Source organism: Dioscorea cayenensis, chromosome 7, assembly GCF_009730915.1.
Source record: "Dioscorea cayenensis subsp. rotundata cultivar TDr96_F1 chromosome 7, TDr96_F1_v2_PseudoChromosome.rev07_lg8_w22 25.fasta, whole genome shotgun sequence".
NCBI classification, from domain to species: Eukaryota; Viridiplantae; Streptophyta; class Magnoliopsida; order Dioscoreales; family Dioscoreaceae; genus Dioscorea; species Dioscorea cayenensis.
The window spans coordinates 14,913,845-15,058,023 of record NC_052477.1 but is presented as its reverse complement, the minus strand read 5'-3'; the positions used below and the strand labels follow the sequence as shown (position 1 = coordinate 15,058,023).

Below are 144,179 nucleotides of genomic sequence, written 5' to 3'. Positions count from 1 at the left end.
ACATGCTAAGAATGATACAAGCATTCCATATAAGAAATAAGGAAAAGATCCTAGCCAAGGAAGGAATTTTCAAGGTTTAGCACATCTACAACCAACACTAGATTAATAGCCCAAGAAAAGATCATCTCAAGACAACACAACAAGACATGAGAGACCAACATTCAACTCAAATCAAGGTGAGAAGCTTACTTACCAGTTTACCTGTAGGGATTAAGCTAACTCCACTCTTGAGTTATCTCTCTACCCTTCAACCAAACTAACTCTTCCAAGGTAGTAGCAAGAATGCAAAAAGGTTTGAACCTCTTTTAAAGCCCAAGCCTCTGACACTCCTTGCCGCAACATGGCCAGCGATGTCGCTACCGGAGAAGGGAGCATGGCTGGTGGAGTGGAAGGACTAGGTCAGGTCAAGGTTGCAAGGGGAATAGTATATTACTTTACATGGAGGCAGAGTAAAGGTAGGGAGAAGGAAATAAAATAGTGTTGACTACTTTGACTGGTGTGTGGCTCACATATGGTCATGGACAAAGATATCCCATTTTCAAAAAGTAAAAAGACCAATAAAGTGTGAATACAAGTAAAAGGACTAAAAGGTTACATTTTAAAAAGTAAAAAAAAACATTATAAAGAATTGCTCTGAGTAAAAAACTAGCACTCATCTTCGAATAGGAAATACCACGAGTTCTTTGATTCTAAATGCAATTAGTGTTGTAAATAAACTATAATTTAAGCATGCATAAACATTAAATAAAATCAATAATGGTAATTAAAGTGATGAAACATTCTAGTTTAGGATTAGGCATGCATTGCACTGTCCTAACACTAAAGATATATATCTTTTTAAACTAAACAACAATTATTATCTCTGTATGTGAATAAGTACTCAAGGCTTCAACATCTTCGTTTATTCCTTTTGTATGTTAAGTTCATTGAGGAAACATATCTTCTTAATTTTTTTTTTTAAAAAAATTACATTATCCAGATTCGTTTTATGAGATTTTGTATATATCTATTTCGTTTTAATTTTAATTTTAATTTTGAAAATTTTTCTCTAATATTATAAATTCTATGTATGATCTAAATTAACGTCTTGTTTTCTAAGCCTTGTAATATAACATTTTGAGTATTGGGTAATTTATAATTTTAAAAGCTTCTTAAATTTTATCTATAATTATTTAAAACACCTAATAAAAATTTTGAAAAAAATCTATACATAAATCTTGAGATTGGGTAGGAAAAATAGACTTCTTAATATTTTATTAAGAATATACTCTCTCCGTTACATTTTATTTGTCGTGATTAACCGAATCTCACATACCAAGAAATTTAGTTATTTCACAAAATTTTATAAAAAATTAGTTATCTTTTCAAAATTACCCCTAATTTATATCTTTATATTTCTTTCTCATATTTAATTCAAAGAAGAGAATTGAATGGAGTGTCAAGGGTAATTTTGGAAAAAGAATAATATATGCTTCTTAATGTTAGAAAATGACAGATATAAAGGATCATGGATTTATGACAGATAAAAAAGAACGGAAGGAGTAATTTTTAGAACCACATATACAAATTTATAAAAGAATATATATATATATATATATATATATATATATATATATATATATATATATATATATTTATGACGACATTCAGTAGACACTACATGCTTGAATTTTTTAGTATCCAAAATTGTTGACACAAAAGATAAGATACATAATTGTAATATATGCTAAATTGTAAAAATTAAATTTGTAATAGTGACAAAATAATTAGACATCGCAACCAATCCAAACTGTAGTGACAATCATCTTTTTTATCATAAAAACCCCAATAACATGGTTAAAAAATTTAATTTTTGTGACAATACTTAGTAGACACTAAATGGTTGAATTTTTTGTGACAGAACTGTTGTCACAAAAAATAAATGTTGAGTGACAGAAAACACTTTTACCACAACAAATAAAAAAATAATAGCGACGACAATAATGTCTTTCCACAATTATACATCATTCTCATTAAAAATATTTGACACCAAATCTTATATGCTATTTGCGACGAACATTAGACACAAAAGAAATTTTTCAATGATTAATATATTAATAGTGATGACATAATTGTGGCATATACTATATTGTCACAATTATCATTGTAATAGTGACAAAAACATAAGTTATCATAATTAATCTAAACAATAGTGTCATTTAACTTTTTGGACACAAAAACCTAATATTTGTGGCAAAATAACAAGGAGACTGACGTACGCCCTTTGCGTAAGTCCCGCAAAGTGCACGGGGTCGTCGAAGTAATAATCCCAAATGAGTGGATATCGTATCCACAGAGAATAGGGAGTAAAGGCACTTAAATTGTTTCTTAACTATGTGAAAGATGAATAGTGATATGTGTGACAAGATATCAAATAACAAAAGTAAAAGCAACAAGAAAGAGAGCACAAGTAAAGGAGAAGCACGGATATTGTTCTGCCTAGGACAATCGTTTCAAGTGCAAGAACCCTCTATTATACTTTCTAATTGATGTAACAATGAGTCATGGAGATCCTTAATTACATAGTCCCAAATCTAAGGTCAACCATGCCTAACTCTATACATGTCCCGGAGGAGAAATTGGATAACCCCACAACCTCGCACTTGTATAGAATTGCAATGAGTTCTAGGGATTCCAAATGATAAATCCTCTTCCTAGAAATAGACCTAACCCTTTGGTCCAGGTGGAAGGTCCCTAGCCACAATTAAGCCCTAGATGCTAAGATCACTTCTACGCTTCACTCCGTTGCACCCACAACTAAGCCCTAGCGGAAGATCATCCCTTAGCCCATTCACTCATTAGGGCATAACTAGTATCTGACTTATGAGAGCAGCTTAATACTTCATAGGTGGTAGCTCTTTCCACCCAACAAGCACAAATAAACAATAAAACTATTTTGTTCCTTCTTTTTATTTTTTCCATTTTTTTTTCAAAATTAAGAAAAGAAACAACTATCACTAGTCCCTTTAACATCGAACATGAGTTTCCAAAAGAGTTTAAAGAGTAAGTAGTGCAACAAGTGTCAATCGGGCAAAAATTCCTAGAAATTCAAGCAAAAACTAGAGCATGAGAACATTCAATATTAAAAATTCTCCTAAACTCAAGAATACAATCAATGCAACTAAGGTGAACCATCATTGGCTATGTGAACATGCATATCAATCAAAACTAAAATAAAAGAGATGTGTGCACTATGAAACTCCCTCCCCCCGCGTCCCCGCACTTAAGTTGTACATTGTCCCTAATGTACACATGCAAGCTCACTCATAATGTAAATCAATTAAATTTAGATGTGGGAGAAGCAATCAAAACAATACTCCCCTGACTACTAGTGTTGCATTTGATGGAGCTAAATCCTTGGGAGTAATGTTCCGACGGGTTGTGAAGCTCACACGGCCAAGTGCCGAAACACCTTGGCCGTGCCCATGACAAAGTCTCAATTCCCATGATGACAAGACCATCTACACGCATACATGAGGGGGTTCAGTGAAGCTCAATAAAAACAAAAACAACTCGAGTATATAAAAGATAAAGCAATGAATACAACTAGAGATACAAAATGAAAATAAACTCAAAAGAAAAGTCCTTTTTGAGAATACAAGTCCAAAATATAAATGCAGAAGTAATAAAAATGACGAAAAAGCAAATCAAGTGTCGGCGTCGCCCTCTGGTTCCACTGCTGCTGCTGGGTGATGAAGTACATAGTGGGTCAACAGGTGCTGGAATAGGGGATGGAGGTACCGGAGATGCCTAGGGGCGCCTGAGGAGTCCTCGGCCGCATGACAAATGACGAGGCGACGTCTCGCTCTAAGATCTGTTGTAGTGTGTCGAAGCGTGCCATGAACTCTATATACTGTGCATCCTGTACAGTCCTAATATCGGCAATCTCTGCTCGGGCCTCAGCTACCTCTGTCCTTATCACCCCCACAGCGCTCTCGAGCCTCTCAAAGCGATCATAGGCTCGAGATGGTAAAAACATGCACACTGGGGTGGGTCATCTGTCACCGGAGATGCCTCGGTCAACATCGGTGCTGACTGAGGCTAGAGGGCAGGCTGAGGCGCCTCGGCCTCATCACCCTAATCCTCAGCTATCTCTGGAGCTGGTAGAACTAAAGCGTAGACCCCGGTCCGAACCCTGCGGACAATGCCCATCAACCTCATCGTCTCTAGGCTCAGGGGAGCAGGTGTACTCGCCTTCTCGGCCCCGCGAATCACGTCCAAGAGACCCATGCCCAGAACTAATCTCGTAATGTAGGGGCCCGGAGAAGATCGCTCCTAATCTGGCATTATGTGCCTGATGTCGAATGTACTCTGTAATGATGTGCCCTAGATGGATCGGTATGCGCTGCACCATCGAATACAAGTACAAAAGCTTCTACCGGCTCAGAACGCTAGTGCTATCACCACGGCCATTCACCGACCTGCTCATGATGGCATGTAAATATCTATACACAGGTCAGGAAAGGCACGTGGCCTTGGACACCCTCAGCTCGTACTGATCCTGACCACACAATGCTCTGTAAGCTCTCTACAGGGTCAAAGCTCCAGGATAATCAGTCAGTAACTGAGAATACTCCTTAGTGTCTGTGAATGCCTCCTCATATAAGCCAAGCCGGACTGAAAACTACGTGATACTCATACTCTGGTGATGTCCAAGTGCTCTGAACTGAATGGCGCCAAGACTGTCGAAACTCGCGTAATATCTATCGAACTCAAACGATGACAAGACCTCAAGTGTGAGCTCATGGATGGCTGGCTCCCTAATTGACAATAACTGCCTCCAACCACCCACTGAAACTAGATCCTCGACCTCATCCGCAAACTCATCTCCTTGCTGTAGATCTCTCAGTATACTCGTGTCCAGGAGTCATGCCCTCGGGTTAAGGAGATGACTCATGCGGCCGTTTCTCGGCTTGCTTCTTTGACCAAGGTGCCATAATCTGTAAAAGTTGAAAATGAATCGATCAAACAAGTTAATTAAGTAATGCTGAAGTAATCCACACGGTCGGGCGGAATTTCCGCATGCCTGTGTGGATCCACGAGGGCGTGAAAAAAGCACTGCCGCGCCTCAAAACTCCACAAATACACCCTTACATCTTCTAACTTCGTTCTAAACATATATAATCAATATAATTGAAGAAACGAAAGCATTATTAACTAGTTTCATCGTTGAAACTCATGAATTGACGAAGAAAACCAACGAAGGGCTTACCGACGAGTTGAGATGAGGAAACTTTGAATAGGCCGGAAAACCAAACAAAAACCTCTTCCAAATCAGCAATACGAGGTCGGGAAACAATATAAGAAAGCTCTCAGGCGAATGGAGGTTGTAAGGATGAAGAGAAATGGCCAGTCTTTAAAAAGAACTCGCGCCTCTTGGCATTCTGTACATCTACACGGGAGTGCGGAATTTATCCACGCCCGTGCGCCTCCACAGGAGAACATCACAGGGGCAAGCGCACGCCCCTATGCGCTCTCGGGAAAACACTCACTGTCTCTGAATACTCCCGCACGGACGTGCGGAAAATACCCACGCCCATGCAACCGACCCACAAGGGCACCCGCAAGCCCTTGTGGCTCCTCTGTCCAACCGAGAAGAAATGCTAAGTGTTTCGCGCGCCCGTGTGGAAATTTCACACGGCGTGGACATTCACAGGCCCAACTCACAGGGGCAAACGCACGCCCCTGTGCCTTCTCTGGATGGAGAGAGCTCCTCTACAGAGATCCGCATGGGCGTACGGAAATTACCCACGCCCGTGCTTTTGTCGCAGGTTCACCCACAGGGGAGAGTCCACGCCCCTGTGCGCTCTCGGGAAAATTGCTAAGTCTCTGCAGGAAGACACATGCCCGTGCAGAAAATTACCCACAGGCGTGCGAAAATCACAAAGTCATTCACAAGGGCGAGTCCACACCCCTGTGCCTTCTCTGGATGATCTCGCAATACAAATTCACGGCGTGCGAAAATTCTACATGTCCGTGCGTTTTCTCTGGATGCCTTAGAAAAACCTGCAGGCTCTGCAGAAAGTTTCTGAACATGTTTACACACTCAAAGCCTGCTCTATTATGCAATTTATACTAGTGAAAAACATGAAAAATAGCTTAAACGACCCAACTTCGCCAAATCCACATGAAAACACATGATGAAATTTCAAAACCAACAATAAATCACAGCACAAGCATCTAAAAATCAAGACACCAACATTTAACAATTTATTCATGCAAACACTAAACTATTCAACTAAGAAGACAGTAAACACTTGGGTTGTCTCCCAAGAAGCGCTTGTTTAACGTCATTAACCTTGACATACCTTATCTTATCTCACGGGGGTTCATAGATGAAGGTTGCCCTCTTACCCATGACTTGGAAACATGATGAGCACAATCTCTTGAGGGTAAAGGGTGAATTATCGGGCTTGGGACCACCTAGCAATTGTTCAACCAATTTGTTCAGTTCGCGCATATCTCCAATAGCCTTAGAGCAATTCCGGTGGCGTCTCCTATCCCTCTTCATCTTCCAAAGCACCTTCTTCAGGATCCCCGGAGTAGATGGTACTTCTTCTGTCACACCAAGCATCATAATTTCTTCATTGTCCTCCTCTTGGTCGAACAAACCTTCGTATGTATCCAGGTTGAACATTTCCTGCATGTATTCATCAACAATCTCATCAGTAGTGTCTAGAAAATACAAAGTATTATCAAAATCAAGAGAATACCGCATGGCTTCAATAAGGCGGTATGTGAGCTTGTCATCTCCAACTCTCACTGTGAGCTTTCCACCATCCATGTCAATCAATGCTTTAGAAGTCCGCAAAAATGGCCTCCCAAGTATCAAGGGTACATCCACATCCTCATCGACGTCTAGCACTACAAAGTCAACCGGAAAATGTACTTGTCTACCTTGACAAGCACGTTTTCAATAATGCCCCTCGGATGTCTCACCGTTCGGTCTGCCAATTGCAAAGTCATCCGAGTAGGCCTAGGCTCGCCCAAGCCTAGCTTCTGAAAGAAGGTGTATGGCATGACATTGATGCTGGCCCCTGAGTCCGCCAATGCTATTTCTTCACCCAAATTGCCAATATTATACGGAATGATGTCCTGGGTCTTTTTTCTTATTCGGCATGTTCTTTTGCAACACCGCCGAGCAAGAAGCATCTAGGATTACTGAAGCACTCTCCTCTAACTTTCTCTTATTAGTCAACAAGTCCTTGAAGAATTTTGCATACTTGGGCATTTTGGGTAATGCCTCAACAAAAGGAATATTGATGTGGAGTTGCTTGAACAAACTCAAGAACTTCTTGTACTGTTCATCCCCTTGGTCATTCTTCAATCTAGAGGGACAAGGGATTCTTGGTTTGAAAGGTGGGGGTGCCACCTCCTTCTCTTTGCTTGTTCCCTCCTAGACCTCTATGACCTCAGGTGCATGTTCATTGGGCTTCTCACTCGGAAGCCTACCTTCAACCTCACGACCACTTCTCAAAGTGATCGCCTTCACATGCTCTCTAGGGTTGGTCTCGGTATTACTCGGCAAGCTTTCCTTGTGGCCTTTTCGATAAGGATTTCGCAATCCGCCCCACTTGATTTTCAAGATTATGCAAAGAGGCGGTATGGTTGCGAAGTGTAACCTCAACTGATTGAAACCTTGTGTCCGACGATTGCACAAACCTAGTCAAGGCCTTCTCCAAATCGGTCATACGGGTATCCCTGAAACTCGATTCTCCATGTTTGGGGCTTGTTGTTGTTGGAAACCCGATGGTGCCATAGCCTTTTGTGGCCCTTCATTGCTCTACGAAAAATTGGGATGATTCTTCCAACCTGGATTGTAGGTATTGCTATATGGATTCCCTTGGTTCCTCATTGCATTACCCACAAAATCGACATTCTCAACTGAAGATACATCACCAATGGAGATCGGGCAATCGGAGCGAGCATGTCCTCCGCCACACACGGTGCAAGTAGTCACGGCCGCCACTCTATTCGAAGTTAGAAAATCTAACTTCTTAATCAATGATTCCACTTGAGCCGCCAATGAAGTCACTGCATCTATTTCATGGAGACCAGCCACCTTTTTCTTCTCCCTAGCATTCCATTGGTAGCTGTTTAACCCCATTTCTTCAATTAGTTGATGGGCCTCACTGAGGGTCTTGCTACCTAAGGTACCTCCTGCTGCCGCATCCAAGAGTTGCTTTGTACTCGGATTCAAACCGTTATAAAAAGTCTGAACAATCATCCACTCCGGGAATCCGTGTTGCGGGCACTTTCTCAGGAGCTCCTTGAACCTTTCCCACGTCACAAATAGAGACTCCAATTCGAACTGAACAAAGGACGAGATCTCATTCCTAAGTTTTACAAATTTTCCGGGAGGGAAATAACGGGCCAAAAAAGCTTCTACCATCTCCTCCCATATGGCAATAGATGCTCTAGGTAATGAGTGTAGCCACTGCTTCGTTCTCCCCTTTAAGGAAAATGGGAAGGCTCTCAATTTGATGGCATCATCCGTCACCCTGTTTATCTTATGCATATCACACACCTCGAGAAAGCTCTCTATATGACTGTTTGGATCCTCATCGGTGAAACCATTGAACTGATGAGGATTGCTACAACATGTGGATGAATGCCGGCTTCAGCTCGAAGTTCTGAGCTGTAATCGGGAGACGCACAATGCTCGATTGTGTCCCTAATACTGAAGTTATGTCATATTTGGATAATGTCCGCTGTTGCTCATTCTATTCTGCCATGTTTTTAGACTCTTTTACTTCCAAATCAGCTAAATTAGACTGTTCTTGCACAGGTTCTTTCCCTTTTTTTCTAAGTGTACGTTCGAGCCTGGGATCTTCTTCAATCAATATTGAGGGGTTCCCTCAGGTCATAACCTGGAGCTGCGCCCAAAAAGAAAGAAAAAGAAATCAGAATGATGATAGAATAAGAAGATATGAAATAGAACGAATGAATGAATAGCTAGGAAAACAATAGTGCAAAATATCTCTAAACGCCTACTCCCCGGCAACGGTGTCAAAAACTTGACGTACGTCCTTTGTGTGAGTCCCGCAAAGTGCACCGGGTCATCGAAGTAATAATCCCAGATGAGTGGGTATCGTATCCACAGAGAGTAGGGAGTAAAGACACTTAAATTGTTTCTTAACTATGTAAAAGATGAATAGTGATATGTGTGACAAGATATCAAATAACAAAAGTAAAAGCAATAAGATAGAGAGCACAAGTAAAGGAGAAGGTAAGGTAATCGATAAAAGTGGGGTACCCGGATATTGTTCTGCCTAGGATAATCGTTTCAAGTGCAAGATCCCTCTATTATAATTTCTAATTGATGCAACAATGACTCGTGGAGATCCTTAATTACATAGTCCCAAATCTAAGGTCAACCATGCCTAACTCAATACATGTCCCGGAGGAGAAATTGGATAACCTCTCAACCTCGCACTCGTATTGAATTGCAATGAGTTCTAAGGATTTCAAATGATGAATCCTCTTCCTAGAAATAGATCAAACCCTTTGGTCAAGGTGGAAAGTCTCTAGCCACAATTAAGCTCTAGATGCTAAGATCACTTCTACGCTTCACTCCTTTGCACCCGCTACTAAGCCCCAGTGGAAGGTCATCCCTTAGCCCATTCACTCTACTATGACCACAAAGAACTCAAGGAAACGGAGGTAGAATAAATCACACTGGAGAAAAAAGGGGACGCTCTGCTACCTCTCGACTCATCCTCTCAACCCTCTCCAATCTATCTTTGTCTAACTCTCGTGGTGTGTCACTCACTCACAAGGGTTGCCAACAAAAACTCTCAACCCTAGTGTCACTCTAGGGGAGTATTCATACAATCAAGCATTCAAGGTTGGAACTCACAATAAACATCAATTAATTGAAAGCATAATAAAGAGATTCAATTAAACGAATACATCCTAGGGTTCACAAATACCCAAGTACCCACTAAGGGTTTAGCTCTCCATGGAGCTAGATACAATCGATGAAATCGAATGTAAAAGCATAGAATCCATAGAAAACCCCCTCGATAGTTGTAGCGATGGTCTTGTGGAGAGTCATCTACTCGTCGCAAGGGTCCCTTTGTGTGGCCTAGGATACACCTCGCCGCCGATGAAAGCTCTCCCACTAATCTTCTTCCAAATGGAGCACGAAGTCATAGCCATAAAACCTCTCCAAATCCCTGGCCAATACATCTCAAAACCCTAGCCTCAGCCCTCTCTCAAGTTAGAGAAAAGATGGAGAAAAGAATGCTGAAATCGGGGCTGAAATCGACTTTTAAAGGGCTCGAATCGGGAATCCACACGCTCTGTGGGCGCCCCTGTGGATTTTTCGCACGGGCGTGTGGAATTTCCACAAGCCCATGTGGATTTTTCTGTCTTGCTGTTTTCTCAGCCGGTTGTGAACAGTGTTGCTACAGTACCTGCTACAATACCGTCCTGGAAATACTCCCAAATCCATGCTTTCATCTAGGTAACTCAAACGTGCACACGTTTACGTCGTGAATCGCTTTGCTTCTTCAATAACGGACATCTTGGTGGAGATCTTGTTCTATATGCACAAGTCAGAATGCTTGAATGTGACTGCCCTTGTGCACCTCCAAATAGTTGTGCTAACTCGAATACGAGGAGGTTGGCACACATTCCCGCATCTCGAACCCGACCTATGTCTTCGCGTTTGAAACTTAGCAAGATTTCCTCCAAATTGGTGCATTACGACCCACATTGGCTTTTTTCTCTCATAATCGGCCTCACAACCCTACCTGCATGAAAGTAACATAACTACACATATATTAGCGTTAAAACCCGAGAAAAGTAATGCTCAACATAAGGAAAGAACGCTTCGCATTCTTATCGCACAAGCACTTATCAGAGACACAAAAAAATTGTCACTAAAAGTCTTAATTCTTGTAGTGAGAATAAAAAAAATTCATTGCTCTCATTGTAACACTACAACAAATTTGTCACTTAAGGACATTCATAATAATGTCACTAAATAACATATTTTTGTCACTAAAAATATTTTGTGACGTTTTTTTGCCGTCACCACGTGTCGTCGCCTAATCTCCGTCGCTAAAGGGTTAATGTGACAATTTGCATGTTTGTCACGCAATCATAACTTTTATATGACAAAATTATGACATGTCACAAATTCGACAATTATTTGTGACATTTATTGTTTTCACAAAATATTATGATAATTTGTCATAAAATGTTATAAATTGTCACTAAATATGAAGTAAAAATTTGGAATTTTGTGACATTTTTCTTATCATCACATGATACGTGACGGAAATTTTTGTCCTGTATTGTACTACAAAAGCGTCATAAAATGCTATAAATTGTCACTAAATATGAATTTATATTTTTAAATTTTGTGACGTTATTCCAATTTTCACATAATAAGTAACGAAAATGTTTGTCACGTATTGTACAACAAAAGCGTCATAAAATGCTATAAATTGTCACTAAATATGAAGTTAAATTTTTAAATTTTGTGACATTATTCCATTGATCACATAATACGTGACGAAATTGTTTGTCGCATATTGTATTACAAAAGCGTCATAAAATGTTATACATTGTCACTAAATATGAAGTAAAATTTTGAAATTTTGTGACTTTTTTTAATGATCACATAATAAATGATACAAATGTTTGTCACATATTGTACAACAAAAGCGTCATAAAAAGTATGATAGTTAGTAATTGGAGGTTATTTTAGTGATGCTTACAGTTTGTCGCTAATAAAAAATATTTTTGTCATTAAATACAATTTTTATTTGGTCAAGCGTGACAAAAATATAAATGTCACAAGAAAATAAATATTTTATGACATGTATAGTTATTAAAAACTGTCACAAATTAATGTTATATAATGTCATAAAAAATTGACTATAATATCATTCATGACACTTTTATTATGTCACATATTAATTTTTTTGCGATGTCACAATTAATTGAATATCATCTTATTCTTGATAAGTTTTTAATCTAACAAACTATTATGTTTTTGTGACACATGTAGTTTTGAAAATGTCACAAATTAATATTTTATAATGTCATTTATTAAAAAAATTATTTTTTTTTATAAAAATGTCAATATTAAATAATACTATGATACAAATACATATTAGAGGCATTGCATTATTATAAGTAATTTGTCAAATGTACCATAAGTAAATAAAATAAATATTTTTATTCAAAATAATAAAATCAATAAGTAACATAGACTAACAAACTAAAATATCATCAAATGTCCTAATGGCATTAAAATCTTAGAGCTTTTAAGGATGCAAATCAAATTAGATAATTTCCAGTAGCCTTCATTTGAACTCTTAATTTAAATCATGTGTTGATGGTACTTTTGTCGAATCAGAGCTTGTCTTATTATGACCTGAAATCAATTATTTTTAACAAATGATAATACTAATTCATAACAAGGGTAAATTAAAAAAGTTGAACTTTAAAGTAGACAAGGAAGTTTAATTATGCATATACCTGAAAATTGAGGAATGAACACTTAGATTCCAGCAGCTAATAAAGCTTGAGTCATAGTTGCATTTGATTTCGAATCACTTCATAATTTGACTTATATTGTTGGAGTTCATTTTGTGTCTTTGTAAGAGTTTCTTTTAACTTAGCAAAGCTTACATTTGAAACCTTTTCAATAGGCTTAGGTCCATATCCAAGTCCTTTATTGTATCTTGAGGTAGTACCAAATACTTCATCAACTATTGCATTAATGTTTTCTGGTTGTGATCCTTCTTCACCAAGTATTGCTAATTTATTCTCCAGCATTTCCTAAAAATTAAAAAGAATATTAACTAACAAGCAATCTTTTTTTTAAAAAAATAAATTCTTCTTGTGAAAGATCTTACATAAGTTATTTGAGCCTCAGATGTTGACCATCCTTTACTCTCTGAATAGTGAGTCGACTTGAAAAAATCCATACTATTTGGTTCTTGATCATCCTTACGCAATATAGTTCCAAAATTAATAAACAGTAATTATTACATAGAATTAATCATCCAAACAAAAACTGACAATTAAATAATATACGTAAACAATAATAATTTACCAAAGCATAGCGGCTTGCAACAAATGCCCTCGATCCTTGATTATGAGTAAACTTTACTGCTTGTCTTACCCTTTGGTTGATTTCACACCTTATTTTTATTTTTGAATGAATGAAAAAACAAATATAGTCATGATATACATTTGTACCTATTACATCTAATTAAAAAAATAATCAATTGAAATCAATAATAACCTTAATAACCTGAATACAGTACAAATCAACAAACTTACATGAGTATTAGAATAGTGATTATTTGTTTTCATTATAATGGTCAACAAAATGGTGCATATAACAAGGGTGTACAATATGTTTTGCTTTGTCAAAAACATGTTAGATGCTAATAAAGCTAAAAATTAATATGTTGTTATTATAAAATTCCTTAAAAATAATCAAGTGTTTTTTTGCTTTGCGTAAAGGTATATAACCATATCAAAGAGGAAGGGAAGAAAACAAAGTTTAAAGTTGTGGGATTGGCCATTCAAAAAGAGCTTAATATAGGGTACATAATGCAAAAAAATTTTAAGATCATTAATAAGGCTATAGAACAAATGCAAGCTAGAATTATTTTTTTAAGAGAAAAAAATAAAAAAACTAAAGAAAAAAATTTACAAATATACTGCCTCGTTAATAAGGAGAAAAAAATAAAAAAACTAAAGAAAAAAATTTTACAAATATACGCCTCATTAATAAGGCTATAGAACAAAAGGCAAGCTAGAATTATTTTTAAGAGAAAAAAATAAAAAAACTAAAGAAAAAAATTTTACAAATATCGCCTAAAAAACACCAAACTAAAAATTTTTAATGCAAAAAAATCAAAGAAAATGGCAAATATTTCTATAACAATTAACCCGATCGGCACCCTCTTCCCCACGGAACCCTAACCCCCTTTGGAAGCCTACCCTACTTGTGCCTATGTCAATAAAATATATGAAATCTTGCATTATTTAGACATATGTCGAAAAATAATTTTTGGTACATATCAAATTAACATAAACAATTTTTTTATTACTTGATATTAAATCAACTATTAAATAAATATAAAAAAATGAATTGCATGAATATATAAAAAAATATGCAATAAATTAAAATTACCTTAGAAATTCAACAAGTGCAAAAATCTTCCGTTGTGTATACACCCAATACTCTTAAATAACTAGTATGAATAATAGAGTTTTTTTCTTCTAGATTTGTTTTCTATAGAAATATTTGAGTAATATTATAGCCAAAAAAAGCAATTAGATAAATTAAAAATTTAAAAAAATATAATAATCTCTAAATCATTAGTAAATTTGAGCGTATTAATTTTTTTATAATTAAAAATCATGTCTACCATAAATTATGGTTAAATAAAAAGGGATAGAATCGATTTATATAATATAATATAATATAATATAATATAATTATATGTAGTCATTATTTATAATTCAATTTAAACAAATTAAAGTAAATGATTACGCACAAATTATATTAATTATTTATTAAATTACCTAAAGTAAATGATTATCCCAATTTTGAAGCCGTTTATATTTAGGTATAGTCTAAGTAAACTTAAATTTATTTTAATTATTTATCAAATTATTGTAATAAATTTAACAATTTTTTAAAATAAAAAATAATGTTTATGATAACAAAAAATATTGGTTTGGGTTTATATTCATATTTTTTAATTAATTAATTTGAATGAAGTGAGTTTTGTTAGAAGATTAAATGACTCAGGAATCACTCCAATGAATTTGTTTTCAGACAAATCAAGCAGTGATAATTTACTAAGGTTCCCTAAAGTTTCTGGTATTTCTCCTCTGAATCTATTGCTCTTCAGCGAAAGAACAGAGAGCTTCTTAAGTCCATCAATGGATTCAGGGATGGCATTATCAATCATGTTTCTCCCAGCGAAAGAACAGAGAGCTTCTTAAGTCCATCAATCAATCATATTTTCAATTTAATTAATTTATTTATTTTGCTTAATATTTTTTTGTTTATTTGAAATTATGAGATGATGTGTGAATATGGAATCAATAAGGTTTTTTTTAAATACATATTTTTTTTATCATTATCTCTTCATTCTTATTATTTTTTTTAATTTGAATTTTTTTTATTTTTTTTCCATTTCTTTAATATCCGGATTTATATCTATTATTTTTTTTATTTTTTTTTATTTTTTGGGAATCCGAATTATTATCAAGATCATTATTATTATTTATTATTTTTTTATCCTCACTTTTTTTAGTATATATTTATTTATTTACTATTTTTTATTATAATAAATCTGTTTTTTTTTTAAATCCCGGATTTATTTAAAAAAATAAAATTCCGATTTTCCTTTTTTTTTTAATCCTAACCATCTTTGCATACGGATATATATTTTTTATTTATCCGAATTAAAAAAATATTTAGAGATTATATATTTTTCTTAGAATATATTTTTTAAATTATCCTTTTGTTTTCTTTTTCTTAAATTTTCAAATAAATTTTGGATATCCGAATATTATCACTTTTTTTAAAATTTTTTTTACTCCCATGACTTATCCTTTCTTTTTCCTCTTTTACTCTTATGCGGAACAAAAAAAAAAATAAGCCTTTTTTTTTGTGAGTATGAAAATCTCGCTCAAATTAATATATGTATCTACAGGTGAAACACGTGGTAAAAATTTGAAACAATTTTGAGATTGAATTCTTGTGTACATAAAAAATATCTATTACAAAATCTTAAAAAAACAATTGATTGGGATTAAATAGCATTTTATATAGCCAAAAAAATACAATTTCTATGGAGAAAAATGTTCCATGGAAAAAAATGTGACTTTTCTAGGAAAATTGATGCAATCAAAGCAACAAATGAGGTTTTTCCATGGAAAATGTTACATTTTTAGTGGAAAAATAAGAGTAATAGCTAGAAAAATAATACCAATCAAATGACTATTTTTTTCATTTTTCACAAAAAAATTTTTCATGGAAAAAAATATTCCATGGAAAAACAAAAGCTATCGACTCTCAAAGTGTTTTGTACCATAGTGCCAAACATGTCAATCTACATCATTAGTGCCTTCATCCAAATGAATGCTATCTTTGATGATCTCATGTTTTGACATTATGTGTAGTTTTTTTAAATAATCTAGCAAATGAGTGAAATATCTGCTGCCTTTGGTGATTCTCGTGACTCATGAGCTTTATGAAATGTTACAATAATATTTAATAATTTTTACTAAAAAAATTTATTAGTAGCGATATAGTTAATGTCATTAAATTAATTAATAAATGGTAACATTTGCTAATATCATCCTTTAATGGCATATGTATACGGGAAAAATAATATAATGCCAATATTACTTACATTTAGGTGACGAATAATATAATGTCAATATTACTTATATTTAGGTGAGCAATTTGTATGTCATAAAAAAATAATTAAGATACATGACCAAATTTAAATTATCACCGATAGTAAATATTAATATTGGTGACATTATATTAATCTTTTTACAAAGCAAGACATTTTTAGAATTACGTCACAAAAAAATATTGCATTAATGACTTAATATAATTGTCACCCAATGTTGAAGTCGTCACTAAAAAAAATTTCCTCCATCTCCATTTAGTCAGAAGATACAACATCAAATATTTGGTGACATCATCCTATGACGATTTAAAAATATTGTCACTTAAAAATACTCGAACTAATGAAATGCGCTACTGAAAACCATATTTTTTTGTCACTTAATGTCATTTATTTGTGACAAAAAACTAATATGTCATAACCAAATTTGTCACTAATCATCAATTTTGTTGTAGTGTAAACTGTACCACACTTTTCTATAGCACTAAGGTAATCCTGAAAAGTATGAATTTGATCTCCTATGCCCACTCCATCTACCATCTTGTGGTTTTCAAACTCTATACTCAGATGACTTATCCTAGCGGTACCATGCTCCTTCTCTAAGGGATGCTAAATATCCTTAGCAGTCTTAAAATCAAAATACTTGTCATAGAGATGATCAAATAGAATACTAAGGATTCTATGACGACAATGAAAAACTATCTCTTCAGGATTTTTGCTAGGAATTGAGTAACTAGACGTTTGATCAAAAATTGAAATGGATAATAGACAGTCCATCTGGACCAAGGTCAGAAGAATCAGAATCGGTAATTTGAGTGAGGGTTGTGCACAGTCCTAGGATGAAAAGTTAGAACTCAACCTGATTTTTCTACCTCCTGAAATTAACCTTACCATCAAATTTTACAAGTTTATAGGATATATCAGATTGTGTGTCCGACATAATGTGCAACTGTAGCGTAAATAATTGATCAAAGGACAACTAGTGTGCCGGGTTTAAAATTTTAATTAAAACACAAACTAGCAAAAATAATAATAATAATAATATTAATTAATTAATTAATTAATTAATTTAGCAAGGAAACACAAAAAAAAAATGCTGATATTTATTAGTAAATTAATCACACAAATAGGAATTAAATGTGGTAGTAAACTAATTAAATAGAAACAATAACAGCAGGATGTGAAGATAATGATAATGCAACTTCAGGAAAGTAACTAAGTATAACAGATAATGAAATCAATTAATATATATGGAATTCAGTGCAACACAAACTAAGAATGATAAGTAAAACAATGTTGAGATGTTGTAAAGTTTGAAATTTTAGTTTTAAAATATTATCACATTTACTTTCATGCAAACGACAAGGTATTTAGGCAAATATTAAAAAAATATTTGTTTAGTTATGATTAAGAAAACTGATAAATTCAAAATAGAATTACTTTCATAGATTAATACTAAGCATGAACACAAAATAAACAGAGTCAAACGTAATTTTAGACCAGCATGCTTACCATCATGGGATAATTCAGTGTTAGACAGTTGTAAATAAACTATAATTTAAGAAAACCCTGCTACCATCTCTTTCAACTTTGAGTGAATTCCACACACAGCTCTGCTCTGCTCTGCTTTCAGCCCTGACTCTGTCTCTCTCTTAGTCGCTCCCCCTTGCCATGGTAAGCGGGGACGGACATTCGGTCCCTCCTCCTTCCCCGGCGCAACCCAAGTCTTGGGCTCAAGTCGCCTCTTCCCTTCGTCAACCTTCAGACAATTCCCCCTTGCATAATCCCCATATTCTCTCCAAACTCAAAGAAAACACTTGAGCTTTCATCAAACTTGATGGTGATTCTTTGAGCGAGCACTGTCTGAAGTTCCGAGATGCTCTTTATGGGAAGCTCTTGGCAAGTCCCCCTTTCGCGAAGTCAAAGCTGATCTTCTTGCTAAATGGAGTTCCTTCGGTGAAATTTCTATATCCGATCTTCCCAATGGCTTCCTTCTTATTCGTTGTTCTTCGCAGAAAGCAATGCAAAAGCCTTCTTCTTGATGGACCTTGGTCGGGTCAGCGGAATTATCTTGCAACTCTCGCCGTGGAAGCCGTTCTTGAGCCCACATTTGCTAAGCTTTCCTCTGCAGCTATTTGGATACAACTTCACAACCTTCCTGTTGAGTTCTGGGAAGGAGAGACCTTGGAAGCCATTGCTAATCACAGTTTGGGACCTTTCTTAAAGTTGATGAATTTACCGCTGCTCTTACCTGATCCAAATTTGCTCGCATCTGTGTTGATGTTGATCTGTCCAAACCTCTCAGTAGAGGTTTTTAGATAGGCGACGATCACCATCGAGTCTTTGTCATTGTTTTGTATGAGCGCTTACCTACCTTTTGCTATTCCTGTGGTTTGATCGGTCATGGGACCAACTCCTGTAATTCTTCTGCGACTCCCGGTGCTGCTAGACCTAATCCGTCTCACCCAGTGTGGCAAACTGGAACTGGATCTAGTTTGGTATCAGGAGTCGAGGATCAACAAATGGATGACTCTGACCCCTCTCCGGACGCTCCCCCGTCGGCTCTTCTGGACGGCAAGAATTTTGATACTGATTATGGCCCTTGGCTCTTGGTTTCTCGCCGGTGTGGTAACACTCGCGGTCGTGGCGGTGGCGCTCGCTCCATTCGCACGACCAACGGTGTTGCAGCCGATCCGAGTCCCGAGATTGTCGTCCCCCGAGGATCCGCTCCTCGCAGCCTACGTGGCGGTAGATCCTTCACTCTTAGTGGGCGGCCCCCCACTACTCACATCAATCCTACAGTGGAGACAGCTGTTTCCCCAGACCCTACACCCATTGATCCCTCGGTTCAGAGAACGCCCGTTATCTCCCCCTCGATTTTCGCTCCCACTCCCCTCTCCGAGTCCCAAGATGAGACCTTGCTTACTTCCAAAGTCTCTCCGCCCAGCATGACCAAGTCCCAAAACGGGACCATATTTGCTTCCAAAGCCTCACCGCCCAACTTGACCACTCAAATCACCTCCTTTCACCCTCCCCCAGAAAAAGCAAAGCGCTTCATTCCAAGGCGTCAGACCTCCCCACCTCCCACTCTTCGGTCCTCTCTCCAGCCCCCTTTCACCTCCTCTTCCCATCCAAACCCTTGTTCTCATTCAGATCTAGTCGAGAAAATTTCCGCTGCTCTTGAGGTGGAGGGCATGGAAGCAAATAGTTTGTCGGGATGAGGATTTTCTCGATGAAGATGATGATGATGAGATGTCGGAGGAAGAGATCCTTCCTGATAGTCTGGATGATGATATGACTTTAGCTCAATACCAAACCGAGGCGGGACGTGATTCTCTTGTTCGGAAAGGGTCTAACATTCCCGATTCGTCTCCCAAGAAGGGAGAGTGGAACTGGAGAAATCGAAACCCTACTCCTAGGTAGTCTTTCTCTTCCCTCCTTATTTATCTTGTTTCTCCATGAATACAACTAAAAATCATTTCTTTGGAATTGCAGGGGTATTTCAGCGCGTGATACCTCCACTCGTGTCTTCCGTCTTATGCGCTCTCACAAACCAACTGTTGTTTGCCTTGTTGAAACCAGAGCTAACACTGATCGTCTTTTTTTCGTTTTGAGGAAACTTCCCAAAAACTGGGATTGGGCAGCCATTCTTTCCGATGGTTTCTCTGGCGGCATTATTGTCCTTTGGCTTAAATCTGTTGGGGTTGTCACCCCTATCTCTGTGTCTAAACGCGCTCTCCATCTCATTATTACTATTAACTCCTCTAAAACCTTTCTTATTTCGGCTATCTATAACTCTTTGTGTTTTCGTAAACAATGTTGTTTGTGGAGTGAGCTTTCGAAACTTTCCGCTTTACATATCCCCTGGCTCATCCTGGGAGACTTTAACACTATTCTCCACAGGTTCGAGCATAAAGGTGGCACATTTGCTTACTATGATCGTAAAGCTAGATTTTTTAGAAATTTTATTGAGCTTAATAACCTGATTGATAGTAATTTCTCTGGCCCTCATTTTACTTGGTGTAACAATCAGATGGGTCTTGCTCGTCGCTGGGCCAGACTTGATAGATGTCTGTTTAACCTTGATTGGGCCAATTCGTTTGCTTCTAACTCTCTTAATCATCTTCCCCGGTCTTTCTCTGATCACTCGCCTCTTTTTCTCTCCTCTTCCCCGTTCCCTACCCGTACTTCTAGAATTTTTCGTTTCGATATTAATTGGTTGAATTTTGTAGGTTGCCATGATGCTGTTTGTGATGCTTGGAACTGTCATCCCCATGGGAATCCCTTACAAGCTTTCTCGCATCTCCTCTCTCGCGCTCGCTATCAACTCTCCAACTGGCATAGATCGGGTGTCAATTCGCTGGAGACGGACCTTATGTCCAGTGAAATCACCATTAGTAAACTTGAGAATTCTGATTTCAATTCTATATCCCAATCTCTCCTAGTGCAAGAATATGCTAATTTCGCTTCTTTGCAGAGTCAATGTAGTATTAAATGGGCTCAACGTGCCCGCATGCTTCGGATCAAAGATGGCGACCGGAACACCAGTTTTTTCCATGCCTCTACTCGCATTCGCGCTCACACTAATTTCATCTCTCAGGCTATCGATGCTAGTGGCTCCCGCTGTCAAAATCACTCTAGTATTGAAGGTGCTTTTTTGGACTTCTACAAAAACCTTTGGTCAGCCCCCACCACTGATAACGACATCTTAATCGATCTTCTTCCGGTCAATTTCCCTCGCCTCACTGATTCAATCGCTTGCTCTCTAGTCCGGGAGGTTACCAAGGAGGAAGTATATCTCACTCTTCTTGATCTTCCCACTGGTAAGTCTCCTGGTCCTGATGGTTTTCAGCGCTGAGTTTTATCGTAGTTTTTGGCCCATTATCGGGGATCATTTGTTCATGGTTGTTCATTTGTTTTTTTGAAAGATCCATTCTCCCTCCGTCTTGGGGTAAAACTTTCATCACTCTCATTCCTAAAAAAAGATGGCCCCTTTGTGTTTTCGATTTTTAGACCCATATCTCTTTTGCAATGTTAATTTCAAAATTATTTCCAAACTTTTTAGCGAATCGAATGCGAGCTTGTTCTCCCTAAGCTAATCGATTCGAGAGCGGTGGCTTTGTTTCCAATCGTTGCTCTTTCGATAACATTATTGCTGTGCAAGAGATAGCCCATACTTTAGAATCTGATATCAAAAACCCCCCCAGGATGCTTATCAAACTTGACATTGAGAAAGCCTACGATACTGTTAATTGGAATGCAATTCTTGCTGTTTTTGCCCGCATAAATTTTCCTGCACTCTGGATTTCTTGGATTTCGGCTTGCCTTCACTCTTGCTCCTTCTCTCTTCTTATTAATGGCAATCCTTCCCCCTGGTTCCCCTCGTCCCGGGGTGTCCGTCAGGGGGACCCTATTTCTTCTTACCTTTTTATCCTGGTTTCCCAGATCCTTACCACCAATCTCAACCACGGTCTCACTTCTGGCTTGATCCCTGGTTTTTTCCCGAATCATAATCATAATTTCAACCACCTTATGTTTGCTGATGATTTAATTCTTATAACTAATGCCTCTAGGAAAGCTGCTAGGAATATCAACCAGTGTTTAGAGTTGTATAATCACATTTCCAGTCAACGTCCCAATCGCACCAAATCTCAAATTTTCTTTCCAACCTGGTGTAACAAACATGTTTCTTCCCGTATCTGCTCTATTCTCAATCTCACTCAAGCTTCCTTTCCTTTTAAATACCTTGGTATTTTAATTTCCCCTAAGCGTCTTGCTGCTTCCTCCTTGAACCCCTTGGTTGATAGGATTCGTCACCTTTGCTCTAGATGGAGCAACTACAACCTCTCTCAAGCAGCTAAAACCACTTTGATTAATACTACTATTCTTTCTATCCCCATCTATACCCTTTCAGTATATCCCATTCCTGACTTCATTGTCTCTGAGATATCCAGAGTTGTGCGAAAATTTTTTTGGTGTAGAAGCAGCAATGGAAAGGGCATTCATAACTTGAATTGGAACACTGTCACTGATAGTAAGGCTGAGGGGGGTATTGGTATTAGAAATCTTTCTCTTGCTAAATATTCTCTGATGGCTAAACACTTTTTTAATTTTCTTAACAATGGTGATGCTATTTGGGTGGACATTTTGCGGTTTAAATATGGTGATTTTAATTTTTGGAGAAACAATCCCCCTTCCAAGTGCTCCTGGTTTTTTCGCTACCTCACGAGGATTGCTACTCGAATTAAGCCTAATTGTCGTATTAACTCCATTAATCCAGGCAGAACATCTTTTTTATGGGACCCTTGGTGCTTTGAGATCCCCATTGCCCTCAAGCCTACCTTTCTTAATGTTGATACTGATATTGATTCTCTTGCTATTTCTGATTTCATCAGTGGTGATCGCTGGAATGAGCCTCAGTTATTTCATGTTTTTGGCCAGAACTTTAATTTTCATGATCATTCCTCCAGTATTATTGATTCCAATTCTTGCAATCATTGGGTTTGGAACCCCTCCACTAAACAACACAAGATTGCTGCCACTGTCTATAAGCATTTAAATCATTCTGATATTCTGTCTGAATCTTGGTCTGGTTGGCATGTCCTTTGGAAACTGTTTATTGCCCCTCGGGCTAAACATTTCCTTTGGCTCTTATTTCATGGGCGTCTCTCTACTTCTAATTTCTTATTTCAATTGAGATTGGGCCCTGATAACCCTTGTATTTTTATGTAGCTTATTCCCCGAAAACAATCGAGCACCTTTTTTTGTCAATGCAGTCTTACTAAAGCAGGGTTTTGGAACTTCCTCGCTTGAAGCTTAATGCTAGTATTTATTTCCCTAATGGGTTTCTTTGAGGGCTCTGGCTCACTAATGGGAATTTCTCTATGCATTGCATCTCTGTCATTACTGTTACGTCGCTTGGTTCATTTGGAAATCATCTGTGATGCCATATTTCAAGATACTCCTATTAACATTCCCTGTCATTGTCCAGTCGAGCTCTTTCCCATGTTCGAGAATACACCACTTGTCACCGTGGCCTTGCTGGGACAAAATCTCATCCTGCACAACTTCACCATTGCTGACGAGCTGTTCTTGTTCTCTCATTCCAATCTCAATCCGGCTTCTTCGTTAAGTTCTGCAGGTTTTTTCCTATCAAACTCTAATTATGTTGTGTCTCTTGCGAGTTCTTTGCACTTTGGTTCACTCTAATTACTGCTGTTGATGAGATCTACGCCCTTCTTTGTTGCACTTGATCCGTCTGGATAATTTCACGAACATCAAGCACATCTTCATCAATTTGAATGAAACTATCTCTATGCTCAGTCATCCTGATCCTGTCACCCAGTGGAGATTCAGCTCTCAGTTTACCCATATTCGATCTCTTCTCGCTGATTTAAATTTTCCTAAAGTTCATTGTATTCCCTCTACTTGGATGATTCCCGCAGTCACTCTTGCCGCCCATGGAGCCAACTCCTCTAACCTTAACTTGTTTCTTTTTGTTCGCGACCTCCCTCATTGGGTTATGAAATCATTCATCGATTCTGGTTTTAAATTCTAATGTTTGTCTTGTTTTTATCAGTTCTTCTCCTTGTATTTTTGTTTTCTTTACTTCTATTCAATAAAACAGCCCCTGAGGTTCTTTTTTAAAAAATAAACTATAATTTAAGCATGCGTAAACATTGAATAAAAACAATAATGGTAATTAAAGTGATTAAACATTCTAGTTTGGGAATAGGCGTGGTGTCGTGCACGACCCAAAGGCCAGCTGGTTCAGTGGCCTCACTCCAAGTGTTAGGGTACGATCAAAGGCTCCATCTAATAGTTATAAAAAATCCTTTGAATGAGAATCAACGGATATAACTATAACCTACCTAGTGAAAGGATGGAATAAACTTACAGCTAATCTTTGAAATGTTATCACTTTTGGTGAGATAATGGGAAAGTCACGCAGGTCTAATGTATATAAAATCCAAAGGTTATGAGAATTTCGGTTTGAATGTATTAGGCTTAACTTCTAACAATTAGTTGTTAGCACAGCTATTCTTCTGAAATAAATAAACACACAAGATTAATAAGCCTCCTCTTTATTAAAAATTTAAAACTGAACCACAATATATGCTGTGGCCCAATGGGAGAGTAACACACGCTAGTCTTATTATCATTAGTAGCTGCTCTTCAATTCAGGCCAGATACCCTTGGTGTTTAAGTTTGAACATGTGGTGTTTCGCTGCAGCAGAGAAGAGCTAAACCCAAGAACAGAAGTAGACAGATCAAACTCCAAGAAAATGTTCTCCAGTTGCTTCCCACCAATCACAAGAGAAGTACGAGGACTTGATCCTCCATCAACCAACCCCAAGCACAAAGCCTTCCTCCACTTCACCTCCACCATTGAGTTGGCTCCAAACATCCTCCAATACACATCCTCCCTCCCTAAAACCAGGTCAATATTGGGCACGTCAGGCCCAGCACTAGTGCTGTTAATGCTCTCAGTGCTATAACAAGCCTTGAATGGTTTCACTGGAGCCACACGCTTCATCTTCTTAGCTTTAGCTGCTTTGATGAACGCCACGGTGACAGCCTTGTAGATGCTTGTCTCCATGGTGGTGAACGCTGTCACTGTACTTATCTTAGTCCCTCCAACTCCTTGATCATCTATGTCCAGCAGTGATGTGTTCACCTTCACTTCTATCCCGTCAATCTTGATAGAACTAACACCAATGAAATACTCAGATGAAGCTTCTCCTTGTGCATTAACAGGGTTTGTGACAAGCGGTGTTCTCATCAAAATGCTTGAAACATCAATGACCGGGCCGAGGTTATAGTTGCCGCTATTACCGACAAAGATGAATCCATTAAAAAAGGAAGAAGGAGAGAGACACAGTGCAAACTGAGGTTTAATGTTGAACACTGATGATAACTGATAAGGTATTGAGATCATTGACCTACGACCGAACCCGGCCATGCCCTCAACACCATAAGCAAGACCTTGTAGTAAGCTTGTTGATCCGCATGGAAACAGAAATTCAGAGACAGTGGCGTCTGTGCCATCAATGGACCTAAAGGTGACAACATCATCAATGAGATCACCTTCAGTGCTTAAGCCGGTGATGGAGTTTTCCGGAAAGAGGCCGCATGTGTTGTTGTTGCAGCCAGGGCTGGGAGAACCGGTGCAGGTCCGGCAGGTGGTGGCGTCAGCGAGCGAGCACTGAGAGGAATTGCATTGTGCTGGATGGTAAGATGATGAGTTGTCGTTATTCTCACAGTCTACCCATAAGTATCTGCTTCCGATGTCGACGACGAGCTCGGAGAGAACTGGAGGAGTTCCTTGATAAAGTGAGGTGATGTATTGGCCGTTGCTGATATCTTTGAGGACAGGGAGGACTAGGGTTTCTGGATTTTGAGTGGAGAGGGGAGATGAAAGAGGAAGAGGAGAGTGGAGTGGACGAGAAGTTGGTGGTGGTGTTGAGAAGCCATTGAGTTGATGGTGTTGTGAGGATGGTGGTGTGGTTGATATATGCAATTAATTTAACCAATTAAATATTAAAGTGTACCTCAAATGGGTTATTATATTGTGTTTTTTGCAATCATTAAATGTTATTGCCAGCATCCACGTGCTAATAATGCACAGTCGATTTTTATGTCTTAAATTATGTAAAAATATTTATTGATGTTTTGAAAAAAAAATTATCTTCCCATCTGATCTTTATATAATTGTTGCATATAACCAATGGCCTGGTCTATCAACTCCATATCTTTTATGTAGCATGTTGATTTTCAAAAACACATGAAATTGAATCTCAAATCTCACTTAAAATAAGAGCACAAACATGCTGAGATATTAAATCCATCCATATACACATTTCTAACTTCTCTTAAATGGATCAGTCATTTATCACCTATTTATAAATATATATATATAGAGGACTTTCCTCTAACTTTTTAATGGGCCAAAAAACCCTTTGAGTTTTTTAATATCAACACAAAGTCTTTACTTTTTTTTATGTATTTTTTTTTCAATTCTTCTGTCAACAAACAGAGTGATATTTGGAGTATTTTGACAAAAATACCCTGTCCGTCAACATTGGAAAACAGTTTGGGCGATTGCGAATCCTGAGAAGTAAAATGTGATCATAAGTTAATTTCTCATTTAAAATCGTAACATTTTGTTTGCGAATTCACTTTTATGTTTATAATTGTGAATTTTCACATACAATACAAGTTTTCTAATTAGTATGCTCTTTTTTCGTTTAATATTTTTACCTCCCGATTAAAATATAATATTTTCATGTATAAAAGTTAAGTGAAAAGATAAGTAAAAGTGATTGAAGTAATAGCTATCTGTACACTTTTTTAAAAGTTGGACATGATTTGATGGGATTTTTCCCATCAACATTAAAAGCTAATTTTGGAATTATCTAAAAAAGAAGGGCCATTTAATAAAATGACCCTCCTTTTTTTTTAATTAAACCAAATGGCCCTAGGGTCATTTTAATTGTCAAAATGGCCCTAGGACCATCACATCATGGGTGATGTGATATGCTGACTGGGCTGCTGATGTGGCATTTTTAAATAAAAAATCCTGATTTTTTTATTTTAATCCCTGAATTATTTTTTAATCAATAAGTTGGCTTATTCTTGGGTTATTTTGACCAAATTTTTTCTTTAAAATATTTTATTAAACTTTTAAAATTTATTAAACTTTTAAATAATTTTTTTTAAAATATATAAGTGTGTTTTTTTAATTTAAATCCCTTTATTTCTTTTATAATTAACAAATTATCTTTTTCCTTTGATTATTTAACCCAAATTTTATTTTAAAAAAATATGTATTTTTTTAATTTATTAAAAAAATAATTTTAAAGAATATATTTGGATATGAAAACACAAATTTTAAAATTTTAACTTTTAAAATTATTAAACCTTTAATGAAACAACTTTTTAAGCAATATATAAGTGTGGCTTTTACTGCTGGCCGACCAAAGATCAGACGTAAACGAATGCATATGGATAGAAACCCTGATCATACTAGACATAATTTATACTCTATATGTAAACAACCCGGTCATTATAGAACTACTTGCCCTAGGCAAGGGAGAAATATATGATGTAACTTTACTTTATATATTAAATGCAATTATGCTTTTTAATAAATTAATTTTTAAGCAAAATTTGGGTTAAGTAATCAAAGAGTTTTTGTTAATTATAATACAAATAAAAAGCCACACTTATATATTGCTTAAAAAGTTGTTTCATTAAAGGTTTAAAAATTTTGAAAGTTAAAATTTTAAAATTTGTGTTTTCATATTCAAATATATTCTTTAAAATTAATTTTTTTTAATAAATTAAAAAAATACATATTTTTTTAAATAAAATTTGGGTTAAATAATCAAAGGGAAAAGATAATTTGTTAATTATAAAAGAAATAAGGGATTTAAATTAAAAAAACACACTTATATATTTTTGAAAAAATTATTTAAAAGTTTAATAAATTTTTTTAAAAGAAATTTGGTCAAAAAAACCCAAGAATAAGGCAACTTATTGATTAGGAAACAATTCAAGAGTTAAAATGAAAAAAAAAATCAGGATTTTTTATTTAAAAATGCCATGTCAGCAGCCCAGTCAGCATATCACATCACCCATGTGGGTGATGTGATGGTCCTAATACATTTTGACAATTAAAATGGCCTTAGGGCTATTTGGTTTAATTAAAAAAAAAGGAGAGCCATTTTATTAAATGGCCCTAAAAAAAGCTCATGGAGTAAGGTGCGATGACTAAAAAGTAAACAACTGAAAAAGAAAGACTGTATGTAAAATTCAAATGTCAAAGAGGTTGATTAGATGTTTTGAAACTTTTTTTAGGAACTAATAAATAATTTTCTCATATTTACATATTAGGTCTATTTTTATATATTTAAATTATAAAAATAAAAAAACTTATTAATTTTTTGAGAATTTCTCATTTTATCCATTAATCTTTCTATAATTTTTAGATATAATGGCTTGGAAGATGCATAAATAACTCTAGAAGACTTTGAGATCCCAATCTTTCAAAAGGGTTCGTGAGAGTATGACGGTTAATAAATATTTAAAAAATTGACGCATTTGAATTTTTAAGGAAATGCATTGCAATAAATATTTCTTTATCTTTCTCAACTCAACTGTGTGGAGAAGGTACTTGTTTGCCAAATCTCGTGTTTTAAATTTTGTATCTCAAAATAATTTTTAATTACGAGAACTTTTATATTTGATAATTTTAATCTTTTTATTATTTTTGTAAATTAATTTGCTTCTTAGTGAGTCGGGATGGATAGGAATTTTTGTTTAGGAAAAATTTACAATATATATATATATATATTTTAATTTTAGTGAATAACTAATAAAAAAAATCAAAATATTTTAACTATGTATCTAATATAAATTTTATGGACATAATAGATATTTCAAATTTTAATAAAAATAACTCCAACACTAATCATAATGTAGATCCGCCCCTAGCTATTGATTATTTTTTAAAAGATTTCATCATTCATATTTTTTTCCGTAACCGTGTGATATTTGTTTCCAATAATAGTAAATTTTCCCCTGCATTTTGAAAGTATTTTTGACTATATTCTCAACCATTAATTAATAATATATTCTTATTTTGGAAAATAATTGAAAAGCCATTAAGCAGATGATGTTGGGATGGTGGGTGGCTGGTTTTCTTGGCTTTAGACTTTTCCCTGTGATTTTGGACATTTTGCGTGAGGTGGGGTACATATGCAATCAATTGTTATAAATGAAATAGTAAATAAATAGCCTAAGTGGGTCATTATATTGTCTTTTAGTATTTAAATATTATTGGCAGTGTCCACATGCTAATAATGCAAGTTCAGATATTTATTTATTAAATAAATATTTAAATAAAAATTATTTATAGATCCCTACAAATCTTTTATGTAATTTTTAATTAAAAATTTTTTTAGTTCATGAAACTTTTGAAATATTTTAACAAATACCTCTAACATTTTACAATAGTGATAAATCCAACATTTTTTAAGTTTTGAAACATTGCCCCACTCTTGTTACTCTCCCCCCATTATATTTTTTTGAATATCTCAAAACTACCCTTGTATTTAGAGGGAAATGTGACCTTGCTTTTGAAGGGAATTTAGTCACTGAGTCTTAACACCGTATGGTTGGGCGTACCTTGATATCTTGCAAGAGAAGCTTCTCCATCAATTTCTTCTTATACTCCTTCTCCTTCACCGGCTTCTACTTGTTCCGTTCCAGTCGTTGCATTGCTGAGTTATTAGAGGAGCATCTTTAAAAGTTCAACTTAATCTCATTTATTAACTTCATCTTCATCTTCAACTTCAACTCTTCCAACTTCACCGGCTTCTACTTGTTCCATTCTGATCGTTGCATGGCTTACTTGTTGAAGAATTCACCAGCTTCTACTTGTTCCATTCCGGTTTGTTGCATGGTTGACTTGTTGGAGGACAATCTTTAAAACTACAACTTTAACATCAACTTCTTCTTTGCTGTTGGATGTGGAAAATTTCCCCCCGTAGTGAAGATTTCCAGTTTGGTGAAGACAAATTCGCGAAGAACCTTGACTAAAAGTAGGTCAGTTTGTTGATGATGTGATGTTATGTGAGTTTGTCTTTATTCTTTTTCATTCTTTTTAATTTTTTTTTTTTACTAGCAGGCCTCGGATGATGGATACATTTTATGGTATTAGTAAAGTACAAGGAAGGCAGTTGTATCATAGAGTTCTCCGTTTTGTTTGAATGGGAGTCTGTGTTTGATGCAATATGCTCACGTTTGGCCCCTTCATTCTCCTCTGGTAAGAATAAAGTATTTAATCCCTGACGAGAAGAATATGATGGCTTGTATAAGCTCAAAGAGTGATTTCCAAAGAATGAACAACATTCACCATGCGTTCAAGTAGAATATAGTAAACATGGTGGCTGAGGTGGTTGATGAAATGGTAGAGTATCCCTCCAGGTTGTCAATGCCACTATAAGTACAAGCCTACTTTAGATTTTACACTCTTTTTAATTTTCCAACACTCACTCGATCACTCATTAAAGTTAAATTGGGCTTAGTTTCTTATTTTCCTGTTAAATATGTTGTTATTTTTAGCTATAACCAACTGTAAGTGTTTATTAATGATCATTTATGCTTATATAAAATAACAATTGTTCATTTATGACCGTTTCTGCTTATATAAGTTACTAATTATTTATTTACGACAGTTTCTACTTACATAACATAGTAATTGTTTCTTATACTCCCGTAACTAGGGAATTAGTATGACAAAGTGCCTCATGTAACCTAAACCCCTTGGTGCCAGTGATGTCTTGTGGGGGAGCCATACCACCATCCAATTCTTCACAAAATTATGAGAATGGTATAACTGCGGTCGGACAACGTTATGAAAATGCAGAAAATTTCAAGGAGGCATTGTATGACTTTGCTATCAAATATAATTTCAACTTCCGTTTCATAAAAAATGATAAACAAAAAGTGATCATCACATGTGCGGCCGTCGGTTGTCAATGGCTTTTCATGCATCGCATGAAGGTAAACGTAAACTCTCCACATTTAGAATTAAAATTGTGCGAGATAAACACATGTGATTCAAAAACATTGTCAGCGTCTGCTATATAGGCTTGTGGATATAAAACGGGATATATTGCTCGACCATAGTGTGCATTTAACATATAATAACAAGCTTGGATGGGTAGAGTACTTGCACGGGGAATCCTCCATGATTCTGAAGTAGAAAGCTATGATCTCCTAATATGGTATGCATGTAAGGTGACTGAAACTTATCCCGACAGCGTTGTTATCATTAATAGGGATGGTAACCAATTCAAACGAGGTTTTTGCTTTTGTGCTATCTTGATGGTTTCAAGAAAGGTTGTAGACCGATGCTCTTTGTTGATGGAACTCATTTGATGGGAAAATATGGTGGTATCCTCTTAGGCGCAATAGGCAAGGATGGTAATGAAGGAATCCTCCATTTAGCGTTTACCATTGTGGACAATGAGACAGATAAGAATTGGGCATGGTTCATTTCAACTTTAGGTAATGCATTATATGGCGATGAGGACTATGAGAAGATCATTACATTCATATCGGATTGGTCGAAGGGACTTATCAATGCTATTGCTAAGGTTTTTCCTTTATCTCCACATGCATACTATTTGCGACATTTACATACAAACTTCCTCAAGACTAACAGCCGCCTTGGCAAGGCATTAAAAGATGAGTAATAGAGGTTGATTACCAAGGTCCGTACGCCTACACGTCCACAGAATATGAAGAAACTGTAAATAAGCTATCTACCACTTCATTGGAAGCGCATATCTGGTTGTTCCATAAATCAGAAGTAGCACATTGGTCTAATTACCTATTCAAAGGTCAGCGGTGGGGTGAGATGTACTCTAACGTGGTTGAGTCATTCAATACTTGGATTAAGGAGGCACGCCATCTCCCTGTATATAATATGGTTGACAGAATTAGGTGTGTTCATATTTTGTTTTCTAATTCGACCATCATGTTTATGTTGTATACTTACTGATAGAGACGCAAGTGTACGTGCCGATCGGGTAATAAAGTGTGCATAAGTGTAAAGTGTCAGTCCATAGGGAAGAAAATGAATACTAGTAATAACTCTAAACCCAAAAAAAATATTCTAAATGATTGAATGTTGTTTATGTGCACAAAAGTAAGCAAGTATAAGAAAATACGGGAAATAATAGGAGAGAAGTCAAGGAAGAAAGCGATATCCGAGCATAGTATCCCTCTAGGGTTATGAAGTACATGACAAAAGTTGGCTAAGCATGCAATCCTATTTGAACCAAAAGATTTTCAGAATTATACTCAATCCTGATTTCTCAGGTGAAGAGTAACTGAATAGGTGCAAAGCTGATACAAATATCCACACAATCGTATTAGCACTCTATGAAATCTTATTGTGGGCTAATGACAATCTCTTGAATAGATAACAAATAGTCTAAATGATCGAATGTTGTTTGTGTGAATAAAAAAGCAACAATTATAAGAAAATACATGAAATAATAAGAGAGAAGTCAAGAAAGAAAGTAATGTCTGGTCATAACATCCCTCTAGGGTTATGAAGTACAGGGCAAAGGTTGTCTAAACATGCAATCCTAGTTGAACCGAAAGGTTTCTAGAATTATACTCAATCCCTGATTTCTCAAGTGAAGAGTAACTAAATAGGTGTAGAACTGATACAAAAATCCACACAATTGCATTAACACTCTATGAAACTTTATTGTGGGATAATGACAATATCTTGAATAGATCATCTCCCTCAAAGAGAGAGATTGACCCTAATCCGAATACAAAGTAGAAATGTGATTTATCCTAAAATCCACTCCACATGATTGCAAAGAGTATGAAGACTATTACTAAACCATTCAGAAGGATTGTGGGAGACAAAGTATCCAAAGTACCCTAACCAGAGGTGTACTCACTATCCTTTCAAATTACGATAAGTCTATGCTAGGTGGGAATTTCTTCTCGTCACGTAGCAATACCAAACATGATAACTAGGGCTTTTGCCTCACTAGAAATCAAGCATTCAATCACACAATTAGACTCAACTAGATGAAGAATCGCTAGAGAAGCCCTAAGGAAACTTCCACGCATACTGCCAAGGTGAGCTTGAAGGTTACAATCTCAAATCCCCTTGAATGTGGATCCAAACCTCCCTTTCAAATCTACCCTTAAGTACTGGTGATTTGTCTCATTTCTTCCTTAACTCCGCCTCTAAGAATTAACCAAAAAAGCCAAGAATGCCCTAAAAATCCTTATCAGTTCTATTTATACCAAATTGCTTACGGGCTACTAACAGGCATAAGGACGTGGTCGTAAGGGAGCTGTAGAAGATAGTTATGAGCCTTACAAGACCATTTACGGCCGTAAAGTTATGTTTGTAAGGTCTTCTATTTTTGGTTATGGTCCAACTTACGGCCATAAATGCTAGACCGTAAACTTTACTGTATTGCTTCTTGCGACTTCCCTTATGGGTGTATGCTATCGTCGTAAACTCCTTTGGATAGTCTTTATGGGCATCTTTACAGGGCATAAGCCTGTGCCGTAAGATCCTTTGAATTGACTTTGGATCTCTCTTATAGGCATAAGCATACCCACAAGGTTCTCTAAAATCTACTTACGGTCATAAGGTTAGCCGTAAGCTGCCTGTAAGCCACCCAATTTTTCCTTGTCCTTATTTAAATGATGCTAAGAGAGCTCCAAACTCATCGTTTGAGGTTTGAAATGCTTCTTTTGGCTCTCTCTCATCTTGAAGTGTTGTCCTAAGCCTGACAATGTGAAACACACTATATTTTGCATCGAATTCCATAATATGATTCTAATACATGCTGATTGAGTGAATAAAATGATATGAAATACATGAACATTGTAGACTCATCACTTACTAACAACGCCCCTTGCGTGTAACCCGCAAGTGCACGGGTTTGTCGAGTAATAAATCCCAAGTGAGTGGGGTATCGTATCCACAGGGAGTAGAGAATAAAAATACTTAAATTGCTACTTAACCAAGTGAGAATGGATAATTATTGTGTTGATGAAATGTAAAGTAGACAGAAATAAAATGAACAAGAATGAGAGGCATAGATAAAATTGAAAGATAAGGCAAGTGCTAGAAGTGGAATACTCGGATAATGCTCCCCCTAGGATTAATGTTTCAAGTGCAATACCAACTATTAGGCTTCCTAATTCATGCTAAATGAGTCGTGGAAATCCTTAACCACACGGTCCCAAATCTAAGATCAACCGTGACTAACTCTATACTATTCCCCGGCGGAGAAATCGCTCAGTCTCAACACCTCATACTGTGCAAAGTTGCATGGAGTTCTAGGGAATCCAAGTGATAAACTCTCTTCCTATGTATAGACCTAACCCTTTGGTCCAGGCGAAAGGTCCCTAGTTATAACTAAGCCCCAAATACTAAATTCACTTCAACGCTTCACTCTGTTGCTCGCGCAACTAAGCCCCAGTGGAGTTATGCTTTAGTACTTCATTCTATTGTGACCGCAAGGAACTCGAGGAAACGAAGGTAGGATAAACCACACTGGAGGGGAAAGGGGACACTCCGCTACCTCTCGACTCACCCTCTCAACCCTCTCCAATCGACCAATGTCTAACCCTCGTAGTGTGTCACTCATCTACAAAGGTTACCAAGATGAATTCTCAACCCAAGTGTCACTCTAAGGGAGAAATCATTCAATAAGCATTCAAGATTGGAACTCAATTAAAACATCAATTAAGGAAAGCATAATAAAAGGTCAATGACACAATAACATCTTAAGGTTTACAAAGTCCGAGTACCCACTAGAGGGTTTAGCTCTCCATGGAGCACAATACAATCAATAATGAAATCGAAAGTAAAAACAAGTGTTCCATAAGAAAACCCCCTCGGTAGTCGTGTCAATGGTCTTGTGGAGTAGCTAGTTTCTCCAAAGGTCCCCTTGTCCGGCCTAAGGCACACCTCGCCGGATCGATGTCGACGAAAGCTCCCCTAATAACCTTCTTCTAAGTGGAGCGCGGTGTTGAATCCTTAGAATTACTCCAAAGACATGCCAAAAGCCTCTCAAAACCCTAGCCGGTGGCCCCTCAAAAGGTGGAGAAAAGTTGGAGAGAAAAGGGAAAGAAGATTTTTAAAATCAGGTTAAATCGCGGCTTAAATAAAGCTGAATCGAGCATCCACAGGCCCTTGTGGATTTTTCACACGGGCGTGGATAATTTCCACATGCCCGTGTGGATTCTCTAGAAATCTGATTTTCGGCCGGCTGTGAACAATAACTGCTATAGTCTTGCTACTGTGATTTGCTACATTAACCTGCTACAGTACTCTGCTGAAACACTCCCAATTCAACACTTTTCATCGAGACAACATAAACGGGCACACGTTTATGCCATAGAGTTGCGATCAATGCACAAGTCAGGATACACAAGTGTGACTGCCTTCGTGCCCCTCCAACTCATTGTAATAGCTTGAATACATAGAGGTTGGCACACATTCACATATTTTAGAGCCCCACTTGTGTCTTTGTGTTTGTTTCTTTTAAGATTCCACCAAATAATGCATTCACGATCTACTTTTGGCTTATTTTCTCAAAACATGGCTTCACAACCCTACATGCGCAAAAGAACACAAATACACATGTATTAGCGCTTAAACCTGATAGAAGTAATGCTCATTGTAAGGAAAGAACACTTCGCATTCTTAACGCACAAGCACTTATCACTTACTGACATTATTTAAGAGTCACAGATTACTTACCAAGTAAAGGTGATTATTGAGCATTGTTTCTGCTATAAATAGTATGTTGATATTTATTTAACGATATATCTGTTTATAATTTCCTATTTCTATTTATTATACCAAGTTATTGGTATTTATGTGCTTTGACCCATCAGTTTTTGAGATTATTATACAATTATTTTGGTTCTCATTGATAAATAGCCTTTAATGTTGATGTGTCACAGGTTCAAACTGATGAACATGATGTGTGATCACTATCAGCACTGCCACAAATGGGAGACTCACCTATCTCCAGAGATACACAAGAAGATTGAAGATACAATGGAAGAAAGTCTATGCTTGGTTGTAAGTCATTCTAATGGGGTACAATTTGAAGTGATAGACAATCAAAGCAAATCCATCGACTTACATGAGAGAACATGTTCTTGCAAACGTTGGAAAGTGTATGGCCTACAGTATAAACATGCTTGTGCGGCCATCATGTAGATAGATACTAATGTTCACCGGTTCATTGATGACTATTACAATGTTAGAATGAACAATATAGTGTACGATAACCCAATTTATCCTATCCCAGATAATGATAAACCAATGAATAATTGCAAAAATCTTTGTCTTCGCCACCTGTAACAAGGAGACAACCAGGGCACCCAAAGTTGTCAAAGGATTGAATCACAAGCTTTTAACCAGTTGCACTGTAGCCATTGTAATCAAGTTGACTACAATAGAGTTACTTAAACTAAGGTCACTGCAGACTGAATGTTAGGACGCAACTATTTAGATATGAAATGTTATCTCCTTATCCATTTTATTATGATAGTCGGTTTATAATGACTACTATGTTAAAGTAAAGGTTAACTTACAATTATAAACAAAGACTTCCTAATTGATAAATAGTTAGAATGAGATCAATATATACATGAAATTGACAATATGTACAGGAAATTGATAATATATACAGGAAACTTAGAATATATATAGGAAATTGAGAATATATATAGAAACGTGATAATATACAAAAAAATTATGAATATATACAAAAAATTGAGAATATGTATAGAACATTGGAAATATCTAAAGAAAATGGAGAATATATACAGGAATTTGAGAATATATACAGGAAATTGATAATATATACAAAAAAATTGCAATATATAAAGGAAATTGAGATTATGTACAGAAAATTGAGAAGCAGTCAATGACATTCATGATTCAAACATTAATGCAAAATAATAAAAAAGAAGTTTTGATTTTCATCAAACTAGAAATGATAGTATCCTGAAATAGACAATGTAAAGAAATATTCAAATTTGGGTCGATCTGATAACATTAGTCAAATAATCATAAAGTAGATAATTGTATCTTATTTGAACACATTTTCAGACCCCTCAGGCTGGATCAATTGAAGACTCGGTCATTCCAGATGTTGGTGGTGCGGGGGGATCTATGGCCATGTTATCTTTCACAATTTCAGATATCGTGCTCTTGACAGGATCCTTTTCTAGGACATGGATGATACTGTCATTGTCAGCTACAAGTTCCTTTATATCACCAGCTGTAGGGTTTACCTCTTCAAAGTGTGCATAGTATTGATAAGTGTTAAACTGATCATATTTTTTATATCATTTACACTGCATTTAGCATGAAATTGTACTTGTTTAGCATCTCATTAGAATGAAATTTCATTCTTTTATTCACAATGACCTTTATTTCTGTTTTAGGAAGAAAGAAGCGAATTTGAGGATGTTTTAGAAGCAAAATGAAGCAACTAGCTAAATTAAGGTTGCACCATGACTCACAACGGGCATTATGACAACACACAACGCTCATTGTCTGCACTCACCATTACCGTGATAAAGCAATGACAGCATGAGCTCACTGATAGCATCATAGAAGCTATAACATCCTCACAATAGCCGTTGTGAAGTCCATAGTGGTCAATATCAAAACGTATAATGCCCAAAGACCGTGCCATGATGCGAATTGGAGCCCAAGAAATAACTTACTCACAACGAGCATCACAACGCCCATGGTGAGGTTGTGGCAGAGTCGATTATTATAAATATGCCAATATTTTTCTAAATTCGAGGAGACACTTTGCCAAATAACCTAGAGCGGACGGATTTCTGGAAATTTGAGCGGTGTGAGACCAACTTTCATCCATATTCTAATGGATTCTAATATATTTCTCAAGAGTACATCAACATGCATCATCGGAGAAGATTGCGCAGGAAAGACATCTTCAAAGGTCATCATCAGAGAGGTGTGAGTGACACACATCATCAGACAACCTTGGGATCCTCTAATCCCTATCTTCGGAGAACTATTAGAGGGAGTTAGTCTAGGAATACATTAAAAGCTTATCTATTCTTTATTTGGTCTTGAGGTGTTCTTGTACTTTGGTGCTTTACTTGTGATAATCCATAAGAACGTAATTCGAGGGAAATTATATGTCTAGTTCTCTCAGTTGTTATTTATGTATCTTGATTGATTAATATAAAATGTTATAGTTTTCGTAATCATTTCATGTTCTTAATTGATTATTGCATATTGATATGGATGATGAGGATATGCCCCCATATTGATGACACCCATGCGATGATAGATCTATACATATTCTAAGATGTTAGGCATAGCCAGGTTTCTGGATTAGGGATTAATTGTCCTTTTGGTTTAGGGTCTGATTTCTCTCTTCTCATGGGATTTCCATACTTAAGACAAACATAGGAGGCTAGGGTGGAAGAGATTTCACCTTAAGTTTCTAGTGATTTAGACCTAGTCGCCATGGCTTATTGGGGCTAGTAGGCCTTTAAATCCCCTCAGTTCGAATCTAGAACATGATTGACACTTAACGCCTATCATAATTAATAATCAAGAAAACTTTATCTCATACACCCAACTCCTTCTAAGTGTGCTTAACGTCGTCTCCAATTGTATTGTTTAATAGTTTTCGTACAAGTAGAACTAAAGAAAGAGCGTAAATGATTAGGCTATTGATTAAATGAAAGGAAGTAATAGGAGCCTCTCGCCGTTTTTGGGAAAATATAGCCCTTGTGTTAATCCACAAGGTATTACTTGTTGACCCATGCACTTGCGGTATAACAGACCAATTGTCGTATTAAAGTGTATAATTGCATGCTTATATATTTGCATAATTTAGAAACCCATAACGCGTCCTTCAAGTTTTTGGAATTGTTGCCGGGGAACGCAGTCGAGAGATTCTAAGAAAAATTGTAGCTTAGTGTTTAGCCATTTAATATTGTTTGTATTTACTTTAATCAATTCAGTTATCACGTGTGTCTATTGTTGCTACATAATACTGTGAACAACTTCTTTTCATGGCAGGTATGAAGGGTCGGTTTGGAGAGGGTACTAGCCCTGCTTGATTAGTGGATTGAACACCATGTAACACAAAAGTCTTATGCATAATACATCAATGTAGTTGAGCCAGACCCTGCGTTTGACATTTACTTTGGGTAGCATGAAGAGACAACTTAGTAGGAAATATTCAATTAGTTCATAAAGTCATATACGAAGTATATGCCCTAGTAGGAGAGAGGGCTACCACCTGGGGAGTGTGAAAGCTATTGACTGTAGAAGAAAAAACACACACACAAACAAAAAGGAGAGAAAAAGGGTAATCATGTAAAAAAACTATGGAAAGTGTAAGACTGAGACTAAAAATACCCCGAAAAGTTTCTTTACACAATCTGGACTATAAGATAGTGGACCAGGAGACCAACACTTGGGAAAGTACTTTTTGTCGTAGAGTAGAATACTCTTTGTGAAGGAATAATCATGCTTCATACTTAGTTATCTGAGATCAAGCACTTATCATGTATTCTATTTTTATCGGTTTTATTTTCTTGAGAACAAGCAAATACTTAAGTGTGGGGATATTTGATAAGTGCTAAACTGATCATATTTTCTATATCATTTACACTGTATCTAGCATGAAATTGTACTTAGTTAGCATCTAATTAGGACTAATTTCATTTTTTATTCACAATGACCTTTATTTCTATTTTAGGACGAAAGAAGCAAATTTGAAGATGTTTTGAAGCAAAATGAAGCAAGTTGCTAAATTAAGGCTGCACTACGACTCACAACGGGCATTATGGCAATACACAATGCTCGTTGTCTGCACTCACAACTACCATGATCAAGTTGTGGCAGCATGAGCTCACTGGTAGTAGCATAGAAGCCATAATGGCCTCACAATGGTTACTGTGAAGTCCATAACAACCGTTGTCAAAAAGCAAAATGCCCAAAGACCGTGCCAGAATGCTACTTGGAGCCCAAGCAACAACTTACTCACAATGGGCATCACAACATCCATGGTGAGGCCATGGCAGAGCCGATTACTATAAATACCCCAGTATTCTCTAAATTCGGGGAGACTCTTTTGCCAAATAACCTAGGGTGGCAAAATTTATGGAGATCTGAGCGGTGAAAAATGGAGTTTCTTCCATATTTCAATGAATTCCGGTGAATTTCTCAAGAGTATGTTAACAAGCATCATCGGAGAAGATCGCGCATGGCAGGCATCTTCAAAGATTATCATCAGAGAGGTGTGAGTGACACACGTCATTGGACAACCTTGGGATCCTCTAATCCCTATCTTCGGAGAACTATTGGAGGAAGTTAGTCTAGGAATACATTAAAAGCTTATCTATTCTCTATCTGGTCTTGTGGTGTTCTTGTGCTTTGATACTTGTGATAATCCATAAGAACCTAATTTGAGGGGAATTGTATGTCTAGGTCCCTCGCTTATTATTTATGAATCTTGATTTAATTAATATAAATTGTTCAAGTTTTCATAATCATTGCATGTTCTTAATTGATTATTACATATTGATGTGGATGACGAGGATATGCCCCCATATTGATGACACCCATGTTATGATCGATCTATGAATGTTCTAAGATGTTAGGCATAGCCAGGTTTCCGGATTAGGAATTTATTGTCCCTTAGGCTTAGGGTCTGATTTCTTTCTTCTCATGGGATTCCCATACTTAAGACAAACATAGGAGGCTAGGGTGGAAGAGATTTCACCTTAAGTTTCTAGTGATTTTATACCTAGTTGCCATGGCTTATTGGGGCTAGTAGGCCTTTGAATACCCTTAGTTCGAATCTAGAACATGATTGACACATAACGCCTATCATAATTAATAATCAATATAACTTTAGTACATACTCCCAACTCTTTCTAAGTGTGCTTAATATAGTCTCCAATTGTATTGTTTAATAGTATTGTTCAAGTAGAACTAAAGAAAGAGCGTAAACTATAAGGCTATAATAAAGTGAAAAGGAAGTAATAAGAGTCTCTCACCATTTCTGGGGAAATACGGCCCTCGTGTTCATCCACGCGATATTACTTGACAACCCGTGCACTTACTGTATAACGGACCAATTGTAGTATTAAGTGCATACTTGCATGCTCATATATTTGCATAATTTAGACACCCATAACTCATCCGTCAAGTATGCCATCATGCTAATATTCTCGTCGCATACACAAGTCGATAGAATGCGACATCACCTTGTAGTATCAATTCCATAAATTGCATTACATAAATAGTTGAATCCAAACACCCCGTCCTTTACTGGGGACATATACGAGTGTGAGCTTGCTGGTATACATTGGTGTTAGTGACGGCAATCTTTACTTTTAATAAATTGTCAAAAAGCAAGCACTACATTTAAGAGAAGAAAATGGAGGTGTAAGTAAAAAAAAAAAACAAAACAAATTGACAGAAACATTGAGAGAATTAATTAAGTTTTAGGAGTAACCATTGCAAGAGCATCTTTATCGTAGATAGGGCTCGTAAGTTAGGAGTAATGATGATATTCCCGTTGTTCTTTATCCAAAACAAAAAGATGATAATGCTTGTGTAGTATTATCGACATAAGGATAACATCAATAGTTGTGTATTCATCCAAGATGGGGGCATACAATTTATTCAATCCGTCTTCAGAATCAGGTCTCTTTGATATGCAAGCGCCATTGGTATGGTAATCATGGTTGATCGCTAAAAATGGCCAGGGAAGTTCCTCAAAGAATCAACTAATATTAAGACAAATGTGTTAACAACATCATTAGGGACCATATGCTCCCCTTCAACCAAAGGGAGAAGATGGTCACCACTAGTATGGCCGAATATGTTGCTCCAAGCATATGTCCTGCACCAATGGGGAATTAAAAATCGTTAACAATATTTATGAACAAACAAAATGAATACAAATCGTATACCAATCATACTGATCATCTATTCATATAATTGAATAGAAACTGAAATATTTATAAAATTAACATAGAAATTTTGATTTGGAGCCTGTATTCATAGTGGAAATAGCAGAATCAGAACATTAAGCTAAAAAAATAAACAAATTAAAACTAGAAACACATACGCATCCATCTGACAATTGAAGAAGATTGGTAGTGTCATTTGTTACATCTTGTCAAGCCGTGCAAAACACTGAGGTCGCTTAGTAGGAATTATGAAATCTGTCGGTATATCAGTTGCCTTTTCACTTTCATCTACATCATCCACTTGGTTATTGTCTCTGTCGGATGAAGGTACCCCACTTTTAAGGGATATGAGTGACTCTACTACTCTCCCAACGGCGTCTAATATGTTTGCGTCAACTACAGTCATCTTAGATGGTGGTTTTGCATCATTCTTTTTCCCTTTCCTAGAGGGGCCAACCTTTTTTGCTGGGGTGGGTTCGGGTACGGGATGAGATGTGGCTGAAGCATTCGTAACACTGTTGAGGGCCCTGGTATAAAGTGTGCCCTCCACTAGTTCATCAGTATGAAGTTTATTCTGCCCTTGCTTTGTTGCATTCCTTTTCAACTGTTTACTTTGGGGGGCATATGTTAGTTCATGATGGGAAGGTTCAACATTGTCTTTCACTGCCTGCCTCTGCCTCTGCTAGCTTTTCCTTTTCACAATTTCTACTCGACTTTAACATCAAGTATGCTAACTCTTTCTTTAAGTTCCCTAATTTCATTCAAGACTAGATCCAGTTTCTCGTCATCATTAACTTTTCCTTTAGGGCTTATAGTGAAGGAACGGTGGCTACCCTATTTTGTCGACCCTTCTCCTAAGGGTGTTCTTCTGTAACTATTGCTTTTCCTTTTCTAGGTCTTGTCTTCACCAATCTTGATGATTGTATTGTTATGGACAATTCTACAATAGGGTCTTCTTGTGGTCCTGTCGTCAAGTTTTCCACTGCCAATAAGGTCAACCTCGCACTCATTTTCGGGACCAATGCGAAGAACTAGTAGGAAATACAAAACATTAGTAAATACCGATAATGCCCCATATAAAATAAACAAGTATCCAACATACACAATACTAAAGGTATTTTATAAATACCAATTGTTGATTATAAACAAAAACACAAATAAGTGAATGGTAACTCATGACCAACTACCAACTCATGATCTCAACCAATTATACACAATATAAAACATAAAGTTAAATAAAATGGCATTAATCCGGTAAAATAATCAGTTGACACAATTTATAAACATTTATACATGATATGAACAGTAAAGAATTTACTTCCTATCCCATAAGTGTCTCTATTAGGGCTTCAGCACTAGATTGTTTCTTGAAACTGCTTTCACCATAGCCCAAGATGCGTGGTCATTTTTCCTAGTAGGTCCTCTTCCCAGTCCCGGTGACTTTATAAAACTAAAGATTAAGGGCAACTACATAACCTCTTAAGTACCTGGGACTTGATGACTTACAAGAACACCTATCCTTCACTCGGTCGGATGCGGTGGGTACATCTTCCATGAGAAATCTATGTGTCACATGTGACCATGCATACTCACCAAGTGGGGATAAATCATCCACATAATCAACTAACCATACTGATGTTGAACAACAAGTGGTCGGGAAGAGCAAGTATCCCATGATGTATATCAATAAAAGCTTAACAAAATTTTCTTTGCCCTTGTGATCTTTCTTAAGGACCAAGCCTTGTAATACCCTCACCAAATACATTTACAAGTGAGCATACATTTACAAGTAAAGGACATATTTGGCGTTAACAGAATAGCAAGATGCATTTATTCTATATATACACCATAAATATAATGTTCAAACCAAATTTTACAATTGAAATAATAGTAAATGCACTGGTTCTCCAATTGAAATATTGAGTTTTCCAATAACCGAACAAAATTGTATATATATACACAATAATTATAAAAAACTGAATAGAACACACATCAAAATTGGATTGTTTGAGTGTTTAATTCACAACAAGAAGGATTCAAATGTGCAAAGAATAGTATTATAGGATTTACACTCCAAATGCAATACATTACTCAATTCGTCACATAATCTATAACATTTCCCCATGGTGACAATCAATAACACCTTTAAGGACTCAAAATTTGAATGGAAAAAAGGATAAACATTATATTTCTACAATTTGAAAGAAGATGTGTGGATTACAAATAAAATTCGATTTAGCTTACTGTCTACAATATTTTCTTTGACAATCCTTGCGTCAAGACTAACACTTCACTCACAATATTTGAACAAGAATGTAAGAAGCTAATAATGTATCCAGAATACTTACCAAACTCATACACAAATTAAAGCATAAGAACATGAGTTCTTCAAATTGATAAGCAAAAGGATTGTCAGATTAAGTGTTATTGGGGCTCGAACCTATCAGGTTTGAGGGCATATCATTTTTCTTCTCTGTCGTGATGAAGCATGGCTTTAATTAGCAAAGGAAGGCTCCGGCACCGGGGACACTCACAGTGTTTTTTTCTCCGACATGGATAGCAAGAACTTCGGCAGTGATGTGGAGAAGAAGATGAACCCTAAGTCTTCTTTGATTCCTTGTGATACGAACCAATTTGACTGATAGGATGGTCTTAAGGCTTTGAAAATTGGATAATGTTTCAAGTGTAGGAAAGTAATTTCATAGCCATTTTCACACCGTTATCAGGGGGTTCTTTTGTGGATATGGTAAAGTATGGGGAACTATTTGAACAATTTCTCTTTTAAATTTCTTTTTTGTCACAGAAAAGTTTAGAAGATCAAATGATAAATGATAAAAGAATTAAGGGTAAACTACATGTTTAGCCACTAAACTATTCACGTTTTCCTAATCTGGTCACTAAATTAAAAATAAATAAATTGGGTCACTAACATTACCATTTCCTTCCAATCAAATCACTAGCCTCAACGCCGTTGCCCTGATGTTGAGCTGGCACACCACCTCACCTGACATGTGTTAACCTTTTTATTGACCCAATTGAAATTTTTTTAAGTTTAGTGACCATATTAAGAAAATGCAAATAGTTTAGTGACTAAACATCATCATTAAGGCTTGCATTAGTGAGAAACATTTTTTTATTAATTAATTAACTATATGCTTAATTATAGTAACATCACTACTAGTTTAATTGTGATTAAAAGCATTAAATTTCCATTCCATGCACACTGACCAATACAAGTGCTTAGTGCCCTGAGAATAAAAACACACATCTTATAGTTTAATAACAATAATAATTAAGAATGTCTTAAATCATGGATGCTTTTCTTGATATGGATCTCATGATCTTGACCACAAAGTAAGATTATCATAAAAAGGGATCCACGTTAATCACCCACTCAGAAGTAAGAAACCACATCAAGAACCAAAAAATTCATCAAGAAATCTAATAAATCTGATGGAAAGAAACCAATTACCATAGCATGGGATCAAATTCAATAAAAAATGAGAATACAATCAAGAACCACAAAACATTCAAGAAAACAAAATTAAACCCTACAACGATCATTCAGGAATGAACTCATAAACCCTCTAGTGACTAAAAGTCCATTATATTCTTATCAAGAACACGATCTGAAGCAAGAATCCAAGTCAATAACCCTTAAATTCATCCAAAAAAGAAGTACACTGAGAACCTAAAGATTTCTTGAGATTGGGATCCATACCTTGGATGTCTTGGAGCTCAACTTTGATAATAAGGAGCTCCTCCGCAACATCATCCTCCATCAGCCATGAAACCTTCATTAGAGAACCCTTGAACTTCTTGTGATCTCTTGAACCAAACTGCTAGCGCCGAGATCATATAAGGAGAGAACAACCCATCTAGCCAGTGTCCGTCTTGCAGGATTGAATCTAAAGAAAAGGGGAAAGTATGATGAGTTTATGGTCAGTCAAACCATCATGTGAAGCTTATTGCTGAAGTGGAATACCACATCAACAACCCAAGAAAAAGTCCGACATGTGTCAAGTGAGGTGGCGCGCTAACTCAGCATCAGGGTAACGAGCATTGAGGTGAGTGACTTGATTGGAAGGAAATGGTAATGTTAGTAACCCAAATGAATTTTTTTAGTTTAGTGACCAGAATAGGAAAACACAAATAGTGTAGTGACTCAACATGTAGTTTACCCAAGAATCAAAGTTGTCTCATATATATATATATATATATAACAAAGTGAATTGTCATGATAGTTTTCTTCTCCACAATTATATATAATATTATAATAATATTAAAATATTTATAATATCATATATTTATATATATATATCTTATATTAAAATAAATTGTGTGTATAAGTTATCGAATAATGTATATTGAAATTTATTTTTTTACAATTTTAATGATTCGATTTCTAATATTAATATAGTTTTGAAGTAGATAAAATATATTATTTTATCTAATTTTATTTTTAAAATAACAATTTTTTTTTTTATGAATAAGCAGCGTAAAGTAAGTTTTTCATTAATTAATCAATTATTAAAATTAATATTTTAAAATAATTTTTCAAATGACAAAGATTTTAACTTACAATTATGAGATTTTAACTTCAAACATATAAGACTTTCACTTCCAATTCTAAGTACTCTTTTGTTTGTTCTTCTAAAATTGTTTCCTTATAATATCTTTCTATCCTAAAACTTAGACGATGATCACTATGCTGATAATATTCTGTTTGTAATGGATGAAGAAGTTTTTATCTTTCTATGGGTTTTATTTCCCATTCTTTTCCTGGAAATATTTCTGAGTCATAATATTTGGCTGGTATAACCTTTATTTTTTGACTTCCTAAAATATTTGCTATATTTTCAATGTTATATTTTTTTAATGTATATTTAATCTTACTGTTTTTTTTTTGCAACTTGTCCTACAAATGCTTTAGTTATTAATAAAATAGGTTCATTATTAATCATATTATAACCTTTTGATTTGATAATTAGTTTTATATGTTTAGATATAGTACTTAAAGATAGTAAGTAATATGGTGTAAAATAAACTATTTCTAAGTTATTATTGATGTCTGCTTCCAATACTTTTATTATAGCTTTTGGCATTGAATATATATATGTCTCTTGATTATTAAACTAGCAATAACTTTTGTTCCTAATCCTTTTCTATGCATTCCTATAATCCCAATGTTTATATATTAAGGGTGCGTTTGATACGGAAAAAAAATGAGGGATAGTATAGCCCAAACTCTCTTGTCCCTTGTTTGTTTTGTAAATAGGTTTGGAGTTTAGCACAAGAAATTGGTTGAGTACAGCACAAGTTGTTAAAAATCATGTCCCACCAAAACCACGGTACAACTTTTTAAGTGTGGTACAACACAACCAAAAGACAATTTTGCCCCTAGTTAAAATTAAAAATTACAACACCCAACCTTAACCCAATAAAAAATTTCGGAAATAAAAAATTATATTTGGTAAAAAATTATTAATTATTTTTTTATAAATTAAAAAAATATAATTATACCCTAATAATTATATTTTAGAACTTTTTAAAAAAATTATACTCTAATAATTTTACAAATTATGAAAAATTAAGTGATGGCTATCAAAAATGAGAAGAAATTTCAAAATATTTGGTCTTGTTAATTTTTTTTTTCAAAACAACAAAATATTATACAAAGGGTATTATAGTAATTTTATAATTTTTAGTACAATACTTATGTAAATCAAACAGAAAACAATACCAAATTTTTTGTGATGTCCCATGGAATATCAAACAAAGAACAATACAAGCATTTATGTTGTACTTAGTTATTTGTGTTGTGCTGTACTACTTGTGTTGTACCTATGCGTAAATCAAACGGACCCTAAAAGTTAATACATGGGCCCCATACTTTATTTGAATTTAAAAAAATATATTTTTTAAATAAAAAAGTTTTAATGGAGTCCACCAGTTGAGAGCTCAGTGGCCCATTCAACGCTCAATGGCTACTGAGCGCTCTTAACTCATTGAGAGCAGGTTTTAGGGCCATTAGAGATGCTCTTAAGACGATCTATGATATTGAGTTAAGGGTTTCTAGCTTAGGGGGACAATGGTGTAAATGTGATTTTTCTTGAACTTCAGCATAGTTTCACCTTGTATTTTGGGAACTCCAGATTATTTGTCACTATACCTTAATTGTGGAGCCACTTATAGCTTAGGAAAGACATAAATCACTGGACCCCTATTTGTGAAAAAAATAATTATGTAAATAACTTAAAAATGAAATCAGAAAGTCAGAGTTGTTAGCGAATGCCCTACAGAAAAGTAGTGCAAAAGATATTAGAAAGAGCTATTACTCTTAAAGACTGAAAGCGACTCTCGAGTAGTCGGATCCTAGGTATTACATGTGTACATTTGATAACCTATCGAGAAAAGCGGCTGCCTCAATAATACATGAAGCTACTACCCATGTAATGAATTGTAGGAGTTAGTTTTTAGTAGAATAAGGTCATCAATAGTTTAGTTGATCTCGAATAATCATGGGGCACATAGTTAGGGTTAGTGCATACTTACTAGAGGGGTTACAAGTATCAAGTGGAGCATATCTTTCATTTTGCGAGGTCAAGCAAAAACTTAAGTATGGGAGTATTTGATGAGGCCATATTATATACATGATTACCATATATTTTTCATACACTTTGCTTGCATGATTTTCTATATTTTATTGCTACTTTGGGCATGTTGTGCATTAATGGGCAGGAAGACATGTTGTGGGGTAAAAAAAAAAGGTAAATATGTGCGAATTGGAAGTAAATATGGGGAAAAATGAACATTCTAGAGACAAGCATGGGTATGCTTATGACGTGTTGTAGTTGTGCAGATAACAAACATTGAGAATTCTAAGACCAAGTAACACGGGCAATCTTTATGTTGCACTACCATGTAATAGAACATGACCGTGCTTATACCCGTGCAATTTGTAGGTTTTTAAAGTATTGAAAAAGCACAGCAACCACCCCTTTACATTGCTGCACTTCGGAAAAGCACGACCATGCTTGAGCCTATGAAAATTTATGAAAATGGATTTTTCTCAGGATTCAAGCCCCGAAATTTGCCAATAATGTGCACGGACGTAAATACGCCACAAGCAAGGCTGTGAACAAATAGAATTTGTGTATTTAAACCTGAAAGTTAGGTTTTAAGGGGGGACTTTTGACTATGAAATGGAGAGGATGGCTAGGGTTTTAAAGGGAGTGCCAAAGGCAATCAGTCAAGGAAAAATTGAAGCTTTCTATGATGTCTAGAGGTGAGCATTTGATGAATTAGCATTCTCCATCCTTAGATCCAATTACAACCATTGATGGAAGTTTAAGAGATTTTTCATTATGATTTTCTTTTTCTCTTTAATCTTGGATAGTATCATGCTACTTTTGAACGTTAGAGGCTAAACTATCATTTGGTGCCTCAGCCCATTAATCTTAAAACTGATTATATTTGATTTCTTTCCTTTTCATATTGGCTATGAGTATTTTTGTGAATCTTTTATATTACTTTATGCATCCAATTTATATTATGTGAAAACCTTAATTGCATATCCGATTAACGTAATAATGATTGGAAATCCATTATGTTAAGTCACACATAGAAAATAGGGGTTCAGTACATGCCTAGAGATAAGGTGTATGGTATCGAACTCTCCATATTATCGTTAAACCTAATAGAGGGACTAAGAGAGCATCATGCACAATCATAGGGTAATGTTCTATTACTGTATGAAATTAGGGTTGATTATTTGGACCTAAGGGATCAACTACTTTAACTGTCTCGACTGCCCAAGAGTGTTCTACTAATAGAAAATATAGGAAATCTATACATGTGTCTTGAGAGGAGTAAGTCGGGGGCACAACTCTAATTTATCCTGATTTGTTATATTTCTCCACCTTAGTTCTTATGTTATATATTTAGTTTTAGCAACATCAATTTCTTTCCATTGGTTATATAATAAAGGGTGAAAAAGTACTTGTAAAACTGGTCCTTATGGATTAGAGTACCTAACCTTCGGGTACATTATACTACTTCTTATGACCTGCACACTTACAGAGTATACGCAAGAGGCGTATCACCAACCCAATGAACGTTGCACAGATAAAGACTTTCCATGCTCTTGTAAGCTTCTATCATTGCCTTCTGAAAGATTTTTAGCACGATAACCACCCCATTAATAGAGGCAATTAAGAAAAATGTTAAGTTCAAGTGGCAGAAACAACAAGAAGAGACATTTGTACTTGATGAAGAAAAAATCAACTAATGCCTCTTTACTTGCTTTACTTGAGTTTGATAAAACATTTGAAATTGAATGTGATACTTTTGGAATAGGTAATAGTGTTATTTTAATGCATAGGCAGAACACCAATGCCATACTTTAGCAAAAAATTGAATAAGGCGGCGCTAAATTGGGTTACGTAGGACAAGGAGTTGCATACATTGGTTTGCGCATTACAGACATTGAAACAATGATTCCATGATTCACATGGACTAAATTTATTAATACATTTCCCTACGCCATCTGGTATAATCAAGATAAGGAGAATGTTGTTGCCAATGTAATTTCACGCAAGTATGCATTACTCTCTACACTAGATTTGAAATTACTTGATTTTGATCACATTGAAAATTTATATGTTGAAGATCCTAAATTTTGTGAGAAATAGCAGAATTGTTAGAAGCATGCCAGTGGTAAGTTTTATAGCCATAATGGGTTTTTATTTCTAAAAAATAGATTGTGCATGCCTAACTATTCTATGAAGGACTTGTTAATTTTAGAAATCCTATGGACTGGGTTTGATCGAGCATTTTGAAGTTGCAAAAACTTTTTGTTGTTCTGCATGAGCAATTCTACTGGCTATACATGAAACAAAATATTGAGGGCATTTGTGGCAAATGAATCACTTGGAGATAAGCTAAATGAAGAATGTAACCAAATGATTTGTATACTCCTTTACCCATAACTATTGCACCGTGGATTGATATTTCCATAGGTTAAGTTTGCCTAGGTCTAAATGTGTGTGTGTGTGTGTGGGTGGGTGGGTGGGGGGCGACCAATTTTGTGATCGTGGATATGTTTTCTAAGATAGCACACTTTATTCCCTATCACAAAACAAATGATACGACCTATGTTGCTGATTTATTCTTTCGAGAGACTGTGCATTTGAATGGCATGCCTAGAACAATTGTGTCGGATAAAGATGTTAAGTTCTTAAATTACTTTTGGAAGACCTTGTGGAGAAATTTAGGCACCAAGTTGTTATTTTGTACATTATTTAGAGCTATAATGAAAAAGAACATCAAAACATGGAAAGATTTTTTGTCACATGTTAAATTTGCTTATAATCGTGTTGTTCATTCTACTACTAAATTTTTATCATTTAAAATTGTTTATAGTTTTAATCCGTTATCTCCATTGGATTTAACACTATTACCTACTTTTGAGTATGTTAATTTATATGGACAAAACAAAGGCTAAATTTTTTAAGAAAATGCATAAGAAGACATAGCTCAATATGAAGAGGACTCCTGAGCAATATGCGAAACAACAAACAAAAAACTACATAAAAAGATTTTTGAACCCGGAGATTAGGTATAGCTGCATTTGAGAAACGAACGATTCCTAGTCCAAACGAGTTTCAAGTTGCTTCAAAGAGGAGATGGTATGTTTCAAGTTTTTCAACAGATTAACAACGATGCATACAAACTAGATGTGCCAGGTGTGTAAAATATTAGTGCTACTTTTAACATTTTTTATTTGAGTCCTTTTGATGAAGGTATAAATTTGAGGACAAATCCTTCTAAAGAAGAGATGAATGATGATGATATGGCTACGAAAAGTATTAATCCTATTCAAGCTCCTATTGCTTTTGTCCTCGTTAGCAAGCTAAGCAGTTCAAGGAGGCTTTAAATGTGTTCATTAGAGAAATTTGGGCCCAAGCTAATTTGTGGAGGTCCATTGAAAGAGACCTTCAAAGATGCAACATAATTAGTACAAACCAAATTAAAGACTTACCATTTTAGCGTTAAATCCAGAAATACAATGTTATTTTGTTCCTTAATTAGGTTGAATTAATTTAGCTTGTATATTGAATTAGCATTTTTCTTATTTACTTTGATTCATTTAAGACAATAAAGGCATGGATGGTGAATTAGGTTTTTCTTATTTGGGTTTTACCTTAATTTAGGGATTTTATTTACTACAAAATTCATTGAGTTTTTAATTGAAGAAGGCATTTTCAGGCAAAATGTGACATTACACTTTTATTAGAAAATTGCGAGATTCATTAATTTTCTTTAGTTTTTGGGAAACTAATCAACCTTATCAAAGTTTCTATGGCACTTAACTATAAACTTATTGAACAACCTTCTGCAACTGTTCATGACATTTTCACATGCCGAAGGTTCTTATTTTGACATAATCAACAGGTTTAGGTTCCATCCCAAATAAGGCTTAACAAACAATCTGGATCAGTCGTGTTACGAGTTTCTTTACGAGTTGATGGGTTTGTATCAGTTGGTATTATAGCAGGTTAGTTTAAAGCTTGGCTATCCTTTTCTTTTTTTTTCCCAAAAAAAAAGAGAGAATCCGGCATTATAAAGAAAGAGAGAGATCTTAGGAAAAAGAAAAGATCATGCTTTTACAGGAGAGAGAGAGAGAGAGAGAGAGAGAGAGAGAGAGAGAGAGCTAGATAAAAAACAAACTGTCACGCCCCGACCCGTGGACCCACAGAACGTGACAATCGCCGCAATGATCCCGAGGAGGGATATCTTGCCACTCAACCCTCGGGATGTCGCAAGGCTGCCCAATACACCTGAAATTCCACAATATCTAACACAGATATAGAGTAGACCACAAATAATGCAAAGGTTCTTAAGATACAGAAATGAATACATAAATATTAACAAGAAGTTTACATTAATGCAATTAATACAATACGACTTAAAAACTAAAAAAAAAATACTCAAATAGCTAAACTAGCTACCCTAGAACAAATTCTTGCCATGCACTTCACATCCGCATCGCTTCGCTGAATTGAAACCTGGGGAAAGGGAAGAGGGGGATGAGCAACTAAAGTTACTCAGTGAGGGGAGGTTAGCACAACTTTAGCAGAAATACACCAACAACCATAATAATAAAAATAAATCATCAAAGTAAATGCTTTACCAAAACAATACTAGTTTAGAAACATTATTACATATAATAGAAGTCTTCAAAAGAATTAAAATAACATAATAATACAGAGAAAACCCTTTTTACCCCAACTAGGGTTTACAACACAAAAATCATAAAACATGGTTTCAAATACAAGTAAAAACAACCAAATGTCATGGTTTTGAAATAAATAAGCACAATACCCAACACTCACCCAGCATAACGTGGTCTAAAAAAACTCTCTAAACCTTCGCAGTGGTCATAGCTAGGTTCAAAGCCGCCAAGGTACTCATGCCCTTGACGTTGACCCATCAGTTCACCAGTTGGTGACTCCGGCTACCCGATGAATATCCAGTCAGGGCTCTACACTCACACCTGAACTGGCCCTCGTAGTAATCAGCCGGTCAGCACGTCACCTCAACAAGCTGGCCGTGGAGACCACCTACTGCAGTAGGATATCACCATACAATCACCACAATGAACACAACTCCACTCGAAGTACAAAAGCCATCCATATCATAAATCATTAACACCTCAGCCATTTGCGCGAGGATAAGATAAACACACAAGCAAAGCTCAAGCTCTTAACACAAATTAATTTACAAATCCCAACACAAGAAACAACATGGGAATCCTTTCCTTTCAACAATTCGAAATAAGTTTCAAGCCTTAGATTTCACAAAATCAATGATTTTCACAACAAATCCCAAGTTTCACACAAAACAAGGATTTCACAAACTCATTTAAAGATATCGATTACAAATCCAACATTAACAAATCAAATCCCAAATAAAACATCCAAGAATTTTAACAATAATAACTATCATTAACCAAAATGCAAAACAGGTAAAAACTAATAAAGATTTACTTAAACCATGATAGAAACCAATATAAGTATATGTATATATATAGTTATCGATATTCTTCTAATAAAGCTATGCTTTTCAATCCCACTCACTGAATTGCTGATTTGTCTTCCTCGCAAGCTAATCCTCAGTTAAATCTTTACCTCGAGCCAAGACTTCTTTCCTAGCCCAAGCATAACAAAACACAACAAAATTTAGCAAAAACAAAACAAACAAGAAAAACCCTAAGTTTTCTAACAAAGAACCCTAATTCGATCCTAGGCTTAGCTCAAAACTAGGTTTAAAGGTTACCAATGAATTTCTAGGGGGTTTAGCTTCATTCTAATCCAAAGAAATCAAAGAAACAACCAAAGATTGCCGGTGCTACAGTAACCTCGGAATTACTACAGTAACCGACCCTTAAACTATGATTTTATCCAAATTTACAACACCAAATCAAGAAATTTCATCACAAGCATTCTCACACATGAACAACAAGTCAATGGCTTCAATTTAAGCCTATAAACAAGCAAATCCATGGAGAATTCTAGGTTTTTTAAAAAAACACAAACTAAAAACAAGGAAAAATACAAGAAAAAAATACTGTATAAAACAATAAATCCAAGCTTACCAAGTTCAAGAATAAGGGAGGAAGGAAGAGGACACTTGGTTCGCCGGAAAACCTCGCCGGAAAAATTTTAAGAAAACGGGAAGGGTTCGGCCAACTAGGGAAGAAGAAGAAGAAGAAAAGAAGAAGAAAGGGTTTTAAGAGAAAATCGTGATGCTACAATAACGGGTTGCTACATTAGCAGATCACTATAGGTCCGGGCTTCTACAGTAACAGATCGCTACAGGATCAGGCTGCTACAGGACTATATTGCTACAGTATTGGCTGAAAAATCTATAGAAATGGACTAGTTCAATCTACAATAAATCTGGTTATAACACAAACAAACAATAAAAACAAGAAAAAAAAAGAAAATTTTGCCCCTTTTAATGAGCCTGAAAGACTTATTGCCTTTTATCACGCCCGAACCCGGCTCGCCAGACCCGATGCGTCGACAAACGACTGCACACCTACAAGGCCGAGACCCAGTAGGGGTGTACAAGGCCTCAAAACCCCTATTCTCAAAGCGGTGAGCTATTAAACTCCTGATCTGAAAAAAATTAAACAACAGATTATAAGCTTGACAACCTAGTAAGTACCCACTAAAAAACATTGGGATCATAAAAGTTTCAAAATTTCAAAACTCAAACAAGTATAATAAAATAAAGTTTATCAGAATAAAATTCAGAAGTTAAGTCTTTTCAATAAAACTCAACTGATCAAAAGTCAAGCATATATGTCCCACAAATAACTGTTGCCAAAACAAAATGTCAGAGGTCATATGTTTACCCTCGGTGACCCGAGCCAGAATATCAGAGCTCATAAGTTTACCCTCGGTGACCCGAGCTAGAATTATTAGAAGCCTTTATTTTTCACCGACGGAACTGTGGGAATCTATAGTTTCTATTTCACAGATATATGTCGAAACGGTCAATGTTTAACCCCTAAAGACAAGGTTATTGCAAAGTTAGTTGGGGACTACAAGTTGCTATGTCAAAATACATAATGTCCAAATATTTATCAGAACAGAATACATAAATTTGATAATCCCATTTTTAGATAAAGATAGTTCCAATTCATTTCCAAAACTAAATACTTACATACGAATTGCAAATAATAAATAAATAAGTAATTCAAAATGTAAATTAAAATAATAAGCATTTTTTTAAAAAAATTCATAAATTCAAAAAGACTAGAATTTTCAAATATATACATATAATAAGATTTATATGTGGGATACTTACACGATTAACGGTCAGATTTTGAATTCTTTCACCAATCAAGTTTTCTTGGGAAGTCCTCATCAATAACAGTGAATCAACCAAACCCGTGACGGCGAGATCCTTCTCTTTTCCTCGTCGCCGACACCATCCACAAATAGAGAGAGAGAGAGGGAGAGAGAGAGAGAGAGAGAGAGATGAGACTAGGTCTTTCTCTTTTCCTAACGGCGACCTAAATCGGAAGGAGCCGGAGGGTGTCTAGGGTTTTGAAACTAAAAACAAAAACAACGGCTAGGATTAAAAGATAATACTAATGGCTAGGATTTAATTAAGGGGCGAGGCTCACAATCTCCCCTCCTTTAAAAGAGTTTAGTCCTCTAAACTCAAACTTGATTCATCAAAGCAGACTTTCAGTAAGATTCAAACTATGAGAAATTTTGAGCGTCATTGAATTAGCTGATAAGATTCAAAGACCAATGGATTCAAACAAAACTTGACTGATGATACTTCAAAGGACGATGGTCACAACAAATAAACAATAAACCAACCTTTAGTTTGTCTCAAACTCATAGCAAACATAATATAGAATTCAATGCCCTTGGATATCCTCTATTAAACATCAATCTGAGAATATATTATCATGTGTTTGTTGTCATCCGACTTCAAAAGAATTTAAAACCACAAATACATTACCATCATCACAATCTAACAAACCTCGATTAAAATCCCCAATTCCTGTATCATCCCATGGATATAATGACTAAATCAACCAGGTTTAGACAATATTAAAATGTAATTAGTTTCTTTCGTCTCACCCACTGGAATACATGTTGCCTACTAAAATCATGAGACATGATTATCATATATCTAATTTTACAACCAATAACCATTTCTGAAAATAATGGAGAACATTAAAATTATGCACATACTCAAGTCCAACATTATCAGGGCACTCATACTTTTTCCTCATCAATTGAAGATCAAATTGTTAATAGAACCAATAAAAATCACAAGTCAAAACTTCACTGTGTATAAACAAGAATAAAAGACATTACTCATTTTGGAAACAAGTAGCCTTGACAAAAATTCCCAACTCAATAAAAGTCTTTTGCCTTACTAACATCAACAATGCAATAAATTTATCATTACATTAGCAATCATCAATTATTCACAAACCTTAAATTTGCTTGATTTCATTTTTTCCTCAAATCAATATTAAAGCAGTACTTAAACTTGCCAAACCTCATGATTCCTATTTCAAATAAATTTAAACTCACCCAAATACAATGTGACCAAGTTCCATAATATTCTTAGCTTTCCTCAAATTATGGCATCAATATGAATCTCACCCAATTTCAGCACATTTATATTCTAGATTAGTCTTACAAGATTATGAATATCTTTCAAACTACCCACACGCCCGTCCCTGGCAACGGCGCCAAAAACTTGACAATGCCCCTTCCGTGTGACCCGCAAGTGCACGGATTTGTCGAAGTAATAAATCCAAGATGAGTGGGTATCGTATCCACAGAGAGTAGGAGTAAAAATACCAAGATTTCTATTTAACTAAGCGAAGACGGAATAACGATTGTGTTGATGAAATGTAATGGAAGTAATAATAAAAGAAAGTAAGAAAATAAAGAGAGGTGCAACTAAAATGAGAGGTAAGGCAATCGATAGAAATGAGGTACTCGGATATTGCTCCACCTAGGACAATTTCTTCAAGTGCAAAACCATTTATTAAGTCTCTTAATTGATGCTTAATGAGTCGTGGAAATCCTTAAATACACGGTCCCAAATCTAAGGTCAACCGTGACTAACTCTACACTATGTCTCAGCGGAGAAATCGATCAATCTCAAAACCTCACACTATGTAGAGTTGCAAAAAGCTCTAGGGATTCCAAATGATAAACCTTATTCCTATGTATAGATCTAACCCTTTGGTCCAGGCGAAAGACCCCTAGTCACAATTAAGCCCTAGGTGCTAGAGTCACTTCAACGCTTTACTCTGTTGCCTTTAGCAACTAAGCCCCAGCGGAAGGTCATCCCTTAGCCCAATCACTCTACTATGACTGCAAAAGAACTCTTGGAACGTGAAGGTAGGATAAATCACATTGGAAGGGAAAGGGGACACTCCGCTACTTCTCGACTCATCCTCTCGTCCCTCTCCAATCTTGCAATGTCTAACCCTCATGGTGTGTCACTCACTCACAAATACTTACCAATGTAGACTCTCCACCCTAGTGTCACTCTAAGAGAGAAATCATTCAACAAGCATTCATGATTGGAACTCAATTAAAAATATCAATTAAGGAAAAGATAATAGAAGATTAATGAAACAAATACATCCTAGGGTTCATAAATCCAAGTACCCACTAGGGGGTTTAGCTCTCCATGGAGCTAGTTAAAATCAACAATGAAATCGAATGTAAAAACAAGTAATCCATAGAAAAACCCCCTCGGTGTTCGTGTCAATGGTCATGTGGAGTAGCCTAGTCTTCTCCAAAGGTTCCCTTGTCCGGCATAGGGCACACCTCGCCGGATCTATGCCGATGAAAGCTCCCCCAATAATCTTCTTCCAAGCAAATTGCGGTGTCGAATCCTTCGAACCACTCCAAAGACTTTCCAAAAACCTCTCCAAACCCTTAGTCGACGGCCTCCCAAACGATGGAGAAAAGTGGAAGAGAAGAGTCGAAAAAGATCCCCAAAATCGGGCTGAATCACGGCTTAAATAGGGCTAGAATCAGGCATACACACGCCCCTGTGGATTTTCCACATGAGCCTATGGAATTTCCACATGGGCGTGGATAATTTCCACACGCCCGTGTGGATTCTCTGGAAATCTGATTTTCGACTGGCTGTGAATAAGCAACTACTACAGTGTCTTACTACAGTACCTGCTACAATACTCCGGCTAAACACTCTCTATTCCACACTTTTCATTGAGACAACATAAACGGGTCATACGTTTATGCCGTAGATCACAACTCTTCTTTAATCAAAAGACTCGTTGGTAAAGATCTTGCTATTAATGCACAAGTCAGGATACGCAAATGTGACTGCCTTCGTGCCCCTCCAACTCAGTGTAATGGCTTGAATACATGGAGGTTGGCACACATTCACATATCTTAGAGCCCCACTTGTGTCTTCGTGTTTGTTCCTTCCAAGATTCCACCAAATAATGCAATCACGATCTACTTTTGGCTTCTTTTCTCAAAACATGGCTTCACAACCCTACATGCGCATAAGAACACAAATACACATGTATTAGCGCTTAAACTTGATAGAAGTAATGCTCATTGTAAGGAAAGAACACTTCACATTCTTAACGCACAAGCACTTATCAATAATATTCTTAGCTTTCCTAAAATTATGGCATCGATATGAATCTCACCCAATTTCAGCACATTTATATTCCAGATTAGTCTTACAAGATTATGAATATCTTTCAAACTACACATCCAATTATAGAAATATTTTACAAACAAGTAGTAAAAACCATATTAAACAAGTTCTCTATAATGCACTTTGGCCAAATCTTCCTCTAGAATCATGAAAAATACCATTTAATCTTCAAGTCTGGCACAATAGTAATATCCGGAGTAGACCTAATTATAAGAGAATATCTATGAGGATACACATCTAATAAATTCGAAATTTTGCAAGTAGATAGCTATAATAAATGCCACAATTCTTTAGTTTTAAACATCCCCAAATTCTATATCTATAGTCTCTGAATTTGGAAAAAAATTAAGATAGCTCAAATCAAAATCTTGAAAGTCACAATTCTTATTCTTTAATATACAACCAGACAAGAGCTCAACTCTAATCATTTTTTTTTCTAATCATCATACTGAAAATTTCAAAATCCTTTTATTTTCTTCATATTAAATGGCCAAGTCAAAAAAAATCAAATACAATACAATCCTATAAGACCCAATCACAAATTCCAACCGAAGTAAGAGTTTTCCATCAATTCAAAATATCAAAAACAAACACTCAAATCCTAACATGCAACTTGCGACAACGAAAAGAAAAGAAAAAAATGGCATCTACAGGTATATAGCGACAACCAATCCTTTTCTAGCCCCAGAAAGTCTTAACATTATCAATCAACAAGATTATGGAAGTCCAAGAAAATTAATACAGAGAGGTAACTAATACACATGCTAATTAATTACCAACAGTTTTTTTTTACTAAGAATAAAGAGGGTTGCTAGCAGACATCACTCGAATGGTGTTAAAAACACCAAGTCAGTAACAAAAGACTAATCAAGGACAAGTTCAAGGATGCAAATTAAAGATATAGGTTAGGTCAAAACTGGAACTAAACTTTCTATCAGACACACTAATATCATCAAAATTTTACTAAATCTCTGATACCACTAAATTTGTCACGCCTCGAACCCGGCTCGTCAGACCCGGTGCGTCGACAAACGACCACACACATACAAGGTCGAGACCCAGTAAGCGTGTAAAGCCTCAAAACCCGATTCTCAAAGTGGTGAGCTATTAAACTCCTAATTTGAAAAAAATTAAACAACAGATTATGAGCTTGACAGCCCAGTAAGTACCCACTAAAAAAATATCGGGATCATAAAAGTTTCAAATTTTCAAAACTCAAACAAGTATAATAAAATACAAGTTTATCAGAATAAAATTCAGAAGTTAAGTTTTTCAATAAAACATAACTGATCAAAAGTCAAGTATATGTGTCCCACAAATAACTGTTGCCAAAACAAAATGTCAGAGGTCATATGTTTACCCTCGATGACACAAGTCAGAATATCAGTGCTCATAAGTTTATCCTCGGTGACCCGAGCCAGAATTATCAGAAGCCGTTATTCTTCACCGATGGAACGGTGAGAAACAATATTTTCTATTTCACACATACATGTTGACACGGTCAATGTTTAACCCCCTAATGACAAGGTTATTGCAAAGTTAGTTGTGGACTACAAGTTGCTATGTCAAAATACAAAATGTCCAAACATTTATCAGAACAGAATACATAAATTTGATGATCCCATTTTTCAGATAAAAATAGTTCCAATTCATTTCCAAAACTAAATACATACATACGAATTGCAAATAATAAATAAATATGTAATTCAAAATATAAATCAAAATAATAAGCATTTTTTTCTAAAAAAATTCATAAATTCAAAAAGACTAGAATTTTCAAATATATACATATAATAGGATTTATATATGGGATACTTGCACGATTAACGGTCAGATTTCTAATTCTTTCACCAATCGAGTTTTCTTGGGAAGTCCTCATCAATAACAGTGAATCAACCAAACCCGTGACTGCGAGATCCTTCTCTTTTCCTCGTCGCTGACACCACCCGCAAATAGAGAGAGAAAGATGAGACTAAGTCTTTCTCTTTTCCTAGCGGCGATCTAAATCGGAAGGAGCCGAAAAGGTGTCTAGGGTTTTGAAACTGAAAGCAAAAACAACGGCTAGGATTAGAAGATAATACCAATGGCTAGGATTTAATTAAGGGGCGGGGCTCACACCTTTGTTCCTTGTTCATCACTATAACAACCGACATGTTTCAAAATAAAACAATTTGATTGATGTGCATCCTCAGTCATGTTTCAAAATGACACAATTTGATTGATGTGCACATAAAGTGCAGGCCTCATAAGAGAACTTCAACATCTAATGAAGTGTAGATCTCATAAGTGAACTCTAACATTGTTCAACTTCTTCTCTACTGTTTTATTCTGGATCTTGAACTTGTTATTCTTGTTGACTTGAATTGACTAAGTAGTATTTTGCTTTGTCTTATAGTCGAGCATAATAGTTGTCACTCTATCGCATGTAATGAGTGTAATTTTTCATCAATTCAGTAAATCTGTGTTACTTTTAAGCTTAGCATTTGGTCATGTGAGCTTCCACAAATTTGAATTCTTCTTTTTGTTCGTATTCTTCAGTGACCGTAGGTATCATCTAATAAATTTACCAATTCTATGATTACTTGTAAACAAAAAAAAAGTTGTTACTATTAATATATGTTGCCTATTTTAGATTTTTCGAGTTTACTATTATCTGAATCTTTGCAATGCTAATAACATCCTCTATCAATCATAGATTTTACAGACAAATTCCCATTTTTTGTAATGATAATTCTGCTTGCCTTTCAGACCTTTCTTCAAAGTCTTAGTGTACCATTGAGCACATGTTAAAATAAAACAACAAGGACAAAAACAACAACCACGGGGATAGTGGAACCAAATTTCAAAATTGTTAGATCATTTTTTTATGGCTTTCTTTGCAGTTAGCAAACAATTCAACAATTTGTTATTTCAATATGATGAATCAATTCTTTGTCAAATGTTAGATATCCATAATCGAATCCTGACCACATGCTTTTACTTAACAGTAAATAAGAACATTGATTCACCTTTGAAATATCATTGACAAGTCAGAACATTGAAGTTTAAGATGTTAATGTGTGTTCATATTCCTTCCTAATTTGGAGAGATTTTTTCCTAAATCTTCTTAAGTAGATGGAGAAAACTCCAAAGCCACAATTTTTAATCAAATGAATCGACCCTGGCTTAAAACTTGTGTCTTTCTATTCTAAACGATGCATGCAAACATCTTGTTTTAGTAAATTATTGGAATTAATTTATTATATTCTCTGCATATTTGTTGGAGTTTTTGGATTTTCCAAGCTCACTATTAACTATTATCAAGCATCAAATGAATGGCAAAAGACCAGGCTTGATTAATAGATGGATAAAAACAACTTAAATATCCAGAGAAGATTCCCAAGCTTTTTGTCTCAGATCCGCACTATAGGAACAATGGAAGACAGGCTTGCATCACTGTAGAAATGATTTTTCATAGTTTTATGTTCAAGGGCATGTTATGAAGTGGAATTAGGGCAGGATTTATGACCTGATTTGTAGTAGTTTTCCAAATTTGTTTTCCTTGACTCTCGATAATTCAATGTCTTCCTCCTTTTTTTCATTGAAACCAAGTAACACTGGAAAATTTCAAAGTTTTAGATAAAATGGCATGTTAGGAACTAGAATCAGGGCAGGATTTATAGGCCCAATTTGTACTAGTTTTCCAAGTTGGTTTTTTGGCTCTTGATAATTCTCGTCTTTTTTTTTGGTGGGCAAAGTAGAGAAGGCTCAAATGTTGAAGGAGATATTCAGCTTCATCACTGCATCCTACACAAGCATGAGTAGAAATTCAAGAGTCAAGTTCCTTATGTTTCTTCATGATGGCTCCAAAGCAGTATGTTTCTCTTTTACTTTTATATATATTTGACCTTTGAAGCTTGTTCTCAATGGTTTACTTGGGGCATCCCATTAAGACTAAATGTTTGTTACATATCATGTATTTTGTTGTTTGTTTGTTTTTTTTTTTTTATGAGTGATTATTGTTGCATGATAATATTTACTGAAAACCCCAACTATTAAACAACACCACTCACCTAAAAATAAATAAATAAATAAAATAAAATAAAATAAAATAAAAGCACACAAGTTTGTGTTCATCTTAATTTCACATGAATTGAGGTAAAGAAGTGGCTCACTGTTCACGGTTTATATGACAATAGAGTAAGAATTCTACCTTTTTTTTGGAAGAAAAAATATTTATTTTTTTAGTCCATTCAAATGGCATATGTGAGGCGTATTATTAATGACAATTATAAAGAGGCAATCATATCTCTACTGATAAAATTTCGCACATAAAAGTTCAAGAAATAGAAGAAAATTTGTTCTTTACTGATGGCTGGGAAGAATTTATCAAAATGCATGGCTTTAGTGAAAGATTACTTCATATATTCCGCAACAAAGGAAACATAGTTTCCACTATGGAAATCTATGATCACAGTGCTTGCAAAGTCAATACTATAAAGTGACGGGCATCTCCGTCAATATAGGTTATAGTTACATACTCAATGCTGTCGGTACATCTTGATGGGATATTGCAACAGATGTAATTTTTGTCAATATAAGTCTATAGTGTCGAAGGATAATTTGACGAAATTTTCACTATTGCAATAGGGTTCATGGCTGTCGGTATAGCATGAAAATGGCTATAGTGACAAATATTGAGGTTTTAGTGACAGAATTTTGACTGTCACTATATACCAAATTTTTTGTAGTGTATTTGTTAATAAAATTAGATTTTAAATATTGATTTGAATTGATTTAGGTCTTTGCTCGACTTCATTGGCACACAACTGTGAGGAAACAAATGTTGCTTCTCCATTTTGTGCATTCAGCATATTCTCTACCTCCAATAAAATCAAAGATCGAAATCAGTTGCCCGAAGAACAAAATTCAGTAAGAGAATAAGATACACAAAGCTAACTTGGTTTACTGTGCATTTGTAAGTACTCCTCTACTCATATTTTTGATCGTGATGCTTTCTCTAATCCTTGTTTTATCCCATGCTCAGTCTAGTTGATTTTATAATCATATAATTGATTAGCTAACCACTTCTTTTTTTTCTAATGTTTCATCCAAGAACAACATTATTGGTCTTTTGCAGTGATTGTAGTTGTCTATGTTATCACAACAAGGTGTCTCTCTTTAGTTCTGCACATCGGTTGGCCAGAAATCATCTCAAGGTATGACCTTTAGAGATCTGGGCAGAAGGTTGTGGATTATGTTTTTTCATATAGTAGGCTGCGCCTAGAATGGGGAAAAGTTGGTGTGAGTTTTGCGAGCACCATAAATTTGAAATAGGTGAATCATGCATCCTCACCTATATATCAAAACGAGACAATTTCATTGATGTGATCTGTCACACCCGAACACACCTCTCCAAATCGGTGTGTTGACAAACAACCGCATACCCATAATGCATAGCACAATAGGCATAGAAGGCCTCAAAACCTATTAAAAAATAAAACTATAGATTTCAAAAGTCATAATCGGTATTTACAAAGATTTACTAAATACAAACTCATAGTTTACAATACAGACAAAATTATAGCTTAACCAACACGATGGATAGGCTTGCTACTTGCTCACCCTCGGTAAGCTATTATACCTTTGATTTGGAAAAAAAAATTAACAACAAATTATGGACTTGACAGCCCAATAAACACCCATTAAAAATATCAGGATCATAAAAGTTTCAAAATTTCAAAAACTCAAACAAAATATAATAAAATACAAGTTTATCATAATCAAATTCAGAAATCAAGTTTTTCAATAAAATATAACTGATCAAAAAGTCAAACATATTGTCCCACAAATAATTATTGGCAAAATAAAATGTCAGAGGTTATATGTTTAACCTCGATGACCCGAGCCAGAATATTAGAGGTCATATTTTTAGTGATCCGAGTCAAAATTATCAGAGGTCGTTATTCTTCACCGACGGAAAGCGGTGGGAAACTATAGTTTCTATTTCACAGGTACATGTCGACACGGTTAATGTTTGACCACAAATGATAGGGTTATTGCTAGAGTTAGTTGGGGACTACACGTTGCTATGTCAAAATCTGCTATGTCCAAACATTTATCAAAACAGAATAAAAAAATTCGATGATCCCGTTTTCAAATAAAAAATAATTCCAATTCATTTTCAAATCTAAATACTTACATATGAATTGCAAATAATTAATAATTAAGTAATTCAAAATATAAATCGAAATAACCAGTATTTTTCTCAAAAATTTCAGAAGTTTAGAAAACTAGAATTTTTGAGTATATACATATAATAGGATTTATATGTAACATGTCTAACGACCAGAACTCTGAATTCACACCAATCGAATTTTTTCGAAAAGTCCTATATTTGGGAATAACCCATAATAATTATAGATAAAACAAATTTCTGAAATTCACATGAATGCAAGAACATATTCAAGACACTAAACGAAGCTACCAAAGTCGAGACTAATAACCAATTCCCCTACAACCCTTAAAGTTGAAATCAGCATAGCTTTGTGAATTCTAACCCAAATTAGAAATTTCAATCTTCCAAAAAAACCAGGCATCTACATCTATAACATATCCAAATCTCAAAATGATTTGAGATTAACAAAATTTTAATGATCACTTTTAAAATTCATAAACATGCAAACCAACAATTTCAGACATGCCCTTTATAATAAAAATATCTCATAACATACAATATCAAATAAGATTAAAATTTAGAAGCATATAATTCAATCAAAATTGAATAACTTTATTATTAAACATGAGTCATGATTCAACCTCTAAGAGCCTCAAATTCTCTGATCAATCTTCATGCTTCCTGCAAAAATGCCATTGAGAACATGTAAAGAAATCTGATCATATCTCACAAATTATAAGTGTAAAAATTCTACAATTTGGCAAAGACAAAGATAAAATCATCTTCTACAACTTCCTTATATAAATTTAAATCTAAATCAGAACTTACAATAATGAAAAAAAAATCAAACACAAATCAAGGCTATCCAAGATTGGCTGGCCAGGATTGGTTGCCCAGAAATCCTGACCATGTCACCTGTGTTTAAAGCTTATAATTTATAGGAAACTAATGTAAAAATACTTAAATTTTATAGGTACTTAGCTAGCATCGAACTCTACAAGTTTCTTATTCTACTATCTTCCAAATTCGGCCTCTATGACGCCTAAAATGAAAGAGGGGTTTCTGCTATGCTAACAGCAATTTCTGAATCTTATCCTCAAATTAAATAATACCAACAATCTCACCAAACCCTAAACCTAACTACTATCATGTCACAACAATCATAAGAAAGAGCAGAAACAAAATAAATCCGGATCTTACCTCAACCACTCGAAATCAAGCACCCATGGAAGTGAGTTCCTCGTTTCATCGCTGGAACCACATTGTGATGAGGGGGAGATGGTGATATAGATCTCAATTTTTTTTTTAAATAGAGAGACTACAACAGGAGTAGGCAAATCGGTGTCTAGGGTTTTGAAAAACTAAAACATAAAAATCAATGGCTAGGATTAAAAATAACATCAAGGGCTATGATTAAACAGGGGTGGGGCTCACATGATCATAAAACTTAGATCTCTTAAGAGAGCTTTGACATCAAATGAAGTATAGATCTCTTGAACAAACTATAACATTGTTCAACTTCTTTCTTACTATTTTACGACAAATCTTACATTTATTGTTGTTGTTGACTTGAATTGTTTTAATGGTATTTTGCTTTGTTAGAACAATGTTAGAGTTCGCTCACGAGATCTACACTTCATCTTATGTCGAAGCTCTCTTATGAGACTTGTGCTTTATGTGAACATATTAATTGGCTCGTTTTGAAACATAGGTGAGGATGCATGAGTCACCTATTTCCAATTTATGTTGCTCACAAAACTCACACCAACCTTTAAGTAATCTAGTCGTTTGCCGACTATATGAAAAAACATTGTGGGTCCCACACAAGCAATATTTATTTTTAATTTTGCATGCTTGGCAATTACGGAGAAACCCTGAGTTACAGACAGGGTTAGAAAAGATCAAATCTTTGATGATTCCATCATACATGATTGAGTTGCGAAAACTTCTGTATAGGTATCCTACATCTGAACTGAATTCTTTCTGGTTAAAGAATCTCCTTCTAGTTGCTCTGGAACAATTAGGAGATTCTCTGGAAGAAATACGGGGTTCTGCTTCTGGTGGCAACATGCTATTGGGTGGCGGTCCCGCTTATGGGATCAAATCAATCCCCCTTTTATGTTTATCTTTATATTTTATTTTACGTTTTCAAAACCCTAGCCATCTCTTTGTTTCTTCCTTTGTAGATCCCCATTTGGATTAAGAAAGAGGGAGAGATCTAGCCTCTTTTCTCTTCTCCCTTTTTGGTGTGTGGTGCCAGCGGCGAGGACGGAGAATTTCCTCATCGTCAAGGGTTTTTTTGCAATGTTATTGTTGAGATAAGGGTTTTCTTCTTTGGATCTATTCCCAAAACATCTCACTCTTCTCTTTTGGAATTTGATCTGTTGGTGTTTGATATTATGATTGTTGGGTTAGTCTTTTTCTGTGTTGAGATGAGATTTAATGTTTATCCTAGTTGATGGTGATAGGAGTTTATGTTATATGCTTGGTTAAATATCTGTGTTGATTGCGTTGATTTTAATTCTGTTGTCCTGTGATTTTTGGCATCTAGAGTAGTGATGCTTTGTGAATGTTGTAGTTTGATATATATGGTAAGTGCCTTGTGACGAAAGCAGCTTAATGGGTTAGAGACTAGTGAGTTTTTTTTTAGTTAAAATCTATGTTTAAGCTTGATTTCTTGTGTGTCAGTTTTGAAGAATTTGGAAAATTTTTGGATCATTTGTTTTTGGAAAATTTAGTTAAATATCCATTAGAGTTGCCGTTGAGTGGAAGGTAATCATGTCATTGCTTTTAATGCAAAAAGTGTTCATTTTTTTATTTTAATTGTTTTAGATATTGTGTTTTCTTTAATTTCATAGGGAATAGTAGAAGTATAATTATATATATATATATTATATTGTTGGATGTTTTAAGTAGTATAATTCTTAGTGTAGGAAATTGATTCACTGTATATCCCTATGTGATTATGTTGTTTGTCTGTGGGATCTTAAACCTACTTTTTAAATTAGTATTAGAGCTTTTGATACTCATGCCAAAGCTCCCTAGTTTAACCTTGTAATGATTGTCTACATTAGTTAATTTACAATAGGTAGTCTTTTAATGAATGAGGTTATTTTGGTATAACTTTTTGGTTTGTGTGGATCATTCTTGTTAATACCTATGGACAAAGTACGGGTACGAGTAAGAGTATTACCCGTTGTTTTTTTAGCAAGTACGGGTCGAATAAGGTTATGCCCCTACCCTATCTGTACCCTTACCCGTTGAAGATAGTACAAGTTTTACCCGTACCCTGTACCCGTACCCTTACCCTCATATATGTATATAATTTTTTATTAAGCTAAACATTTACCACAATTTACCCAAGATACATTTTCATTATGATTAATTTGAAAATAATACTATAAATTTTCTCTTAATATATTATTTTGAATTTTATTTAATTTTGATATTTATATTTGATATAGCATAATAGTTTTTGGATATAAATATTAATGATCACAATTTACTCATGCCAAAGCTCTCTAGTTTAACCTTGTTATAATTGTCTATAGTAATTAGTTTATAGTAGGTAGTCTTTTAATGAGTGAGGTTATTTTGGTATAACTTTTAGGTTTGTGTGGATCATTCTTGTTAATACCTATGGAATGTGAGCTCAAAAATAGGGTATTCCTTGGAAGCATAGTTTCATGGTGAAGTTAGAGTTTTGAGCATTGGATATGTAAGTAAACCACATATAAATACATGTATATGTATATGCATTTCGACTCTTGAAAAATTATCAATTTTATTTTGTTCACTTATTTATCTTGTTGATGACATTTTTTATTTAATCATTGATTTAGTTTTTATTTAATATTTATTAAATTTCTCATTTTTTGTATTTTTATTAGTTATTTAATTATTTAGTTTTAATTTCTGGTTTATTTAAGAATTATTTAAGTTGATTATTTATATGGTTTATTTAATAGTTGTTAAGTTTGAGTATGAACACTTTTAGAAGTTTGTGAGCATTTATGAAAAGCTTTTTTTATTAAACTTTTATCAAATTTCCAGTTAACTATTCTGGCTTTTGTGAGCTTCATGAAAAGTTTATATCTAATTCTTATCAGGTTTCCAGTTACCATATTTTCCTCCATTGTTTTAAAAATTCTAATTATTTGAAGATTATTACGAATTGCTTGTTCAGGTTTAGATTATAAACTAAAGAATTATTTTGATATTACAAAACAAATGGGATCATACGAATGTGAATACTTTTGCTCGAAGGATTACTCGGTATTTGCTCAGCCTTGACTTTGATAGCTATTATTTTGTGAACATGAAATATTTTGATATAGAAAATAAGTACCCGATTAACAATGCACTAACCCTGTCACTAGGGGTTAAACACTGACTATGTCGACACGTACTTCTAACATAGAAAACTATAGTTTTGCACCATTCCGTCGGTGAAGAATAACTGCTTTTGACATTCTGGCTCAGGTTACCAAGGGTAAACATATGAGCTCTGAAATCTGACTCCGGTCACTGTGTTTAAACAAATGAATTATGATGTTTTGTTTTGGCATTAGTTATTTGGTGGACTTATATGCTCGTCCTTTTAATAAATTATATCTATTTTTAAATATTCTGATTTTTGGGTTTTATTATGATATTTATTGTGAAATGTTACACCTGAGTATGTTTTTGAAATTACTGAAGTTTATGTGATCCCGATATTTTTAGTGGTTGCTTACTAGTCTCCCAAACTCATTAAGTTGTTCTAATTCCTTTCAGATCAGGAGTAGGGTTGAATGGAGGACAACTTAGCGGGGTTGTTAAGCAAGTCGTCGTCTAGTTGTTGTCAAGTTAATAAACCCCGTTTTTGTTGTGGACTTAACTCTTTATGTCTTTCTTTAATGGTTATATCACTCAGTATTATGTGTTTTCGTTATATTTTGAACATTGTAGTTTCATTTTCTTTAAAATTTATTGTCTCTGTCAAATGTTGTTCTTTCTAGTATGAGACAGGTTTTGAGGCCTTATGTGCCTACTTGGTTATGACCTTGTAGATATGCGGCCATTTGTCAACACTACAGGTTCAGGACATGACAAATTTAAGTGGTATTAGAGAGTTTTTGATTTCAGTTAACTATAATCCTAGTTTCCAAGTAGATTCTTCTGATTTAGTGTGTTAGGGCAATCTGACTTGACTATTGTTTGCCATCCTTGGGTGCTAGTTGATCTGATAGGATCATTTTGTTTGTGTTTGTTTGATTCCATTTGGGTTTACCTTCCAGAATGCCTCTCCGTAGTGCTACTAGCAGAAGTGTTGCTGATTTGATGGGACAGTCCTCTACTGACTATGGAATTCCCGCTGAGGAAGGGATTGATAGGATTGAAAACCATGAAATTTTTGCTAAAGAAGAGACTAAAAGGGTTGACAATGAGGAAACTTTGATGGATCTGGTCCTAGAAGTGGTAGGGTTAGTGCATGATCAGAGATAGCAACAGTCATCAGCACCACCACCACCACTGTCACGGATCTCTATGATCCATAAAGTGGTCGGGCAGAGTCCGGTCTTTATTCGGAGTTGTATTGGTTCCTTCTTCGCCCCTTCCTCAAGAGCCTAAAGAGAAGATCATCATGGAATTCAAATGATCTGGTCCACCACCATTCGAGGTTACTACTAATCGATATAAAGTGGAAGTATGGGTGGAAGAAATAGAGAAGGCTTTTGCTGTGATGAAGTGTACTGAAGAGTAGAAGCTTGGGTTTGGTGTGTACATGCTCAAAGGGCCTGTAAATCACTGGTACCAAGGCGAACTTCACACTCATCAGGGGTAACAGTTTGGTTCTTGGTTGCAATTGAGAGATGCTCTTTTATGCAAATACTTCACTAAGGACAAGATGGTCCAGTTTGAGAAGAAGTTCATCAGTCTTACTCAAGGTAGCATGATAGTGGATGAGTATGAAATGGAGTTCAATAGAATTTCCACATATGCTCCAAAGATAGCAGATGATGATCAGAGCAGGGCCCAACATTTTGAGGGAGGATTGTAGGCACACATTCACAGGGGATTGGCCGCCTTGTACTTGACTAGTTATACAGAGGTTGTGTTCATACCAAGTCCTTGGACACTGTCTGGAGTGATACTAGATATCAGAATAGAAGGTTATAGAAAAAGAGGGACAGAAGCTTTGACAATCAGAGGAACCATCAGTCTGGAGTGGAGGAAATCCTAGGTTGAGGGCGAGATAAGGTGAATGTCAGACTATCAATGGGCCACCGGCACAATGATCTTGTGGGTTTGCACCTGTTTTGTCTTGTTCTAGCCAGAGATGTGCTACTTGAAGAGGTGCACATCCGACTGCAGATTGTAGACGTACTACTGGGGTTTATTTTAGGTGTGGCAGTTTGGGGCATCGTATTGCTGAGTGTCTACAGTTGTCTTCTGGGGCACAGAAGACATCTAGTGTGCAGGATTCGAGGTAGGTGTCAGCATCTAAGCCTCAAGCATCTTCAGGTCAGCGTGTCGGGAAAGAGGTAGCTAGTGAGCAGCTGACTTCCTCAACTCAGTTAAAGGTTGGAAAGCCAAAGACATAGGGGCGTGTTTATATAATGACTCAGGAGGATGTACACGCTTCTAATGCAGTGGTGTCAAGTACATTAGCAGTTTATTCTGCATATGCTTGCGCATTATTTGATTCTGAACTACACATTCGTTTATCTCGTCAGCATTTATTCATAAGCATTCCTTGCCTGTTATAGCTGTGGATTATGATTTATGTGTTGCCACCCCTTTGGGAGTTGATGTTGTGCTTAATAGAGCCTATGAGAATTGTCCCATTATTGTTGCCGGTCATGAGTTGCTAGCTTACCTACATGTTATGAGCATGACTAACTAAGATATTATCTTATGAATGGACTTTTTATCTAAATTCCATGCCATAATCGATTGTTATACAAAAGAGTAGTTTTTAAAATCCTTAGAGAAGCAGAGTTCACCTTTCATGGGAGTGATTCTGCATCACTGCCTCATGTGATTTTTGCCTTACATGCTCGAAAATTATATTTGGGTGGGTCCTCAGGATTTCTTGCAATAGTGATGGAAGACAAATCAGAAGGGCCAATGTTAGAGGATATTCAAGTGGTCAGAGAGTTTTTTGATGTTTTCCTTGAAGATCTTCCTGGCTTGCCTCCAGACAGAGAAGTTGAATTTGCTATTGATTTGGTTCTAGGAACGAACCACATATCTAAGGCTCCTTATAGGATGGCACTTGCATAACTAAAGGAGTTAAAGAAGCAACTTGAGTAATTGCTTAAGAAGGGATTCATATGTCCTAGTATTTCTCCGTGGGGTGCTCCGGTGTTATTTGTCAAGAAGAAGGATGATAGTTTGCGGTTGTGCATGGATTATCAGGGAGTTGAGCAAGGTGACAGTGAAGAACAAGTATCCACTACCATGGATAGATGATCCTTTTGATCAATTACAAGGTTTACAGATATTTTTAAAGATTGATCTTCGATCAGGATACCACTAATTGAAGATTAAGCCAGAAGATATATCTAAATCTGCATTTTGCACTCCTTATGGGCATTATTAGTTTCTTGTGATGCCTTTCGGGTTGACGAATGGCCCGGCGGCTTTTATGGATTTGATTAATCGAACCTTCCAGCCTTTCTTGGATAGGTTCATGGTGGTGTTTATTGATGATATTCTAGTGTATTCGAAGAACCGGGAAGAACATGAAGAACATTTGAGGATTGTACTAGGCATCTTGAGAGAGAAGAAACTGTTTGCAAAATTCTCTAAGTGTGAGTTCTGGTTGGACAAGGAAGCTTTCCTTGGTGATGTAATAACCAAGGATGGGATTTCTGTTGATCCTAAGAAGATAAAGGCAGTTGTTGAGTAGAAAAGGCCCACCAACATGACAGAGGTTCATAGTTTTGTAGGGCTAGCTAGTTATTATAGACGATTTGTGGAAGGATTTTTAGTGTCAGCAGCACCATTGACTAAACTCACTAGGAAAGGAGCAAGCTTTCAGTAGTTAAATTAGTGTGATCAGAGTTTCCAAGAGTTGAAACATCGATTAGTATATCCATCCATTCTCACACTCTCATCTCCTAGTGGAGGGTTTATTATATATAGTGATGCTTGCAAGACTGGTTTAGGGTGTGTTCTAATGCAGAATGGACATGTGGTGGCATACGCTTAAAGGCAGTTAAAGCCTTTTTAGGTAAATTATCCCCCTCATGATCTGGAGCTAGCTGCTGTAATTTTTGCCTTAAAGATTTGGAGGCATTACTTATATGGAGAGGCTTATGAAGTTTTCATAGATCACAAGAGCCTTAAATATATTTTCACTCAGAAAGAGCTGAATATGAGATAGAGGAGATGGCTGGAGTTACTGAAGGATTATGATCTGACTATCAGTTATCATCCTGAGAAGGCAAATGTAGTGGCTGATGCACTTAGCAGAAAGTCTTTTGGCAGTGTAGTTGCGTTGATTACTTCTCAAAGGCAAATAATTGAGGATATGAGGAGGATGGAGCTACAGGTAATTTTACAGGGTGTAGGAATTTCTTTGGCAAGTTTAGTTATGGGGCCTATGCTTTTGGAGAGAATTAAAGCAGCACAAGCAAAAAACAACTATTCCCAAAAGATTCATCAGGAGATAGAAGGTGGCAGTCAAATTCAGTTCAGGATCCATACGGATGGTTTAGTGCGGTCTGGAGATCTGATTTGTGTTCCAAATGATTTAGAGTTAAAGAAGGAATTCATAGAAGAAGCTCACTACACCAGTTATTCTGTTTATCTTTGGCAGCACTAAAATGTACAAGGATCTGAAGAGTATTTTTCTGGTGGAATAACATGAAGCGGGAGATTGTTCAATTTGTGGCACAGTGTTTAACCTATCAACAGGTTAAGATGGAGCATTAGAGACCAGGAGGACTTCTTCAACCACTTCCGATCCCATAGTGGAAGAGGGAGAATATTGCAATGAATTTTGTTTTTGGTTTTCCTAGAACTAACAAGGGTACTAATAGTGTGTGGGCAGTGGTTGATAGATTAACCAAGTCTGCACATTTCTTGGCTGTGAAGACTGCATGTCTTTGGAGAAGCTAGTAGAGTTATACATTGAACAAATCGTAAGGCTGCATGGTGTTCCAGTATCAATCGTGTCAGATCGGGACACCCGATTTGTGGCACACTTCTAGAAAAGTTTGCACAAGGCTTTAGGAACCATGTTTACATTCACCACAGCCTTTCACCCGCAAATTGATTGCCAGTCTGAGAGGATAATTCAAATTCTATAGAATATCCTTCGGGCTTGTATGCTTGATTTTGGGGGTTTATGGGATCGACACTTTCCTTTGATTATGTTTGCTTGTAACAATAACTATCAGACAAGCGCCCATATGGATTCCTATAAGGCATTATATGGCAGGAGATGCAGATCACCTATTTGATGGGACGACGTGGGAGAGAGAAGATTGTTAGGGCCAGAGATTGTGCGAATGACAGTAGAGAAAGTCCGATTGATCAGAGATTGTTTACGAGCAGCCTAGAGTAAACAGATGAGTTATGCAGACAGCAAAAGACGAAATTTGGAATTTCAGGTTGGACATCATGTGCTCTTGAGGGTCACTCCAACCAAAGGAATAATTCACTTCGGAGTTAGAGGAAAGCTCAATCCACGATTTATTGGCCCATATGAGATTTTAGAACGTATTGGTGAAATGGCACATTGGCTTGCACTACTACCAGCTCTTTCCCATGTACATAATGTGTTCCACATTTCTATGATGAAGAAGTTCATCACAAATCCTGATCATGTAATACAGCTTTCAGACTTTGAACTTAACAATGATATGACATATGAGGAGTGTCCTCTAAAGATTGTGGATTTCAAAGAGCAAGTTTTGAGATGACGGATCATTCCATATGTAAAAGTCCAGTGAAGAAATTATTCAAAGCTTGAAATAACATGGGAGTTAGAATCGGAGACGAAACAGAGATACCCGTATCTTTTCATCTGATCAGGCAAGAGTTTAGAGGACTAAACTTTTTTTAGGAGGTAGGAGTTGTGGGCCCACACACAATTAATATTTCTTTTTAATTTTGTATGCTGGGCAGTTATAGAGAAAAAAACCTCCTTTAATGTTTATCTTTATATTTTATTTTAGGTTTTCAAAACCCTAGCTGTCTCTTCGTTTCTTCCTTTGTAGATCCCCATTTGGATTAAGAAAGAGGGAGAGATCTAGCCTCTTTTCTCTTCTCCCTTTTTGGTGTGTGGTGCCAACGGTGAGGACTAAGAATTACCTCATCATCAAGGGTTTTGTTGCATTGTTATTGTTGAGATAAGCGTTTTTTTCTTTGGATCTATTCCCAAAACATCTCACTATTTTCTTTTGGAATTTGATATGTTGGTGCTTGATATTATGATTGTTGGGTTAGTCTTTTCTGTGTAGAGATGAGATTTAATGTTTGTCCTAGTTGATGGTGATAAGATTTTTATTATATGCATGGTTAAATATCTGTGTTGATTGCGTTGATTTTAATTCTGTTGTCCAGTGATTTTTTGGCATCTAGAGTAGTGATGCTTTGTGAATGTTGTAATTTGATATATATGGTAAGTGCCTTGTGACGAAAACAGCTTAATGGGTTAGATACTACTGAATTTTTTTTTAGTTAAAATCTATGTTTAAGCTTGATTTTCTATCTGTCAGTTTTGAAGAATTTGGAAAAAGTTGGGTCATTTGTTTTTGGAAAATTTAGTTTAATAACCATTAGAGTTGCCATTGAGTGGAAGGCAATCATGGCATTGCTTTTAATGCAAAAAGTGTTCATTTTTTATTTTATTTTATATTTTTTACAGATACGTGTATTATATATATATTTATATATGTTTGATGTAGGGAACCTAGTTTGTTCAGGTTATGTAGTCCACTATATATATATATATATATATATATATTATAATTGATTAATTGTTTTAGATATTGTGTTTGCTTTAATTTCATAGGGAATAGTAGAAGTTCTGAATATGAGTTGTTATGACATATATATATATATATATATACATATATACATGTATGTATGATGGTTGTGGAGTGGAATTTAATTCTAGTGTTGGCGACCACTCTTCTCTTTTATATAACACACACACACACATACACACACACACACATATATATATATATTATATTGTTGGATGTTTTAAGTAGTATGATTGTTAGTGTAGAAAATTGATTCACTGTGTATCCCTGTGTGATTATGTTGTTTGTTTGTACACACACACACACACATATATATATATATATATATATATATTATATTGTTGGATGTTTTAAGTAGTATGATTGTTAGTGTAGAAAATTGATTCACTGTGTATCCCTGTGTGATTATGTTGTTTGTTTGTGGGATCTTAAACCTACCTTTTTAAATTAGTATTATAGCTTTTGATACTCATGCCAAAGCTCCCTAGTTTAACCTTGTAATGATTGTCTACAGTAGTTAGTTTACAATAGGTAGTCTTTTAATGAGTGAGGTTATTTTGGTATAACTTTTTGGTTTGTGTGGATCATTCTTGTTAATACCTATGGATCTGTGCTTAGGGATGGCAATTTATACCCTCCTTGACAGAGTACGGGTATGAGTAAGAGTATTACCCTGTTGTTTTTTTAGCAAGTATGGGTCGAATAAGGGTATGCCCCTACCCTATCTCGCATTCCTTTACCCGTTGAAGATAGTCATGTGTTTTACCCGCACTCTGCACTCGCACTCTTTATCCTCATATATGTATATAATTTTTTATTAAGCTAAACATTTACGCATAATTTAACCAAGATACATTTTCATTATGATTAATTTGAAAATAATACTATAAATTTTCTCTTAATATATTATTTTGAATTTTATTTAATTTTGATATTTATATTTGATATAGCATAATAGTTTTTGGATATAAATATTAATGATCACAATAAAAAAATTAAACATTATAAAACAAATATAAAAAATAATGTTATAAAAATTTATTCTATAAATTATAAAAACATCCTCAAGAATAAGATACTAATAAAAAATCAATTGGTATGAGAATTACTTATAATGTTTTTTATATTCAAAATCTCACTAGACATTTATAAAATTTGAAACTATAAAAAATATAAATAGTAATTATATAAAATAATTTAAAACAAAAACCAAGATAGTTAAACATAAACAAAAAAAGGTAGAGTTGCCATTGAGTCCTAAATAGACGCCAATGAAAATCAACAAACTTGTTATTTTGTATAAATTAATTTGTTACGTGTAACTTTTATGTGATTATATAATTTAAGACAAACAAATATATATCAACTTGTAATTTTAAATTTATGAACATGTGTTTAAACATTGTATTATTATTATTATTATTATTATTATTATTATTTAAATTTAATTCGATAATTTGTACAACGGATAAGCGGGTAACCTGTGGGTATACCGTACCCTGGGGGTAAGGATAAGGGTATGATTTTTGTACCCTGGAGGGTACGGGTAAGGGTATGGGTATGAGATAGGGGTTACGGGTACGGCTAGGGCTAAGGGTTTTGGCATACCCTACCCATACCCTACTCGTTGCCATCAATAATTGTGCTCTCAAAAATAGGGTATTCCTTGGAAGCCTAGTTTCGGGGTAAAGTTAGAGTTTTGAGTATTGGACAGATAAGTAAACCACATATAAATACACCTATATGTATATGCATTTCGACTCTTGAAATATTATCAATTTTATTTTGTTCACTTATTTATCTTGTTGATGACATTTTTTATTTAATCATTGAGTTAGTTTTTATTTAATATTTATTAAATTTCTCATTGTTTGTATTTTTATTAGTTATTTAATTATTTAGTTTTAATTGTTGGTTTATTTAATAGTTATTTAAGTTGATTATTTATATGGTTTATTTAATAGTTGTTAAGTTTGGTTATGAAGACTTTCTGAAGTTTTAGAGCATTTATGAAAAGTTTTTTTTATTTAACTTTTATCAAATCTCCAGTTAACTATTCTAACTTTTGCATGCTTTTATGAAAAGATTTTATCTAATTCTTATCAGGTTTCCATTTACCATATTTCCTCTATTGTTTTAAAAATTCTAATTATTTGAAGAATATTATGAATTACTTGTTCAGGTTTAGATTATAAACTAATAAATTATTTTGATATTACAAAACAAATGGGATCATACGAATGCGAATACTTTTGCTCGAAGGATTACTTGTTATTTACTCCGCCTTGACTTTAATAGCTATTATTTTGCGAACATGAAATATTTGGATATAGAAAATTAGTCCCTAATTAACAATGCACTAACCTTGTCACTGGGGGCTTAAACACTGACCGTGTTGACACGTACTTCTGACATAGAAACTATAGTTTAACACCATTCCGTCGGTGAAGAATAACTGCTTTTGACATTCTGGCTCGAGTCACCGAGGGTAAACATATGAGCTCTGAAATCTGACTCAGGTCACCGAGTTTAAACAAATGAATTCTAATGTTTTGTTTTGGCATTTGTTATTTGGTGGACTTATATGCTCGTTCTTTTAATAAATTATATCTATTTTGAAATATTCTGATTTTTGGATTTTATTATGTTATTTATTGTGAAATGTTACACTTGAGTATGTTTTTGAAATTACGAAAAGGGGGTTTTTGAAATATTCAGATTAGGAGTAGGGTTAAGTGGTGGACAGCTTAGCAGGGCTGTTGAGCAAGTCACCGTCTAGTTGTTGTCGAGTTAATAAACCCCCTTTTTCGTTGTGGACTTAACTCTTTATATTTTTATTTAATGGTTATATCACTCAGTATTATGTGTTTTCATTATATTCCAAACATTGTAGTTTCATTTGCTTTTGAAAATTATTGTCTTTGTTAGATGTTGTTCTTTCTAGTGTAAGACATGTTTTGAGGCCTTGAGTGCCTACTTGGTTATAGCCTTGTAGGTATGCGACCATTTGTCAATGCTTTGGGTTCGGGGCGTGACAAACATAATCAACTTCTTTCGATCTGGACAACTAAAGTCACATCCAGAAAAATTTCAGACCAACTACTACAAGAATATGGCTGATTAGCAATAGAAAATTAGAAATGGATTAATTCCTTTTCTAATTAGAAACATATTAGAAATGAATTTATGTTCCTTTTGTAAATTAGAAATGGAATAATTTTCTGTTTCTAAATTAGCAACTGAATATAGGTTCGTTTATAATCCCTTTCAAATTTAAAAATATCAGAACTCTCAGTTTCTAATCCGTTTCTAATTTACAAATGAAATTACACTACGTTTCTATTCCGTTTTAAGTTTAGCAATGAAACATGATTCCGTTTCTAAATTTAAAATATATAAAATATAAATTTTACAAAGAATTTATTAAAAATTAATATTTGTTTACAAATTTAAATACTAATAACAATGGTTATTAAAAAAATATATATATTCATTGTATTACATTTCAAAAATTTATTAAATTTTTAAATCTAATCCGATTTCAAAAATTGTAATTCTATTTAAAGTATTTTTTATTTTGCTAAATTCATTTTAATATTTATATTACTTAAAAATATGCAAATAAATTGGTGTTTAAACTATATAAATCTACAATAACCTTGTAAACAACTATATATATATATATATATATATATATATATATATATATATATATATGATGTTTTATTTAATTAGGTGGAATGTCATTTAGTAAATTGTTGTCAATAATATATTTACATAATAATATTATTCTAAATTAGAATTAATTATTTTTAAGTTAATGTACATAAATACGAATGTTTTTAATATTTTTAATAAATAACTTACCAATTGGTTGAAAAATGTATAAAAAATTTATAAATAACTTTCTCTTTATTTAATAATTAAAATAAATATTTACTATATATATATATATATATATATATATATATATATATATATATATATATATATATATATTAATTAGAAACCACAGTTCAAAATCAGAAATGAAAATAAAAACAGAATAAATGGTCGTTTCTAATTTAGAAACGAATCAATAATCAGTTTCAAATTTTTAGAAATGGATAATTGTTCTGTTTCTGATTTAGAAACATGACTCGTTGTCCGTTTCTGATTTAGAAACAAATCATTAATCTGTTTTTATTTTTTTAGAAATGGATAATTGTTCTTTTTTTTTTTATTTAGAAACGGCTTTGTTGTCTGTTTCTGATGAGAAACAGAATTCGCTCTGTTTCTAAATAGAAACAAAATTCATTCTGTTTCTAATTAGAAACGGAATAATAATCCGTTTCTAACTCCATTTCTAATCTGAAACTGAATGAAGTCCGTTTATAATATGAAACAGACATATTTTCTGCTCCTAAAAAACAGAAACTGAACAATTGTTCGTCTTCTAATTAGAAATAGATTAAGAAACGGACCATTGGTTCTTTTCTAAATCAAAAACGGACATCTAATTCATTTCCAACATTCTTCCGTTCGTAATCCATTTCCTAATCCATTTTTTTTACTTGCTTATAGATTTCTTTTTATGGATAAAACTGGATAATATATTATTTGCTTAAATTTTTAAAATGTATTTTATTTGATATAATTATGAAATTTCTCTTTGAATAGTTTAAAAAATATATTAATAAATTAGGACTTTATAAATATCTTTAATAATATCATGTTCAGAAATTTTTATTTGAAGTTATAAATTTTTTTATTTATTAAAAAAATAGGACAACATATTATTTAATTATATTTTGGTGAGAATAATGGTAACATATAGTAATATATACAAATTCTTATTGAAGAGATAATTAAGCAATATTTTTAATGTGCAATTATTTTTAAATAATGTAATTTACCTTTTAAAGTTACAAATTACAATATTTGTTATTTAATAATTACAATGGTTATTAAAAATGTATATATATATATATTTATATTTATATTATTGTCTAAATATTTGAAATATATTTTATTAGAAATATTTATAAAATATATTGATAGATTAGGATTTTATAAATATCTTTAATAGTATTTTAGTTAAAATTATAATTTTTTAAAAATAATTAAAAATAGGACAATATATTGTTTAATTATAATTTCATGAGAAATAATGATAATGTATACTGATTTATACAAAATTTTATTTCCTATAATTATTAAAAATATATAACATGAATTGCAATATTTAGTGTTAATTTAAATCTCCTATATTTATTATAATTATATATTAGATATTTAATGAAAAATTAAATAATAAAAAACTCATTAAAAAATTAATTTTTAAAAAGTAACCCTAATCTTTTCCTTAAATAGCTATGGCTGCCACTGAGCTTCTTCTCCCTTCTTTTTCTCCTCTTTCTCCAATTTCCCCTCTTTCTCCCACCCGCCGTCACCACCGGATCACCCTCGATCTTTCCCTCTTGTCCTCATCCTCCGACCCAGACTGAAAATCGCCCCATTACTGTGGTCCCACTCCCCGATCATACCAAGAAAGATTCACCAATACTTGAGGAATCACGAACCACCACAAGCTCTCCCTCGCTGTAGCGGCGCTCATGTCATCGAATTTCTCTAATATCTAGACCGGTTCGGCAAAACCAACATTCACTCTTCTTCTTGCCCTTACTTCTCTAACCCCAACCCTCCAGTCCCTTATTCTTGCCCTCTCCGCCAAGCCTGGGGGTTCTCTCGACACTCTCATCGGCCGTCTCTGTGCCGCCTTCGAGGAATTCGGTGGCCATCTTGAATCCAACCCTTCGCCGCCAGCACTGTCTGCATCTATCTCCGTGAGGTCTGTGAAACCCAAGCTCACGCTCATGGCATCCCTTACGAGAAGAAGAAGAAGCTCGCGCTCGTTTAACTCCATATGAAAGATTAAAAAGATTAATCATTGAAAGAAAAAAAATAGCTTTATTTTGCAGTGCTTTCAGCTGTGAGTGGGATCAAAGAAAAGACAACTTCACTAAGCACTGGTATGCATGTTTCTTTTTAATTTTTTTATATGTTTGTAAACTATTGCCTTTTTATTGTGTAAATCATTTGTTCATCAATTTTTTTCAAGTAGGTGCTATTGATAGAATTGATGTGGCAATCTTAATTGTGCTCTTCTTAGCTCAACGATTCGGCATAGACAAAGTTGGCTACTCATTTGCGTTGATAATATCACTCTGGTTCACTTTTATTGGTCTTATAGGAGCATACAACTTGATCAAGTATGATATCCATGTTCTTCGTGCATTCACCCCCAAATATATCGTGCAACAAGGGTGGATTTATCTAGGAGGAATTATTCTTTGCATTACAAGTAGTTACTTATATATAAAACTATTAGTTACTTTCCTAGTACTCACAAAGGTGAAAAATTCTTCAACAGGGACTGAGGCTATGTTTGCTGATCTTGGCCACTTCAATAACAGAGCCATTCAGGTATTTCTTGGAATTTAATTATATAGAATTATATAATTAAAATTCATATGATCATGACTCCATGGAGATTTTTAATTTCTCAAAAATGTGGAACTTGCACCGCAAAAATTTCAGTCTCTTCTCTCTTTCTACCTCTCCATATTTGTACTGTTCATGTCTAGTCCCCATTTTTCTTCAAACTCTTAGCTGCACACGTGGGCTCACTCTTCTCTTCTCTTCTCTTCTGCCATTGCTAACGTCATCCCCGCATCACACAATAATATTCACTCCTATTAATATATATATATATATATATATTGTTCCAAACTTAATTACTATTGAATTATAAGCACAAATATATATAATGTGGTGTTGTTTGGAGTTGTTTCTTGTTGAAAAAAATATGAGAGAGGTTAATTAATCTTGAGAAATGCTAAGTAGTATGAGAAGGTGGATTGCAAGAAGGGGTGATAACTGATAAGATAGATAATTGTGAGTTATAAATAGAGAGGCAAATGTTATAACAAATCATGATTTATTTAGGAAACACCATGCAATATGTTGTACGGATGTATGTTTGAAAGCATGGTGTCACATGTAGCTCACCTAGATTATTTCCATTACTGTTCAATGGGTCATCAAGTTATGTATAACACTGTTCATTGGGAGTAAGGAAACTTTATGAATTCATTTTTAATTAATCCTCAAACACACACCAAAAAAAACTTCTCTGTTTCATGTTTTCATATATCAAAATTAATACAAACTATGTTTTCATGATTTACACTACTTTGATAACGCTAATTGAGTGAAACACTAATAAGTTAAATTTTGACAAAAGTTACACAAAATTTACTATAAATGTTACCCTCATAAAAATCACATTTATTTATAAAGTTTTATAAACCATTTTTATCCACTTACATATTTTTATGATTGCAAATAAATTTACAAATTTTATAAAAGTATTGATTGATTCTTGTATTTATTTATTTATTTTGCTTGAGATGAATTTAAATAATAGGGTAAATTAATTTAGTGGATTAAGTCTCACTCATATACTTTAAATAAATAAATAAATAAAACAATGAAAAATATGATGATTATATGAAAATTAGAACACTATTTCCAGTATAACCTCTTCTATAAGAAACACTGGCACTAAAAAAAAGGAACGGATTGAATAACATTCACTAATATATAACTGAGAACATTATTATATTACTTCTACAAGAGGATTATAATTTGGAAAACATCACGAAAATAGATTTTAATAATTTTTTTAATTGATTGTTTGTAAAAAGATATATAACCAAAAGAGAAAAAAATCATAAGGGTATATTATGCAAAACAAAACTTAAATATCAAATGAGCCAACAAAGATAATTTTTATGTGATAAATTATTATTATTATTATTATTATTATTATTATTATTTTGACAAAAGAAATAAGTGCAGTCAATGGGACAAACAGATATAGAAATGCATCATTCACAGTGGCTTAATGATTCCCTAAAGATTTACCATGTGCAGCATACACACGAGACAATGAAAGCCTACTATATATGCCCAAGATGATATATTAGAGACCATAACCACATAATGGTAAATCCCTCCTATCATGCAACTCTTAAAAGTAAAGAATACAACTCCTCGATCCCATAGGGGACCCATACCAAAACTCTAATAAACAGTAAATGACCAGTGTTATACATTACTTGATGACCCAATGAACAGTGTTACTGAAATGGCTTACCATTGCACTACTTTTCTTGATAATTATTCATTGGGAGTGGTGTTGATGCTAGGTTTTTATGGGTAATTCTAATATTTATGTTTATTGGGTTATGAATTATTTGACTATTCTTTGTTATTGGCAAGCTAGATATTTATGTTCTTAGGAAGATTTTTTTTTTAATGAAAAATTGTTGCATCATCATTACTTCCTTTCCTCAAGTTATTATTTCTGAATTGCCCTTTTGTTTTTCATTGACTGTTGATGTTGTGTTTGTTTACTTGGTTGTAGACTTCTTAAGAACAACACTGATGTAAATTTTGAAATTTCACAGGTTGGTGCAATAACTTACATTGCAGACTTTTGATTTTGCATTAGACTTCTGAGCAACAGAGGAACTACTCGAAAAAGGAAACCGCAGGACGTAGAAGCCTTAAGTATGTTTTTTTTTCCTTCCCTAATCCAATGCTTTATTCTATAGTGCATTACCTATTATTTTCTATAGTCTACTTTATTCTATATTATGGATGTAAAATATTTTCTAGAGTGAATTATGTCTCTATCGTATTATTTTTCTTTTTACCCTTTGTCTATTGCCTCTTGAAAGTGCATGAGTTAAATTTAGATTTGGTAGGTGACTTTCCATCTAGTTGCTAGTATTTAATGCAACTAATTTAGAGCTCTACTCTATTAGATTAAACAATGTGTGCATTCATGTGAGACAATATTATCTTAAGGGATGTAGAGACATGACATGGTTCATGTTTGTATCTTTATAATAAAGCTATTGCTAAAAAGAATTCAGAAAGAAGTTAGATGTACGCTAGGCTCAAGGAAGGCCTTTTGAACCCTGACTTTTTAACGGGTATTGATGAATTCATCGAATTCACAAAGATGCATCCATAATGTATGGATGGGATCAAAATTAAGTGTCCATGTAATCATAACAAGTGTCATAATCATGCATTTCTCAATGAAAATATAGTTAGATATCATTTAATGAAGTATGAATTTGTGCCTTACTACTATCAATGGATTCTTCATGGGGAAATGCTAGATTCAGATATAAGGGCTTCTTCTGGTAGGCAAGATGTGATGGATGACCCAGTTCTAAGTGTTGAGCAGACACCGTATAATTTAACGGAACAAATGGTGATGGATGGCGGAGGTCTTCATTTCTCACGTACTCTTATAGAGGAGCCTCCAAATGCAACGGCTCAAAAATTATTCGATATGCTAAACTCCGCTAATCAAGAAGTGTGGCGAGGTTGTGAAAACCATTCACAATTATTGGTTGTAGCAAGAATGCTAAACATTAAAGCAGAACATCATTTATCCGAGAGGTGTTATGATGAACTTTGTCGGTTAATGGAGGAAATGTTACCAACTGATAATGTAATGTCGGATAATTTCTACAACACAAAGAAACTAATCCAAGGCTTGGGATTGCCAGTTGAGAAAATTCATTGTTGTCTTAATGGATGCATGATATATTGGGGAGAAGACAATGAATTAACAAGTTGCAAAGTTTGTGGATCTCCTAGGTATAAGCTACGAAAAGGTTGTTCATCCAAACGTCAAACAAATATCCCACACAAGAAGATGTATTACTTTCCTTTAACACCAAGGCTATAGAGATTATTTGCATCAAATGTAACTCGGAAAGAAATGAGGTGGCATGCAGAGCACAAGTCTGAAGAAGGAGTCATGCGTCACTTTTCTAATTCACCTTCTTGGAAGCATTTTAACAACACCCATCCAACCTTTGCATTAGAGAGTCAAAATGTAAGATTGGGATTATGCACTAATGGATTCCAACCTTGTGGACAAATAGGGCAACAGTGCTCCTCTTGGCCGGTGATAGTTACACCTTACAACTTGCCTCCTTCATTGTGTATGAAGGAGGAATATATGTTCCTAACCATAATAGTTCCTGGACCCAAAAGTCCAAAAGACATGTTGGATGTGTATTTACAACCCTTTATTGAAGAAATGAAGCATTTGTGGGAAATTGGGGTTGAAACGTATGATACGTTACTAAAGAATAATTTTCAAATGCGTGCCGCACTTATGTGGACCATAAGTGATTTCCCAACGTATTCAATGTTATCTGGATGGAGTACAGCAGGTAGAACTGCATGTCTGTACTGTAAAGAAGATTTAGATACATTTACCCTAACAAAAGGTGGGAAACAATCTTGGTTTAATAATCACCGAAAATTTGTACATCCTAACCATCCATTTAGAAGAAATTAAACAGCTTTTCGTAAAAATAGAATCATAAGAAAACAAGCTCCATGCTATCCTTTTTGGTGATGAGATCTTACAAGAAATAGAAAATCTGAATTTCAAAGTGAGTCATGGACTTTGGTGCTTATGAAACTAACCGCCGAAATTGCCAAAAATAGTGGTTGGAAAATACGGAGCATTTTTTGGGATTTACCCTATTGGCAGAAAAATCTTTATTTGACATAACCTTGATGTTATGTACATTGAGAAAAATGTGTTTGACAATATATTCAACACTGTGATGAATGTAGAAGGGATATCTAAGGATAACAATAAATCAAGGGAAGACTTGAAGGAATTTTACTGTCGACCTGAACTAGAAAGGAGTGAAGCTACAGGGAAATATCCAAAGGCATGTTATACTCTCGATAAACCATAAAAAATAGTGCTATGTGAATGGCTTCGAAATCTCAAGTTCCTAGATGGATATGTGTCAAACATGGGTCGGTGTGTTGACATGCGGAAGCTAAAGCTTTACGAGATGAAAAGTTATGATTGCCATGTCTTCATGTAGAGATTACTCCCGATAGCATTCAGGGAATTACTTCCGTTAAGTGTTTGGCGGGCACTAATAGAAATGAGTAATTTCTTCAAAGCCCTCACTTCAACCACTATCCGAGAGGAAGATATGTTAAGGCTTAATGATGAAATCCCTGTAATCATTTGTAAATTGGAGCCTATATTTCCCCCAAGTTTCTTTGATTCAATGGAGCATCTTCCGATGCATTTAGCATGTGAAGCATGGATTGGGGGTCCGGTACAATATCGATGGATGTATCCATTCTAGAGGTAAAACACTTTATTATGTCTTCTACATATTCTTAACATTAGTAAAATTATTCATCTCATGAAATATATAACATTATAGGTATCTAAGAAAGCTAGAGAAGAATGTGAGAAATAAAGCCAAAGTTGAAGGCTCAATATGTAATGCCTACTTAGTCGAGGAAGCTTCAGCATTTTGTGCACATTATTTTGAACCACATGTGAAGACAAGGCATCGCAAGGTGCCATGTAATTATGAAAGTGGGGAAGATCCAACGGAGCAAGATGGGATCTTATCAATTTTCACATGCCCTGGTAGGCCATTAGGAAAAGCAAAAACTAAATACCTAACTGAAGAAGAATATTCAGCAACGCAGATGTACATCTTGCTGAATTATCCAGAAGTACAACCATTCATAAAGTAAGACTACTTAATTTTGATTAAAGGCATTTCTTTGTTTGCTTTCAGCCTTTTTTTGGTAATTTGTTCATTTGTTTCAATGTGAAGCATTTTTGTCGATGAATTGCAGTCAAGGAATCTAGACATCAATGATGGATGTGTTGATGAGATATTGGAATGTGAATTTGTGATATGGTTCTTCACGTTTTCTCATAATCCTTCGAATGACATTTCCAACCAATTTTTGCAAGACTTATCAAAAAGACCGCTAAGAAGTTATAAATCTTATAGTGGGGGCATAGTGAATGGCTTCAAATTTCATACAAAGAATTATAGTTCAGATAGAGCGACAATGAATAGTGGTGTATGCATAAAAGGCACAAATTATACGATGGATGAAAATGGCTTCTATGGCCAATTAGTTGAAGTGTTATGTTTGGAGTACCCAAGATTACCAATCAAGCAAACAATCTTGTTTAGATGTGATTGGTTTGATCAGACACCAAATTTGGGGACCAAATGTCATCAAGAATATAATCTAGTTGATGTGAATCAGAAGCGGTTCTTCAATAAGTATGAACCATTTGTTCTTGCTATCCAGGCTACTAAAGTTAATTACACAACGTATCCTAGCTTAAAGCGTGACAAAGTTGACTAGTTGGCAGTGTTTAAAGTGAAAGCTAGATATACAGTAGAGCTTCCCAAACAATCACATACTACTACATTGACATCCGTTGAAGCACCTTTTCAACAAGATGAAAATGAATTCCCCTCGATGCAGAAATATTACAATGATGCAGAATCATCTCTACGTGACCCAACAGATGAATTTATTGAAATAAACGATGAAGAAGTTGAGAGTGAAGATGACCCTCTTCTTGAATCGGATAGCAATGATGAAGATGATGACCTTGAAGAAGTTTAGAGTGGTAGCGTATAAATTTAAGGTATTATATATGTCGATGAATATATGTGAAAGAAATAGTCGTGGTAGCATATGTTCAATACGATTTGTATTTAAATCATACATGCATATATGTATATATATTTATATGTCTTTATATATTTATATTGATATATTGCCTAATGTGATGATGCTTATGCAGGCAAGAATGAGAGGGATGGGTCGTAGAAGCGGCTCCAAACATAGAGGCTCATTTGATCATGTAACACATAAGGGTTCTCTTGCAGATCAAGAGAATCAGCGCATTCATGGTGAGCATGATAGTGAGACTTTTACATCACCACCTGCTCCACAGCGAGTTATTTCTGCACCCGTTGTATTACACTGTCCATTGGTATCATCGGCTGGCAATGCATTTGTTGGATCATCATCATTATCTATTTCTACTCCTTGTCATAGGGGAGGCACTACTCCTGATAATAGATCTATTGATCCTACTATAGAGAACCCATGAAACATGGATAGATTGGCTCATGGTATTATCTTGGGGAAGCCTCGTATGCATCTTGTTAACGGAGTGTAAGTATTACATTGTTATTTCTTGTTTCTTTTTTTTATATAGATAGAACATTATGATAAATACCATTTTTTATCATAATGGCCTACACAACATTTGTGTTTACTCTAATTTTGTGTTTTTTGTGGTCTTTGATTGTTTTGTTGTTTGAATAATTGATGACTTGTGTTCGAGCTTTTTAATTAATAAGGCATGTTCAAATTAATGGGAAGAAGAATCTAGAACTTGAAATTGGTGTTTAATTTTTTTAAATTTTATTTTTCTATATCTTGTGAAACCATATTATGTATCCTTTTGGATTTGTTAGAGAAACTTTGAGACTTGCTGCTCCACCAAAGTATGCTGTAACTATGTTAAAAAGGTCCATTAATCTTGATTGGTAATTGGTTAGTTTATTTCTTGATAAACTTGATCCCTGAATTTTTATTAGAATAATTCAGAAATGTAGCTCACTGTTTCATATATGGCCCTGCTTGACTTTTAAGGAAGGTTGTTTACTAACTGTTTATAGGAAGTCACTCTTTTGCAAATATTTTCTGTTTTAAAATCATAAAATATCAAACTTCAAGAATGTGAATCATGTTCTGAAGCCTTTTTAAAGTAAGTTTCTATATGAGAAGTTTCATGTGACCTCTTGATTGATTCTGTGCACTTAAAAGTTTCTTTCTTGTTTGAGGTGATCAAGATTGTCATGCTGGTAGTAATGCAAATATAATAATTATCTCAAGATAATTTTTCTCGATATCATTAACAGTAAATGTGTCTTATCAATCTCTAAATATTATCTAGCCTCCACTAGTTCCATCGGTGAAGTTAATGTAAAAATTAAAACATAGTAGGAAGGTATATTTTGTGTATTTCGACAATTAATAGGATTGGTTTGCATAGAGGTGATAGGTTGAATATGTTCTTTTTATGTCTTTTGTGACACCTTCTACATGTGTAGGGAAAAGTTTTAAAATGAAATAGTCATGGCCTTCTTCCTTTCATTCAATTTTTTTCGATCTTCTACATCTAGTTTTTTACCTTCTACGATCTAGGTTCTTCACACTCTTGATGATTTTATGTAAAGCTAATTGAAACTTAGTAACTAGTAGTTACTGTCATGAAAATCTCATATTCTATTATATTATTGAGGCATGCACTGTTGAGTGTTGTAGGTTCAGGTGGTGATTTGCAAGAAGAGTATGTGGTTTCAGAGTGTAAAGTAGACACTATGCTTAGTAATTTTGTTAAAATGTTGGAGCAGAAAACAAAGGTAGAGGGGGGTGATCTTCTGGTTAGAGTAAGGGAGTTGGGTGAGCAAATATCTTTATGTTAGAACAGGGGAGATGAAATGATAATTGATGGTATTTGTAAGATATGAGCTTGAGAGTGGATTGATGCCCATTGTTGCATATGAGATATTGCTTGAAACATCTCCGTTTTTACTATAATGCATACTAATAAAAGAAGCTCCTATTCTTTTACTGATCCTACCATGAAGTGCATGTAACCAGTTTCAACTAAAAAGTTTCTTTCCATAATTCATATTATGTTTGATATCCTCTGATTGTATATCTATTCACATAGTTTTTGAGACTTTAATATTATGTATATAACATTCTATTGTACTAATTATGATTTATGTTCAATGCAAAGCAGCATGCATTAACTGTGGTTAATAAGGGGGAATATAGTTTCATTCATTTGTGAGTTGGATCAGGAATGTTATGGTTCTTATAATAGTTATTTTATTTATTTATTTATTTATTTTTAGCCGTAATGTTTTTACATATTTTTACATTACATTTTTGGATTGAAAGCATTATTATATTAGCCATAGGATTATTGTCTTGAGTCATGCTCCTTATAATATGTGCTATTCCCAATAAATTATCAACTTATTAGAAAATTATTTTTACATTTTAAACTAAATGAGTGAAGAATGCAAATTCATTAATAACATTGACCGTGCAAAGTTATGTTCTGTAAACTTTGTTCACTACATTAAGTACACATCTAACTCACCTGAATGTTCTTATTTGATCAACATAATTGGTTTGAAAGTCATAAATTATCCATTTAATTATCATTTCCCATCTAATCATAATATATACATGAGATTAATCATTTTCTTTCCATAAATATAATTTCTTTAATTGATTTAATCTAGTGATATATATCTTGTACTTAAAACCCATCTAAGATAGAGTAATCATTTACTTTACAACCAAATCACTCATTAACACAAAACATAATTTAGTGGATATCTAGCTGTTAATTTAGTGGATATCTAGCTGTTATTATGTAGAGCTTCATTTAACACACTAAAAGAAAAAGGAGAAATTAACATCACCACATGAAAAACACTAGACTGTCAAAAGTCTAAGCGTGTAATTAATGTCATGGCCTTGATGAACAAGTCTTGGTTGATTTCATGTCTATGTTTTTACTACCCCATTATAACCATGAAAGTTGGTGAATTAATGCTTGGCCATCTTTAATCAAATAAATAAATTAAATAAATAATGCTTCACCATTTCATAGACTTGTTCCATGGGATACGTCTTGCAATAAAATATTATACATATCTTTATCTAGCCTAGTATATCATGAATGCCGTATCTAATACTCCTAGTAGTGGATGTGGGAAGTTTGACTTATTTTATCTCTAATAGTAATAATGGATATCCCATTAGATTATGAACTCCAATGGACCACCTGGTTGATAAGTGGTAGTGTTGACTAAATTCAACTTAATTTTTCTTTTAAGTTGATAAGTGGTAGTGATTTGTCTCTTAGAAAAACTCCCTAAGAGAACTTTCAAATATTAAACACAAACATTTATAGAAGACATGACTATTATTCGGCCATTAATTTGTTGCTGAAATAGTTTAGGCACTTGCTAAAATCAGTGGTTGAGATATCCAACAGTTTACTTATTTTTTCATCATATAATGTTCTCATCTGGACAACCTTATGCTTGTAGTCATGCCCTACTGTCACATGTTTGTGCCCTACTTCCATTTTCCAATTCAATGCCCTACTTTTCAATTCCATGTAGTATCTGATTTGGTTGATGGTGCAAGCATAAATTTGTTGGCAACAGGTTACATCCTTCTGATATTTGTGCGCGAAGAATCACATCTATCTTTAAGGAAAGAGTTGATGAGAATGGCTATTGTTGGAAGAATTTTTCTAAGGAAACGAAGAAGTTCTACTGGAATGAATTTCATGTATTAATTAATTATTATTTTAACATGGAGTTCTACTGGAATGAATCATTGTTTGTTCTACTGATGATTATAGCTAATAATATGTAATTGTTGAGATGCATAGAGCAAAAATGGTGAATTTCTCTATTGTTTTGGTTTAAGAAAAATTACATTTTTTTCACTCCATCTAATTACTTTGTGGGGAATAATATGTATTAGGAATGCATGAGTGAAGTAGGTCAAGTCAAGTGATAAGTGAAACTACAAAATAACAAGTTATGCCTGGATTTCTCATAGCATCATCTTTCATACCTATGCCAACATTTTTTAAGTTGGCAAATCTACCTTGGAAGTTGATATAAATACTTGGGAGTTCTTTATGCTACTTTCTTTTATCAAGACTTTTGCTAAATCTAGTGGCAATTATTTACTTCCTATTGGTAGGGTAGTGCACCTGATAACTTATTAGTCTTTAATTGGGAATTGTTGTTAAGTGTTTTACTAGATTTTCCTATTTATTTAAAGAGATAATTCAGTTTCCATACAATATCCAACATAATCATGTTGATCAAAAACTGACTCATATTTGACAAAGGAAGGTGCAGCAAATACCAATACATGCACACTAAAAGGTGAATAATAGATTCATCAGAGACTTAAATCTCCTTTGAAACTACTGTTTTTACATTTTTGTGTTTATATCCCTCACACATTCCGAAAGAAAAGTAATTCATATGGGAAGATAATTAACATCGAGGTTATGCATAATGCATGTAATGGATAATAACGTTGAAATCCACAACATTCTCTCTATTAAAAGGTTGGAAATCACATAAGGAATAAAATTCACTGATAGCGGGTGAAGACAAGATGAATAAACAATGTGCTAATGGTAGACATGGCAGAAATAAGTGTGCACAACTAGTTACTTGCATTATAGAATCTGTTAGCTAACACAAGACAAGTCAGAAAATAAGAAAAAAGGAAAATGAAGTTGAAATTAGAACTAATTAGAGGAAAAAGATCACACATGGTAAAAACAAACATGGCAACTTGAAGAATGATTTTGATCAGCTCAATGATAGCAGGACATGGCCATGCAGTGTGGATTCTATTATTCATCTTTCTAGTCCACTCTTGTTTATTCAAAATTGTGTCATGCAAAATGAAATTCCTTTACTAAATTTATCATTCAATAATTTTAACTAAGTGCCGACTAGAAATTTTGTGAATGATAAATCGTAGCAACTATTATAGACAAAACAATTGTGCAACTGAACTTAATGTACGAGAATTCTTATCAAATTATACATGCCTTATTGCAAAAGCTGAAATAATAAAAAGTGCAGAGATGATGATAGATGATATGTTATAATTGTTTGTTGGTATAACAATAGACATGATAGCATTTATATTCTTTTACCAGCTGGCTGCATTTATTTAATTGTTAATGTAGATTGAATTAAATTCCATAATTAATCTCTATTTTGATGTTAAGATAGCAATACATATTATTTGATTTTGAAAATCTAAATTACAGAAACATTTTGTTTGGGATGAGTCAATCTCATCATTTATTAAGATGGTCTGGTCACGTAAGGCTGTAGAACGTTATCGAGCTTTGATCCGTACTTTGAGAAAAAGGCAAGGAAAAGACCATGTATGTGAGTGATTCTACATGGCAAATATGGGGGGAGTCATGGAATACACCAGAATTTAAAGCTCGGAGCGACCAATTTGCTGCAAATAGGCGCAATGAGATGAGAGGACATGGATGTGTTGTATCTCGGCACATAGGAGGCTCAATTTCTCACACCTTCCACGCAGAGCGATTGGTAAGTTATTCTATTTGAATGAATATGTTTCTATATAACAAAGAGTCTGTATACTGCTAAGTACAACCTAATTCTATAAATCTGATATATTATTCTAGAGATTCAAGCTTGGTTGTGACCCTCTTCCTTATGAGCTTTTTAAAGTAACACATACGAAGAAGGGTACTTCAGAGCTCATTGATGCATGAGCTCAGGCCATTAAGGTAACTACAGATTTCATTTGTTTTTTTCAACCTTAAATTTTATTTGCACTACTTGTATTTCTATTCATTACTTTGATATCAATATTTAACATGTAAAATCCATTGATGCAAGATCATTATTTGGAGCTTATGGAGCAAGCATCCCAAACACAAGAAGGGCGCGGTGAGCCTCTTGTTGTGGATGAAGCAACTATCTATTATAAAGCTGTGGGGGAGATAAAAAAACATAAGGTATACAGAGTTGGATCACAGGGATCTATTTTTTATCCCTAGTCATCTCAGAGCTTGTCTACCGGTACATCATCGAAGCCAGCAAATACTGAGATCAAAGAGTTGAAGTAGACAGTTATGCAATTGTAAAATAACAACAAAGAGCTTCAACAGAGTTTGCTCAAGATGGAGGAAAGGGACCAATATCGAGAGGAGCTGTTGCGCTAGATGAAAGACATGATGGAGCATTTCGAGACGAGGATGCTTCAGCGCACACAATTTAGCAATCTAGACTCATAGCCATTAACTGATGATGATCATCATCATTTAGATGACATTTAGTACCATATTGTACTACGGTTTTACTTATAGTGTGTTGTACTGAACAAATGTGTGTTTTATAGTATTTTGTGCTGAAATAATTACATGTAATATATTTTGGTGTTATTATATATATATATGTAACAGGCATTTTCAGGGATAGCAGATAATTAATTTTTATTTTATTATTTTATTATTTTTTACAAATTTAGAAACAGATTACGATCCGATTATTCTGTTTCAAAATATTTATTTTTTTTTATTTTTAAATTTAGAAACGGATTAATACAATTTTGAATTTCTTTTATTTTTAAAATTTTAAATTTAGAAACAGATTACAAACGGTTAGTTTGTTTCAAAACATATTTTTTATTTTTTATTTTTTAAAATTTGAAATGTATTAGAAACCAATTTATTTATGTTTCTAATAAAAAAATAGATTTAAAACAAAGCTTTATCTTTTTAATCCTGATATGATTTTGTTTCTAATTTCTGAAACGGATTAGAAAAAGATTTGAATTTGAAACGGATGAGAAAATGGAAAGTATTCCGTTTTAGATCTGCAACGGAACTAATTTCGTTTCAGATCTGCAACGGAACAAATTCCATTGCATATCAGTTTCAAATTTTAGAAACGGACACATTTTGGGTTGCTAATCAAATTAGCAACCAGTTTTTTATGAACGGCAAACTTCCGTTTCTAACCCGTTTCTAAATTAAATTAGCAACGGATTAGAAACCGAAAAAGCTATTTCTAAACAGAAATTAGCTAGCTAATGCGCAGAACCTAAGAAGAACACGCTGCAATGATAACATAAACAACCACAATATTACAAAAAAATATATACATTTATTGGATCAACAATAATGATAGTAATAAACACTTTCATACAAAGTTCTTAACATAGCAGCAAAATAGTAATAACCACTTTCATCTAAAGTTCTAAACATAGCACCAAAATTCTCAGTAGTAGTAGTGTGAGTGTTGACTTTGCAAGCACTGTGATCATAAACTTCCAGGGTGAAAGTCATGTTACCTTCGAGGCGGAATATAAGAAGGCATCATTCACTAAGGCCATGGACATTGATAAATTCTTCTCAACCATTGGTGAAAAACAAACTTCCTTCAATTTCCTAGATTTTTTTTATGCCGAAATTTACCAACAGAGAATATAATGGTCTCTTTATAATTGTCGTCAACAATATGCCTAAAAAATGCTGGTGGAATGGACTAAAAAAATCAAAATTATTAAAAACTCTTTCAAAACAATAGATAAAGTTTCTTTCTCTATTGTCATATAAACCATGAAGATTACCCACTTCTTTACCTCTATTAGTGAGAAATTAAAGTAACACAAAACTATTTCTTTGTTTGTCTTTAATTATTTTATTTATTAATTTATCTTTAGAGGAGTGGTGTTTTCTAATAGTTAGGTTTTTCACTAAATAATAACAATTAATCTTAAAAAAAAAGCGTTATGGACAGAGGTTCGCAGTCAGAAAAGAGAGAGAGAGAGAGAGAGAGAGAGAATTGGTGAAAGGGTGAAAGGAAATGCAAAGAAGAGGAGTAGAATGCCGCAAGGCCCAAGGGTTTTAAATTTTAGGGCGGGGTCCACATGTAATTAATTTTAAAAAGTACTGACTGCTCTAATAACATGTATGCATTGCATGCGGGCAGCATCACCATCAACAACTAGAGATGGCAATTTATACCCTACCCGACGGGTATACCCATACTCGTACCCGGTCAAAGAGGATATTACCCTCTTTGACCGGGTACGGGTACAGGTAAGGGTATTACCCGTTAGTTTTTGAGCGGGTACGGGTCGGGTAAGGGTATGCCCCTACCCTACCCTTACCCTTACCCTTACCCGTTGAAGAGGGTACGGGTAAAACCCGTATCCGCACCCTTACCCTCTCATATATATAATTTTTTATTAAACTAAACATCTACTCACAATTTACTCAATATCTATTTTCATGGTGATTAATTTGAAAATAATACTTCAAATTTTCTCTTAATATATTATTTTAAATTTTATTTAATTTCTATATTTATATTTGATAATATTATCAAAATTGAATTTTAGATATATATTAAGAATCATAATTAAATTAAAAATAAACAAATATAAAAAATAATGTTATAATAATTTATTCTATAAATTATAACAATATCCTGAAAAACTAAGATACTAATAAAAAATCAATTGGATATAACTTATGAGAATTACTTATAATTTTTTTTTATATTCAAAATCTTACTAGATATTTATAAAATTTGAAACTATATAAAATATAAATAGTAGATATATGAAAAAATTTTAAACAAAAACCAAGATAGTTAAACATGAACAAAACAAAAGGTAGAGTTACTATTGAGTCCTAAATAGACGTCATTTTTATGTGATTATATAATTTAAGATAAACAAATATATATCAACTTGTAATTTTGAATTTATGGACATGTGTTTAAAGATTATAATATAATGTATAATTAATTTATTTTTATTATTATTTAAACTTAATACGAAAATTTGAACGAGTAAGCGGGTACCCTGCGTGTAAGGGTAAGGGTATGATTTTTTTTACCCTGAAGGGTACGAGTACGGGTACAGGTATGGGGTAATGGTTACGGGTACGGGTAACGGTTTTGGCATACCCTACCCATACCCTACCTGTTGCCATCCCTATCAACAACGGGGTTTCAAATTCGGTGGGCCTCCACTAAGCCAATGTAAACCCATGGCAATATTTATATTGTAACAAATTTCACCCAAAGTAAAATTGAAACCCTTGAGATAAAGCTTATCTAGATTGCCTTTGAAATTATTGTGGTGCTACCATTACATATACTAAATCCATATACCAGGGACATTATAATCTTTAAAAAACATTTCTAATATGGCATCAAATAGGCAAAACCTTGGCAAAATTTTGGCCAAGTTAAACTTTCAGCTGGTATGAGAGCAACACTGAATTTGATTGTAGCAAAAATTAGATTAGATGGTATAATATACTTCTAGTTACTTGTTTGTTTAAACAGGAAATGATATTTGGGCAGATATTCTATCCAATTTACCAAATATGTTGGAAATCTATAAATAGAAAGGATCATAGGTACTAGGTGCAAGTAAACATTGCAGGAGACTATGTCAGCATGAAATTTTCCTTTAGCCATTATAAATGAATAGGCAAAAAACAGGAATTTGCAGCATGAAGTCATCCAAATGGTGAATCGATAATTGCATCATACAGTTTGTAATATGATGTTATGATTGTTTGAGATGCTAAAATTTTTTTTTATAATAAGCAAATGAAATCAAAAACATTGACTTAGATGTAATCTGGTTCTCTAAACTCTAAAGGATTTGAAATGAAGATGGATAAATTAATCTCAAGCTTCTTATAAGGTACCAAACTTAGATTGATGAAAGAAGATATGAAAACACTCCATTAATAGGGATTACCTCATTAATCCCCAACTTGGGACAAAAATAGAGAGAGAAGATGTCATATCCAGATCCTGGAGATGTGGTGCTTCTTATGATAAGCCCACTTCTGGCACAGTTTTCTATGTCATCAAAATTTGATTTTAGGTTAACAACATCAAGTGCTGATGCAACTTCCACCTGGAGTAGAAACCATTCAGTTGTCCACATGAAGTAAATCTCAAACTAACAAATCTCAAAATAATATAAGAGGGCAATAAACAATCTTTGGCAAGATATGTACAATTAGGAATATTGTCTCACTAAAATCAAAGATTAACGGAAAGGTGAGGGAGAACAGTGAGGTCAACAGATGAGCTGATCCTCTGTACATTGATCACATATGCACCATTCAAAGTTTCAGGAATAGATGGGACCTCACCAGAATTGCATTCAATAACCTTCAAATTGGGAAAGTTCAACTTAATGGAACAATTTTCTTTTTCTCCATCACATTTGACAAAGTTTTCATCATTGCCACTAAATGTGTTTAACCGATTAATTTCAGAGAATTTTTTAGCAGTCAAAATCCCAGATTTTGTGGCAAACTTGATGACATCACAATTTACCAAGCCAAATGATCAAAGAAAATGTGCTGCTGGTAAAGTTGCATGACCACAAAAACTAACCTGTGAAAGAATCAATGATTTTTAACTTAATTCATTAATACATTTAAATGAGTTAAACATGACATCATTCCACAATCACTGTGACTCTAACTTGCTTGAAAGTTAAATAAACAAGTATTTAAGTCCAATAACAGAAAGCATACTGATTGATCATGCACAATTCGCTAAATTTATGAAAATAACAAATAAAACAATATAGAGGTTCATATGCATAACAATATACAAGTAGCATACAGTTAATAAATACAACTAAAGCCATCAGGTCCATTTCTGCATACTTGCATCCATCAGTTCCTCAAGGAGTAAATTACATTTAAATTGTTGGCGGGAGAGACAACTTTATGAGGAAAACAGAAAAATATAGTTCAAATAAACATCTCATATGAAACAATAGCTAACAAATAGAGCAGATTTGGTCACAAAAGCATGCTTCATCAAACTATACAAAAATAACAATGTAAAACAAAGAGAAATACATACAGATCTAGGTTGGTTCCTTCAATAAGAATAAACTGAGGCATCAGTAATACAAATCCTATAGAGAGAACTTTTTAAGGACCAAACAACCAAATTCTTCTTATCAAATCATTTCCATGTGGTAGCATTTACATTTCGCATATTTATGCTTCTTTCTTTCTTTTGGTCTTTCTTTTAATTTGTTTACTTTATGTCTTTCTCAAGGGCTAGCAACTGAACAAAGCATGAGTTTGACTTAACTTAAGCTTGGGCTCAGGTCAAATATTCACCAAATGTGGCAAACTCAAGCTAATGCTCTAAAAATCAGTTTTGAGCCAGAATCAAACTTGGATAGGTTAAATCAACTCAAATTGATGAGTAGTATATTATAAAATAAAATGTTCCATACAGATATAATTATTATTCTACCACAAAACATAGTTTGTTAAGATGGTAAGAGCTTATCCTCTCCCTTATGCTCCCTTGACTCAGAAATTTTCTATTGCATTCACCTTGGATCAAGCCAAATCTGAGCAGAACAAGTTTAGTTCAAATCAAAATGAGCATATCTTGAGCAGCTCATGCTTAACTCAAATTTGAGGCTAGTGCAAGATACTATTTTCTAGTATTTTCAACCATATGGAGTTTAATTATTTTGCAAAGTTCTCGTTCAGCTTATTTCAATTGAAACAACTCTTCATAAATAGATAAGCCATCATTTTTAGACTTGTCTTCATAAGATTACTACACATCCATTTAAACACTTCTCTAATGCTTTACTCATTTTACAAACATATGTTATTTTTAAATCTCAAGAATCTTACTTAGGTATGTTAATATGTGTATGGAGTGAGCATGCACATGACTTGGATAGTGTAAGAGCCATGTCAGCCTGATAGGAACTTGTTTATGTTGACCATCTATTGATCAACAAGTTCTACTTCAGAGTGTGTCTAATAAAAAAGAAAGCCTGAAAAGGGGCTAAGTTTGTTTTTTTAAGGTTCACAAACACCTTGTTAAAGACACATGAATGGGCTTGCTAACAAGTTTAGGAGGCATCATATCATAGACTTGTCAAAAGGCTTGTTAAGGAACTCTAACATGATTGTCCATGAACATACTCAAATATGGAGCTCTAATGATGTAATGCAAGACCTTATAAAATGGTTTACATATGGGACTCATCAACATACTTGTACATCAATTTATGAATAGATATAACATAAAGATAAGCTCATGAATACGCTTATTACAATTTATGTCAAAAACATTTTGGCGTTATAGGTTATAATAATTTTTTTATATAAATTAAATATGATAATATTTATGATCAAACCAGTATATACTCTATAGTCATAAGTCACAAAATTACCGCACATAATATATCTAATGTGCTAAAAATGTTAAATAGGACTAACATGAGGAAATAATTATCTAGGATTTTTTTTTTATGAACGAATGATTTTAGTGTCCAATCTTACTGCACAGCAACATCTAATCCAATTATCAATAAATTCTATTATCATCATATTGAGTGGTGATCTACAATTGGGTGTAAGGGTCATATCAGTGTTACTATAGTAAGTAATAGTCCCACATTGTTTTGCTTAAGATTTTGTGTTGAATTTAGCGAGATAATATGTGCGGTTTGCATCTAACAGACAGCGAGCTGGTTTTTTACTCAGTCTAGAATCCATCTAACACTACAATGCAAACACCATCTTATCATCTTGCAAAAACAATTTGCTATGCTCATTCAAATTGGCCCAAAAAAAAAAAAAAATAGACTTACACAATTTCTTAAAAACATGAAACTAGATAAAGCAAATCAATCAACCAAACCTCTGTGACCGGGGTGAAGCACCAAAGATTTGACCGAGGGTTGTCACTAAGGACAAGACCACAAGACGAGTCAAGAAAGCAGTCTCAGAGATGTTGAACTCCTTCGCAACAGACTGCATCCACTCATCATCCACTTGGTCTCCATCCTCCAAGAAACACACCGCTACATGATTACCTTTTAAATTTTGTGTCTGTGAAAGCATCTATCTGAAACCAAAGATCCAAAATTGTACACTAAGTTCAGAGGGGCAAATGATCGAGCGGTTGATAAGCAGAAAAAATAAAAATAAAAAAGGGATTCTCAGGTACTCACCACAGCATACCTCACTGAGTCACTGCTCCTTAGGCAATTGCAGCTCAAGAGGAAAGTAGACACCAAACAGAGGATAAAGGATGAGGATGGCATTATTATATGTAGAGCTACTTAGTAGCTGAATTTTATTAAACTGAGGGCTATTTGGTTCATGTTAATGACATATTATCACATAACGAGATTTTCCATAGTAATATGGGTGAGAATGTTATATGGTTGAGAATATTATGGTAATTTGATATAACCATGTTTGGTTGGGAACTCATATTATTGGGAATAGTTTATTACCAAGTTATGAGATTACTACATGCTTGGTAATCCAAGATAGACACCAAATTTGAAGGCAATAGGATTACCAACTTTCTTGGTAATGTTGTCAAGTTGGCAATGTGATATTACCATTCAGATTACCACCGGTGCAATTCCAAATGTGGTAATATTTTCAAATTACAACGTAACACGTGGTAATCTTTTTACATTGCCGCGAACCAACCGGCCCTTAAAGGCAATCAAACAAGATACAAAAGGCAAGGGAAAGCGCCTAAACAAACAGAAGCAGAAGAACCAAAAGAACAAACAAAACTAAACTAGCAATACTGGGATTAAACAAAATAAAAACCGCTATGCTTAACAACTTCCATTAGCCAATTGGGGAAGTCTTGACCCCGGTGAAAAAGTGAGATGTCATGACAAGATTGGCCACGAGCAGCCAATTTATCAGCCACAAGATTCCACTCTTAAGGAATAAGCTCAAAGCAAAACACTACAAGAAAGTTACTGTTTAAAAACAAAATATTACAAACGGAATTTATTTCGTTTCTACTTGGAATAGATTAGCAACGGACAAACAATCGTTTTAAATATAATCTAAATAACAACGGCTTACAAACGGCCAATTTAAAATATCATTTATTTAAATATTAGAAAATATCCGTTTCTAATCCTTTTCTAATAGAAAGGGACTAGAAACGGATCTAAAAATTAATATTTTATTTAAATATAATTAAATATTAGAAAATATATGTTCCTAATCCCTTTCTAGTAGAAAGGGGCTAGAAACAGATCTAAAAATTAATTTTTTATTTAAATATTATTAAATAGTAGAAAAGATTTGTTTTTAATCCCTTTCTATTAGAAACGGATTAGGAACGGTTCTAAAAATTAATATTTTATTTCAATATTATTAAATATTAGAAGAGATCAATTTCTAATAGAAAAGGACTAGAAACAGATTTGAAAATTAATATTTTATTTAAATATTATTAAAATTAGAAAATATCTGTTTCTAATCCATTTCTAATTAAAAGGGACTAGAAACAGATCTAAATATTAATATTTTATTTAAATATTTTTGCACATCCGTTTCTAATCCGTTTCTAATAGAAAGGGATTAGGAACGGATTTAAAAATTAATATTTTATTTAAATATTAAAAAATAACTGATTTTCTAATCCGTTTCTAATAGAAAAAGACTAGAAAATGACTTAAAAATTAATATTTTATTTAAATATTATTAAATATTAAAAAATATCCGTTTCTAATCCGTTTCAAATAGAAAGGGATTAGAAATGGACTAAAAAATTAATATTTTTTTAAATATTATTAAATATTAAAAAATATTATATGAAAGATTTATTTTTTTATAATCAATAAATAAAATAAATATATGAATATTAATATATTATGATGACCATTAGATAATTGCCAATTTAAATGAATATATTGTTATTATTTATTTCCAGTTAATTTCATGGTTTGATTTACCTAAAAATAAAAAATAAAAAATAAAAAAACACAGCATGAGATCATTCCCCTCAAAAAGATTCCACAGTCTCCTTCTTAACCCATCCCACATTTCCTCCTTTGCCCATCTCAGAACGACCTCGTACCGATGTCAATGCTTCGTCCTCGCAAGCGGCTGGTTTGATTACGACCTAGGTTTTTCTCTAGGGTTTGGGACCGCTCCGGCACTAGCTTCCATCCAATCCTATTTGAATTCACTCCATTTCGGTATGGTATTTCTATTGTATTGATATTCACTCTTGTTGTTCCTAGGATTTTCCCCCTTTTTTCTTTGGTGTGTGTGTTGGTATTCTAGGGTTTGGGTTTTGATGCACTGGTTTGCAGGTGTGGGGGGTTGGTGGAAGCTGTAGGAGCTGATTTGGAATTTTGGGGGTGATCGTTTCTAGGTTTTGGAACAAACAAATGAGGTTTGTAGAAAAAAAAATTTAAATAAAGTTTTTGAGGCTATTGCTATTACACTGTTGTTAGGAAACCATCCAAAGTTGCACAAACTACAGGGCTAGCCATGAAAGTAAATCCCCAGCATGCATTATTTAGTTTGATTCAGTCTAGCTATCTTTGTAGAGTTTGTTTCACAACCATTGAGCTATTTTTATTTTTTTTCCTATTATTTGATGGAGTTCTTTATTGTTGGTTTTATGATATTTTAGGTTTTGGATTTGAATGAATTTGCTGCTTTATTTTGGTTGTGATTAGAATTATTTGCATCTAATGATCAATAGATTGATGTTCCTAAAGCATGAAAATATGACAATTGACTGTTGCTACTATAAAACGGTCAATCGTCATATGTCAACTAAAATGGTGCTTCTCTAGTTAATTGTTAGGTGTATGGATTGGTATCCTACATTTAGTTGGGACACCTCACATAGAGTGTTAGTGGCTACACTTGCAGCTAAAAGAGACTCCTCTAGTTCTTGAATAGTTCGAGTGAACTTTTGAACCTCTACAACCTTCTGATGGTTAGTTTTATCTAAAAGTTTGTTTTCCTCCTGCAACATGAAGAAGACATTCAATTAGGTGAGCAAGTCAACTGATGAAGCTTATCGTCTTAATACAGTAAACAATCTCAAACTTTACCTGCAAGATTGCAATTTGTCTCTTCAACTCAAGATTTTGATTCCGCATGTTCTCTACTATCAATACTTGTTCCAGAGTACTGCATAGGATTTTTTCTGCTTCAACCAATGCCATGTCTTTGGACTTTGTTACTCTGTTGAGAACCTTATTGTTTTCTTTGAGCACTGAGATCTTTAATTTTAAGAAGTAAACCCACATCATTAAACTTAATACTGTTTAATATATATAAATCATTAAACATGTAAACTTGTGATCTTTGTTTTTTAAATGATAAACATTAATTAATTTTGGAGAGTAGGTACATGTAAAACCAGGTGGAGATTGAGTCACATGTGTGATGGGATCTAATGAGGTCCATGTTCAGCCTGGAAAGAACTGAAAGGGTTGTTGTTGCCCTTTCTCTACAATACCAACACTAGAAACAAATGGATATCTGATGAGATTTCTCATGCTCTCTTATCTTATATATAGCTCTCACTGTCCTTCAGACCTTTTTCTATCTTCTCTTTGTCTTTCAAGCCAGTTTGCAGCTCAGTGCCCACTACTTTAGAACCTTGAAAATGACATCAATATTAACCTTTTCAATTAATTGCTTATCTTTCTAATTGATCCATTTTTCTCTCTTTGTGATGTGATATATATCTTATATATATAAATATATGTGTGATTTGATTTGATATGATATTATACTTTTTCTTTTGAGGAGATGTTTTCATGTATGTTTTGTTGCTTCTCATTTTACCTTCTTATGAGAATGTTTCTGATTCATTTTGAGGAGATGTTTCTGATTCTTAGCAGGGAAAACAATGTTACAAAGCCGATGGGATATAATGGGATGCTCTTCGTGTGAAGCAAAGCACGCAAAATAGGTATGCATCTGAAAATTTGGTCGATCAAAGCCACTGTTGTGCAAACATCATATCATGCTTAATTTATTTTATTTTTACAATATTGTTTGTTTTTTACCATTATTATTATACACATTAGAGCAATATTCTGTAGAATGACAAGTAAAAATTTAGCTTTTCTAAAAAAAAGTAAAAAAAAATTCGGGACAAAATTAAAGATGTTTGTGTAATTTTTTTGTTAACTAGTTTCCCTAATTCACAAACTTGCTGTGCATGTGATCATCCATCAACATAATTGGACTCTTATGCCCTAGAAATATGATTAGTTGCATGTCTGACAAACAGAAAAATAATGTTCCAGTTATTGCTTTTCTTGTATATTTTTGGTATTTCTATTCAAGTGTGCACTGATCATTAATTACAAGGGAGGAGTTTCTGTTCTTGGCTTTGTGGATTTTACAGTTTTTCTATGCTTTGTCAGTAAAAGGTTCAGAATGTGACACCCTGGACAATTATATTTGACAGATAATCTTGTTGATGCTCCCTGAGTCCCAGCACCCCACACAATTATTATATGTTAAAAATGAGAAAATTAAATTTCTTTCCTTCTTTCGGTTCAACTTGATCAGTTGTCATCCTTGAAGACCATTAGAAAAATGAATCGGAAACATAGAGAAGTCAGACATTCAATTATTATATGTTAAAAATGAGAAAATTAAATTTCTTTCCTTACTTGGGTACTTAAAACAATAACTATCAATAAAGCTTTTTACAAAAACTCAAAGTACATAGCATCATCCAATTATAGAATTATTGTAAGAGAGATTTATATATTTAGATTCAATGATTAAATAGCAATCTTTTGATCCAACATTGTGACTTTTGTGATAGCAAGCTGGCCAACTTGCAGAATGCATTTGAGTCTCCATTAATTGTTATTTTAAAGAAGGAGCCAAAAAGGAGAAGGTACAACCCTATCAATAAATTCCTTATTTTTCAAGTATATATTTTTCACTTAGGACAATTGATCATTATTTATTAGTGCTTGTGAAATTTGTGAAACATATGAAAATATTTGGATAAAAGGCATTATTTGAGTCACCTAATTATCTTTGTAATTGCAGCTAGCATTTTACATTGTTATATTACTTTAGCCATGCTTTAGCATGGTTTGGTCTGTTCAAATTCTAACTTAATAAAAGTGCTTTGCTGAAGTTGTACAAATTTTATATAAAATTTTCTTGAACAAAATATTTTTAAATGATTTAAAATTTTCTCATCTAGCTTTGAACATGAATTGGTTGAGAACTCTCTACGCATAGCTTGGAAAGAATTTTGTTGTTTTGTTTCTTTGATCTGGGCCAATATTTTTACCCATATTAATTTCATGAGTAACGAACATTAGTCTTCTCACATCATGGCTGCATGTCCTGCATTCTTTCTCAGGATCTCCCTGGTGCTTTGGATGATGCTGCAGTAACCGAGGTCCTAGAACTTCATAAGCTTAAAAACTGTCAATGGGCCATTTTTAAGACAAGCTATTAAGGAAGAAGGACTTTTCGAGGGCTTGGAGTGGTGAGTTCTTGGATATTTAGCTTCGCCTACTGGTAATACAAATTAATTAGAATTCATCACCATTCATTTCAAACCTAACTATTTCTTGAATATTTGTTTTTAATGTTCTGTTATGGTTAGGACTTTGTTGTTTTTTTGGAATATAGCGAGAATTGTTGGTTGTGGCAAAATTTTAAAAGAATTAAGATATGATGGCATGAATTCATTTATTTGAATGTGCATATGCAATTGAGCTGGATGGGTGTCTTATTAAGAAACTCCAATCTCATTTCTTTTGCTAAAACATCCCTATATTTTATTGATTCTGCTTTGTATTTATATCTCTTATAATGATACCTGCTGTGTGTTTCTCTTAAGCTCTAGATTTTGTTCTTTTTATTTTTTGTATTATATATTTAGATTTATGTTTATATAATTACACAAAAATTAAAGTGTAGGCAACAGAGAATAAGAAAAAAAGAAAAAACTAAAGGAGATGCTAATGAATTACTTACATTATTATTGTGGTTGTTTGTGTTGTAGCAATCAAAAAGCAAGCAAGCAGGATTCGATGATATTTGGATCCAGTCCTCCAGCCATTCATTGGTTGCTAATTTTTTTTTTAGCTTAGATGCTTGCTTGCTTTTGAGAATCAAAAATGGAAATGATAAGGTTATGATGGCAGGACTTGTTCTTAGTTATGAAATATCACAATTCCATTATTGAACCATCACTTTGCCTTAATTAATCAATTGGATGTCTCTTTTAAAAGGCATCTAAAAGCCTAATAATATGCCAAGTTGTTGTTCAATTAGCACTCTTTTATTAAGTTTTTTTTAATACATTTGATAACTTCAACAGATTACATCATTAACATTTACTGATTATGTAATTATAATCAATGTTTAGCGGCATCGTGACGTTTTCGACTTGTCTTTGATGTTAATTCAAAGTAAAACTTGCCGGTTTTGTTAGGTGAGATTGAAAGTACAAGCTAATTATTCTATGATTAGATTAACTAAACCTACTTGTCTTCTCCTTCTTTTATGTTTTATTTTTGTCTTCTTTAATGTAATGATTAAGAGGGATTTATTTGTCTGATACTTGGATTTTTATTTGGTGGCCATAGAACTTGAAAACACTTTGTTTAAACTTAATGATTATGTTTGATTTAATTAATATAGTAAAAATAATAATAAACTTATGAGATTTTTTTCCGGTCTTTTGACTCATTAATTTATTAAAAACAAATTACTGAGCACTCAAAACTGGGCTTCTTTCAACATTTATATATATATATATATATATATATAAAAGACTTCAAACTCAAAATCATTTACTTAAACTTATATTATATTGAGTGATTATTATTTTAGATAATCTAAGAGTCTTTTACATTAGAGCTAAATTTATTTACAAAATAAATAATTATTGTAATATTATATATATATATATATATATATACACATTGAAGGCTTGATTATTATTAGGCATTCCATATTATCTTGACTTACTTGCCAGAAACTCGAAGAACAACTGGTTGATTTATCGGCTTTGCTTTATGATCATCGGCTGGTGGAAGCACATCACAATAGTTATGAGATACTCCAAAGCACTTTCTTCACTTAAAGGTGATCAATCCCATCCTTTTTCTTTTTATTTCACCATTTTCATTTAAACTCCTTTATTCTAGACAATCTATATATAATTCCAATATGATATATCTTTATATATATATATATAGTCTCCTGGTAACAGATATTTTTTTTATCGTGATACTGCACACTGAATATCTGTTTGTTTGACTTTTTATTTCACATCATGGAAACATTCAAATCAACGGTTGATATTGGCCAATATGTTCAACGCCTCTTATTCGACACGCGCATAACCATTCCAAGTCCCAACCACCAATCTCCAGGTTAATCATTTAATGTTTTTATTTTTTTTTATTGTTTTTATTATATATTTATTTATTTATTTATGTGTGTTATTTTTTTAATGAAATTTTAAAATAAATATTAATTAATCTGAGTCAAAATAGTAGTAAAATTTTAACTTGTTTGTTGTCACGTAGGAATTTCTTATGATTGTTATATATGGTGATACCAAACACAATATAATAAATTAAGGGGTTTTCTTATTTAGATATATATATATATATATTACTCAACAAAATTCCAAGACAACAATAAGCATGCCTTGAGTTTAGCTAAGTAAATATTGTCATTCAATGATAAATAAAAAATTTGTTTGTAAATAATTTTTATTTCACATCATGGAAACATTCAAAAATAGAATTCATTTTCATCAACATAGAGAACCTACTGTTTTTAATTGCAAGACCTGGTTAGAAAATAAAATTTGAGCTCCCGATATCCCATTCTCATGTTGAACAACAGAGTATGATAATTCTATTCTCAGTTACAGTTATTTATTATCTGGAGAGTTTATTTATTTATTTATTTATTTATTATTTTGGTGATTATGTTCTTTTTGGTTACCACCCACCCTTTTCTGATGTGCCATAATTCTCTATCAATTGCTTTCAGTCTATTATGCCTTGTTTTTGTTGTGTATGAAAGTCTAACCATTTCACTTGTTGGCAGTTTTATTTACATTTAGTGCTATTTGATGAGGCGAAAGTAGTTGAGTTTTCAATTGTTTGTTGGTAAAGATCAGGTTATTGCAATACCAATCCTCAAAGAGAAGGTATCACCTCTTTCTTGTGAAAATCATATAGACTTTGTTTACAATGTTATTATGAGTTTATATTTGGTTGTTTTGAGAGTAATATTTGATGAGTTGAGTTAACTAATGTAGGATCACTATCTAGAGCTTGTGGAGCAAGCATCTCAAACATAAGAAGGGCATGATGAGCTTCCTATTATGGATGAAACAACTTTGTATTATGAGGCTGTTGGGGGAGGAAAGAAAAGTTGGGTTTATGGAATAGGGTCCCAAGAGTGTATCTTTTATCCACATTCATCTTCGAGTTTGTCCACAGGTTCATCATATGAGGAACTACATGCTGAGGTTAGAGGTTTGCTTCAAACTCTTAGTCAAGTCCAAGATCGTGAGGGGAGGCTTCAACAAACACTTGGCCAAGTACAAGATAATAACAAGGAGCTTCAACAAAGTTTGCTTGAAATGAAAGAGGAGAGGGACCAATATCGTGCGGAGATGATGCGTCCAATGAAGGACATGATGATGAATTTTAAGAAAAGGATTCTTCAGTAGTCGCAGTTTACCACACAGGACTCACAACCATTACTGATAATCATGATGTTAACTTATAGTTGTATTTGTCGTATACTTATTATTTTGTGTTGAACATATATACTTAGACATTTTTTTTGTATGAACTGATGAGTTTATCTTATTTATTGGTATTCTAGATTAAAAAATTATATACCAGGTTTTTTTAAAAATCAAGGATATAATTTTTATTTTATTTTATTGACTTAAATGTTAGAAACGGATTAGAAACAGATTTATTTATTTCAATATTGTTTTTAAATTTAAAAAACCTTTAGAAATGATTAAAAACAAAAAAAAACTATTGTTTCTAATTGGGGAACAAAAATAAAACAGAAAATATTCCGTTTGGAATCCATTTTTAATTTTTATAATTGTGGTTTCTAAATTCAGAAACGGAATTACAATGGAATTTAGAAACGGATTAGCAACATACCTTATTCCGTTTTAATTTTTCAAAAGTTAGAAACATTTTGCTTCCCGTTACTAATCCGTTTCTAATTTAGAAATGGAACATTTTCTCATTTTTATTTAAATTAGAAACAAGGGTATTTGAAACAAATAAATTCTGTTTTTAATCTGTTTCTAAACTGAATTAGCAACCCATCCATGATCCATTAAGATTTAACTAAGTTTTTTATATTTTATTATTTAATAAAATTTATTGTATATGTAATTAGTAATTCATCTTCAATATAAATATGTATATAGATTTATATGATTATACTGTAATTATAAAGAATAAGAATAAAGATGAAAAATAAATAAATAAATAGAGAGAAAGAAGAAATACCAAATATTCTAGATTATATTTCACCTCTTTTTCCTTCTTCTCTTCTAACTCTTCTTCATCTATACCTTTACAACATATAAGGGGGGTATTTATAGGCATTTAAGAATTGAATAGACAGTCAAATTAATTCGGTCGGATGGTCCAAAATAACTGATAGATGGAAGAATAACAATGGTGGTTATTACAGTACCACATGGTTTGCTTCTACAATAAGTCGGCTATTACAGTATACTGAATGTTCTAGTGTCGTTACATGCTATAGTAGACATCCACTATTTATAGTATTAAAAATAAATAAATATTTTATTTTATTTATTTTTGAATGAGATGAATAAACCACTCACCTTGAGCAATGTTCAATCTTATTGGAAAAGTTGGTCTCTCGGCCATAATCTCTCACTAGCAAATAAAAAGAGTTATCATTTTTCAGATGTAAAGATAATTTTATTTATTATTTTTAAAATAAAAACAAATTTATTGTAAGGTATTTAGTAACACCCTAATGAATCCGGTACCCACTCATTAATCACAAATTACATATTGTTTCAAAGTCAAATGAAACGCAAATGTGCAGTGAACTATAATAACAAAACATAGAGTGGCACATGTAAAACACATATGCATTGTTAGAAAGATAATTAAAGAAAATCATATCAATGAATTCTACAATGTAGGAAGAAAAACTCCAATATTATTCCATATTTTTGTAAGTCTTTAGGAGACTTAGATAATTATATATATATACTTATATATATATATATATATATATATATATATATATATATATATAAGTATAAAGTCAATATAAGGTGGAATAAATATAGAAAATACTCAACTATTGAATAAAATAGTGTTAGATTTTTTTTTTCCTTTTGACAAATGCAACAAATGCAATTAGTCAAGTTGATAGGTTCAAGCCAAGCATTAATCATCTAGCCCTCACCTAATAATGCGGATTTAGGGTTGCAAGTCTATACCCACATTAAGGATCCGTCACAATCACATATGTCCAGCGAGACTTGAACTCGAGACACTTAACTGACTCGCACCACACCTTTTGTAGTAGGCCAATACTATTGGATTAGAAACCCTTTAGTCAAAATAATATTTAAATATTTACAAGAGAGCTAAAACCAAGGTATAAGGCCTTTTAAAAAAATTAAAGCAAAACCACTACGAATAGACGTGGCCATTTTGAACTGAAACCGTGGAACTGAACCAGAACCAAACTACAAAAAACTGAACCGGAACTGGCAAAACCATAACCATCCTAAAACCGGAACCTCAACCTTCATACAAGGTGACAAAGCCCCTTGCGTGTGACCCGCAAGTGCACGGGTTTGTCGAAGTAATAAATCCCAGGTAAGTGGGTATCGTATCCAGAGGGAGTAGGGAATAAAAACACCAAGATTGCTACTTAATCAAGCGAAGATGAAACAATGATTTTGTTGATAAGATGTAATGTGGACAAAATAAAAGAAATAAGAAAAACAGGCACAAATAAGTGAGAGGAAAGGCAATCGATAAGAAGTGGGGTACTCGGATATTGTTACACCTAAGATTATCGCTTCAAGTGCAAAACCAATTATTATGCTTCTTAACTAATGCTCAATGAGTCGTGGACATCCTAAGATACACGGTCCCAAACCTAAGGTCAAACGTGACTAACTCTATACTATACCCCGGCGGAGAAATCGATTAGTCTCAACACCTCACACTGTGCAAAGTTGCAAGACGCTCTAGGGATTCCAAGTGATAAACCCTATTCCTATATGTAGACTTAACCCTTTGGTCCAAGCGAAAGGCCCCTAATCACAATTAAACCCCAGATACTAAAGTTCACTTCAACGCTTCACTCTGTCACTCTCGCAACTAAGCCCCAGCGGAGTTCATCCTTTAGCACTTCACTCTATTGTAACCACAAAGAACTCTAGAAAATGGAGGTAGGATAAATCACAATGGAAGGGAAAGGGGACGCTCCGCTACCTCTCAACTCACACTCTTGACCCTCTCCAATCTAGCTTTGTCTAGCTCTCATGGTGTGTCACTCATCCACAAAGGCTACCATGATGGACTCTCAACCCTAGTGTCACTCTAAGGGAGAAATCATTCAACAAGCATTCAAGATTGGAACTCAATTAAAACATCAATTAAGGAAAGCATAATAAAAGATTAATGAAACAGATACATCCTAGGGTTCACAAATCCAAGTACCCACTAAGGGTTTAGCTCTCCATGGAGCAAGATACAATCAATAATAAAATCAAAAGTAAAAACAAGTAATCCATAGGAAAACCCCATCGGTAGTTATGTCGATGGTCTTGTGGAGTAGCCTCGTCCTCTCCAAAGGTCCCCTTGTCAAGCCTAAGGCACACCTCGCCGGATCAGTGCCGACGAAAGCTCCCCCAATAGCTATCTTCAAAGAGAAACGTGGTGTCGAAGCCGTAGAACCACTCCAAAAGCCTTGCCAATACCTCTCTAAACCCTAGCCGCAAGCCTCTCAAAGTTGGAGAAAAGATGGGAAAAAGACCTCTAAAATCGGGCTGAATTGCGGCTTTAAATAGGCTAGAATCGGGCATCCACACGGCCCTGTGGATGTTCCACACGCCCTTGTGGAAATTCTACAAGGGCTTGTGGATTCTTTGCAATCCTGATTTTCTGCGGGCTGTGAACAGTAACTATTACAGTGAATTACTACAGTATTTTGCTACAATATCCCCGCTAAAATGCTCCCGATTCCACGTTTTTCATCAAGTCAACATAAACGGGCACACGTTTATGCCGTAGGTCGCGTCATTTCTTCAATCAACAGACTCATTGGTGAAGATCTTATTATCATTGCACGAGTTTGAATACGCAAATGTGACTACCTTTGTGCCCCTCCAAACCATGTGATTGCTTGAATACACGGAGGTTGGCACACATTCAAGTATCTTTGAATCCAACTTGTGTATTTGCGTTTGTTCCTTCCAAGATTTTATCAAATAGTGCATTCACGATCTACATTGGCTTCTTCCTTTCATATTTAGCTTCACAACCCTACATGCACCAAAGTAACACAAATACACATGTATTAGCACTAAAACCTGATAAAAGTAATGCTCAACACAAGAAAAGAATACTTCGTATTACTAATACACAAGCACTTATCACAAGGTTCGGTTCCAGTTTCAGCATTTGAAAACCGTTGAATCAGTGGTTTAACCAAATTAGGTTAGATTAGCTGATTGGGTTAAACTTATTTGTATTTTGTGATTTGGCTAGGGTTCTAGGTTCAACCGGAGATTAGGTTCCACATTCAGATTAAACCAAATTAGAAATTGATAAGGTTTGACCTGTTGAACCAAATTACATATGCCAGAACCACTACCTCCATCCTCTTTGAAATTCACAAAATGGGGTAACAAAATTTTAAAAAAGAGGAAGAGGCCTACAACATCGGACTCCTATTCAGAGCTTGAAGTTTATCAAACAACGATTTTGAGTTTGGTGATGATACAGGTCCAAACTTTTCAATTTTGGAATGATGGAGTAGGCACACGGAGACTTTTCCTACTTTAACCAAGATTGCGAAACAACTCCTTGCAATTTCTGCCTCAACCGTCGCACACTACAAGAAAATGGAGCTATAGTAACAAATATTAGCGATAAATTTTATATGCGCCGCTAAATTTATATGTATAAAGCCATTTTTACATATGCACCCTCTATAAAACTTATAACCACACACATACCTTAATTCATGGTTTTATGAATAGATTTAAGTTTAATTAATTATGTGTTATTAATAATATATATTTAAGATTTTATATAATTTTAATAAATTTTTAGATAAATTTATATTTATAAATATATTTTTGTATAATTATTTTTTGATAGAATTAATTGTTGAGGGGGTTATCTGAAAAAGACAAACGTTATAATCCTAAGGGCTTGCTTGGATGAAGTGAAGGATGGGTTCATAAAGTAATGGAAAGGAGGGGAAGGGAAGGGAAAGGAAGGATTGAATACATATCTTGCTTGGGGGGAAGGAAAGTAAAGTAAGGGTTTTCACTATTTTGTGTTTGGTTTGGAAGTAAAGGAAAGTAAGGTTATGTAATGTTATTACCAAAATACCCTTATATTGCTCCAATTCAAACACAAAAAACATAGGCATTTGAATTATTTTTATTTATGTTTTTGCACAACTAATCCAAATTTTTGGTTTGGGCCTTTATCATTTCAACATACAAATTCATCAAAATTAAAAAAAAAGTCCACAATATAATAAAAATTACTGTAGCACTAGCAATTATAACAAATAATAATTAAATAAACCATAAAATAAAAATAATAATTTCCATAAAACCACAAAAATACATAATATTTCATTTCAATAAACCATAATACATATTTTCCTCAAAAAGACATAAGTTGTATTTATAGAAATGTTAGAAGGGTAAAAATCGTCCAAAAAAATATTCAATCCCTCCTCAACCCACCATTTTGGTGGGTTGATGAATGGAGGAAAAATGGGGGTTTTCAACCCCCATTTACCTCAAAACCCTTGCCTATCCCTCCTATTTTTTTCTCCCCAAGCATGGGTTCAAAGAACCCTTCCTTTATGAACCCTTCAAAACCCTTGCAAACCTGAAGATATATATCCTCTCTCTCTCTCTCTCTCTCTTTCTGTCTCTCTCTGTCTCTCACTCTCCCTAGCGCTTGATCACACCCTCTTCTCTCTCACGCTTCACGGTTTTAGCCCTCTTCTTCATTCTCATTCTTTTTCACTGGTACTCAATTGGGTGGTTGCGGTGCGGGCGCAAGAATCTCCGGCACTTTTCTAACCCACGTGAAATGACTTTAATAGGAGTTCGGTATAGTTTTAGCAAGTTGACATAGTAGTTGCATTTTTATGTCAATTAGTGTATTGTAGTTATACTTTGAATAAATTCTTGAATGGATTGATAATAATTTATATCAGCATTATTTCTAGTGAATAGCCCTGTCTTATTCCAATCTCGGTTTTTTTTTTGTTAATCTAACTGAATCACATTTTACCTTTGAAATTTAATTACTAATAAAGAAGTAACGATGACTAGTCAGTTAGCACAATTTTATTTTATTTATTTAAAATGGAATCTAAAGGAAGATATGTTTTCTAATTGATGATCTTTAGTTTTTCTCTTCTTTTTTCTCTTAATATAAGCAGCTTGACACAGATACTGCAAATTTTGTTGGCTTTGTATGTATGGCATTCATTTTGTAGCATTCTAAGTAATGCCTATTTATTCATGCTCAATGAAATCTTGTTAGTTGCATAGGTATCTTTCTTATTTAACATATATGAGTTCTATTTATCTAATTGGTATATCTGTTTGTAATTCCAGTCAAGGTATATCTGTTTGTAATTCCAGTCAAGGAGTTTGGTTTTTGTGGTGGAGTTCATGCCCAATGATTCACTCAACTGGCATCTTTTCAATGGTATGTTTTGTTCTCCCTCGTACTTCTTGTTCTTGATTTGGTTTCTATGTTGATTCTTTGTTATTTCTTAAAGTGATTTGATTGAATGGAGTTTATGATTCTTTTTAATATATTCTTGGTTATTTCTTGATGTGATTTTATTGAATGGAGTTTAGAATTCTTATTGAGTTACTATTTGATGCTCTGTGCTTAATCAGTATGCAAAATAGTTGTATGGAGCTGCATCGATTTGGTTTTTTTAATTAGTTTTTGTTGATGCTTAGCCAAATTAAACTTTCTTGGAGCTCATAATTAATCTCATTCATTAATTGCATATTTAAGACAAGTAAACCGGAGTTTATATAGACTGATTAGAGATTAAAATAAATTACTGTTTGGATGTGTTGATTAAAATAACGTGAGATATGAACCTAGATGCATGTCTAGCTAACAGAATAGGTACAAGAAACATGTAACCACTGTAAAAACTTGGAAAGCAAGAGATATTCTACTATGAAACTATTGGCATATTTACAAATGAAATTGTTATGGTGTAATCGTATACTAGTAATGAATTTGTGTAATCTGTGCCGAAACTATTGATAAATTGATAAAATTGTAATTGGTATTCTTTAAATTTTAAATCGTAATCGCTAATTTGCAGGAATTTATTGCAGGTTTAGTCAAAATTAACAAGTCAATACCCATATTCTTTTTCTATTCGCCATTTCATCTTGCAGAAAAATCTTCTAAATTCTGACATTTCTAAACTTCATTAGACTTTAAAAGATGTTAGAATTTGTAAAATGATCATTTTTCCAAGCTCTTTTAAACTAAAATCTTAGTGTAGCATTGATATATTTTTAAATTTAATTAGTGATCCAGTGATGTTGCAAATACTAAAGATCAGATACTAAATCTAGTGTATATCTTATTTGTAGTTTTTTTTAACTATTGTCCATGGATGCTGCTCTCACTATTATGCACTTTATTACTGTCCTATTCAGCTATACTTCACAAATACTAAAGATCAGATACAAAATCTAGTGTGCAATTTGCGTGATCTTGGGACATGTGGTATTTTGAGTTCCTGCAGCTCATGTTGTGGATTTCTAGAATTCATTGTCTTCAATTTTATTGCAGTAGTGCCATTGAGGCTTTTGACTCTTTGAGGAGGAAATAAGCCTTGCTACAAATATGGAAAAGTTTAATTAACTTCTCTGTTCTTTTAATCTTTGTACTCTTTCTGATTTTTACTCTTTCTTGTTATTTGACCTATATAAATATTTGACCTATCAGAATATCTTGTGGTTTAAATCAGGTAATGTAAGAATTTCCATAATATCAGTATCAATTGGTGAAGATTTGGAAATTTTACTTGATTTCTAATGGCTTTTAAGCCATTGATTCTGGATGCAATACAATCTATTCCTCAACATAAAAAGATGAACACCAGCAAGGCAAGCTTACTTCATAGGCTGCTGCATTTACTACATAAAAGAAAATATATTACTCTTGATTGTTAATATATATATATATATAATAGCTCAACCAATTATGAAGTTGCATCTTTTCTTTCACCTAGTTTTTATGGGAAAAATTGGATTTTGGGAACCTACCTTGCATATATGTCATTTTATTTTTTTGAATGTTGGCTCTGTAATTTCTCTAAAATGCAACTGAGTGGATCAAAAGATTTACATCCACCGTGTGGATCAAAATATTGATTTCAGCTAGAGGATATTATTATTGTTATTGTTATTGATTGTTCTCAAGATTTACATCCACCATGTGGATCAAAAGATTGATTTCAGCCAGAGGATAGATGCTCAAAGCATTTCTCAGAGCATTTCTTTCTCAAAGCATTTCTTTCGATGTTAACAGTAATAATCGATTTCTATATTTCCAACCCTCTTATCATGGGTTATGACTACCAACCACTGAACAGTCTAAGCGGATGCTCAAAGCATTTCTTTTCATGTTAACAGGGAAGGCTCACTCTTTAAAGGTGGATTAGATACCTTTTTAGGGAAAATCACTATATCAAAATGTAATGGTGTTCCAGGTACTTAATCTTTGCAAGCTTTATATAGTTTATTTTTGTCATTGGTTCTTGATGTAGACTAAGTCAAACTTCCATTAACCACATAATACCCCACTATCTCACATCACACCCGCTATCTCACATCACAACCATGATCTCGAACACGTAAAGCGATTACTTAACTGTTAATCATACATCTATAAATAGCCTCCCTCATTTAAACTAAGGAAGGCTTTTTCAGTGAGACATCAAAGGAAGACCAGCATTTATTCTCCACTGACTTAGCCATCGGAGTGTTTGTGGGGAATATTTCCCACACTGTTACAGATCTTGGCATCTAAAGAAGGAAAAAACTCTAACTTTTGTTCAATCTTCAAGTTTAAAGTTTTATAAGTTCAAGGTCCCCAATAAATTCACTATTGTATCCAGGCAACAACAATTGGGGCCGTCTATGGGAACTCGATCAAAAAGGCCATCACACAAGGTTACCTTTGTGTAGTCTCTTCAATCTAGACTAATGCCCCCAAAGAAGCCCCAGACATTACACTCTCAGATGTCTACTACTCAAGATGAAATGATTCCTAAAAGTGAGAACCTTCAAGAACAATTAGATGTTCCACCTAAGCCCTCAAGAGATACAATGCCAACAATTCCTTTAAGTGAATATGAAGCTCTTAAAAAGAAGTTTGATGAAAACAACTAAAAGTTGGATGATTTAATGCTCTTTGTCCAACAAGCTCTACCTCAAGAAACACTCCCATCCAGCCTATATCTTTGGGAAAGGCAAGCTATGGGACAATAAGAGAAAGGTGATCCACATCCTCATAACCAAGATAGGGTTGAACCTTCACTAGCCGAAAAAAATGCAGAAAACATCCAAGAGGTGGTAGAAAGCACCTACAAAGGAGAATAAAGAGCATTTGAGAGAGATACAGAGGAATCTACCTTTAGCATAAAGGAGGCAGCTGATCTAAAAAAGATGATTGAACATGTTTTGGAATAAAAGAAGCTGGTTTCCACTGAGGAAACACCACAAATAAGTAAGGTTCCTTTTATCTAGGAAATCATGGTAAAGTCCCTACCCAAAAAATTCAATATGCCACAGCTAACAACTTATTCTCGAAGGGTGACCCTTATGACCATATATGCAAAACTACGAGGCGGTGATGCTTCTTCATGTATGGGAGGACATGATCATATGCAGATCATTCCCGCTTACTTTAACTGAGCATGCACGTATATGGTTTAATAATCTGAAGGAAAGATCAATTTCAAACTTCAATCAATTGAGGAAGGAATTTATAGATGCATTCCTCATTAATGCTAGAAGAAAGAAGGGCGCTTTATACCTTTTGACCATTAAACAAGAAGAGAAAGAGAGGCTGAAGGACTATGTTGAAAGATTCCATGCCGCTACCTTTGAAGTATAGAATCTTCAAGCCACAGTGGCAGTATCAGGAATGCTTTAAGGGACAAGATTAAGAGATTTTCAAAAATCCCTTTTCCTAGATCAACTCCTTACTCTTGGAGATTTGTTTAATCAGGCTAATAAACTTATCCTTTCGGAGGATGTCATGAGGCACATCAATGCTGGAAAAAAAAAGATAGAGATGAAATAAATGATGAAAGGAGAAAGACTGGAAGGGGAAATGAACACAGAAAAGTTCCAAAACTCAAATTTGAGAACTTCACACCTTTGAACCCAGCACGTTCACTATCTTGGCAAGTATAGAAGGATTTGGACTTCTTGCCTTTCCTCCTAAGGCAAACAAGACGATGGACAAGTTTACAGACGCATAGTGTAGGTTTCACAAAACCCATGGACACTCAACTAATAGATTGTAGATAACTTATGAATGAGATCGAATCTCCAGTGCACCAAGGTAAGCTTAACAGATTTTTCTACTCGGAAGCATGGAGAAACAAGAAACCATCTTACTAAAAAAAGGAAAGATATGAAGATAACAAGGGGATGAATGATAAAAAGGACTCCAAGACGAGGGAGAAAACCCCCACTTGAGACAATAAGCTATCTCATCCAGCAATACATGTTATCATTGGGGGTGAAACCTTAGTAGGTGAGACCTCTTCATCAAGAAAGGCTTATGCAAGGTAAGCCTATGAAGTTAATAACATCATGAAAACTCAAGAGAATGAAGAACCTATTACTTTTACTTTCGAAGATCAAGGAGATGTAGTCATGCCTCATGATGCAATGGTTATTTCAGCAACTATTATGAAGTTCCCAGTAGAGAGAATTCTCATTGATAATGGGAGCTCTGTAAACCTTATCTATTGGAACTGTTTTGAGAAGATGAATTTATCATATGATAGATTGAAGTAGGTGTCATCCCTACTATTTAGCTTCTCCGGAGAATCAGTTTCTATCATAGGATCAATCCAATTGTCGATCATGCTCACTGAGGAACCACGTCACTTTACAAGAATGAAAAATTTTATAATAATCAGGTCCATGTCACCAGCTTACAATACAATCCTCGGAAGGCCTTTGCTTAATGACATGACAGCCGTGTTTTCTTCAAGCTATTTGTTAATGAAGTTTTTAACCTCAGGAGGAATAAGACAAGTAAGAGGAGATCAAAAGAAAGCTCATAGCTATTATATATCTTTCATCAAAGAGAAACAATTGTTAAGGGATGAAACCTTGGCAATCTCAGAAGACTCAGCTGATAAGCCAAAGCCTGTAGAAAAAGTATGGCTCGTGAGGTTAAAGGATGATGATCTAGATAAGGTCACTTACTTAGGAAGTGGAATGACCGAAGAAGTAAAAAGAGAAGTGGTCGCTTGCCTAAAAAAGAACCTGGACATATTCACGTGGACACCAGCTGATATGGCAGGCATTAGTTTAGAGGTAATTTCTCATCACTTGAATGTGGACCTAAGTATAAAGCCAATTAAGCAGGAAAAAAAAGGAATATGGCACCTAAAAAACAACATGCTCTAGAAGAAGAGGTAGATAAACTAATTCGAGCTGATTTCATTGAGGAGGTTCAATACCCAGAATGGCTTGCCAATGTTTTAATGGTGAAGAAATCAAATAGGAAATGGAGAGTATGCGTAGACTTTACTAATCTTAACAAAGCTTTTCCAAAAGATTCATATCCTTTACCAAGAATTGACAAGTTGGTGGATGAGATCTCAGGCTATGAGTTGCTAAGCTTCATGGATGTTTTATTAGGATATCATCAGATAAAGATGAATCCCTCACACAAATAAAAGACTGCTTTTATAACTGAGAAAGGGACATATTTTTACAAAGTAATGCCTTTTGTACTAAAAAATGCAGGAGCAACCTATTAAAGAGTGGTGAACAAGGTATTCAAACACCTTTTGGGTGACACTATAGAAGCTTACGTCGATGATATGATTGTCAAGAGCAAGATAGGTAAATCTCATGCAGAAAAATCAACCAAGTCTTTGACGTATTAAGGAAATATGATATGAGGCTTAACCCCAACAAATGTACGTTTAGGGTTTAATATGGAAAATTCCTTGGTTACATGATAACTAAAAAAGGGATAGAAGCTAACCCAGACAAGGTTTTTGCCACACTAGAGATGAGATCTCCATCATTTATGAAAGAGATGCAACACTTAACTAGAAGAATAACAGCCCTAAACAGGTCCCTTTTAAAGTCAGCTGAAAGGATCCTTCCCTTCTTTAAGACATTAAGAGGTGGGAAGAGTCTTGAATGGACTTTAGAATGTGACAAGGCTTTTGAAGAACTAAAAGTATCCTTGAAGCAGATGCCTCTGTTGACTAGACTTGAGCCTAAAGAGCCATTATTTGTATATTTGGGTGTTAGCAAGATGGCTTTAAGTGCAGTCTTATTGAGGAAGGAAGAAAAAGTGGATAAACTAGTGTACATCATCAAAGTACTTCAAGGTGTGGAATCTCGATACCCTTTTGCTGAAAGGATAACATTATCACTTATGATGACTTCTAGAAAATTAAGACCCTACTTTGAAGCTCATCCTATAGTGGTCTTAACTAATCAACCTTTACATCAAATATTACAAAGACCAAAATGTTATGGAAGACTTACAAAGTGGGCGATTGAACTAGGAGAGTATGATATCTTCTTTGAACCTAGACAAGCAATCAGAGGTTAAGCTTTAGCTGATTTCATAATAGGCTACACTGGAGAAGAGGAGCTAAACAAAGCAGATGAACACATATGGAAGATATTTGTAGATAGAGCATCAAGTTCATCGGGGAACGGAGCTGGGGCAGTTTTGATCTCTCCTGAAGGAGATGTACTAGATTATTCATTACGCTTTGCCTTTTTAAGCTCAAACAACATTGAAAAGTATGAAGCACTCATAACAGGAATGAGCTTAGCCAAGCAACAACTGGTGAAAAGATTGATGGCACATAATGATTTACAATTGGTGGTTCAATAGTTTCATTGAGAATATGAAGCAAAAAAACCAATCATACACCAATACCTTCACAAGTTAAAGCCTTGTCTTAGGAGTTTGAAGAATTCCAATTGTTACAAGTTAATAGGAATTCAAATAGTCATGCGGACCCTTTGTCCAAATTGGCCTCATCGATGGAAACAAAGGGAAGGATTGTACATCTTGAAGAACTTCAAAGGCCAAGTATTGAAGAGAAGAATATAGCAAACATTGAAGATGGAAATGATTGGAGAATACCCTTTAAGAAATTCTTAAAAGATGGGGAGCTACCTTCAAACACGCTGGAAGCTAAAAAATTAAAGATGAGAGCAGCTCGTTTCACTCTGATAATTGATGTGCTATATAAGAAGGGGTTTTCCATGCCACTTTTGAGGTACCTCCATAAACAAGATGCAGAATATGCATTAGCTGAAGTCCATGAAGGGATATGTGGACAACATATGGGAGCGAGAGCCTTAGCAGCCAAAGTCTTGCGTGCAGGATTTTATTGGCCTACCCTGAGAGATAATGCTTCAAGGAAGGTAAAGAAATGTGATAAATTCCAAAGGTTCGCACCTATCCAAAGTGCTCCTACCTCAATATTCAAAAGTGATATTGAACCAACCCAATTTGCTAAATGGGGATTAGATCTCTTGGGACCTTTCCCCCAAGCAACTGGAGGAAAAAAATTCTTAATAGTGGTAACTGATTACTTCACCAAATCGGTCGAAGCAGAACCATTGGCAGCAATAACGAGCAAAAAGATAGAAATTATGGTTTAGAAAGACATTATTTGTCAGTTTGGACTTCCCATAATATTAATCACAGATCGAGGAAAGCAGTTTGATTGTGACTCATTTAAGGACTTTTGTGAAAAGCTCCATATTCAACTTAGCTTTGCTTTTGTAGTATACCCCCAAGCTAATAGACAAGCTGAAAGAAGCAATTGAACTATCTTAGAAGGTCTAAAAATGCATTTAGACAAGGCAAAATGAGCATGGGCAAAAGAGCTTCGACCAATCCTTTGGGCGTATAGGACAACTAGTAAGGCCTCAACAAGAGAAACACTTCCAATCTTACCTACGGAATAGAGGCTTTCATCCTAGTAAAAATTGAGGCAGCTTCTCCAAGAATGGTTAAATTTCATGAAGAAGGCAACTCGGAAGCCCTTAGAAATAATTAAGACCTCCTAGATGAAAAAAGAGATCAAGGCTATATATGTTTAGCAGCTTATCAACAAAGGGTGGCTTGTTACTACAACTCAAAGGTGAAAGAACGACTTATTGTTGTAAGTGATCTTATGCTGAGAAAAATGTCTATCACAAATACTCTTATAGAAGAAGGTAAGCTCTGCCCAAATTGGGAAAGACCCTAACGGCTGAAAAGAATGATTGGACCAGCAACATGCAAGCTAGAATCCTTGGAAGGAAAAAAGATTCAAAAGACTTGGAACACTAATCATCTGAAGCTCTATTTTTAGAGCATGTACACTTTGTAAATTGTATGTTATAAATCAATAGAAATAAATGGCACTGTAGTTACGGTCTCATGGTTTTTTTCCCCTTTATTGGGGTTTTCCACGTAATTATCGTGTGTTTTACTTTTTCATGCCAACAAGTTTTCAAGAACAAGTATGGTGTGGCCTTACTTCAAATCCTTAGTAATGAAGATCTACATCTTAAGAACCTGATCTTCTATGAGGGAAGAACTGAATGGTTCACACGTTAAACTTTCATTCTGCGAGGGAATGAAAATGCACATCTTAAGAACCTGATCTTCTATGAGGGAAGAAATGAACGGTTCACACATTAAACTTTCATTCTACGAGAGAATGAAAGTGAACGTCTTAAGAACCTGATCTTCTATGAAGGAAGAAATGAATGATTCACACTTTAAACTTTCATTCTACGGGGGAATGAAAGTGGATATCTTAAGAAGTTGATCTTCTATAAAGGATGAGATGAACGGTTCACACCTTAAACTTTCATTCTACGAAGGAATGAAAGTGCACCTCTTAAGAACCTGATCTTCTATGAGGGAAGAGATGAATGGTTCGCATTTTAAAATTTCATTCTACGGGGAATGAAAGTACACATCTTAAGAACCTGATCTTCTATAAAGGAAGAGATGAATGGTTCACACCTTAAACTCATTCTACGAGGGAATGAAAGTATACATCTTAAGAACTTGATCTTCCATAAGGGAAGAGATAAACGGTTAGTACTTTAGATTTTCATTCTACGGGGGAATGAAAGTACAAATCTTAAGAACCTAATCTTCTATAAAAGGTTCATACCTTAAACATTCATTTTTATAGAGAATGAAAGCTCATATGAGAAAAGCTTGTTGTGTGGTCTACACATCGAAAGAGATAACACCAAAGCTCATATGAGCAAGAAAAGTCAAGATATTCCTACAAAAGAAGGTCGATAATAAATATTTTCCACACATATGATGCCAAGCTAATAACAAGTTGAAGTAACAACAAAATATTAAGCTCTAAATAAAGAATATATAAATAATCACTTTTATTGAAAGTTGACATCTCATCATTAAGCCCTAAATAAGGAAAACATAAATAATCATTACAAAAGAAACAAAAGATATGCATATATATATATATATTATTATATTAATTAATTAATTAATATATAATTAAGTAAATAAAAATCTTTCGGATGCGGTCAGCAGAAGAAAGGAAAAAGAAATTAACTAATTAATTAATTAATTAATAATAATAATACCTCCAAACTACAGAGATACGAAGTGACTTGCAAAAATTTTTAATAACCATGGGAAGAATGCCTGAAAATACTTTAACTCAACTGCAATGCTAAAAATCTTTAACTCAATGAAGGCTGTGTGATTCTAATAGTGGGGTGGAGACTTCCTTATATAGAGGTCGAAAGATAAGAGTTTAAATTTGAGTTGAACTCAACAAGAAAAGGATAAATCTTTATCTAACGATAAAGATAAATTCAAGCATATTAGAGCTTTATCCAGCCATATTATCTAGATAGAGATAAATTTAAATTAGTTATATTTTATCCATGGATAAATTCAAATATTATTATTATTATTATCATAATAAGTTTAGAAGAAGTTTGAAGCAGAAAAAGACCTACCCCCATCTTTAGGGTTCTCACCTAAAGATAAAAGTGGGGAGCAAATGATGTAGACTAAGTCAAACTTCCATTAACAACGTAATACCCCACTATCTCACATCACATCCGCAATCTCACATCACACCTACGGTCTCGAACACGTAAAGCATTTAAGTAATTGTTAATCATACATCTATAAATAGCCTCCCTCATTTAAATAAGGGGAGGCTTTTCGGTCAGACATCCAAGGGAGACCAACATTTATTCTCCACTGACTTAGCCATCGGAGTGTTTGTGGGGAATATTTCCCACACTATTACAGGTCTTGGCATCTGAAGAGGGAAGAGACTCCAACCCCTTTTGTTCAACCTCCAAGTTCAAAATTCTACAAGTTCAAGGTCCCAATAAATTCACTGTTGTATCCGGGCAACAATAGTTCTATTTTGCAATTTCTTAGCAGATGTGATTGTGAGAATAGTATATAACTCTTGACTGTTAATATATATATATATATATATGTATATATGTAACTAATAATAGATATATATGTTACTAACAACTCAACCATGCTTATTCAGAAACTTGTAAGGACAACCATATATATATAACTTATAATATATATATTTATATTTTATTAACAACTCAAAAGTTTGATCTATAAATATATTCTAATTTACGTTAGCATAATCGCATAGTTTAGTATTAGTTCCAAGTCATATGAGACTCCCATTGTATTTTATTTGGCATGTGGTCTTCTCCTTTTGTATGGCTATCTCCCATTTGTTGTTGATCATTTTTCAATGTATTAATTTGCATTCATTATATCATTTTCCCTAATTATGCTTCTCCAGTTTTTAAATAGTATAATAAACCTTTCATATTTTGTGGTTGTATCCATTACATCTGAAAATTATTTCACACTAAAGCTACTGTATTTATAAGTCAGGAACATCTTTTGTTGGCAACCATGCCATTTTCTTATTTTTATCACTATGACCAGCAACAAAAATATATGTTGTACATTCATCTTTGTATGTTAATAAATTATTATGCAATTCATTTAATTGAAGACTCAACAAACACAATTCACAATTCCCACCTGCCCTCATATACACTGTTAAAGAAATGTTATGGTGTAATTGTGCCAAAAACTTAACGAGCATGTAATTAAAAAAAAAGGCTATCTTTCCTGGAATCCTTGTTTTGGAATCAAGTTGGATTTATTATGGCTTTCATGCAGCTGCTTCTATGGAGTTCACCAAGTCTCAGGTTGTTGTTGCAATTCCTGGGATATTTTTCTGTGTGTGGTATGCTTCACAAAAGCATTGGATTGCAAATAACATATTGGGGATTGCATTCTGCATTCAGGTCTGGTTTGTATTTTAAATGACAAATTCAATTGGCGATAACTAATGGTTGTGGATCTATTTCAAAGTGCCTTGTTTCCACCATTGAATACTGCCAATGCATCATAGAGAATATGAAAATGGATTTTTCCTATTGATCTTATTGTTATCTCAATTATCTTTAAAAATTTATATGTAAGTATGATTATTTTTGGAATGATTATATAACAAAAGTCATTGCTTATCTACTTTGCAGGGAATTGAGATGTTGTCATTAGGCTCATTCACAATTGGTGGCATTCTCCTAGTAAGGGGAATATCATTGGCTTACATGTTTTTTTTGTTGAGACATGCACTTTTTGTTGCCTAGTAGGGCATGCTTCCATTTCATGCTGGTTTTGATGTCATTGGCTTTGTTTGTCTTATCTTTTGAGTTTATGATCTTTCTTTATTATCTTAAAAAAAATTTGGTGTTAGATCACATTTCATTTTTTGAACTTTACCTGGGCACGAGTTTCATGAGTAGATATTATTATGTTGCATTGTATCTGCATGATTAACAGTAGTACACACTCAATGTGACATATGTTGATGTCCTCTCCAAAAAGCATCTCTATATGCCTGAAGACTTATTTCTAGTTTGATGAATTATCTGCTGATACTTTATTTGTGATCTAGATAGGATAATCTATATTTTACTTGCTATACAAATATTTCATGAATCCTTCATGCTTTCTATATTTAATAATCTAAGGGAGGACTTTTCATATATGATATCTTGTGGGTATTGTTTACTCCAATAATGGATAATGTTGCTAAATCTTTTGATGCATGTATCAAGCTAGGTTAGCTCTTTGTCTACACTTTCATTTGTGTTTTATGACCAAGAGATCACTATTGTACGAATAACTTGAACTCACCTCTTGTAGCTCTTATTTCCAACATCAAATCCCGAACGGCCATTCTCTATACTTGGGCTTGGTGATATTGTAATCCCAGGTAAGCCTTTGGTTCTTGGATTGTTATTTCTCCATTATGATTTTTGGATAATTTTGTCCTTATTCACATGGCTTTTTTTCTATGCTTATCAAGTGTTAATTAGCAGAGGGTTTTGGAATGCAATCTTTACCAACTCATGAAAGATAGAGGAAAACCTTTCTCTGAAGTTTGGAATTGGTGCTTTGAAATATTTTCTTGCTTTGTGGAGATGTCTTTCTAAATACAAATTATGAGTTTTTGTATACTTTCTATATATAAATATTATTAATTTTAATAATGATTTTCTTTACAAATTTTTAGTTGTGTATGGATATTACAATTATAAATGTTGTTGTTGATTTTTAATAATATGCATAACAACTATTAGTAAAAATTTAATTATTATTGTGGGGGAAAAATATATGAATATATGAAGCAAGCAGTCATAGGGAAAAAGTTATAGCTGATGTTGGACCTACAGCGGTGGATTTTTCCGCCTTTGTAGACATATAGCAGCGGATTTTTCCAACCGCTAAAACTGTACCTTTCCCTGCAAACCCTGTTACGACGGATGTTTTAGTGGCCAATTTAAATTAGCCGTTATGACCCGTAGTGGCAGATTTAACATCTATAGGGGTGGATTTTTCCACTGCTATAGGCCATTTATAATAGAGGTAACGTTTTAGATGAAGAACGATCAAGGTTAGGTGCAAAATCATTGGAAGCACAAACTTGCCTTGATGATTGGGAAAGAGCTATACTACGAAATCAAGATAACCTTATACACTCATCATGATCAAATGAGTGGGGAAATGATGGCTTTGATACAACAACTATGGCTTCAAGTTCTAACTCCTTCAACGATGAAACAAGCAATTAGTCATTACGGAAATATGAGAAATGTGTATAATAAAAATAAAAGAACTACATGGGCTTTGACTCCTTGAGAGGATACGCACCCAACTTAATATAATTAAGTTCAAACCCTAGAATCTTTGTGTTCATTTTAATTTGAAATATTGGATTATTTAGTTTAAAAAAACTAAAATTCAAAAAAAAAATAAAATGGAACCTTTGAACCGAACCACCATAACCGGAACCAGAATGAACCGCCAAGAACCTTGCTTAGGCGGTTCGGTTCCAGTTCAAGGTTTCTTTGAACCGAAACCGGTGGTTTAGGAATTGGAATGGTCTATTCATAAACCGTGGCCATGTCTACAAATAGACCTAAAAAGTAATTAGTTTATGTAAAATGGCATTGGACTAATTGTGCTAAATGGTTTGCTACAACAATCTCTTCATAAAAACAGATTCGGAGATAACCAATCTTGAAGATGATAAAATGAATGATTACATTGTGCAATAAGAAGTTCATAATGACAACTCGCCCGCCACCGTTTGACATAACCAAGTTTGCTAGATTTTAGCAGTTAACAAGAATAAGCAAAGATGAGAAGCCATAATCTATAGATGCATCAACATAGTCCACTCAAACATGGCCTCCATCTCTATGATCAAGGAGATATTATAAACATTAGATTATATGATTAAAACAATATGAGACACAGATCAACCAGAAATGACCTCCTATGGTAAGGACCATCAATAACCATAACATAATCAAATTCTTAAATTTGGAAAGGATGGAGAAAGGCATCTTTCTAGCCATAAAGAAGATAGGAATTGCATGGATCAAAGAGTGTGTGCTTATAAAGATGATGAATAAAGTTATATGGTTTCCTCAAGAAGCCAAACACATAATTTTTCCAAATTAGCCAAAAAGCATTCCGAATTATATAGGAGGGAAAGGAATTCCCAAAGTAGTTGAAAACACACAAACAATCATATAGGAGGAAAATGAGCTTAATTGTTCAATAACTTCTTGGTTTATTGGCATTGAGTCCTATACATATGGTTTTCATGTCTTTAATGAGAAGGAAGTTCAAATTTCAACTCACGCAGTGTGAAGGCACAAAAGATTGAGATATTAACTCCTTTCTTGTAAACCCCTCTGACGTGGTGACTCATTCACTTTGCAATTAGTGAAAATTGTACTTACCCCTAAAGATACACAATATTTAACAAAGTCTTGTTCCCATCCAAGTAGTCAAGACACAATCTAGGAAGAATGCAATTCCATACAATATGGGAAAAAATAGGTGTAATTCCTTAAGTAGTCCTATATTTTTCCAAACATATCATTTTAGTTCCTCTATTTTAAATTGTAACCCTCCCTTTTCTGTCCTATTTGGGGTTGCTAAAGTGGCATGACGTAGCACCCCAAAAAAGGCATGATACATGTCGCCACATCATCGGTTGACAATGTGCCACATCATATTATCATACCATATGTCTTCAGGTCATTAATCCCAAACAGATGTAACAATCGTCAAAAAAGAGATTGAGAAATCTATTTAAGGAATTATACTAAAAAAAATTATCTGAAAATGTTTGTAATATAGCACCCCAATAATAAAAGTAATTAGTATTTCATTTTTCTCCCAAGTCGAAAGGTCAAGAATCAAATTTTATTCACAACTTAACCACAAGTCCCGAAAAAATGGAGACAAAAGATTATGCATTAAATTTATATTTAAAAAAATACATGTGCAATTTTTAACAAAGATATTTGAGAGTATATAAATAGATAAATAAAATTTGCTATCCCATAATAATAGAAAAATATTAACTAAGTTAATAATACAAAGACATTTCTAGACAAGATGCCCTTTTTATGTTAAAGAAAAAGATTATTATTATTATTATTATTATTATTATTATTATTTGATAAGTGTGGATAGCCACAAAAATTTACCAATGCGTTGAAATAGAGTCGACCCCTCAATATTACACTTGAAACTTAAATAAACTATCACTCAGCTATTTTAGGAGTTAAAACTATAGCAACAATCTGATCAAGACACTAATCTTGCATTATAGAGATCTCAAAAAATAGTATTCAAGTATATTCAATGGATAGAAAAAAAAATTCAATATATCTAAATGAGGTATGTATCTCAACATTTCAACGTGGATGTATACATGGAAACACAAACCATTAAAATATTATATCTACTTCCTCGTTCCTTTTTACTTGTCACATTTATCTAATTTACACCAATTAAAAAAAGTTGATTGAAGTTAGTTAGTTACCTATATTTTATAAAAAAAAAAATTATTACTTTCCAAAACTACCCCTATTTAAAACTCCTCTAAGTGAAGTATATAATTTAATACTTAGTTGATTATGATTTATTGAAAATTGTACAAGTACATTAAATAAAAAAGTAAATTTGATTTCATGCTGCACAAAATTTCTAATGTGACAAATAAAAAAAACAAAAAAAAATTTCAAAACGTGACAAGTAAAAAAGAACGGAGGGAGCACTATCTTTATTTTAACTATATATAAATATATCAATGACGTACCAATGACGTACCAATTAAATGAGTTAAATAAATTGATCCCACCGGCTCTAAACCATGAACCAAAATGCGAGAAGTATCATGAATTTGATAACTTAAATCACATCATCTTACCATCAATAAATTGTACGAACTAAAAATACAAGTTCTAATAACTAAAATTACCTAAAACTCTCAATTACGATTAAACAAACACCACCTAATTAATTTGTGTGACGTAAACATCTAATATATGAAAAACAATCACAATGGTTTCCATTGTAGCTTGCCAATAGCATTACAATCTATGCTTGTTCCATACATCCAAGGTTTAAATAGCATCCTCTGCATTCACGCTGAAAAGCAGAAAAATGTACAACATTTCATTAGACTAAAATCCCTGCAAGGTTTGTCAAATGACATGTTTTGCCCTCTGAAATATAGAGAGAAAAATGTTGAGGGCAAAGAAAATCGAAAACTAAGCTAGTAGAGAGCCTTCCATGACAACCACAGCTTTTCCTCGGATGTAAACACGTTTGGCATTTTCGTCCAATGTAAGGTCCAACCTTCCACCCCTCGGAGAAGCCTAAAGAAAGGAAAACAAATTAAACATATTATTAAACTAATCTGTTTCTTAAGTCTTTGCTTTAGTTTTTTTACCGGTTAGTTTTACTTTCACATTAATTTGAAATTTTAGGGCAGAATTTTATTTAGAGGGTTGAAACAAAATCTACCATGTATGCAATTAGGTTGTTCTTTCCAAGCTTTTTGCTCCAATAAGGTGCTAAGGCACAATGTGCACTCCCACAGACAGGATCCTGAAAGGAATAAATAAATAAACAAATAAATTGATCGACTGATTTTATTAAAGTCAATTGTGAAGAAATAACTGAATGTGGATATTACTTACGGTTACCAACAACAAGCCAATATTAAGGTAGGAACTTGAGAAGAAAATTCATTGCAATTATTATATTCCCTTTCTAGATTACAAAAATGTGTCATGAAAATAAATCGATCCTAGATAAAAGAATTTATGTAGCAATGCGCAGAGCTTTATTCAGAGGTGAACTTTGGAGTGAGATAAGCGAAGTCTAAAATAAGCTGGTTATTGCCCTCCCATTACTGCTTGATAACCAATATGAGTAACGGATGAAAGGTAAACACAGCCATTACATGCATTGGTTATTAAGCCATATATTGCTAAATCAATTTGAATATATATATATATACATATATTTTATTGCTTTAACAAAGATGGAAAGGCACTTTGTTGGAAATCATATGCATAACCCTGCAAACTTTACAATGTGATCTGACGCAAAAGAGGTCAAGATATATATGCAACTACAAATGGACATTGAAGTCATTCACTGATCAGAAATATCAGTTCTTCCTCTAGCACAATCTTAGAAAACAAACAATTTATCAGTATTAGAAAAATACATTAGATTTAATTGAAATGTTAAGGTGGAAAGGAATTTTGCGAAAAAAATGTATATTATCTGAGCATTTCAGCTATGGCTGAACTCTATAATTATATAAAACTCAATCTATTCTGCTACACCTTTTTCCATCTACCAATACTTCCACATGTTATATCTTTCTACGCACCTAAATGATAGCATGGATAATATATACATATTTCATGTCAATTCTCTATGTTTTAATTGATAAAATGCTTGTAACCATGCATTATAATTATATTTTGTGTTTTGTAGAATACATTGAAGTTTTGAGTCAAAGTGAGACTAAAAGTTGAGGTTTGACAAGAAAGGCGTAAGACTTCATGAAGATCCATTAGAGCTAAAAAAAAAAAAAGATGCTTAAGCTTAAAGCGTGAGCATGCCTTATGGGACGAGAATATCCCTAAACTCGAGTGCCAAATTTCACCAATGACCAACTGGTCTATTGGTAGCCGGGTCCCTGTTAGAACCCTTCACAAGTGGTGCAAGCTCGAATCACAGGTGATGGCACATTTCTAGGAGCGTGAGTAGTGATTGTCTGCGGGTTATTCCAACGCCCATGTGTGCGTGAACCCTACCCCTACTTGCTCTATGGAGGCTTGTGCACGCCTCTACCTTTCTTAGCTGTCTATCCGCTCATCTTGGTACAAAAAAAAAGTGGTTGATGCTCAAAATATGGTAGTTAACCCTGTTATCCTTTATTTTATTCCATTTAGAATTTTTATTTAGGATTTTTCTCAAAAGGATAAGATAGGATCACTAAAGTTAGGTTTGATTTTAGATTTTCTTTTTTTTGAATTAGGAAGATAAGTATATTTTTGAACTTTTATATATTCTTTAAATGACGAAAAACAGATGAAAAGGCCAAATCAACAGTCAAGCAATCTATCATCTTCCTCTTCCCTGTGTTTTTAGAACTATGTGCAACTAAACTTTCTTTTCTAGTTAAAGGATGATTTAAGTTTAATTCGTCAAGAATTGTGAGATCTAATTGTTTATTCTTGTAATTCTTTAATATTTATATATCATTTGAGTTGATCAAAAATATTGTTTTGTTGTCTTATGAAAACAAAATCCTTTTGCTTAAGTATGAAGATAATACATTGCCAATTAGAACATTAAATCTGTAATTGTTTAATTGTTCTAATAATTAGTGGTGAAATGACAGGGTTCAATACAAGGCTTTCTACTCATGTTGTGTGGATATATAATCTAGTCTAAATAAACCGAGCGTGTGTATTTGTTGGCTAGAATTGGTGGTCCTTCACTAAATTTAATACTATAAGTAAATTAAATCCTAAAAGTTTGTTTGAGGTTGTTTATTCATAAAAAAAAAAAGTAATCAAAGAGCTTATTTTGGTTATCGAGGTAAGGAGGGATAGGTTGTTAGAACTGGTTAATAACCATAACTAATTTATTCAGGATCAAAAGGGTTTATCTTTGCATTAATGATCAATTTAACAAATCAATACTAAAATTATACCTTCGGTTGGATACTCAAACTTTCATTAACTTGCATCCTTATTTATTTACTTTATTTTGACTTCAACTTCAAACCCCCCCTTCTTTATTTTATTAATTTCATAAAAAAAATAGGCTTTACCAATCTTGATGAATTCAACCCTTCTCACCATCATACACAATTTATTTGTTTTAATTTATTTGTTTTAGTAAAGTAGGATTAATATTGTTGGATTTGACACATACTAATACATGTGCTAAACCTAACTTTTGTATAATTAACCTCCGATATATTTAACTTGAAATGAAAAATTCTGTCATTATTTTTCATTTTTTCAAATTTTGATTGAGTGGTCCTCTGGTTTTATCACATAACACAATAACACATTCTAAGATGATGAACCAAGAAATTTCATTCCCACATGGCATATACACTTTTCTATTATAAAGCACATCAAATCACTTCACTAGGTAACGGATGATATGCTTTTGCAAAACCATAGACACAAATAAATATTATACATTGACACAAATAAATATTATACATTTTCAATTAGTTAACCTAGAAAAAAGTAAATGATGCCCATGATAAATCTTCTAGGAATGAAATGGAATTTCACAGGCAAAACTAGTCCAAATGAGTAAATTTACAAATGCATCAACACTTTATGATCGTTTGAGATCCTATTAATTATTTTATGAGTAAAATGAAATAAAACATTGAGTTAGCTGTACTGTGGTACTCTCAAATCTGAATGATTTCTAAATGAAGATCCATATAATAATTTAAGCTTCTTATAAGATACCAAACGTAGATTAAGGAAAGAAGATATGAAAACACTTCACTAGAAGGGATTACCTCGTTAATACCCAACTTGGGACAAAAAAAGCGAGAGAAGATGTCATATCCAGATCCAGGAGGTGCAGGGCCTGTTACAATAACCCCTCTTCCAGCACAATTTCGTATCTCATCAAACTTTGGTTTTAAGTTAACAACATCAAGTCCTGAAGTGACCTCCACCTGGAGTGGAAACCATTTAGTTATCCATCTTAAGAATTGAATCTCAAACTAGCAGGTCAGGATAATTATTCCAGAACAAGACGAGGAATACAAACAAGTTGTGACAAAATATTAGCTATTTGCAGATATTGTCCTAATCATAATCAAAGATAGAGATGGGTAATGGAGTACAATGAGGTCATCAGATGGGCCATGCTTCTGCACATTGATCACAGATGCACCATTCAAAGTTTCAGGAATAGATGGGATATCACCAGAATCGCATTCGACAACCTTACACACGGGAAAGTTCAACTCAATGGAGAAATTTTCTTTTTCTTCATTGCATTTAATAAAGTGTTCATCCTTGACATTAGATAAAATTAACTGCTTCATTCCAGAGACTTTTGTAGCAGTCAAAATTCCAGATTTTGTGGCAAACTCAATGGCGTCGCATTTTACCAAGCCATATGATAAAAGAAAATGTGCTGCAGCTAAAGTTGCATGACCACAAAGATTAACCTGCAACGGAATCAATATAATTTAGTTAATGCACTAATGCAGCTAAAAGACTCAGACATGTCATCTTTCCACAATCACTATAACTCTAACTTCCTTGAAAAATTAATACATGAGTATTTAGCAATATAGTCAAATTGTCTGTAGTAGAGGCAACTTTATAAGGAAATAGAAAATTATACTTCAAATAAAATTTTCTTATTATGAAACAATAGATACCAAACATAGCTTTCGTCACAAAACCATGCTTCATCAATTAGCAACAAAACTTCATAACAATAACTCTGTAAAACAAAGGCAAATATATACGGATCTAGGTTGGTTTGTTAAGTAAGAATTAAACCTCAAGCATCTAGAGTGAACTTTTTTGGATCAATTAACAAAATTCTTTTTCTCCACTCATTTACATATAGCATCATTTACATTTCATATATTTACACCTCTTTCAACTGGTCTCCCTTCTGTCTTTCTCAGGCGTTTGAGATTAGTATCAAGCTGACTGGTAGTTGGGCTGGTTAAGCTCAGCTCAAAACAGTTTGATGGAGAATATATTATAAGATGAAACATACTATGCATTATATAATTCTTCTTCTACCACAGATCATGGTTTGTACTGATGGTTAGAACTTATTCTTTCCCTTGTGCTCAATTGACTTTGAATTTCCCCAGAGCATTTAAAAAAATAAATAATTTTCAATTGCCTGAATGTAAAACTCTCAAGTTTGGCTCAAATCAAAATGAGCAGATCTTGTGCTTAGGATCGTGCTTAACTCAAGTTCAAGCCAAGCTCAAGGTAGTCTAAACTATCTTGAGACAATCAAGAGCAAGCATTGCTTCTTTTAAGTTTGGCTCTTTGCCACTACTAACATTTTGGTCTTCCTATACCATATGTCCATAACGCGCGCGCACACACACGCAAACTCTTATAATCTTTCATGAGAAAAATGTTGCTAAGCTTATTCAACTTGGACCCATAGAAAGCTTGCTCTGTTTCATAAAAACAAAAAACGTCATAAAGCAAAATCAATCAACCAAACCTCATCGACTGGAGTGAACCACCGAAGATTAAACCGCGGGCTGTCATCAGAGACAGCACGGGTCAAGAAAGCAGTCTCAGAGATGTTGAACTCCTTGGCAACAGATTGCATCCACTCATCATCCACTTGGTGTCCATCCTCTAAGAAACATACAGCTGCAGGATTACCATCTGAAACCAAAGATCCAAAATTGCACACTAAAGTTCACAGAGGCAAACGATCAAACAAACAGTTGATAGGCGACAAAAAAGAAGAAAACTCCCAAGTACTCACCACAGCATATCTCACTGCTCTTGTAGCCATTTGCAGTTCCCGAAGAAGGAAGACACCCAACAAACAGAGCAGAATGATAAAAATAACAATTTTTTTGTCATTTAACAAATGTATATAAAGACGAGCCAACTTTGATCGGAGGCCCAGATTTTAAAGTTATGTTTAATTGTGCTTGGCTAGTTAATTATGAAAAGTATGACTTCTTTCTGCAATATTGCGTACTTTTTTGGCCTCTAAATGTGTAAAATATATGTTTTTGTCCCCTCTAATTCGTACTTTCTTTTTCTAAATTACTAAATGGCAGCTGGGTGATTGCATTCAACAAAATGGCATGTAATAATTACATCAATGACCAGAAAGCACATTAGCATTTATTAAAATAATGTTGTTTTTTTATTAATTCCCAAAATACACATTTCTGTAACTATTTACCGAAATGCGTATTTTGTATTTTTTTATTATTTTTTTTAAATTAGCGGGTCCCACTGTCATTTTTTAATATTTAAATTTAATTTTTTAAAAAACAAAGGGTCCCATTATATTTTTAATATTAAGTTCTTATTTTTTTAAAAATTGCGGTCCTGTAGTTTTTAAATTAAAAACATTTTACATCCAAATCTTTATAATTTTCAATTAATTTTTATTATAACTTATTTTTTCTCACTTCTACTATGTTATTTTTACTTTCACTAATTATAACAGGTTTTGTTAATAATTTAAATAAATAATTTTTAATATTTTTTCATCATAAGGGGGTTGTTGGGATGAATTATTGGTGGCGTAAAGAGCCTACTCAGGTCGTGAGAGTCGTTGGATGAAATTGATTTTGCCAGTCATTTGTTGGGTGGTGGCACTATATAAACCCTCCAGAGTTCTTTTCTAAAACACACAAGTATTTCTTTTAAAGAAAAATTATCGATATAGAGAGGCATTTGCTTTAAAAATTTTTTTGTCAGTTTGTAGTTTTTATTTTTCTTGCAAAGTTATTTTATTTTTTTTTAAATTAAATCTATGAAAATTCGTATTACTCATTATCTTGAGATGAAGGAGATAACCTTGGTCGAGAGAAACACCGACCAAGGCCCGTAGGAACTCTTGACGAAAGAACAAGCTTCCACTACGATTGCTAGTTACTCAATTTTGATCAATGGTTATAATTAGTGAAAATAAAAATAACATAGTAGAAATGAGAAAAAATAACTTATAATAAAAATTAATGAAAATTATAACGGTTTGGATGTAAATTGTTTTTAATTTAAAAACTACCGGGACTCGCAGTTTTTAAAAAAATAAAAACTTAATATTAAAAATATAATGGCCCCTCTGTTTTTAAAAAAAATTAAATTTAAATATTAAAAAATGACAGTGGGACCCGCTAATTTAAAAAAAATAATAAAAAATATAAAATACGCATTTCCGTAAATAATTACAAAAATGTGTATTTTAGGAATTAATAAAAAAACAACATTATTTTAATAAATTAGTCATAAAAAGCTTGAATTTTGTCTAAGTTAGCCCTTTTTTTAATAACTAAAATGGCACTTTCTGGTTTTTCTTTTTTTAAACTGTTATGAATGGATTCATTACCAATCTAGAAGTGTGGATGTGTTTCTCTTATTAATATCTCTTTATTTTTGTAACATTAACAATATACATCCGTGAATTCTATACACGGTTCCGATATGTGTGTTTGATATATATGTGTTAAAAATTAAAACTTCTCATTATTATTGAGTAATTTCATACATAAATTATACTTCTATCTTTATATTTTGTTACTTATATATATATATATATATATATATATATATATATATATATATATATATATATATATATTACAAATTTTTTTAACATAAACCAGTTTTTAAAAAAACTGATTTTTTGAAAATTTATTTATTTTTTTAAACCATATATTTTAAAATATATTTTTATTATTATTAAAATGAGAAGCATTTTTGCATATTTTTAAAATCTATTTATGTTTTAATTCGTTTAAAATCTATTTAAAAAAAATTAAAATCTTTGCAGAAGTGGTTTTTAAAAATAAAAAAATCCATTCCACTTATAATAACTTTTTTAGGCCATCTCCAACCCAAAACTCTATATTTAAAGCTTTAGGATACAAAAATATATGTTTAGCAGTGAAAGTTTCTCTAACCAGTATTTCTATTTTTAACTCTAAAATAAAATATTTGTAAGAATATTCTTCTCGCTTCACAATTTATATATTCCTACTATCAGCAAATTAAATCAACTTTAATTCTTTTTTACTTTTAACCATTCAATTTAAATATTATATTATTTAAATTATAGATTCTATTTTTTATTTTTATTACAAATATTTATTAAATACAAAATAAAAATACTTGTGAGTGGTGATAACATGCCAGACTATTAGCTCCATCTACTTCCAACTTTATTAGTTGTAGTTTTTTTTATTACTATCGATGATAGTTTATGTTAGGACTATTTTTCAATGTTTTTATTTTATTGTTAATGTAATTTTTCTTAATTTTAATTTTAATGAATTTATATTTCTTGTATTATTTTCTTCAATTTTTTATTTCTTATTAATTAAAAATATAAATTTAAAGTATAAGTTATTAATTTGATTAAAATATAAAATTATAAATACAAATTTTATAACAAAAATAGATAATAACAAAATAACAAAATAAAACTTGCTATAGTGATGCGTAGTTATTTGTGTGTCACTGTAGCAAATCCGGGATTTTGCAAAGGGTTTGGCTCTAGGTTGGAGCACGCCCTGCACCAAATAAAGTGATTTGCTTTAATTCTGAAGCTGCGTTGGAGAAGCCCTTAACAAAAGGAGAGTCAACTTGAGAAGTCAATAATAACATTACATTTTGCTTACATTAAAATATATAAAAAAAAACAATGATTACATTCAAGTAAATAGAAAAATACATCTATTACTTTGCTTATATTACATATTTTTACCTTGTATTGGCTAACTGATTCAATAATACATAGGTTGCTTACATAAATAACGTATATTTTGCCTACTAGAATCAAGGTTTCTAATTATGTGCATACATCTCGTTTGATTTTTGGTAGTCTAACAATGTGTGGTGCCACATATTGAACCATCTTTGGTCATGGCACCACTACAAGAGTTAAGATTTTTAGTGACAACATTTTTGTGTCACCTGGTTATTTTGCCACAAATGTTATAGTTTTTGTGTCAAAAAAAGGTAACAAACATTATTGTTTAACTTAATTATGATAACTTATGTTTTCGTCACTATTATAATGGTAATTGTGATAATTTAGTATATGCACCAATTAAATTGTCACTATTAATATATTAATAGTGACGAATTTTCTTTTATGTCCAATGTTTGTTACTAAAAGCATACAAGATTTTATGTCAAAAATTTCTTGATGAGAATGATGTGTAATTGTTACAAGAAATATTGTCATCACTTTTTTTTTTATTTATTGTGACGAAAGTGTTCTCCGTCACTCAACATATATTTTCTGTTACAACAATTTCGTCACAAAAAATTCAACCATTTAGTACCCACTAAATATTGCCACAAAAATTAAATTTTTAACTATATTATTGGGGTTTTATGCTAAAAAAGTTAATTGACACAGTAGTTTGGATTAGTTATGACATTTAATTATTTTTTCACTATTACAATTTCAATTGTGACAATTTAGTATCCATCACAATATACATCTTATCTTTTGTGTCGATAATTTTGGATACAAAAAAAATTCAAATATGTAGTATATATAGTTGTAAAATTATATTGTTAATAAAATATTAAAAGTCTATCTTTTCCTACCCAATATCAAAGCAAAGGTTACGTATAGATTTTTTAAGTAATTATAGATAAAATTTAAAAGGTTTTTAAAATTAAAATTTAACATGACTTTTTCAAACAAAATTATTATTTATAAATTCTTCAAACTAAATAATTTTGTTCTATTACACCAAAAATATTAACCTATTAAAACATTTAAAAGTAACTATGTGCAAATACTAAATCATCATCATCACATTGGTATAGCCCCTATATCTACAATGCAAAGAAGAATGTTCCATATATATATATATATATATATATATATATATATATATATATTCATCAATCATTTACCAAATAAGTAACTATTTTTCACATAAAAATACCAAAAAAAATATTTAAGAACAGTAAAAATATAGGCCTGACTTTCTCCAATCTAGTTTTAATATATCATATAAATTATGCCTGTACTATAAGAATTACAACATTATGATTTTTTTTCTATAATTATCTATCATTTTGTCACAAATATGAAGTTTTTTGTGATCAAAAAAATTAATTAACATTAATGTTTTTTAAGTTAATTGTTATGATTTTTTTGTCATTAAAATTATTATAATTGTGACGATTTAGGATCTCTCACAATTACGTTGTCACTATTAATATACCTATAGTGTCGTAAATATTATTTTCATTTGTTGTGACAAAAGTATTCTTCGCCACTGATTTTTTTTTTTTTGTTCACATTTTTTTGTCACAAAAAATTCAAATATTAATGTCTACTAAATGTTGTCACAAAAAACCCTAAATTATGTTTAACATATTTTAGGATCAAATTCAATATGTCCATGTCTATACATACACACGTTTTTTTTAAAAAAGAAAGTATTCAAATTTTAAAAATATTTGTAAAAATATGAGATAAAAATCGATGTAAAAAAATATTCTCCAAATTTATTGTTTTGAAAGTTATTATTGTTTACTCAATGCTCAAAATTGATATTTTAAGGGATAGAAAACAAGCTTTTAATTTAGATTATACCTAGGATTTAAAGTATTAGAGAAAAATTTTTAAAATTAAAATTAAATAGAGATTTACCAAATCTTACAAAATAAAATCTAGACAATATAATTTTTTTTTAAAAATTTAAAATTTCAAAAGATATATATCCTTAATGAACTTAACATATAAAAAGAGTGAAGCCTCGAGTAATTATGTGCCTATGGAGATCGATGACAATGGTTCGGCTTCATTTGATTTGAAGAATTAAAGTGACTCAAGTAGCTCTTGAAGTAAAGGTACATGTTATTGATGGTCACAAGATTTGCTTATTTTTATTAAATTATTTTACTTAGTTTATGCTATGGATAAGAGATAATTAGTTTTTGGTTTATCTCTTTTAATCTTCAAAGTTAGATTTATTGAATTTTTTTAATGATGTTTGTATATTAGTGTTTTCTTTTTCGATACTTTGAATCTTAGGTTTAGGTTTATCATAGGAATATGTTATTTAGATTTTGATTATGTGATTTTTCTTTTTTTCTTTTTTTTGATGATTTTTTATCTATTGAAAATCACAAAGGCCAAATGCAGCATGGAACTTGTCTCAATTGAGAAGAAATAATGGTATGAAAGTTGTAAATAAATTAAAATTTTTAAAATTTTTAAAATTATTTCATTAGATTCTTATTTTTTCCAAAATGTGTAGAATAAGCATCAAGGAAAGGGAATAACATTAAAGTCCCAACAAAGGAGTCAAATTCTAGCGAAGTTAAGGCTGAAAAATAAAAAAGAAGATTCAAATGCATAAAGAAGTACTTCATCTTCAAATTTAGAATAATTTTATAATCTTTTTCCTTTTTTTAAAAGGATAATTTTATAATTGCATTTTGGATATTAAAATTTTCAATTTTATATATTCAAAATTTAAATTTTGTACATTTTGATGATATTTATTAATTTATTTTCATATAATATTAAATACGTTATTTGCTTGTGTGACAATATTTTTGGGACTAAAAATTTGTCTTGACAAAAGTATCTAAAATATAACTTTATATTTATCACAAAAATATATTATATTAGGGACAAAATTAGCGTAACATAATTTTTATTTTAGTGACAACATTATTTTTAAATTAATAATTTTATTTGTGACAATAATAAACACATAACAATATCTCAAAAGAATATTAGTGACGAAGTATTGGTCACCAATAAAAGTATTACTATTGACAAAAACATTTTATCACTATTGTATTTATTCTATGTCAACAATATTGTTACAATAAAATAGATTATTGTGACGGCTTATTCTTCACAATTTAAGCATCATGTGAAATCGACAAAATTGACTTAACGAACAAATTATTGTGAGCTGCTTTATTCATGTACTTTAAAATTTGTGTGCCAATAAATTGACATAAATAAAAGTTATTATGGTCGTAAGCTTTGTCACAAATATTAAATTTGTCAGTGTCATGAAATTGGTCATAAAAATATGGAGTAATTGTGACCATTTGTCAAAAATTGTCACTCTTGTATTAG

The 144,179-nt window shown here is 33.5% G+C and overlaps 3 protein-coding genes, 3 long non-coding RNA genes, 1 other non-coding gene and 1 pseudogene across 17 annotated transcripts; 5 read left to right on the top strand and 3 right to left on the bottom strand.

Moving 5' to 3' along the window:
* The first annotated feature begins 8,276 nt into the window (after positions 1-8,276).
* On the top strand, positions 8,277-8,383 carry LOC120266079. Its single transcript, XR_005537923.1, has one exon. It is a non-coding gene; the product is annotated as a small nucleolar RNA R71 (small nucleolar RNA).
* A 16,133-nt stretch (positions 8,384-24,516) lies between these two features.
* On the bottom strand, positions 24,517-25,962 carry LOC120265096 (probable aspartic proteinase GIP2; the record flags this gene model as incomplete). Its single annotated transcript, XM_039273009.1, has 1 exon — positions 24,517-25,962. A coding segment is annotated over one exon (1,353 nt), but the record flags the coding sequence as incomplete, so codon positions are not given.
* A 49,025-nt stretch (positions 25,963-74,987) lies between these two features.
* Positions 74,988-75,341, top strand: LOC120265095. Its single transcript, XM_039273008.1, has one exon. The coding sequence runs from the start codon at positions 74,988-74,990 to the stop codon at positions 75,339-75,341; it is 354 nt and encodes a 117-aa protein (XP_039128942.1).
* Positions 75,342-81,817: 6,476 nt separating this feature from the next.
* Positions 81,818-92,734, top strand: LOC120264661. 4 transcript variants are annotated; one of them, XR_005537513.1, is made up of 6 exons: positions 81,818-82,420; positions 82,513-82,660; positions 82,822-82,874; positions 84,923-85,025; positions 89,149-89,525; positions 92,615-92,734. It is a non-coding gene; the product is annotated as an uncharacterized LOC120264661 (long non-coding RNA). The 4 variants fall into 4 exon arrangements; XR_005537512.1 differs by lacking the exon at positions 82,513-82,660; XR_005537514.1 differs by having other exon boundaries at positions 82,642-82,874.
* A 444-nt stretch (positions 92,735-93,178) lies between these two features.
* LOC120264662 lies at positions 93,179-95,432 on the top strand. Its single transcript, XR_005537515.1, has 3 exons — positions 93,179-94,555; positions 94,654-94,758; positions 94,871-95,432. It is a non-coding gene; the product is annotated as an uncharacterized LOC120264662 (long non-coding RNA).
* A 3,594-nt stretch (positions 95,433-99,026) lies between these two features.
* LOC120265094 lies at positions 99,027-102,088 on the bottom strand (annotated as a pseudogene).
* A 1,754-nt stretch (positions 102,089-103,842) lies between these two features.
* LOC120264855 lies at positions 103,843-110,678 on the top strand. Of its 8 annotated transcripts, none has more exons than XR_005537553.1 (8): positions 103,843-104,030; positions 104,148-104,230; positions 105,702-105,772; positions 106,647-106,717; positions 107,198-107,326; positions 108,827-109,226; positions 109,915-110,017; positions 110,129-110,678. It is a non-coding gene; the product is annotated as an uncharacterized LOC120264855 (long non-coding RNA). The 8 variants fall into 8 exon arrangements; XR_005537546.1 differs by having other exon boundaries at positions 106,643-106,717; XR_005537550.1 differs by having other exon boundaries at positions 106,643-106,717; positions 108,796-109,226.
* Positions 110,679-132,350: 21,672 nt separating this feature from the next.
* On the bottom strand, positions 132,351-138,008 carry LOC120264854 (uncharacterized isomerase BH0283-like). Its single transcript, XM_039272721.1, has 6 exons — positions 137,853-138,008; positions 137,580-137,749; positions 136,216-136,545; positions 135,883-136,044; positions 132,831-132,914; positions 132,351-132,682 (listed from the first exon to the last, which is right to left on the bottom strand). The coding sequence occupies exons 2-6, from the start codon at positions 137,688-137,690 to the stop codon at positions 132,575-132,577; spliced, it is 795 nt and encodes a 264-aa protein (XP_039128655.1). The 5' UTR covers positions 137,691-137,749; positions 137,853-138,008; the 3' UTR covers positions 132,351-132,574.
* Between the last annotated feature and the right edge of the window lie 6,171 nt (positions 138,009-144,179).

Excerpts from the sequence above, each read along its gene's own strand:
- LOC120265095 (XM_039273008.1), top strand. The coding sequence starts at position 74,988 with ATGAGTTATGCAGACAGCAAAAGACGAAATTTGGAATTTCAGGTTGGA.
- LOC120264854 (XM_039272721.1), bottom strand. The coding sequence starts at position 137,690 with ATGCAATCTGTTGCCAAGGAGTTCAACATCTCTGAGACTGCTTTCTTG. Across the intron at positions 136,546-137,579 it reads GGTTCACTCCAGTCGATGAG|GTTAATCTTTGTGGTCATGC; the intron begins GTTTGGTTGATT and ends ATTCCGTTGCAG. Across the intron at positions 132,915-135,882 it reads CCAAGTTGGGTATTAACGAG|GATCCTGTCTGTGGGAGTGC; the intron begins GTAATCCCTTCT and ends TATTCCTTTCAG.